Raw genomic sequence first — 139,234 nt, forward strand, 5'->3', positions numbered from 1 at the left:
ATTAAAATCACTAGTACAGGTGTACTATACGAAATGTTACTAATTTTCATTTTTAATTCATTAACCACCACCCCTATTTTGTAATGTAAATTGTCACTGCATGGTCCCCAGTCTGTTGCATCAGTCATACAAAATCCAGGGACCTTGGAGCAGGATTTGGAATCAGACTGCCCAAGAGTAAATAGGTCAGGTCTTGGGTGTGAGTGGTTAAGGACGGCCAAGTGCCAAGTACTGGCCATATGTATCATGCAGGCATCATTTGTCTGTAACTAAATTTTTCCAGAGGTTAGTCAGAGCCTCCCTCAAGTGTAGGAGTATTGGTTTTCTTTCAGTCATTTATAAATACATTTCAGCTCTTAAGGAGAAAATGCCTTCAAAATCTAACACCACCTGTAGAAATTAACATGCCAGTCTAGCTCCTCATCTAAAGAGGAAATGTGATAATCCTCCCCCTTATTCACATGCATGCAAACTGATGTTCATGTGTGCATTTGCATACATGGTTATATATGCATATGCATGCATGTTAGCTATACACGATGGGTGCAAGCATGCACCCAGGTTATGCACTCTTGTGCACACAGGCTTATACATGTGGACACATATGCAATGGACTTTTGCACCTCTTCGGCTACGCTTGGGTTTATTTACATCCACACTTATGCACAGGTTTGCAGATGTGCCGGCAAGATTTTCACACTTGCATGCTGTTGTGGAGGGAGAATTCTGTTGAGAGGATATGCAGAAACTTGCATTGCCACTGCTCTGGAGTGACTTACCTCAAGCACATCACGTTGTTTTATGTCCTACTCTTGGTTTAGATTAAAACCAGGCTGAGGGGGGAAAAAAGAGGGGAGGTGGGGGCCAGCTGAACCAATGAAATACAGGAGACAAGGGCCCCCTGAATCTGGAGAGAGGAGACTTGATGAATTGAAAATGGACTTCTGCATTGCTTTGTCACCTTCCCATCCAGGCCATCCTTCCCCTGACCGTTAGCCGAGCTGGAAACCGGACTAATATTGCAAAGCGAGGGGAGGCAGCCAAAACAACCCACCAAGAATCACGCGATGCCCAGTGTCGCTGCAGCGTGGGTTACAAAACCCGGGCACAGAACAGAAGTCAACTCCTTCCCACCCCAACTTATAACAGCAGCGAATTGGAGGGGGGTTGCACCCCCAAATCTTCCCTCCCCTACCGTTTTGCAGGGAGCCACTAAGGGAGCCGTATCCAAATGAGCTGCCTCCCGGCAGCCAACCAAAAAGGGGCTTCTGGGCGTGGCCTTCCTCTACTTCCCAGGGAAAGTTTACATGCTTTGTTTTTTAAAAAAAGGCAGCGGCCGATGAGCTGGACCCGGGCCTGAGCTGGTGCAAGGTAAGTGAAGTGCCCAGGGGGTGTGGGCAGGGGAAGGTTGGGTTGGACTAGATCCCACTCCTATAGGGTGAGTGTGTTACGCCGTTATGAAGTGATTGTTTCTATTTTCTGCATGAATAGTCACAGCCCTTATCTTGAGCTATTTTTGCTAGTGATCTGCAAGTGCTTCACAAAGCGTGGGTGTCACCCCCCATTTACAGATGGGCAGCCTCGGGCCCAGAGAGATGATTCGTCCCAATCAGCAAAACCCCAGGAAAAAAAATAAGTGTTACCCATGGCCTGGAACTGGGAGTGAATGCCAGTGCTTTTCTCTTACTGCCCTTCCAAACAAACCCTCTCTGCATGGCAATTCTAAAGACAAGGCAGGGTGATTAAACAAGCTGAAAAACATGTCGCGCGAGTTTGAGGAGTCAGCCTGTGGGGCCAAGAAGTGGCTATTGTGTGTGATTTACCTGGCACCTGCAGTGAATTAGTGCAACAGTTACCCTAAGAAAACCGTATCTGATTTTAGTTTGGGTGCTTGGGAGAGAAAATTAAACCTCTGGTCAGCAGCACTGCTCTTAAGTTCTGATGATGAGCAGAGACGCTGCATGATAGCCCCAGGGATCTTCCTCAGCTGGCTGTCTTTGACAGACAGTTTTTGCAGATTTCAGAGTAACAGCGGTGTTAGTCTGTATTCGCAAAAAGAAAAGGAGTACTTGTGGCACCTTAGAGACTAACCAATTTATTTGAGCATAAGCTTTCATGAGCTACAGCTCACTTCATCGGATGCAGTTTTTGCAGAGTAGCAACTGGGTAAGCTGCTCCACAGGAAGAGAGAGTACCCCTGAAGGGGAGGATATATGGCAGCTCTAGTATCCCAGCCCATGCTGAGCTAGGCGGCCTTTGGGAGTAAGGCTCCGAGGATCAGCTTTGGAATTGCACTTTTGGTGCATTGTAGCTAGTAAATATCCCACTGATCTGAATAGATTAGCTCAGGGAAAGGCTAAGCAGGTTTCTAAAGCTCCTAAAGCACTTGCAAATAGTCCTTACGAGCACATGATCACTAAGATCCCTCTTTTGTCTTCTGCAGGAGCCCCAGATCAGGACATCTGCTGGAAGGTATTGAGATATTCCATCCCTTTTAAAGAAGACTCAAATCAGGCCAGTCTGCCAGGAATCACTGAGGTGGTGATGTAGTTTCCCCTCCTAAAAAAGCTCCAGATAAGAACATTCCCTGCCTGCCAACACTGGCATATTGATGGTATTTCTCCTTCTAAGGAACCCAAGATCAAAACATTTCCTACTGGGGCCGTGAACACCAGGCTGTTAATAAAGTTCCTCCTTCTAAATGAGCCCCAGACCTGAATACTTAAGTATTGAAGTGTCTTGTCTCTTGAGCCTTTATTGCTTCTTTTCTTTGCAGTTCCCTCCCTAAGGCAGCACACCTGAGGAAACGTCTTTCCCCTGGCATGGGCTATGTCAGACTTTGTAGAGCATGCCCCTTGTGAGAACTTTGAGGCCAATGTGTTTGCCAAGAGCCGATGCCAGAATTGTTTTCGGGCAGTTGGTGCTCACCACCAGCCCAGCAACCAGGTGAGCTTTTCATGTGACCTGGAGGGCTATGAATATTTCATGAGAGGCTCCATTGTTTTGGGCTGTGACTGCCTGAGTTCAGTGGATGCAAATTCTCAACACTGCCGCCCAATGAGGCTTTTTGGATTTCACTGGGGGGGCTGAAATTTCCTCTGTGCACAGAATCCATCATTTAATTACTCCCTAGTGCTCTGATGAATTCTGAGCCCTTATCAAAGAGGGGACTAGTGCTGTACTACCAGGGAGGGAGGTCTGGAAGTTAGGATTGAGGTGCATTCATTGGCTGTTCTGCGTGAGAAGTCTCAGGGCTGGAATAGCAAGTGGGGGGTGGCAGGTCAGGACTGAGAGGCATCGGTGAATAGTGAGTATGGGGGAAAGGTGGGACTGGAATAGCAGAGCCGATACAGATCAGGATGGAGATGTAGGCTTAAAGCTATGCGTGTGTAATAGTGGGGGGTGCTACCGTATGTTTAAAATTTTCCTTTTGAGGAAAGCCATTGGTGCAGGATGGGGAAAGGATACAGAGCCTTTCACCTTGTCACTGCTTGAAGCAGCCCGAGTTAGTAGAGACTGAAGGTCTGATGGCCTCTGGCACCCACATCACAACTGACCCTGATTGGTCCCCTTGCTGATAGTCTCAGCAGAGAAGCCAAGGTCTGAACAGACCATGGAGACCAAACTCTCCTTCATCCCCAGGGCAGGGCGAGGTGCATTAGTGAGGACTGGTGCCAGTGAGGCTCACACTGCAGCTGTCCCTGCTGTACATGTCTGAGGGACAGAAGACTTTGGTCTCCCAGGCTGTTGATCAGACACATTTCATCAGTGCCAAACTCACTTTAGAAATGCACTGTGGGCCAGGTGTGTCACCTGTCTGCTCCCTGCCCTGCTGCTAGTGGGAGAGCGTGATGCCCCATCCCAGCATGGGGTGCCAGCTGGTTTCATGTTCACAGAGGGCTTCGTGTTGTTCATTGTTCTCTGGGAGTGATCAGCCCAGGATTATGAAATAGTAATGAGGCTCCTACTCTCTCTGGCTCTGGGCCTCTAGAGTTACCGCTCCCTTGCCTGCGATCTGCTCAGAGCTGTCTCCTCTGAGCGAATCCCAGCGAGGGCGACACAATGGAGGGAAAGCTGCGCTGACAGCCAGGCTGCTTGGAACCTTCCCCCTCGCTGCTCCTATGCTGGGAAGGTAACTGGGCTTGGGAGAAGGGAGAGGCCAGCACCCTGGGGAAATGCCAGAGCCCTTATAGAGCGGGAGAGGGAGGGGCGTTGGCTCCAGTCCTCCCTTCGGACTACACCCTCCTCCCCCCGGAAAGCCTTTGCCCTGCACTATGACACATGGAGCCTTGGCAAAAATCCTCCAGAGGCTGGGGAATGCAGGTGATGAACAGCTCCCACCAGTCGGGGCATCAGTTCTCGTGTGATGGGCAGTGTCTGACCTCCTGAGCAAAGCCAGACTCTGGCATTTCCCACTTGTTTGGTGAGCCTGGCAGGTGACAGCTGTAACAGAGGGCACTTATCTGATCAAGTTAAGTCCTGGGGCTCTCCTGGGAAGGTTTCCCCTTCCTCCTCCTGGCCTGACACCCCAGATATCCCTCTCCTCCACCATGTCCTTCAAGTGTTCGCTTGGATTCAGTGCCCCATCCCTCTTTTCCCTCACTCGATCTCTGTCTTGGGGTGACTGGATCCCTAGGAGATGGAAGGTAACTGCTCCAGCATCCAACAGGGCCTTGCTAGGCCTCTCTCTGGACTGCTGAGGAATGAGAAGAATAGCTTGAATGTGAGAGATCACGGAACAGTGAGGGGATCCAGCACTCCTGGAAGCAGGCTGGTGTTAGGGAGATGCCCTGAGAGACAGGGTAGGAATGAAAGGAAGGAGGATGAGACTGATAAGAAAGGCAACCTCCCCACTAGCCCTTGGAACGGTGGAGTCACCAGTACCTCCCCTTCCTCCCTGCAGGTGCCAGAGGAACATACTGTGGAGGCCCCACACAGTGGTGCCACCAGTGGGCCAGACCCAGGTGGACTTTGGGACCCCGTGTGCATCTTAGCTCCCCAGTGTGAGTTGTATGTGTGTGCGGGCTTCGACGAGGGGACTGAGGGGTGAGTATTGAACTGTGGGAGGGGAAGCACTTCGCTGACAGGGATCCCTGCTAGGTAAATAATATGGGGAGGGGAGGGGTAGGGTAGATGTTATCCCATGATAGGAGAAGGTAGGTAGGTGTCTTACCGTTGATCCCTGCTTGTCGTGCAAGGGGCAGATGGGGCAAACTCTGAAAACCCACCATCACCAGTGGCACTAGCCAGGCTCCTCACTGGCAGACTCAGTAGAGGCCAAGGGCTGAATGGGCCATGGAGACTGGACTCCCCTCTTCCTCAGCCTCTCCAGAGCCGGTCTGTGGCCCACTGGCAGAGTGCGACATGTGGGGAGCCCTTGCTGACACTGTCCAGCCTGGCCCGCTCTGGGGATTGAGGAGTTGGGTCTCTAGGGCTGTTTAATCTGGGCCGTTCCAGCAGAGCCGCGCTCACGCAGCTTTCCATGCCTGCCCGCGGTAACACGTTCAGCTGAACAATCACCACCAGCTGTTTGTGTTTCCCTGCCTCACAGCTGGCAGGAGAGCTTGGTGTGCAGCCGAGCCCAGGACAAGCACGGAGAAACCAGCCCCAGTTCTGATATCTGCACCGACCCCGGAACCAGCGCCACGCTCTCTGGGGTGAGATGGGGTCGTCTTGTCTTTTGGATTGGGCTGTTTGATTCCCCCTATGCCTTAACCCCTCAGACCACTTTCCCTGGGCTCCTGAGATGAGCAGAACCCAAAAGATAAAGGGTAAATAGGCCCGTATTGAGATATTCTGGGGAACTGCAGAGTGCTGGGTAATTGGGTGTGGGGAGGATAGATGTTGATGTCATAGGCACAATCCCAAGGGACCTTTAATACCCACAAAGTAAACTCCCCTAAAGAGCACATCAGCTAATGCTGGGAGTCCACATTTATTCTCAGTGCTCAGACCATTCCCCACAGCACCCCCTATTGGCTAAGGCTGAGACAGGAATAACTGATTGTTCCCCCAAGCCAGTATTCCTACACCATTCCCTATCATGCTTGCTGAAGATAGAGGTTGGCCGTGGAGTAACGATGCACTCGCAATAGCTAGCATGTCTGTACTACTCCCTGCAGTGCCTCCTACTGGAAGAGCCTGGGATTGAAGTGGCTGTGAGCTCCACACAGCACGTGTAGCTGCATCATTCCCCATAGCACCTCCAGCCAGAAGAGTCTGGGACAGTAGCTTTCTGCATCCTTTGTACCGACGTGGTCTGTTTCATTCCTCAGGACTGTGAAATGACCAGGCTGCTGGACAGCATTTTGGGATTGGGCAAACAAGACATGATGAACTACACTGGCCAGAGGAAAGAGGTGCAGATTGGAGCCCTGCAGTCAGACAGACCCAGGTGGGGTCAGACCATATCCTGTGGATCCTGGGGGAGAACAGAGTCCCAGAGCTTCATGAAAGAAATCTCCCCTCGGAAAGCAGGTTTGGTTTTCTCCTGCCGTAGACCATAGTTCAGGATATAGGTGGCTCGTTCTCCATGTGGGGTTAGTCTTGGAGTCTCTGGATCAAGGCTCTATTTAGATTGTAACCTCTTTGGGGCAGGGATTGTCTCTTACTCTGTACAATGCCTGGCAGAATGGGGTCCAGTCTCAGCTGGTCCTTAGGCACTACTGTATTAAACATGATAAATAGTAACAATAGAGCCCAGGGTCTGTGCAGTTTTGCTCCAGTGTCCCTGTGCTTCTCAGCCTCGCCTGCAGTTCTCAACCCAATGTCTGTGCAGTTCTGGTTTTGAAGTCTTTGTGGTTCTTGGTGTCCAAGTGCTCCTAGCCTGGCACCTGCAGTTCTGAACGCAGTGTCTGCAGGGTACTAGGTCTTGTCCATGTTGTTCTGGATTGTCTCTGGCTCTTATCCCAATATCCACTTTGTATCAGATCTAACCCACTGCTGGTTTTGGCCACGCTGCTCCTGTGTGAGGGAGGGGATGTATCTGCCTCTTGGAGATTCCCTAACCTCAATCTTCTGTTTCCCTCCCAGAATCCAGTCCTGGGAGGCAGAGCGCTGGAGATGGCTGGGGAAAGCATCAGATGGAGAGCGGTTATTTCTCTCTGGAACGCCGGAAATCTGACCCCACCTGGGTCTCCTCCCCGCCACGAGCCAGCCATGGTGCTTTGCCCGTGCTCAGTGACCCGATAAGGACTGGCAGGCGTCTCACTTCCTCCGTCAGCTCATTGGACTCTGACCTACCTGGGTACACGAGGGGCGGTGGCGAGGAGCGACATGGCCTGGTGCGGCAGGAATACATGGTGTTGGCTGATCTGCCCAAGCCCAAGCGGATCAGTCACAGGGAGGCATTTGACCAGGAACGCAGCAGCTCCCGCACTCGGAGCCCAGGCCGGGCAGAGGTGGAGCGGATCTTTGGATACGAGCGCAGGTGAAACAAGGAGCGGGGGGGGGTGTGTGTGTGTGTTGTGTGTCGTTTTAACAGGTGAGCTGTCCCAGGGTTGGTATCACCGAAAGCCTGATTTTTGGAGGTACGTGAGCGCCCACTGCTCTGCTGAGTGCCTGCAAGTCAGCCTCTCCCATTGGTGCTCACATTGAGTTTAAACATGGCTCTCTAACTCAGTTTAAAGACTAGTGTAGACGGGGCTGGAGGCAGGGCCTCCATCCCTCTGTGCGGGGCCTCCTGGGAACTTCCAAATCTGAGTGTTAAAGTTATAGTGTCCATAGCTGGCAGGGTGAGGATGTGGGGAGAGGAAATGGAGGGAAGAGCAAGTCTAAGGTGTTAGAGTTTAGATGGGGAGGAGAGATGACGGTGGATAAAGAGCACGAGTGGAAGTAAAAACAGAGTGGGCAGTCTCGTGGTTGGGGTGGGAAATAGGAGGGGTAGATGGGGTGTGGAAAGCATTATTGGGGTGCAGAACATGAGGGGGAAAGGAGCCATGAGGGGGAGTGGAGAGCATGCCTAGGGATCATTGGGAAGATAGGGAGTGTATTGGGTCTGAGGAGATGCAGGTAATTGAGGAGTGCAGAGCATGTGAGGGATGGTTGATGTAGAAGAGAGCTCAGAATGGGAGGCAGATATGGGCACAGACAGAGCAGTTCATGTTAGACTCTGATGAAGCTGGGAACCCAAACTCAGAAATATGGTATCACACTCTCTGTCCTACTGTGGCTTGTGAAGGCTAGGGCTGGTGAGGACTCTTGAAGCCCAGACAGAAGAGCACCTGTGATTGTCTTTGTGTGTGGTTGTTAGGAAGTCTGAGACGCTGGAGGCGTTCCAGGCCCTGGAGGAGGGCCTCCTGGACCGGCTAGATGGCAAGACCCCACTGCTGGCCAAAGAAGGCCGATTAGGCAGGAGGCAGTCCAGCCCCAGCCTGTACAGAGAGGTGAGTTGCTGGACTCATCACCAGCCCCTTCCTTAGCCAGATAGCAGTAGACACAGCCCAGCCCTGGCTTCCTTTCAGCAAACATCTTCTCAAGCTGTGTCTTGTCCCCATCATCTTTTCTGTTCTCTCTGTGTGCCACACAACTCTGTCTTCTTCTCTTATTATCACCTCCACTCTTCCCTTTCCACTTGATTCCCAGATCCTTCTCTCTCCCCATCCCCTTTCTCTGTGTGTGCCCCACTTCTGCCCCTATTGCAAAATTAGACCACTGCTCCTTCACTGGTTGGGTGAGAGGGGCCACTTCTTTACGCGTGGGAGAGGCTGCTCTGCTTGTGTGCAGTTGCATGTGCACTCCACTGCCCCCTATTGGAGCTTAAGACATGTTGATGTTTGAAAATTCTCTCTGGGGGCGGAGCTAAGTGCTGCAGGTATGTCTGTGCATTACTGCCCCCTACTGTAATACAAAAACAACGAGGAGTCCGGTGGCACCTTAAAGACTAACAGATTTATTTGGGCATAAGCTTTCATGTGTAAAAAACCGACTTCTTCAGATGCATGGAGTGACAATTACAGATACAAGGCATAAATATATATTGGCACATGAAGAGAAGGGAGTTACCTTACAAGTGGAGAACCAATAATGAAGCCCAATTCAGTCAGGGTGGATGTAGTCCACTCCCAGTAATTGAGGAGGAGGTGTCAATACCAATAGAGGGAAAATTGCTTTTGTAGTGAGCCAGCCACTCCCAGTCCCTATTCAAGCCCAAACTGATGGTGTTAAGTTTGCAAATGAATTGTAGCTCTGCAGTTTCTCTTTGAAGTCTGTTTTTTGAAGTTTTTTTTTTTTCTTGAAGAATGGCTACTTTTTAAATCTGGTATTGAATGTCCAGGGAGATTGAAGTTTTCTCCTACTGGCTTTTGTATGTTACCATTCCTGATGTCTGATTTGTGTCCCTGTATCCTTTTACGTAGCAAAAAGTATAATACAATACTGTAATACAATGGCCCTGCTGACATACAGTAGTGCCCCTTCCTTTGTAGGCCATCAGTAACAAGATCCAAGGGCTGGAAGTTGAAGGTAGACAAATTCAGACTGGAAATAGCATGTAAATTTTTAACAGTGAAGGTAATTAACCACTGGGACAATTTGCCATGGGCTGTGGTGGATTCTCCATCACTGGCAATTTTAAAATCAAGATTGGATGTTTTTCTACAAGATCTGCTCTAGTTCATAAACGAATCCTTTGGGGAAGATCTATGGCCCATGTTATGCAGGAGGTCAGACTAGGTTATTATATAGTGGTTCCTTCTAGCCTTGGAATCTATGAACCGAATGGTCTCCATGTGCTAATTGCCTCTTTCTCCGAATGTGCATGAGCGATGTGGACAAGCTCGTTAGAGAACTCATTCCTTTATCCTTCCTCTGATCTCATCCCTAGGGGAACAAGAGGCTCCCACAGCAGCTGGAGCAGCGTGACAGAGGCAGAGGAGAAGCCCTGCGCTCAGTGAGCCTGGCTTGGCGATCAGAGAGAGACTGGAGGAGCCGAGTGGAATCCATGTGCCACATGAGTACAGATAAGTGCCTGGATAGAGAAAGGGTGCCTCTTCAGCCCTCAAATCCTGAAAAATACACAGATAGTAACTGGAAAAGCCAGAGGGATTCCCTGCACCCCACAAACTCCGGGAAGAGTTCAGATAACAGTTGGACTGGCCGAGGGGGGCACCTGTGCTTCGTGAGTCTTGGGAAGCACACAGAGAGCAACTGGAAGAGCCCAAGGGAGACCCACCCTCTGAGTCCAGTGACAAGGACTGAGAGAAAGGGGAAAGGTGCAAAAGAGCCCCTGCACCCTATGAGTGCTGGAAAACACATGAGTGAACGACAGAGCCTAGAGAAGAAACGCCACCCTGTGAGTCTGGGGAAATGCACAGAGCGTGATCAGAAGGGCCACGGCAAATCACTGCGCCCCGTGAGTCCAGCCGGGAAGCCAGAGAGGGACTGGAGGAGCCAGGCAGAGACCCTGCGCCCCAGGAGTCCAACTAGGCAGCCGGAGAGGGACTGGAGGAGCCAGGCAGAGACCATGAGTCCAGCCAGGAAGCTGGAGAGGGACTGGAGGAACCGGGCAGAGACCCTGCGTCCCAGGAGTCCAACTAGGCAGCCGGAGAGGGACTGGAGGAGCCGGGCAGAGACCCTGCCCCCCAGGAGTCAAACTCAAAGATCAGAAAACAACTGGAAGACCCAAGAGGAGTGTTTGTGCCACATGAATCCAATGCAACAGCTAGAAAGGGACTGGAGAAGCCAAGGAGAATGTCTGTACTCAGTGAGCTCAGGGCACCAACCAGAGACCATGAGGAAAAGCTCTGTGAGTCCAAGTCAAAGGTCAGAGAGTGACTGGAAGAGCCATGAGCGGTCCCTAGACTTAAGCTCAGAGAAGCAATTGGAGAATGACAGGGGCAAAGAGGAGACCCTCTTGCATCAAGTGAGTAGATCTATGGAGGAGTGAGAGTCCTGAGGGAACCTGTGGCTGATGGGAATCCCTCCCCCAGCAGATCCAAACCCTGGCAATCAATCCTCAGTTTCCACAGAGCTGGAGAATCCCATTCTTTGCAGCCCCACCCAATGAATAGCACAGAGGTTGGCTTCTCCTCTGGTGTTCAGCTCTGTCCCATTCCTTGTGATGCCTCCTGCTGGCCAGGACAGAAATAGAGCTCTGCCCCTGCATTTTACCCTTTCCCCTGGTGTCCCCTATTGGCCTGAATGAAGAGTGCTTTGTCCTCAGCACTCTGGGGATGAATTTCTGCAGGAGTATGCTGGGAGATGGGCACATGCTTATGGAGAGCGTGGGAGAGGGCAGAATCCTAGGGCTTAGATCCTGATTTCTCTCCCTGTAGTCCCAGCTAGATCGAGGCACACCCCAACCCCTCAACAATGCCAGCTCCATGGGAAGCCAAGATCTTTATTTGAACACTAACGGGCAACGCAAAAAGGTACTCCAGAAACTGGGGAGGAAGGGGGCACTGGGGCGGGGGAGAGCGTGGTATATGTGCGTGTGCATGAGGGAACCTGTCAGAAGCTCCCAGAGGGAGTAGGATGACAGGGAATTGGCTGGGTCATTCTCTGTGACAAAGGCTGTTGGCCTCTCATGCAGGTGCTGTCTCAGCATGCAGCACCTCTCTCTCTCTCTGACACCATGGCTGAGCGAGTCTCTGCTTGAAAGGCAGCTGTGAGGCACTGAATTGCTGTTTTTTGTGAGAGGTGGGTAAATGTATTTGCAATTGCACCTCCCCCTCCCAATCCATTTCCCATGCTTGTTAGCACATTATACACACTAATTCTTCCAATACCTCTCCATTAGGCAGGAAAACATTACTCCCCCTATTTCACAGGTGGGGAAACTGAGGCCCAGAGAGGCAAAGCGATGTGCCCAAGGCCACAGTGAGAGTTGGTGGCATAACTGGGTTTAAAATGCGAGAGTTTCTGGCTCCCAGTGTTGAGCTCAGCCCAACCTCTCTCTCTCTTTGTCATATCCTATGATAAGATGTAGTGACTATTGCATATGGATAAGAGGAGGGGCTTATTTTACAAATAGAATCAAAAGTGAGTGATTGTGCCGGTGCTCTTGTGATTTAGAAATGATCTCCCAAGTGAATTTGATGCTGATGAAAGGTACCAGCCTATCTGATAATTCTGGAGCCTGAATCTTCTGTTGAACCCAGGTCATGTGCTGTCTTCCCGGCCCCCCCTCCCGCAGTGTGCCTTAGCCCTCCCCTGGAAAGATCTCCTCATAGAGAGGGGAGTTGTCTCCATGCCCCATTCACACTTCTGCTGAGAATGCCAAGGAGGGGGCCAATGCAGGAGCATCATGAGGGTACATTTGTTGGGGGATGTGGGCATCGCTCTGAACTGTGACTTATCAACTCATTTCCCGTGAAGCATCAGACAGCTGTCAGATGCGAATGCCTTGCACTCAGTGTCCCCCAAGGTTGGATTTGAATGGGTGACCCGCATGCCATTCACAATCCCCTGAGCCATGAAACTCTTGATCTAGAATTGAAAGACTCTGTATCCCACCCCCCATCTCTGAACCAGCCACCCTGTACAGGGAGGTTGTGTGTGTCCCTCTTCTGAAGTTTGTATTGTTTGTGCTAACAACACTGAAGTTGCTTCTGGCTTGTTTTCCCCTCCTTTGTAGGGGGCATCTTCTCAGTGCTGAGGTGTCTTGGAGCCCTGGCCATATGAGAGAACTGGCTCCAGCTAAACAGCAGCAAGGGTTCAAATCTTTCCTCCTTCCTTCCCCCATCCTGCCCTTCACCTCCCCCACAGGGGCTATTAAAATGCAAATACTCTTGAGTATCAGGCTGTCACTTGGTGGGAGGCCCAGCACTCTCTCCTCCCCTTCCTGGAGCTCCTATTGCTTACTTTCCTCACTTCTGTGCAGCTGAAAGCAAACTGGGCCCTGAGGGAAGGTGCCCTTTTCTCCTTGGCATTTGTTCTTTCTTAGTGCCCTCCTCTCTTGGCCAGGCTGGTGAACACAGAAAGAGGGAAGTGGAGGGCCACAAGGGTTACACATCTCTAAGTGTTTTCTATAGTACCTGTCACCATAGTATCTGTAAAAAGAAAAGGAGGACTTGTGGCATTGCGAATACAGACTAACACGGCTGCTACTCTGAAACCTGTCATAGTATCTGTGTGCTACACCCCCATTAATGCATTTAGCCTCACAACACCTCTGTGAGCTGGGGAAAGGTTATTAGCTCCATTCTACAGATATGGCAGCTGTGGTACAGAGAGATTGAATGACCTACAGAAAGTCCAGTAGGAAGCCTGTGATAGAGATGAGAATTTGACTCAGACCTCCTGAGGCTCAGTCCAATGCTTGCTTTAACCACAGGACTACCCTTCCTTCTTACACTTCACCCTGACCCCAACATATACCTCTCCAATTGCCTGGTCCTTTAAAGACACACAGTCTGGTTGCAAATGGTCATAGGCAATATCATGTAGTTGTAACTGTGTCAATTCCAGAATAAGAGAGAGATAAGGTGGGTGAGGTAATGGCTTTTATTGGACCAACTTCTGCTGGTGAGAGAGACAAGCTTTTGAGAGAGCTTTTCTTCAGATGTGGCTTGAAAGCTTGTCTCTCTCACAGGACTGGCTCTAGGCACCAGCAAAGCAAGCACATGCTTGAGGCAGCATAATTCCAGGGTCAGCATTCCGGCCATCCCTTTTTTTTTTTTTTGCTTGGGCAGTTGTGCTCTGAGCTTGGGGCGGCAAAAAACCTAGAGCCAGCCCTGGTCTCTCACCAACAGAAGTTGGTCCAATAAAAGATAGTACCTCACCCACCTTGTCTGGCTATAGGCAATATCCAGAGCTTTGGCCCAGTCAGAGGCTCTGCTGGGCATATGAGCACATGTGCATATGAGTAACCATGTGCCAATTTCCTGGTATCACTGAGGTTCATGGAGCCAGGTGCAGGGGGAAAAGATCAGCCAGTGTAATGGGAGATGCTGGGGATGGTGCAGAGGGAGAGGGGCTCTGCCCTGGGAGAAGATGGGGGACACTGAAGGTGGGCAGAGGGGGGAGGGCTCAGCCAGGGTTTGTATTCAGCTTGCCAGCTTCAGCCATGCTGTGGTTAGAGAGGAGCACATTCTCTGACCTTATTCCCCTTGTACTGCCAGTCAGTTACAGGGAAGATGTTTCTAAAGGAATTATATTAAATGGGTTAAGGTGCGTAGTTCAGAAGCAAACAAGGAAAGAGGCAAATCTGGTCTTCTGGCAATTACAGTTCATTCAGTCCCGAGCTACTTCTGGGGGCACAGAGATCTCATGATAATACATTGGTTAGTCTCTAAGGTGCCACTAGTACTCCTTTTCTTTTTTCTCATGAGATCTCTGTAGAGAGTTGGAAGGCCACTCTTCTGCTCACTTTTCTGTGAGGCTGAAGGCAAGAGGGCATTTTCATTTTCCTGTCTGAGCGTCCTGCTGAAGGACAGGAAGCAGCAGTCAGAAGATCCTAGGTGCTACCAAGTGGAGGATGCCCTCTGTGGGCGCACAAGTTGTGATAGAGGAGCTCTGCCATGGGCAGTGCCTTCAGTTAGGAGCCGACTGTGAACGTGGGGTGGCGGCTGAAGCTCTGGCCTGCCTCCAGCGGGCACCCCCCTCCCCCCTGCAGCTCTTCCTGCCAGGGGTCACCTGGTGTAACACTGTTGCATCTGTGCTGCTGATCCCTGAGGCTCTCCCTCGCCCCCTCCTAACACTGCTCCCTTCCTCATTGGCTGGCCAGCTTCTCCCCGGCTCCCCCATTGGCTACCGGCCCCTCCGGCCGCGTGCACGTCCCGGCTCCGCGCCCTCCCATTGGCCGGAGGGACCCTCCCAGGAAGTTTTTAAAAAAAAAAAAAAAAAAAAGACGACGACGACGACGGGGGGAGGGGGCGGAAAAGTTTCGGGGCGGCTGGGAGCGAGCGGAGGGAAGGAGCCGACGGCGGGGCGGGCGCCGTGGGAGCGCTGGGGCCGGGACCCTGCACGGGCTGGGCTCCCCCGGCCAGCGCTGAGCCAGGGCCGCCCGCCCGCCCGCCCGCCATCATGACGGTGAGTCGCTGAGCCCGGCCGGGGCGCTGAGAACGAGCCGCGGGGTCCGGCCAGCGCCCGGTGGGTTTTACCGGGGGGGGGTGGGGCCGCCTCTCTCCTGGCGCGGTCCGGAGGGGGGGCCGCTCGGTGCCTGGGGGGGCCGCTCGGTGCCTGCGTGAGCCGGTGTCGTGCAGCTGCGGGCCGACGTCTGCTGTGTGCCGCGCCCCCCGCGGGGGCTGGGGCTCGCCCGGGCCTGAGCCGAGCTCTGGGGGTGGAGGGGACCCAGCCTCCGGCTCTTCGGCTCGGCTGCGGGGTCCTGCCGTACGCGTTCGGGGGGCGCCCGTTTCTGCAGTCCCTGGGCTGCTGGTCCCCTTGCATGGATCCCCCCCCCCCAGCCGCCAGCCTGGCCTCCCCACCGCCCCTGGCACTGCCCGGCTCTTGTGGTTTTAGTTGCCTTTTCTTATTAACAGGAAGTTAAGCAGCAGCTGTTTGCTGGGGCCCCGGGGCGGGTGGGTCTCTTGGGATGGCATGGCTGCCTGTGCGAGGGGCCGGTCCGCTTTGGGGTGGGGGCTAGAGGAGGCCCGTGCAGAGGGGGTTGTAGGCATGATGCCATCTCTGGGGGCAGCAGGGGCCGGCACGTGAGAGGTGGGACCGCAGAACGGGGGCGGGGCGGGGCTCTCCGAGACGGGTAACAGAGGAGGGTCTGCTCCGAGGCGACTGTCAGGGGGGCATTGGCTGTGCATACAGAGGGCAGGGAGGGGAGAAGGAGTGAGTGGGGGAGCAGGGCAAGGAGTTTTTTCCTCCTGCCCAGCTTGAAAAGGGAGAGAGACCCTGGTCTCAGAGAGCGGGGAGTAGAGATTGTCAGGCTGGGTCCTGGGCTGCGTGGGGACCCATGGCGTGTGAGCGGGTGGGCTGGTGGCCAGGCTGGCTGGAGTCCTGCTGGAACTGGATGGGGAGGCACCAAGGGAGGCCGGGATGCGATGACCCTGAGCGCTGTCATGAGCTGTCAGCCTACGCTTCCTTACAGCATCACAACATCCTGCAGCTTTTCCTGTCCTTCCTGGTGACACCCCCTCCTTTTCCTCCTCCCCCTCCCCCATGTGGGGGCAGGCAGAGAAGGGCTCATGGCATGGGAACTTTGCCCAGCCTGGGCGAAGGAGTGGAGCTCCCTGGTGAGACACCGTGTTGTATTTCTCCTCCCCACCACCCCCCAAAATAATACAATGAATCTTCCCCCGTCACTAACCCCTCCCTCCTTCTCTTCATTTGTCTGTGTTTTCCCTGATTTGGGGAGAGCAGATCTACCTTGGGAAACAGCCAAGCAGTGCCCATGACTGTGGTGGAATGGCTGTTATCTCTAGGAGAGCTGGGTTCCCGCCGATTAGATACCCACGACTTAACAAATGCACTGCCTAAAGCTCTATTTTTTTTTCCCTGTTCTGCCCAGATTTGCTGATCCAAGCACCCCCTGCTAATTCAACCCAGGAGGCTCTTCCCCACTCACTTCATCTCAGTCCTCAGCTGCAGCACCTCTGTGTGTTGATCTCCACCTCAGATATTTCAGTCCTGGGCAGGGAGGGTGGATGTGTGAAACACACCAACAGAAACTAAGATGCCAAACTTGCATCACTGATGACCTTGTTCAGGATTTGAACGTGGCCTTTATTTAGAAGCGAGAGGCCCTTGCACTGAACCCTGCTGTGCTGCTGTCTCCAGCACACACTGTAAAAGAGGATGTGGTTTCGGGGAGAGGCAGCAGTGGCCTCTCTCTGCTGAGGGTGGTACGGGAAGGGGACCAGCATTCCTAGGCCCTGGAGGGGGAAGGTTGCTGCACACAGCAGAATAATGGAGGTGACAGGCTGGGCTGTGCATCCTTGCGCCTGCAGGCAGTTTTCACAGGGATAGGCAGAGCACAACATCCACTTGCTTTCATAGCACAAATGAAATTGGGAGCTGTGTGGGCCCTTGATCCAGTGGGGGAGTAACTCTGCTTCTGTCCTGAGTCCTCTGTCACGTGAATACCCTTGTATTAACAAGGTGAGGGGGAAGGGTGTCTCCCTGGAGCTGAAATGTTTCAAAAGTCACTGTGTATGACAGACAAAATGGAGCTGGTTCTGGCCAGTGGCCCTGGGGAACATCTGGGGAAACACAGGAGGTGGTGCTGGTCCCCAGAAGTTAGAATTGGAAAAGACCTATCAGATCACCCAGTCCCTCTCCCTGCAGCCAGGGTAGGATTGTCCCCTAAAGGATGCTTCCATAGGGTTCTAGCCAGTCTGGTTTTAAAAGTTTACGGGATGGGGCCTCCACCGCCCCCCACCCACCCTTGACATACTACTCCATAGCCTAATAGACCTAACTGTGGGGAAGTGTCTTCTGAATGTTCCCTTTCTTTGCTTAATTCCTTATTTCTAAGCTATACCCCCTGGTACCACCCTAATTCCTTTCCTTCTTTGGTGTTTACATTCTTCAGATATTTGCAGACTGTTATCATGTCCCCCACAGTCATCACTTAGCCAGGCTAAGCATATTCAGCTCTTATTGTAAACCAGTCACTCCAGCCCCCTGAGCACTTCTTCTCCAGAGCCCTTCCAACTTGTCAATCTCTTTCTAGCAGTGTGGTGTACAGAAGTGAATGAAACACTCTGGGTGGGGCACACCAAAGCTAAGTAGTCCTTGCACAAGGCCTCTGGACATGCAGCCTAAAACAGCATTTAAGGATGGCTGTTTTTTCTGTTTTGCTGCCACATCTGATTGCAAACTTGTCTCTAGTTTTCTGTCTGCTGTCACCCAAGGCCCCTCAACATCCCTGCTTTCCAGCTTCTCCCTCCTGCTGAATTTCCATGTTTCAGAATATTTTTCCCCAGACACATTATACCATGCTGTTCCAAATGGAATCTCCTTTTTAGCATGCTGCCCATTGGCTAGATTCCGTGCTGTGCTTCCTGGGACAGAAGGTGCAGCTTGTGTGGGAGAGGGGGCAAAGGTGGCTTTAAGCCATCTCTTGCACCTCTTGAAGTACCAGCCCTAGTGTAAGTTACCACAGCCCCAGGGCTGTCCTAAAACTTATGGCAGCCTCCCCACAGCTGCCTATAGGCTGCTCTGCAACCCCGAATAGCTATAAAGAAAGTGCCACAGTCAAGAAGACCCCTCCTAACCCTGGTGCACCCCCACGTGTGCGGCTGCAAGGGAAGCAATACAAGGCCACATATCCTGCCCTTATGTTTTTCCTGTGTTGGGGGAATTCTTCCTGAAGCCATCCTTTATGGTTCCTATACTAGACATGGGGGCTGGAGTAGGGTGTCAGAATCTGGACCAGTGGTGCTAATATGTTGTTGAAGTTCTCTGGCATTGCTGTGTCCCTTCTGGGGTTTGCAGCTCCTCCCAATGTAATATTCTCTGCTAATATCCGTTAACTTGATGATTAATGCTCTGAGAGTGTAAATCACAAATAAGTTGAGACTTTGCACTGATCCTTGTGGCAACCTCACTAGACATCTGACCTCTTGCTCAGTATACTGCTATTTTATCATTCCCCCTTTTTTGGGGGGTAATAGTCGGGTTTTAATCTTCCTGACTATGGTATTTATCCAAGGCCATTGGAACTGATTTATCGGTTAAGATTTTGTAAAGAGACTGAATCAAATGCATTACTAAAATCCAAGTTTGACACGTACTCTGTCCCTGTGTTTGTTAGATTTTTTTTTTTTTTTTTTTTTTTTTTACGCATTACAAAAATTAGGCTTGACTTTTATAAGTCCCTGCGGCTTATTAGGTTATCTGTTACTCACCATGAAGTTCTGGGAAGCTGCAATGTGGACATCTGGTGGAACAGAGAATGATGCCATACTGCATCTGGGGACAAAGGGTGGGATTGGCTAGCAACTGTGGGGCTGGCTTTGCTCGGTGACCTCAGGGTACCTTGGTTTAATATGTGGGAGGGTATCGTTTGCAATGCACATGTGTTTGGCAGCATGTTGGTTTTATGTTCCATTTCCCTCCCTGCCCCGCCCCCAGTTCACAGCCAGCTGTGGGGGAGCAGCAGGAGGTGGGGAGCACCTGCTGCATAGATGCAACCACATAATGTGAGGAGCGTTGGGGGAGGCATGTGGGGGAAGCCTGGAGTGACTGTGGGGTGGACAACATCAACAGGATGGTAAAAGATTGGGGGAAGGGTGTGTATCTCCCTCCGTGTCCCCCACCCTCAGGCTGCTCTAGGCGAAGGCAAGCCAGCAGCTGCCTCGCCCAGGAGATTTCTGGCAACTCTAGGGTGTGAACTCTCCCACAATAACCTGCCCTGGTGCCAGCTAACTGTCCGGGTGGACCCCCTGCACGTTAACAGTTTCTTAATGCTATTTCAGGGCCCTAGATCAAAGGGAATTAACAAACTGTGCTCCCTGTGTGCATTAACACTCACTGAAACCTCAGCGTGGGCTATGTGGCTAGAGGGCCTGTCGAGGTGGAGGCAGCTGCTGCCTGGGAGGAGCCTGCCACCTGGTTTGGCCCCTGGTGGGCTGCCTCAGGATGAGGGGCCCTCTAGGTGGGTGGCAACCAGGTAAGTGGCATTCCTGCTCCCCTCTGCCTCCCAAATCCTATGCCAGTGGTTCTCAAACTATTGTACTGGTGACCCCTTTCACACAGCAAGCCTCTGAGTGCAACTCCCTAATAAATGAAAAACACTTTTTTACATATTTAACGTATTATAAATGCTGGAGGCAAATCAGGGTTTGGGGTGGAGGCTGACAGCTCATGACCCCCTGAGGGGTCCCAACCCCCAGTTTGAGAACCCCTGTTCTATACCCACTCCTCTCCATCCCCCCCACTTCCCTCTGTGTCTTAGCCTATCTGCCACCCAGGGTCTTGCCCCCACTCTTATCTCCCACTTCATTTGCCACCAACCAGAGATGTGCGGGGGAGGAGGGTGAAAGGGCCATTGTCTACCCACATCCACCCCATCTCTCTCAAAAACCTGGCTGGGAGAGAGCATGCCATGGCCTGGCTGACCAGCTCCAAGGTCCCACTCTGTGGTGTTCTGGCAGCTGAGCCCCCAATCTGCTGGCTGCTGCAGGGACCGATGGGTCTGTCCCCTGAGGGCCTCTGGCTCACCAGCAGGGAGGGGAAGGTTAGGAGTGTGGGGAGGCAGCGTCTTTGAGAGGGTTGGGGTAGCAATGCACGCACGCATGCACTCCTTCTGGTGCCTCTGCCCCTGACCCCCAGGGTCTGCCTCCTTCCCCAGTCATCCTGCTCCACTGTACCCTGCCCCCCCCCTCCCCCAACTGTGCCTGGAGTCCTTTTCCCTATGCTGTTGGCTCCCTCTTCAAGCATCCTGCCCCTGTGTCTTGTCTTCCCACCCCACCTGTCCCATGATCTTCTCCCTGCCCCGTTTTCCTAGCCCCCCATCCCATTGGTCCACCCTTGTGTCCTGGTCTCCCCTTGGTCCTAGCCCCCATCCCCACCCCAGGTCCTGACTCCAGTTCCCCTGTATTATCCCCTCCATTGTTCCACCCATCTATTTTGTGGGGCCCCTCTCCATCCTCATGTCAGGGACCCCTTTCTGGCCTGTTGCAGCTTCCGGTGTACCCTTGGGTGCCCTTCAGAGTCTCACACAGAAGGGTTTGCTCAGGATGGGGATCCAGAGTCCATCTGGGCAGGGCGGCAGCTGCAGTCCTATGCTGTGAGTCCCAGCAAATGGCACACTTGGGGATAGATCCCTAATGCAAGGCTGCTGGCTCCTTGGGGTGGGGGACCCCAGTGGAGATCCTTCATGGGAAGCCTGTTTATGGAGGAGTAAGCTGCTGTATTTGCCACTCTGTCATAATGAAAGGGGAACTGACTGGAGGGGGATGTCAGAGTCACTCCTGTCTGCATGGGGCATCCCCTTTGAAATGTGGGCACTGTTGAAAAGGAGTCACTTAGGTCCCATGCACCTTTATACCAGATGATGACAGGGGGAGGTCATGTACCCATCCAGGCCAGAGCTGTCTATAGCTGGGTTTAGCATCATAGTTTGATCCAGTCCATATGAACCAGATTTTCCCTTGTATACTTATGTGAAATAAGCTTCGCCCCACAAATCCCCAAGTATAAGGGCTCTGCCCCTTACCTGCTGGGGGCTTCACCCACGTTGTTCAAACCTGGCGACCATGTTAAGGAGTTGTTAATGTGCGCAGGGTACACGCTGGTGGTAGGAGGGGAGCGGGCAGCATACTGACCTACTCCCTAAGGTGGCATGTTTTGAGCAGCCTCTGCCCACCCTGCAGCCTTGGTGCTGGAGGTGAAGAGTGGAAGCCTGGGTCACCAGGCTCCAGTTTCCAGGTGTCTCTGCTTCCGTGTGGCATATCCTGTCCCTGCAATTGGACGCTCCCAGCCCCGGGAGACAGGGATAGGATGGGCCTACAGCTGTAATAACAGGTGGCCCGCTCCCCTTCCCCTCACCCATAGGCTGGTTGGGTTTGGGGCAGGCTGACACTCTGCTGCTGCCTGCTGTAACCTTGAGTGTAACCTAAGAGCTCAGCCTTGGGAGATGAAACGGGAGAAAGCTTCACCCAGTTGGGCCGCAAGAGATCTGGGCTTATGTGGCCAGCTGGCACCAGGTGGATGTTTCCTGGATTAATCAGAAGCTCTTGGAGTGCTAAGTACCCACCCTGTGGCGGAGCTGCTCCCCGCACCAGCCCCTTCCTGGGTGGAGCATGTGGCAGTTAGGGATACTCAGCAGCAGCCTGCCCCAGGCTGGCAAACGTGGTACAGCTGACACTCAGGTACAGCTCTAATATTTCCTCTTCCCCCTCTCGCCACTGCTGGCTGACCAAGTTTAGTTGCTGGGGCTTGAATGGGGCAGGAGGAGCATGTGTGTGGTGGAGGGAGGCGGTAAGAGAGACTGGCCTTGAGAACACAGCAACTGAGCCGAATTCATCCCTGATGTAGCTCTCCTGAAGTTCATGGTGTTCAAGGAGGGATGGGTTTGGTAAAGCAAGGAAGAGCAATTGCCCTGCATCAGCTGTTCCCAGTTCCAGCCCTGAAATGGGAGGAAGAACTGGTTATGCTGCAGCAGCAGGGTGAGGTTTGGAGAGGGTGGCGGCACCTCCCCCATGGCTGTCGGTGAGCTGGAATAGTATTCACACATGGCTGCGTGCAGTGGGGAGGCTGGGGGAGCAGTCAGGGTGTTTTATGGCACAGAAACACTCCTGCATTTAAGAAAGAGAAATTAGTTTCTGGATTCTAGTACTGGCTCTGACTTGTCCTGTGGCCTTGGGCAAGTCGTTTAATATTGCGTGTTTCCCCATCTGCTCTGAAATGATATTTAATTCATGCACAGCCAGGATGAGGGTTGATAATGTGGAGCTGTTCCTGCCTTTATTAAGTGCTCGGTGTTGGTGTCAAAGCATGGCCCCAGGTTCTGGAGGAGCGCTGGATTTGGAATGGGTTTCAGTAGTTTTGTGACCAACTCCTTTCCAAACTCAGCTGATTCAGTGGCCATGCAAGCTGTTTTTTGCGGGGCGGGGGGAGAGAATATAAAAAAATCTCTGAATAAATGTCAGCAAAGCAACTTGTGGAAACTTCCCTGGTGCATACCTACCTTTACTTCTTTAACCCCTCCTTCCCAGGCTTCCTCAGGCAGGAATACCTGCCTGTCACTGTATGAGGAGCCATCCCCTCTGCTACTTGGTCTTAAATCCATGTGGGTTTGGAGGACGGGATGCTGGACTGTCCTTGCTTGCTCACATTGTACCACGGGGCTCCATTCCAGTCACTGCTAGACCTGGAGTTGTGGAATCCGTGTCATTCCTGACTACCAAACTCTGCCGAGTCTCAGTCCCAGCCCAGTTGTTAACCCCCTGCTCTCTGTCTGTCTCCAGCCGGATCTCCTCAATTTCAAGAAGGGATGGATGTCCATACTGGATGAGCTGGGAGAGGTAAGATGGATGGTGGGTGTGTGACACCCAGAGGTCTCTCTCCTCCCCAGTCCCTATCAAAGACCCCTGTGTACCCAGAGGCTTGCCTTCTCCATTGTGACTGTATCCCTTGCTGGGGAAGGTGGAGGTGAGCTGCTGACTTAGACTCTCCCCATCGTGGCTGAACTCTGCCAAGGAAATTCCCTGGCTCAGGTGCCTAATTTGCTGTGTGCAGTCCAGTCGCCATCACACAGTTCCATCAGAGTCCTCTCGCTGGTCCGCTCCCAGCTGACTGATAGAAAGGGGGTGGGGGGAGGTATCTTTGGAGGAGGAAGGGGACAGTTGGACTTGGAAGCTGCCTTCTGGGCAAGAGGGGTGAAAAGTCAGTAAGCAGAATACCCTCCCCTGTTCCAACACATTTCGTTGGTAATCTAGTCTGTTCATTTCTCCGTGTCTCTCCTGTTTACTTCCCCTCTCCTTCGCTGTTCTGTCGGCAGTGGAAGAAACACTGGTTTGTGCTAACAGACTCGAGCCTGAGATATTACAGGGACTCCAATGCTGAGGAGGTAAGAATGGGGAATGCGCTTTGACCTGTGTGTTCTTTCCTTGGGGTAGGGTGGTGGTGGGATCCTGGAGCTGCCTTGTGCCCTTCCCAGAGGGGAGCATGCTTTGGTCCTGGTGGAAGGGGACTGCAAAGGTGGCAGAGCTTATTATATAGCTTAGCTGCAACCTCTCCAGTGCCTGGGTCTGAAAAGGCATCAAAAAAATTAATGACTAGAATATGGGACCTCAGCTCCAGCAAGGATGGGAAAGATATTCTGAGTGGGCATAGACTGAATGGGAAGTAAGGAGAATCTCATGCTTCCAGCTGGGATACAGGCAGCACTGGGGAGATGGCATGAGGTTTGCTCGGGTACCCACTGGTGGTCTTGGGCTTGTTTCAGGCCGATGAGCTGGATGGTGAGATCGACCTGCGCTCTTGCACAGAAGTGACGGAATATGCCGTGCAACGCAACTATGGCTTCCAGATACACGTGAGTACCTGCAGCCATGCAAACTTGTACTGGGCTCCTGTTGGAGCTTGCGTGCTAAGCAGAGTCAGGGCCGGTCAGTTCTTGTACGGGAGCCCTCCAAGGTTACCCAGGTCTGCAGGAAGCGGCTAACGCTCACCCCTCTCAGTGAACGCAGTCCTCCAGGAGAATGCAAAGAGCTGCTGTGCTACTACTGTGTGTGACATTGCCAGCCAGGACCCTGAGGGTTTGTGGCCCATGATTCCATGGCAATTCTGGCAAGAGCAGGAGTGTTAATCCAAGTGACCTAGGCTAATTCCAACTTGGATAACTAGATTTTTGCTTCCTTCAGCTATCCCACTGAAATTGCTTGGAGATGGGATTCTTCTTCATTCCCTTTCTGTCCTGAAGAACTGCTGGGTACTGTTGCCATGTACTGTTAACAGTACACCTGCTATCAATAGTATCAACTTGCCTCTATTGTGATTGATGTCACATCACACAAGCTGCTTATCCCACTGATTTGTAATCCGCTCCGTTACCTTGTATTCTCCCCCATCCCCATATCTATCTGTTTGAGCCACCTGTTGTATCTCATAATGTACTTAGTCCTTGCCCTGAAGATCTTACAGTTTATCTTGTTCTCTGTACAGCACCTGGCACAATGAGGCCAGGGCCTCTAGGAGCTGCTGTAATACCAATAATTCATTTCTGTGCGCAGGAATTGAGCTGTGCGTGTGTAGCTTGGTTCTGATGTGATCTAGGATGCTTGGGGTTATAAGGCACTACATCAGTGCAGGAGGGGGATATATTGCAGGGTAGGGGTGGATGGAGCCATGCTGGGAGTTCCAGCTGACCTTCCCTGGTAATGAAATGACTACAAGGGACCTTAGCTTAACAGCAGACTCTGCCCGGTGTTCTGTAGGGATGGCAGGGAGCAGATGGTATGGTATCTCATGGGCAAGGAGAGGGAGGGAGCCTAAGCATAGGCTCGCTGTTTTGCTGACAGGCGAACCCCAAAGGTTATTTCACCTTGCTTGTGAAATCTGTCTTAGAAAAGAGAGAGCAAACCCTAATAGCGGGAACAAACAAAACAAAAGAAAGTATTTCTTCACACGACACACAGTCAACCTGTGGAACTCCTTGCCAGAGGATGTTGTGAAGGCCAAGATTATAACAGGGTTCAAAAAAGAACTAGATAAGTTCATGGAGGATAGGTCCATCACTGGCTATTAGCCAGGATGGGCAGATTGTCCCTAGCCTCTGTTTGCTGGAAGCTGGGAATGGGCGACAGGCTGGATCACTCAGTGATTACCTGTTCTGCCCATTCCTTCAGGGGCACCTGGCATTGGCCACGGTCAGAAGACAGGATACAGAGCTAGATGGACCTTTGGTCTGACCTAGTATGGCTGTTCTTACGTTGTACTTCACCCAGGGGACCTACCTCCCCAGCACCCCGGGAGCGCAGATGGACATACACAACCTTAACAGAGACAGAGGAGCTGGGGGGTTTTGTAGGGGAGGAGGATGTCTTGGAAGCTGACCTGTTAACTGGCACCTGTCTAGCAGTGCCCAAGCGATGAATTAACCTCCACTTATGCTTTTTGAGGGCCTGTCTTTTGTTGGTGTGACAGGAGAGCAGAGAAGGACTGTTAAGACCCTACTGGTGGCTGTCCTCTGATTCTGGGCTATCAAAGGCAGGCTTCTCCCAGCTCTGCTTGATGGCGCGCCCTGCAGTCTGGAGAGCGAGTGGGTGTTGCCCATTATCCTGCACTGTGGCAGTGGGGAGGGTGTCATTGCGTGTTGTGGGCTGAGCCCCCTTTGGCGTCTCTCTCTTTCAGACAAAGGATGCCACCTTCACCCTGTCAGCAATGACCTCGGGGATCCGGCGGAACTGGATCGAGGCACTAAGGAAGAATGTGCGCCCAGCCAGTGCACCGGATGTCACAAAGTATGTCTGTCTGGGAAAGCCGCCGCCCTCCCCCCCACCCCCCCCATCCATGGCTCTGTGTCAGCACCTTGGCCACAAGCAGACAATCCTTTCTGGGACAGGAGAGGTCTCCTCGTCCTCCGCTCCCACCTTGGCGTGAGAGAAGATGCTTTGCCAGTCATGCTTGCTTGCCGCAGTGATACTCGTGAGGGTATCACGGGGGTATCCAGTCTTACCATGTCAGCGGGTGAGTGTGGGAGGAAGCTCTCGGGGGCTTTGTACTCAGGGCCCTGCTGGGTGACCCAAGGGCAGAAAACGTCTCCCAGGATCCTTTGAAGAGTCGAGAAGTGATGGCTGGCTGGCTGCTTTGCAGTGACCCACTCTTTTCCTCCAGTCATTTCACCACCAGTCCCCTGACCAACTGCAGGTCAGCAACAGAGAGTCTGAAGGAAACCGACAACACCAAGACTGGATTTACCTTTCTCTTTCCCTGCTCCCCTTTTGCATGTAAGAGTCCCACTAGGGTAAGGGGGTGGCACTAGAGTGCACAGCTGGTGGGCTCTGTTCTAGAGACTGGAGCTCAAGCTCGGATCAAAATGTGTGTCGCTGGAGCTGGGTCTGGTTCTCCCCACTCTACAGGAAGTCTGCTCCCATTGCAAAGCCACTGGGAGGTTTGGCGTGACAGGCTGGCTGTGCTCTGGAGGTTCCTAGGACTGGAATTGCAAGGGGTGTGGCTGCAGGCTAGGCTTGCAGTGCATCGGCAGGAGTATGCATGGGCTGTTTGCACAATGCTTGCCTGCATGACTTCCAGCAGCCTCGTGTGTGTCTGTCTCTCTCTCTCTCTCTCTCTCTCTCTCTCTCATGCCTTTGTGCTCTGATTTTCAGGCTATCTGACTGCAATAAGGAAAACTCCTTCCGCAGCTGCGTCCCCCAGAAAGGCTCCCTCAGGTCAGAGGAGCAGTGGCCAGGCTTGGGGTCGGAAGTTATCTCCAAGGGCAGTAACCGGAAGGTGGATGGGCCTCACCACACCTTTGACTACGTGGAGCTGTCCCCCTTGCAGCAGGGCCCCTTGAATCAGGGGTCCCTGCAGCGGACCAGAGGCAGTTTGAGGGGGATCTCTGACCGAGTCACCAAGCACGAGGACCTGGAACGGGACCTGGCCCTCCGCTCTGCGGAGAGGCGGAAGTGGTTTGAGGCTCCCGACACCGGGGTCCTGCAGGGCGACGGCCCAGCAGGGGCCCTCTGCTGGAAGGCATGTGAGCAGGAGCTTCTGGGGCCCTCCCTGTCGGAGGACCAGGGTAGTCGGCTGAGTGAAGAGATTGAGAAGAAATGGCTGGAGCTGGAACGGCTTCCCCTGAAGGAGTCTAAGCGCCTTCCCCTGACGGCACTGCTGAACCAGAGCAAGGGGGGCCATGGAGACACGAGGGAGGCGCTGGAGAAAGAGGTAGGAGCTGTCTGTCTTTGGGGCCCCATTTCCTCCTTCCCAGGTTGGGAGAGGGACTCTCCTTATTCCCAGGCCCCTTTGGGCCAGGGGCTCAGCAAGACTCTAGGCCAAAGTGCTGGGGTCACAGGAAGCCCTTGTTACACCGTCTGCTCCCGCTGCTGGCCCTCCATGGATAGGGAAAGCAGCACCATTTGCCACCTCTGGGTCGGGAGACTTCTAACTTGCATAGCAGGTTCATAGACCCTTGCTTTGAGAAGCAGCTTGTCCATATATCAGAGACCCCCAGGCCAAATTCAGCCCTAGTATAAATTGATTAAATGCCATTGACTTAAATGGAGTTGAGCCTGTTTACACTAGGGACACCTAAACCTCTTGCCCTGCCCTTCATAACTGGGGTTTAACCCGACCAACTTAGCCCTGGCAGCAGTGAGCGTGTCACTAGTTCCGTGGGGATGGCAATGAACCCTTTACGCCAGGCACTGCCAGCCTTTCCGCCTTTAGAGGCGAGCATGGCTTACACCTAGTGTGTCTTGAGGTGGGGTGGAGTCTCTTCCTCTCCTCTTCTCACTGCTCATATGCTGGGGCCTCTTTCACTGGGTTTGTCCCACTGGGTGACCACCCCTTTCCCCGGATAAAGGACGCTGGCTGTGATGCCCAGTGTCTCCTTTGATTGTCCCTCACCCCCAAACCCCTGGCTGAGACTCGTTTGGCTGAGAGACACCTTGTTCATTCCAAATCGGAGCTTTTCCTCTCATGGCTGAGTCTGTCGTTCTGGTTTCCTGGTGCAGGTCCAGTCCCTGAGGGCACAGCTGGAGTCCTGGCGTGCCCGTGGTGAGAGCCTTCGTGACACAGGAAAATCCCATGGAGATCGCCACATGCCCCAGGGCTTCATCTCCCAGGTGAGGGTCAGTGGTGGCAGTGGGCCAGAAACCCCATTTTGCCTTTGAGTCCACTCCAGTCCTGACAAGAGTTGGGGGGAAGGTGGGAGATTCACCTACCCTGGCTGCATTGCCAGAGTGTGCATTGCATTGACTAGCATTGCCATGGCAATCCAAAGTGAGCCCAGCTGCAATCAGTGTTAACTATATAGTGGCTGATGGGCGCTGCCAGTCCTTAAAGGGGGTGCCCAAGTATGCATGCAAAGGATGGGTGGAATCTGATGGAGCTGTCCCTTCCCACTGAAGCAGGGTTATGTTGCTTGAAGGGTTCGGACTTGCCCACCAGAACTCCTGTTAATGCTGGGGAGATAGGCTTGGCTCAGTCATCCACCTGCCCCCTCGGGACTGAGCCCCTTCGCTGGAGAGAAGGGAAGTTAATGTGTATTAGGCTTTCCATAGGTGGAAACAAGCTGATGATGGGTCCCAGGCACATTACAGATAAGTTCATGGAGGATAGGGCCATCAATGGCCTTTAGCCAGGCTGGGCTGGGATGGTGTCCCTAGCCTCTGTTTGCCAGAATCTGGGAATGAGCGACAGGAGATAAATCACTTGATGTTTGCCTGTTCTGTTCACTCCCTCTGGGGCACCTGGCAATGGCCACTGTCGGAAGACAGGATACTGGGCAAGATGGACCTTTGGTCTGACCCAGTATGGCTGTTCTTATGTGTAGTTTGGGGCATGGTTACACCATGGAAGCCTTGGAGGACACAAGCTGAGGACTCTGCTCAAACCTAGGTTGTTCCCGTTTTAAGTTATGAGACTGTCCTGCATTTCACCTGGGACAGGAGGAACCATGTTGTAGCAGGCTCCTGCTTTCTGAGTGTAAACAGCTCTTCAGTCTCTTTAAATAGAGCGTGGTTTGGTTCAAACACACGAATTTCTCTCCATTCTGAGCGGTAACTGTCTTTGATTTTATTTGGGCATGAACCGATATGTCGGGCTATAGCCAAGACTAAAACCCGGTGTGCCGCTCATCAGCCATATGCCCCCAGGAGCCAATCAGCAGGCTCTTGTAATTGAGGTCAACCAGCTCAGGAACAGGGGTTGCTTATGTAAAGCAGTCAAGTCTTAACTCCAGTCGGGAAGCGTGTTGGATAACGGTCCTTGGGGATAATCCTGATGATGCAACCGATCGAGTTGCCTCAAATCACAAAAAAATAATGAGGCACTGCGTTGATTGCACTCCACTTTTTGATCTCTGTGGTTATGAGCAGAGCAGTGGAAGAAAAGGGTGTAAGGGCCTAATCCTGCAAGGCTCTGAACCTCTCATTGGTTTCAGTGGGTATTAAGGGGGATAGAATCCTAGGACTGCAAGGGACCTCAAGAGGTCTAGTCCAGTCCCCTGCACTCATGTCAGAACTAAGTATTATCTAGCCCATCCCTGACAGGTGTGTGTTTAACCTGCTCTTAAAAACCTCCAATGATGGAGATTCTCCAACCTCCCTAGGCTATTTATTCCAGTGCTTAACTACCCCGACAGTTAGGAAGTTTTTCCTAGTGTCCAACCTAAACTGCCCTTGCTGCAATTTAAGGATAGGACAAGCAGCAATGGTCTTAGAGGTTAACGAGAACAATTTTTCTTCCTCTTCCTTGTAACAGCCCTTTATGTACTTGAAAACTGTTATCATGACCCCTCTCAGTCTTCTCTTTTCCAGACTAAACAAACCCATTTTTTTCAATCTTCCCTCATAAATCATGTTTTCTAGACCATTAATCCTTTTAGTTGCTCTTCTCTGGACTCTCTCCAATTTGTCCACATCTTTCCTGAAATGTGGTGCCCAGAACTGGACACAATACTCCAGCTGAGGCCTGATCAGAGCAGAGCGGAAGGATTACGTCTCGTGTCTTGCTTACAACTCTCCTACTAATATTTCTGAGAATGATGTTTGCTTTTTTTGCAACAGCATTACACTCTTGACTCATATTTTCCTTGTGATCCACTATGACCTCCCAGATCCCTTTCCGCAGTACTCCTTCCCATTTTGTATGTGGGGAACTCACTGTTCCTTCATAAGTGGAGTACTTTGCATTTGTCCTTATTGAATTTCATCCTATTTACTTCAGACCATTTCTCCAGATCATTTTGAAATTTAATCCTGTCCTCCAAAACACTTGCAACCCCTCCCAGCTTGGAATCATCCATGAACTTTATAAGAACAGGAGTACTTGTGGCACCTTAGAGACTAACAAATTTATTTGAGCATAAGCTTTCGTGGGCTACAGCCCACTTCATCAGATGCATAGAATGGAACATATAGTAAGAAGATATATATACATATAGAGAACATGAAAAGATGGAAGTTGCCATACCAACTCTAAGGCTAATTAATTAAAATGAGCTATTATCAGTGGGAGAAAAAAAAACTTTTGTAGTGATAGTCAAGATGGCCCATTTCAAACAGTTGACAAGAAGGTGTGAGGATACTTAACATGGGGAAATAGATTCAATATGTGTAATGACCCAGCCACTCCCAGTCTCTATTCAAGCCCAAGTTAATAGTATCTAGTTTGCAAATTAATTCTAGTTCAGCAGTTTCTCGTTGGAGTCTGTTCTTGAAGCTTTTCTGTTGCAAAATTGCCACCTTTAAGTCTGTTACTGAGTGACTAGAGAGGTTGAAGTGTTCTACTGGTTTTCGAATGTTATGATTCCTGATGTCAGATTTGTGTCCATTTATTCTTTTGCGTAGAGACTGTCCGGTTTGGCCAATGTATATGGCAGAGGGGCATTGCTGGCACATGATGACATATCTCACATTGGTAGATGTGCAGATGAACGAGCCCCTGATTGCGTGGCTGATGTGCTTAGGTCCTATGATTGTGTCACTTGAATAAATATGTGGACAGAATTGGCATCAGGCTTTGTTGCAAGGATAGGTTCTTGGGTTAGTGTTTTTGTTGTGTGGTGTGGGGTTGCTGGAGAGTATTTGCTTCAGGTTTTGGTGCTGTCTGTAAGCGAGGACTAGTCTGTCTCCCAAGATCTGTGAGAGCGAGGGATTGTCTTTCAGGATAGGTTGTAGATCTTTGATGATGCGCTGGAGAGGTTTTAGTTGGGGGCTGAAGGCGACAGCTAGTGGCTTTCTGTTATTTTCTTTGTCTCTATGCCATTATCTAATTCATTAATGAAGATATTGAACAGAACCAGACCCAGAACTCATTGAGTGCTGCTCAGAATCTGGCCCTAATTTTACCATGCTAATGTAATGCCAGTTACTCATGTAAAGTAAAAGGGGAGATCCCATTGAAATGACCCAGTCACGTACCTTCTTGTCTTTTTGGCTGCTAATAAAGATCTCCATGTTGCTGGATTATTGCAAATGATCTGTTATACTTGCCACAGAAAAAGCCCACACTCTGTGTGGCAACTAATACAGCAGGTTAGAAGCAGCCCTGTGAGCCTGGTCAATATTGCAAGCCACAGTTCACGTGGTAAATATAGCAAGTAATCCACTTCCCTCATCAGCCCTTGATGAGATATTTTGTAACTTCCGAGTCCAAACTGCCCCTTCCCTACAGGATGGCTTTCTGTCTCCTTCCCGTTAACCTGTCAATGTTTGATAGCCAATTTCTGGGCAAATCACAGGGCACCCACATTTTGCCCCACTGAGGATTATGTTGATAATTTGCCTGGAGTCAATGGGTTGCATTAACTCAAAGTGGCTCAAAGAGCAACTGCCCTTGTTCTAGTACGAGCTGCAGACTACAGGTCCCAGGATGCAGCGCTCTATCTTGGTGTGAGGAGCGTTTCCCAAAGTGTGGTATGTGTGCTTCTTTGGGTTTAGGGAGTGGAGGAGGCAGCAGGCAAAGGACTATGGAGGAGAAGCAGGCTGGCCTCTTGACTGTCAGCTGAGTCTCTGAAGGACTCTTCTAAAAGAAATTCTCTAGTTATGGTTTAAAAGAAAACCTTCAAAAATGACTATTCTGCAGTGATGCAGCAACTCTGCTTGAATTTGCAGAGAGCCTGCAACAATAGCTCAAAGGCGTGAACTTAATTTCAGTGAGTGCCAACTCCAGTGCCAGTGAGGATATTTTAAAGTCTGTGTTAAGTCCCCCCGCACATCAGACTTGTAAAAGGCAGAAGATCATATTGTAAATGTCTGCTCATCTGCTTTGAGGATCCACTCTCTTTGGGGAGGGACTTTAACAGCACATGGCCGTGTTGAAGCGGGGGTGCGGTTGGTTTCATTTTCCTTAAGAGGCAGCTCAGCTTTCAATAGTTAGCTTTATCCCTGCCCTAAAGCCAGGCACTTTGCTGCATCAGGCAGTGTGGCCTGCTGCATAGAGCACTGGACTGAGACTTGGGAGACCTAGGCTTTATTCCTTGCTCTGCCACTCATCTGCTGGGTGACTGTGGGCAAGTCACTTCCCCTGTCTGTGCCTCAGTTTCCCCATATGAGAAATGGGGGATGATGATACTTTAGTCAAGCACTTCGAGATCTAAGGATGAAAAGCTGTATTTAACATCTTTATCCTCTTAATAAGACACTTTCCTCCTTCTTGAGGGTATTTTATCCTGGCAGGTATTCACCTCCCCTCTCTGATTCAGTGTTGGTGGTAGGCCTGAGTGGAGTTCACACCTACCGTGCACAGCAAATGCCAGCCCAGTCGTACGGTATCTTACTGAATCTCTCCGTCCCACTCCCCTTCACCTGTTTTTCTTTCTCCCCTCTTCTGCGTGGCAGGAGGCATGTGAGCGCAGCTTGGCAGAGATGGAATCTCTTCACCAGCAGGTCATGACTGAGCTGCAGCGGCACCATCAGCGGGAGCTGGAGTGGCTGCGGCTGGAGAAGGAGCGGCTCCTGGCTGAGGAGGCTGCGGCCACAGCTGCAGGTAGCAGCGAGAATCCGAGTGCCTCTAGACGTTGGGTAGATGGCTACCTGCTGCCCCTTGTCCCCTTCTCCTCTTTCAAACTTTCCTTGGAGTCCGCTTGCCACCTCCCCTGGGATCCCTCATCGCTCCCTTCCCTGGAATGTCTCTTGGGTCTCTCTAAGCTAAGATGTGTCCCAGAAGGGTGAGCCTCCAAGGTGCTGAGCACCCTCTGCTCCTGCTGGCCTCAATAGGTGGCAGCCTGTCTGGGCCAGGCCATGTCTGTAAAGCACAAGGTCGGGCGGTGGTGCTGTAGGGAAGCAGTGTAGTCCAGGAGCTAAGACGTTGCTCTGAGAGTCAAGAGACTTTTGTTCTAATCGCAGCTCTGCCGGTGACCTTGGGCAAGTCACTTCCCCTCCCAGGTTTTGGTCCTCCTCTGACCTTTATAACCTCTTTGATGCAGGGGCTCTCTCTGTGTATGTACAGCACCTAGCACAATAGGGCCTGATCTTGGCTGGGGCCTCTGCGTTACTTTAGCAGTCGTTTCTGCTTCTTGATGCAGCCGTTCCCCTTTAGGCTGTGCAGTGGGATGGTCGCTGGCTGAGATCCAAATCTGAGCTAACGAGATTTCTATGAAAAGACAGATGGGTCAAACACACTGGGACTAACTGCCCTCTCCTTGTCTGTCGTGTTCTCTGTGGCCTCCTTGGCCCTGAAACTCCAAGGAGCCTATGCTGTGTATGTAGCCCCATGCTGCTAACTATCTCTGTATGAACAGGATTATGAGTGGCTGCCCTCCCTTTAATGGGCTCAGAAGTAAGACTGGAAAACCCCCTCCCCATACCCTTCTCCTTGGATAAGGGAGGTGGCGAGTGAGCAGCTCCACTAGCTGAGGCTGTCAAGACTGTGTCCATCTCCTTCTCTCCCCCCCCCCCCCCCCCGTTGGCCAAATAGATGCCCATGTGGCTGAGTGCCCCATGCACACTGGATTTCTCTCCCTGTGCCCTTAACCCCTGTCCCCTGGGTATGAGATGGGATTCATAGAATCATAGAATATCAGGGTTGGAAGGGACCTCGGTCATCCAGTCCAACCCCCTGCTCAAAGCAGGACCAATCCCCAGTTTTTGCCCCAGATCCCTAACTGGCCCCCTCAAGGTTTGAACTCACAACCCTGGGTTTAGCAGGCCAATGCTCAAACCACTGAGCTATCCCTCCCCCACTGAGCGATTCCCTTTTTAACAAGCAAGACCTGACCTGGAAGCTCCTTTCTTCCCCACACCCTGTGTGTCCGTGTTGGGAATTGGCCTTACTACAGCTAAGAGAGGGGAGTCTCTGCACGGACCCTGCAGCAGGAAGCTTCAGACGGTCGCATCGCCCATGAGCAGTGCTTGGGGCTGCCTGCTGTGGCTTGGCATGGTAGGAGTTAGCCCTGGGGAAGATGCCCGGGACAGAGTGGAGGCAGAGGGAAATTCTGAGCCATTCCTGGAGCTGGGGTTTCTGGTGGTAGATGGGAGGGAGTCCTCAGGAACTCCCCTTGTTCAGTTCCCGCTGCCCCCCTCCGCCAAGCTGGCGAGCGGCCAAGTCTCCCGGGACACTTAACTCCCCATCTCCTTGTCTCCTCCTCCCAAGCAATTGAAGCGCTGAAGAAGGTGCACAAGGAGGAGCTGGGCAGGACACGCAGTTTCCAGCAGAGCGGGTCAGGCTCGGAGGCCCTCCGGAGACAGCACCAGTAAGGAGTCTCTGCACAGTCCCTTCCGCCCTGTCCCCTGCCCAGGCCAGGCTCCGGGCTTGCTAGGTCACTTTTCGGTAGCTCTCACCCAGTGGGGCGAGTTGGAGGGGTGCTGTTTCCTTCAAAATTGGGCTGAAGGGTGGAGTTTTATATTCCACCCCTCTTGGCCTTCCAGAGAGCCAGCATTAGCTTCCAGCCTGCCTCCTAGCACTGCTTCCAGGGAAGGGTAGTGGGGATGCGATGGCCTGAGATGCTAACCGTGTATGTGAGAGCAGGATATCCCATCTCCACTAGACCTGAAAAGGCTACCGTGCTCCCTGCTTTCTCCCATAAGATTCTTCGCTTCTTTCCTCTCCCAGCTTCAGTGGGTTCCCCTGCTCTGATGACCAGCTGCTCAGGGGAGGGGACCCTTCTGAGTAACGGTGGTGGCCGTGGGTGATGGCCATGGGAGTGTGGGCAGGGGCAGAGAGTGGTGTCCACAGCCAGGGTGGAGAGCAGTGTTTGTGCAAGAGTGGGCCCTGGGAGGGGGACAGGGGCACCCTGCTTCTCTGAAGTAATGTTCTGAGCGGCTGTGGCAGGTCGGATGTGGACTCTCTGAAGCGGGAGCTGCAGGTTCTCTCCGAGCAATACTCCCAGAAGTGCCTGGAAATCGGCAACCTCACAGAGAAAGCAGAAGAGCAGGAGCAGATGCTGCAGCGCTGCCAGCAGGAGGGGAAGGAGCTGCTCCGGCAGAACCAGGCAAGAAAGACGCTTGCCCAGAAGGCTGAGCCTTCTGCATGGCATGCTGGAAGGTCCCAGGGGCATGTTCCCTCCAGAGCCAGAAAACCCTTAACAAATGAGCTGTGCTGTCCAAAGCGAATCAGGAGATGAGGCCCTTTAAGCTGGGGTTGAGGGAGGGGGAGAGTATCTGAGGAGGGAGCAGTATGGGCCTGGCTGGCTCTCACCTGCCTGTGGACTCTGGTTTGTGGGTGCATGCGCACTCCCCTGATGAATCTGCTCTGATCTGCAGGAGCTGCAGACGTGCCTGTCGGAGGAGATCCAGAGGTTACGGACCTTCATCACCGCACAGGGCACAGGGGACGGGGCCTTGCACAACGGCGAGAGGAGCTCCTGTGAGCTCGAGGTAAAGAGGCCTGCTGGTGCTATGTGCTGCTGACCCACTTCTGCAGCAGGCGTGGCTGTCAATGGGGTGCACTGGACGCCTGACGTTCAACCCCGCCGCCTACCCTGCAGTGCTGGCTCTGTGGGACTATGAGAGAAGAGCAGCAAGGTGTGCAGTGGACTCATGCCAGTCTGACACCTTCAGGGGGCACAAACTCCCATGAAGCAGAGGAGCTGATGGCACAAGCCGCAGTGCAGGAAGTTGCTACACAAGCTTCCCCTGCACAGCTCTGCCACTGCGTCTCGTTCTAGATCTGCAGCACTTCCTGGCCTTGTGCTCCTGGCTCTTCCTTCCCCACCCCCTCCAACACACCCTTCTGCCCTGCACTGATGCCATATCTCTCAGCTTGGTCCCTGGAGTCTCTCTTCTCCTTCTCCTCCTCACAGGTGCTGCTTCGAGTGAAGGAGAATGAACTCCGGTACCTGAAGAAAGAGGTTCAGTGTCTTAAGGATGAGCTCCAGATGATGCAAAAGGTACCATTTCCTGGGAGCTATTCTCTCCTTCCCGGGGGCTCGTTTATCAAGGGGTGGGTTGTGAAGATCTCACTTAAGTTGGAGGCGGGAAAATGATGGAGGAAAGCAAGGACCTGGGAAATCATACAGAGGATGAATGCTGAGCAGGAGTGGTTTGGGTCTCCTATTTCTGTTGGATTCACTTTGGTTTCCTGCCGCTTTTGGTCATTAACCCTCAGAGCAGTGGGAGGGGCTGGGGGTGCACACACCCAGTGTTGGGAGCCCTTCTAGGTGGGGGAAAAAACAGTGAAATCTGGATAGAACTCCAATTTGTTTGCCTTCCTTCCGCCTCCTTGACTGTACGTCGGCCCACCCACGTCCAGGCCTCCTCACCAGTATTCTCCCCATCTCCCTCAACACAGTGTTCCCATTAGAGAAGGGCGACCTCTACTGAGGGTCCTACTGCTCCTTCCCCTGGCCAGGGTGGGCTTGCTACATGCAGTATATTCGCCATTGCTCTGTTGGCTTCTGTTCTAAATGGCCCAAACGAGGTGGCTTCCACCACTTCCTGCCTTAGGAGACTTTCACAACTGACTGGCTCTTGCCATTAGGGGAACCCTCCAGAGATCCAGCAAATTTCCCGTTGCTCTTAGTCACGCACCCCTGCAGAGGCTCCTCTTCCTGGTGGCCATAGACAGCTGTCTACTCCCCTAGCCCCCAACTCTTAATCCACCTGTCGCTGAATAGCTTCCAGAAACCAGCCCTACCAGTCCGCAATGACTTGTTGCTCTATAGCCACCCGGCCTCTTGTTCCCCTCCACCTGCCTTGGAACAGCCAGTCAGAATTGAACTCTGTGGATGTCCCCTCTTGTGCGAGTCTCTACTGGGCTCCCACTGCTTTCCTGGCTGAGGCTCAGATTGACACCTAGGTCTTGCTCTCCCTGGCTTTCCTCCTGGTGGGGGCTGCCCGCCCCAGAATGAATACCAGAAGCTGGGTGGTGACTCCTCGCCTTCCGCTGCAGGATAGGAGATTTGCTTCAGGGAAGTACCAGGACGTCTATGCAGAGCTGAACCACGTTAAGCTGCGCTCGGAACGGGAAATGGAGCAGCTGAAGGAACACCTGCGCCTGGCCATGGCAGCGCTGCAGGAGAAGGAGACGCTGCGCAATAGCATCAGCGAGTAGAGGTGAGCAGCCAAGGGCCGCGAGCTGCACTGTGGGGTTGGCACAAGCCTGCCCACAGCAGGGATGAGGGCAGCTTATGGGGCCAGAGCACAGAGGGAGTTGCAGTTCCTCCAGTACTCCAGGGCACTCTAGGGCGAGGAAGGACTGGCCTTGTAGTGGGACCCTAGGCATGGGCTCTGTTGTTGCTCGATCCCTTTAAGTCTGGCCAGAGTTGTTCCCACTCAGCCAAATGCTCGCCCTGCACTGAGATGCTCTGGGCCTCTCCTGACAAGGGCACTGTAAAGAAGGGGGCGGGAGGCAGGTGAAGGCAGAGGAGAGGGAGTGGATGTGGGGGCCTGCTCCGCTTGCTGGGTCATGTCGGCTCGGCTGTGAGTCAGGATCGCCTGTTTGATGCTTGCTGGATCCAATCGAGTGGAAATTTTTCCCTCTTTGTGGTTTCTCTTCCTGCTCATGCCTCCCTTGTGGAGGCTGAGACCTCTCAGCACTGGGGAACCCTGCTGTCTAGGCCCTGCTCCCGCTTATTTATGGGTGATGTGGGGCGTGAGGAGAGGATACAGTAACCCCTGAGTGGTTGTCGCCCCTCCTGTGGTCGGGGGAGTGTTGCCTGCATGGCCGCTGCACAGAGAGAGGGACCAAATGCACATGTGGGAGGAGTCCCTGACCTGTCCGTGCCCAACAGGGGATCTGAATTGATCTGGGCCCGCATAGCTGCAGTACAAGCAGTGTCACTAGCTGGCATCTCCGGGTACAAACGACCTTCTCCTGGATTTGGGGAAGCCCCAGAGTTCTGGGGCCCAGCAACTCTGAAGTCTTTTAAACCATTTGCCGTGACTCTTTTATTTCCTCCTTAGGTTTGTTTTGCTCGATTCCTCACTTGTGGGGAGCGGGTGGCTGCATCCCATCCATTAACACCCCCTCAAGGAAACCAGCTCCCTTGTCTTTCACCAATCCCCATCCCATGCGCCTGCGTATCTGAGCACATCGTTTGGACTGGCTCCTACGTGCACCTTCTTCAGGATTTTATATGTGAAAAGATATATTTTATAGATACTTCACTTTTTTGTTTTGTGGGTGGGGAACATTTTAAATCTACAGTATCTTTTTAACCAGCAGCTGAAGACAGAAGAAATACAGCTGTTGCTCCTGCCTCAAGTGCTCCTTTTGGGGTGCATCTATGGGGTCGCGAGTGGCCTTCTCCCCTCTTATCTCCCTGCTCCTCCAGCCTGCTTGGATGTGCTGGAAGGACCATGCGACAGACTGTGGCTAGCCATACAAGAGAACCAATGTCCTGCACACGTTCCCCTGGATGAGGAGATGTTGGACAGAGCGTGCTCAGGCTGTTGGGGACTGTGCTCTCACTCTGTGGACTGTATCGAAGGCAGGTTTCGGTACCCATGGGCCATGTGTCTGTCCCAGGGCAAGGCCAGTCCCCTGGAGGTTTTGGAAGAGCCTGCCTCCTGCTAACACACTCCTGAGGAGAAGCAGGGGGACTCCACACACGCCACTGCTGCATTCGCCGGAGCCAAACAATGAAGGCGGCAACTGCCCTTCCACACCGTTAATAGTTTGACTTAATAAAATCTTCAGCTATCAGAGGGGAATCTATTATAATTATTGGATTGGAGGTTGTGTCTTCATGGAGCAGGACTATCCCTCTCCGCAGCACCCTTTAACCTTCGCGGGGGGTCTCCATCCTTACCAGGTGAAGTGGGAGGCTGGATTGCAGATCGTGCCTGACAAGTGGGGCTCTCTTCTAGCATACCTAGATCTGGCAGGTGGTGACTAGATTGTGAGCCAGCTGCTGGGGGTGGGGAGGGTGCGCGTGTGTGTGTTGGCTTGACTCCTTGCCCAACTCTGCTCCTCCGCTGCTGGCCCCTGCACCTACTTAATATCATCTAAAGCCTCTTCAAAGCTATAACGTGCTGTACACATGCCTACATGCGTCCCAAGTCTTAGCACAGCTACACAGGAACAGGCATCACCGTTGGCCCATGGGGCAGCCATGCCTCAATGGAGGAAGCCCTTTGTGAGTGAGAGTTATTGCTCTGCTTCTTGCTGTTTAACCCATTCAGCTCTACCTTCCTGCCTTGTTAAACGCTGCAGGCAGAAGGCGATGGAGGGCAGGGGGCCAGGTGGATTTGGACTCCCTAGGACCAGCTGGTGGAAGAACCAGTTTTCACTTTCCTGCAGACATTTCTCCTGAGTCCTGCTATGACAGCCCCTGTGCTGGTTGCAAGAACAAAACCAGGTAAGAATTGAACTTGGAGATCTGCTGTGGGGGCTCTGAATACAGAGAGGCGTGGAAATGGTCTAATGTTCCAGAATGTGCAGTTCTCCCTCCCTTTCCTGAGTTGTCTGAAATGCCGTTGTCCCATGCCCCATGAGACGCTCTGACAGGCATCTGTGTAGTAAAATCAGGGCTGTCAACTCTCCATCATTCAGTGGCGGTCACCTCCAACATGCCCTTACAGTTCTCGTTCAGTCAGATCTGCCTTTAAACCTACATTTGTCTCCAGGGGGAGGGGGGGATATTTTACAGCTGGCCTGGGAGTCTTGAGCCCTGCTGGTGTGAGCAGGAGGTTCTGCTTGCTCGGGGCTTTCCTACACTTGGCTGCAGAGTGGGAATGCTTAACAGCAGCTCTGCTCCACTAGCCTTGAGCTTGTGGATGGAGTGAAGGAGATCATTTCATATCCCTACCCCAGAAAAATCCCCAGTCTGGTTGTCCAAGGAGGTGAGGATCCCCTTCTGTCCAGCCTGAGAAGACGATAGATATCTTTCCCCACACAAGTGTGGCAAGGGGAAGATCTACCCCACTGATTCCTTAAAAACAGAAAACCCCATGCCCACTTTCTCCCTCCCCCCCCATACAGGTAAGAGTATTTTGGCTAGATTAAGTGTCTCCAAACTTTGCCTGTTTAGTTAAACTGATGCTGGATTTATTTTTTTTATTTTTGGTCACAATCAATTGGCACAATAACAAAAAGCGGGGAATGGGCAGTTCAAAGGACTGGTGATGGGGAAGGGGTAGAGGAGTGAAGGATGCAAATGAGAAATATGTAATTCCTCTCTCTTTTCCCCATCCCATACCACTTTGGATGCTACAGATCACTTATTGGTGTGGAAGAACTGATGGGTAGATCTGATAAGGAGATGGATGAAACCTACCGGTAACTGCTCCTCACACTTTCGCCCACCCCCCTGTTGACTAGCAGGTGACCACTTGAGCTTTTGTTCAGAAAACAGTCTCTGGAGCTGTGGAAAAGCAGCACCTCAGTGTCCAGGCCTGCCCTGGCACTTGGACCCAGTAATGAGCTGCCAAATCTTAACAACCAGTTCACTCCTCACCCCACGAGGGGGTCGTGGCCCACCCCCACCCCCGGGACTCTTGCCCCATCCAACCCGCCGCGTTCCTTGACTCTCCCTTCCTCCCTGGGACCCCTGCCCCATCCATCCCCTCCCCGTCCCCTGACTGCCCCCAGCACTGAGCAGGAGGGTCTCGTGGGCCACTGTAGTGGGTGCCTACCCCACCCCTAAGAGCCAGAGGGACCTGCCGGGGGGGCGAGGTGTGGTGTCCTGATGGTGCTTACCTGGGGCAGCTCCCAGGAAGCATCTGGCAGGTCCCTCTGGCTCCTAGGGGCGGGGTAGAGTAGCTAGGAGGGAAGCAGGGGGAGTGGCCACTCCCCCCACTGATCACATCAAAAGTGGCACCTTAGGCACCGACTCCGTGAGTGCTCCGGAGCTGGAGCACCCACAGGGAAAATTTGGTGGGTGCAAAGCACCCAAGGAGTCAGCACCTCAGGCGCCACTTGCCAGTTGTTAAATTTAGAAGGCCTTTTTGAACCGGTTGTCCTGTGAGGGAGAACCGGTTCTAAAAGGGCTTCTAAATTTAACAACCAATTCCAGCAAACTGGTGCAAACCGGCTCCAGCTCACCACTGCTTGGACCCCATGTAAGACTCCATATATCAATTGCAGGGGAGGGGTGTCACATGCTGGAACTGTGCTTCGGAATGGAACATAAGGCATTAACAATTGGAGGTAGAGGGGACATCAGTCCATGCTGAAAGAGTTGAGGCACTAGCCAGCTAAATAGGTATCCAGGCCCAGATATCTCTGTTCCTGACATCCATTGAAATCAGTGGGGCTCAAATTTCATGGTGGAGCAGGGCACAAACCTGATGCCACAATTCCTTTTAGCCAACTCTAGTGCTCGGCTTGCTAAAAGGGTAGGGTGGAGTAGCATGGACTGGATGAGATGAAAATCTAGTGCTCTCACTCGGTGGATGTATTGATTTGTTATAGAATGAGTAGGGGTGTATCTGTGCGAGGCTTCCTCCCCCCGCTGGGTGCAGGGCTGCCCTAATCCAGATACCTTTTGCAGCTTGGTTGTCTGTGTGTTTATCCCACTAATGTTAGTGTCATCTGCTAATTTAATTATAGGTGAATTCACCCTAAGGGTGTCAGGTAGGTGTGCAGGGAGCAGCAAGGGAAAGTTATGCACATGTTTACTTGAATTGGTCAAAGTCTGTGGCACCTTAATTGATTCTTGGACTATGGAAACTGACCGGTGTCTAAAGATTGTGATAAGCTTTTTGTGGGCCCCAGCTCAAATACAACAGGGTTAGCTAAAGACTTCCTTTTTTGCCTGTAAAGACATCCATGCAATAGAAGCCAGTGATGCAAGAGGAAGGCTGCTGAGCTGCATCCTCTTCCTCATTTGAGAGGCTTAAAGGTAGGTCCGGATTCTGCCTGTTCTCACACCTTTGCATACGGGACTAGAACTTGTTGATATATTAGCCCTGCACTGATCTCATAAACCAGCCTCTGGTCTTCGGAGCAGCCATCTGAAGTTCCTCTCCTGTTGTAGCTTGGCCTCCTGTGGCTGACTCCTTCTTCTCTAACAGCAGCAGCCCTCTGTTTTTGGCCAGCGCTCGCTGCAGGCTCCTCGAGAAGAATGAAAGCTCTTTAGTCACAGAAGCAGTGTCCAAAATCACCCTTGGCTCATCTTGCTCCAGCTGCAGCCAACCCTCCAGCTCCTTCCACTGCCCCCACCCAGCTCTCTTTTCCTGCCACTAGGTTTTATATAGCAGGAGTGGGACAGAGCAGGGGAGATCTGTTTCAGACAGAGCTAGGTCTAGCGGATGCCAGGGAACTTATCTTCCTGGCTGGAGGGGGCTGGCCCTATTAAGTGCAGTAAAAACAAACAGCTGGCTGATCCAAGGTCCATCCTATTGGGACTCTCAACTCCTCTTCCCCCCTCTTAGAGCTCCCACAGCAAAGTCAACAAACAAAACACCATATCGGCCCACGGCCATGCACTGACATCCTAAGCGGGACTGTGGTCATTCCTGAAGAATGTTGGCATGTTAAATAAGGAGATCCTAAGTGGGTTTTTAATGTAACTGATGATGTTCTCTGCTGCTATCTGCTGTGTTCAGAGAAACTCTGGGAGGCCTGGAGTGGTTGGGATAGCAGAGAATTTTCTCAAAGTCCGATAGATTCAGCCTTGAGGAGACCATTCTGATCATCTAGTCTGACACAGGCCTTAGAACTACCCAGTTCCTGCTGTGAGCCCGATAACTTGTGATGGAACTCCATGATATCTTCTAGAAATGCATCACCTCTGGGAACCAAGCTGAGGAAGAATCCACCAGATCTCTTAGTAAGGTGTTCTTGTAAAAGTTAAAATTCAGTCTGATTTAAGGAATCATGCACCTCTTCCCAAAAAAGGGGGAAAAAAAAAAAAAGTCCTAAAAATGATGTGTCCTAATTGCTCTATCCCACCACTACCCACTATTAAAGGTGCAGCTCTTGTTCCCTATTTAGGAGCAGGTTTGTGGGGTTTTTGTTTTTTTATATTAAGGGACAAGTGTGGGTGGCATGGGCCTAAACAACCTGAGCTCTCTGTACTCAAAACCCTGAACCACATTGAACTGTTTAGGGTGGGACATTGACAGATCATGTTAACGTAATTGATTCTCTAGGCCACCAGCTCTCAGCCTTTCCAGATGACTGTGTGCCTTTCAGGAGTCTGATTTGTCTTGCGTACCCACAGGTTTCACCTCACTTAAAAACTACTTGCTTGCAAAATCAGACATAAAAATACAAAAGCGTCACAACCACTTTTACAGACAAATTGCTTATGTTCTCATTTTTACCATATAATTATAAAATCAATTGGAATATGAATATTGTACTTATATTTCAGTATATAGTAGATAGAGCAGTATAAACAAGTCATTGTCCGTATGAAATTTTAGTTCATACTCATGGCGCTAGTGCTTGTTATGTAGCCTGTTGTAAAGCTAGGCACCTATCTAGATGAGTTGATGTACCCCCTGGAAGACCTCTGTGCATCCCCAGAGGTAAACAGACCCCTGGTTGAAAACCACTGCTCTAGGTCCACTTATTCCATCAAAATTAACACAGCACTAACCAACTATACAGTTATGCCAAATTGGCTGCATGATCCCAAATGTCATTGGCCAGTTGCATTCTTCCATTGAAAAGGCCTGGTTGGCATTGTCCAAACTCAATTTTTAAGTAAAACAATGTAGAAAAAAGCACTTAGGCGCGCCCCCCCCCCACACACACACACGTAAGTAAGAGGGAGATGCGTACTCGCTACTTCTGGGGAAATAATTCCTTCAATGAGTTAGAATCCTAGCAAAAGAAAAAAGCCCATCCCTCAAAGAAATGGACGTTAATAATGAGCCTGCCCTTTCCTCCCCTTAATCCACTCACAGACACTAACAAGTGACCTTTTGAATTTCTTTATCTCAAAAGGCATCAGCTACTAGCTGCTGCATCTTCTGCAGCCTTCTTGTAGCACGATTAGTATGCAGTTATTTAAGAATGCAAAGTCCCTTACCTGAAGTACTTAATCTGAGGCAGTATAGTCAAAATGGGTGTGGGGAAGGAGAGGAATGTAACTCATGTCACTTGGATTAATTAGAGAGCTGTCTACCAGAGGGTTTTGGCTGAAGAATGTCTGACTTCTCAACCACTGCTGATTAGCACCAGCAACACTTGAAATCCTCACATGTGGGGACGCACATTTAAATCACATAATTCTTCCTCATCTCCGAGATGATGCCATTGCACACGTAGGTCCTGTGCTACTATGATCTGACAGTTCACTGACACCAAGAGACCAAAGTCCAATGCAGCCCACACAGAAACAGTAGATGCAAATTTCCTTGATGCTAAAACACCTGATATGACCAGGCTCTTGCCATCAGGGAAGTTTCAGGTATTGAATTACTGAAGCACCAGATCCATCAGTGTTGAGTGGTGGCATGAGACACATACCTCCCTCTCTTCCTCCTTGTGCTCCAAGTAATGAGCACAATCCCACCAACTGAGCTGATCCCTGTAATTACATACTGCTGCATGGTAGAAATTGCAGCTGAGAAGTCAAAGAGTTCCTTTGGGCTGGCTGAGTTTGACCCTGCATCTAAGCCTACCGTATGGGATGATGAGATAAAGTTCCCAAGCATGGGCCTTCTGCTGGACATGCAGCCCATCTGGCTGCTGATGCCTGACTTGTTAGACTGGAAGGCTGCTTCCTCTGGATGGTCAGTACTGGGGGCAGTACCCTCACGATATCTCCAATAAGGGGCAATAGAACTGCCTTTACGTAGGCAATTGATGAAAGGCTAGTTGGGAATGTGCCCCTAATGAACATGCTCATCTATTACAGACCTAGGGTGACCAGATAGCAAGTGTGAAAAATCGGGACCGGGGTGGGGGGTAATAGGAGCCTATCTAAGAAAAAGACACAAAAATCAGGACTGTCCCTATAAAATAGGGACATCTGGTCACCTTGCTTCTCTTCTGATGCCACTGTTGGGAGCTAGTAGATCTGGTCTTCGTCATGGGTCAAAAGACACACCATGATGCAGAAGATGCTCAACACAGTAAGAGGGGTTGAGAGGGAGGGCAGAAGTACTCCATGGGGCCAAATCTCCATGGCAGATTCCTAATGCTGATTATCCTAAAACTTTAGTATCTGCATTTTTTCTTATTTATGTTGAATATCCCTGAAAGGGGCTGAGGAGGGAGCACCTGATGCCTTTCAGCTGCTGCTTGCTCCTTCCTGCTGGCTTTATACAGCCTGGTGTTGAGCGCATGAAGATTCAGGGGCTGAGTGCTTGCTAGCCCTGATGGATGCTGCTCTCCGCAAGCCACAGCTAGATGCACTTGACCTGCAGTAAGGTTCTGCCAAGCCCCATGGTCTCAACTCATTCAGTGGAGATGGCAAAGTTCCATTGTTAACTATGGTCTGGGGTCTGAATTTCAGACTGCACACTGTTCACCAGCTGTACCACAACTCCCCCTGCTGGCAATGGGAGGTTTACACAAAGACCAAAGGTTAGATATGGCTGTTAGGTAGTATCTAAACTTTATTTATTTGATGCCTTCTTGTCATTCAGCATCACTCAGTGGGAAAGTAGTGGCATTTTGAAGAGCACTGCTGTTTTAAGCCCTTTTGTCTTTGTGGCTCTCCCTGACTGTTTGTGCAGCTCCCAGGTGCTTCCCTGTACCAACCCCGCCAACGTTCCATCCATTATACTGATCAATATTGGCATAGGTAATGTCAACATTAAGTGTTTTCATTAGCCTTTGGCATTGACTGTCCATGGAGATTAGTAAGGGGCTGCTGGGCTGTTATTTCAGGCTGCCTGCAGACTGAAGAAAGCAAGTGTGTAAGTTACACTCGGCTCCCATTTTTAAATGTTTTCTTTGCAACCCTGAGAGCTAGAAACGTAGAAAAACTCAGATTGTACATCATCTGAATATGCCACGTGGACTGTTAATACATGAAGCCGGCTCTGCATTTAGCCAAGGCTTGAAAATAAGCATTCCTCCAAGATCAAAAGACTATGCATTCAAACAGAAAATAGAAATCTGTAAGAGCACCAACTACTACTGTCCCTTCCAGTAGGGTAGAGAACTCCCTGCTATTGTTAATTTTGTCTTGAATGAAATATTCATGATTCTAAGGCAAAGAAGATTTGAACAGAGAGTTCAGTACAACTGAGGGTGCAATGGTAGGAAGGGAGAAGTAGTATTATTAGATTTATTTAAAAAGAAGGGGGGGATCCTATTCAAGATGCTAGGTGTTGTCCCTGCCATGAACTACATAAACAAAATTAGATTGTGTATAAAATACCCAACTCTTCTCTCTCCCACCCATCTGATGAATCTCAAAGTCCCACCTCCATGGCAGCTCACACAAATAGTCGTGTCTTGCAATATATTCAGAAGTTCAATAAGTCTGGGCTATTTTAGATGGGAGAGGAAGCCTGTGTCAGCACAGAGGCTGCTCACAGAAACCACCACCACCAGCCACTGCTCTTTTAGATCAAGGAGGATCCCACACAAATGCCTTCACTGATTGCAGTTGTGGCAGTGTGGCAGAGTCTCTCTAGCAGCAATATCCCAGCCCATTTAGGGCTTTATAGATCAAAACCTGCAGTTTAAATTCCGTCTAAAAAACAACAGCTAGCAATGCTGATCATAAATCACCAGTGACACATGCTGCCAACAGGAAGCCCCGCTTTTATAGATGGCTGCTGCTTAATTTCTGTACCATCTTAAATTTCCAGCTAGATCTACTGCTATGTGATCATCCAACAAGACAACAGCTTGGGATCCAATACAACCCCCGCTTTGTGAACACAGGTAATGTGATGGGGGCATAGTCTCAGTCAAAGGGAGGTAGGATTACTTATTGCATTCTTGCATTTTTCATAAATAATGGGCATGCCAGCTTTGCATCACAGGTGCCTTATGTACTATAACTCTGTTCCATAAGCTACAACAAATGGCCATGCATTTGATCACAAAAGTATTGCCTGAAACCACACAAGGACAGTAGGTACTGTGTGTGTATATACAAAAAGAAAAGGAGGACTTGTGGCACCTTAGAGACTAACAAATTTATTTGAGCATAAGCTTTCGTGAGCTACAGCTCACTTCATCGGATGCATTCAGTGGAAAATACAGTGGGGAGATTTATATACATAGAGAACATGAAACAATGGGTGTTACCATATATACTGTAAGGAGAGTGATCAGGTAAGGTGAGCTATTACCAGCAGGAGAGCCGGGGCGGGGGGGGACGACCTTTTGCAGTGATAATCAAGGTGGGCCATTTCCAGCAGTTGACAAGAACATCTGAGAAACAGTGGGGGGTGGGAATAAACCAGGGGAAATAGTTTTACTTTGTGTAATGACCCATCCACTCCCAGTCTCTATTCAAGCCTAAATTAATTGTATCCAGTTTGCAAATTAATTGCAATTCAGCTGTCTCTCCCTGGAGTCTGGTTTTGAAGTCTTTTTGTGGAAGAATTGCCACTTTTAGGTCTGTAATCGAGTGACCAGAGAGATTGAAGTGTTCTCCGACTGGTTTATACAGATATATATTTCTGTATCCTAAACATGATACTATGGCGTGGTATTAATCAGAAATAACGCTTAGCTTCTATTTTTCATACAGTAGCCTTCAACAGCCTTGCAAGGTCACCCTAAGCAGCAGCGTAGCCACAGGATTGTTGCTTAGCAAGAGAACGCGTTGAGGAGGATACTACATTTCCCATAGTGCATTGCTGGGGCATCCTACGGTGGCCTGTAGTTAAACTCAGGGATCCTTTATCTATCCGCCTCTTTAAATGTTAATCAGCTGACTGAAATACTTCAAAGCAGCTATGGCTACCTTCCACCAGGATTGTTAATGGGTTAGCGTCGGTGATTTAAAATTTAAAAGATTAGAGAGAGCAATGTATTGTTCCCCGAGTGCATAACACAGAACGATATCAAAGTATATTTAAGTTTAGTTTTTTATTTAAGCCTTGAAAATCTATTTAAAATCCCCCCCCCCACTGAAATCATTCCTGTTGTATCTACAGCCAACACGACTAAATACATAAATATATATGGGGACAATACTGTATAAATTGATCTCCCCTCCCAGAAGTTTGCCCACCTCAATGTTTAGCAAATGCCCCTTTGTTGTTGTTGTTGTTGTTTTGCAATGCACTCGATATATCTTTTTGCATGGCTCTTGCATAAAAATGGGATTTTTCCATCCCTCTCCACCGTTTATTTCCCTGTTGCGCTTCAGGACTTTGCAAATAATTTAATGCATTACTTTTTCACCCCGTTCTACTTTGCTGTTTGCTGCTGCGGTTCTATCTAAATTTTCGTTCTAGCAAAGCATGTTAATAGACTCATTTGCATGAGCCACTCCAAGATGAATGCTGGGTTTTTTTGTTGTTTGTATTAATTTTTTTTTAAACCTGCTGGTTTCGTTATGCATCCACGTCTTTAAAAAAAATCCCCTCGTGTTTAATAAGCTGTCACATACACGTTAAACTGCTACTAAAGTACACGAGGCACTCGATGCAAATGTAGCTGTTGAATGAAGCAACAGCGTGCTGCGTCTAATCCCTGCGTGCCTATTGTAAAGGAATTGATCCACAATTTGGATCAAAATATGTTAGGAGGTCAGATCCTACCCCCTCCTCACCTAATAATCTCACTTTTGCCCAGAGCTCACTGAATAACTCCCCCCCAAAAAACTATCGAGCTGCACCTCTTAGATTGTCTCTTTCTCTGCTTCGTGTATTTATTTATTTTTAAATCGTGTGTTCACTTCTCCCCTTTCCCCGCAGTTAAAATAAACACCCATCTGAATCAAAAAGGAGAAAGCTATTAGACGGGGTGGACAAGCACACAGAGAGAGGGCTGGAGAGAAACTGATATGGAAATTTCAAGGACAAACGGTTGATTATTTAAATCCTGTATTTAAATAAAATAATTCTGCCCGTGCATGGTTTATAAACTGACAAACTATTTGTATGCTTGTTCCCTATGTCATACCCTGCAATTGAGCTGGGAAGAGGGGGTGGGTACCGATCTGTGGGTCCATGTATGTAGATATATTTGTTTGGTGGTGGTTTTCGTGTTGTTAGGATTCCAGGTTATTTTATGGCTATTAAAAAGTGTTTCAGAGGCATTTTAACTTTCTCCACCTGAAGTGACTCGGTACCATAAGATCTCAGATTTCAGCCCCGCACCTCAATGTTTGCATCCCCGATGTTGTTATATTCATATTTGTTATAAAAAATAAATGGAAAAGGGGGAAGAAAAACAACCTATCCTTCCAGCAAAATGGCGATGGCACGTACATTTAATCTCCTGATAGCAATTAAACACTTTCCCGGGATATGTATGTAAATTACGGTTACACTAGTGATAATCTGCCCCTCTCCCAGTCCCAGGCTCCCCCTCCCCTGGTCCCCTCAAAGAGGGTAGAAATCCGTTTTGAAACGCTAAAATCGATTCCTCACTAAAAAATGCAGGAGGAAATAAAACAGCTCAGGATTGCCCCTGTGCAAGCCCCCAAACCAGTTTGTGGGGGGCAAACGGGATGGGGAGGGGGCAGGTGCAGCCCCGGGGGTACCTGGCTGGGTGTGTGCGGAGGGCTGGAGTAAGGTATGAGGCGGGTGGGGTGTCTGTGTCCCCCAATTTCTTCTCCATGGCAGTTGAGCTTGTTATTGTTTAGGAATCTCTCAGCCCAGTGCGGTAGTTTTTTGGGAAGAGGGGTAATGGAGGGAACCCCCCTCCCTGCCCCCGGTGCCCCCCCTACAGCTCAGGCAGGGCTGGGCCGTGCCCCCTGCCCGTGTGCCCCCAGCCCCGGGCAGGGGGCAGCCAGGGGGACTCTGGGGGAGGGGGATGGCTGCAAACTTCCCATCTAATACCAAAGAAAGTTTTGCAGAGCAGGAGTTTGGGGAGGGGGCAGGAGTGGGGGTCCCGGGGCTGGGGGCGGGAGGTTCCCCCCTGGGGACCCTCCCCAGGCTTGGGGGAGCCACCCCTCCCCCCCTCCTCAGCCAGGTCGGGCTGCGCCTCGCCCGGCTCGGGGCTCCCTGTGTTAGTTGGGGTCTGTTCCCGGGGCCCCCGAGGGGGTCCCGGGGCCCGCAGCGGGCCGGGATCGGGGTCCCCCGGCGGCCCAGACCTGGCCCTTGCCCCCGGTCGCTCGGCCCGGGCCGGGGCCCCCCCGGCCGCCCGGCTAGGGGGGCGCAAAGGGGAAATGTGGCGGGGCCCCGGCGGCACCCGGCGCCGTTTGGGGCGGCCTGAGCGGGCGGGGGGCGGCGGCGGCGAGAGCGGGGCCCGGCGGCGGGGAGTCCAGGGACCCGGGCAGCCGGGGGCGGCGGCGGGGGGGCGCGGGGCCGCCCGGGGAGGGGGAAAAGGGCCGCTTGGGGCGGCGGAAGAAACACAGATGTCGGCGGCGCGGCGCCATTCGGGGCCCTGAGCAGGCAGCCAGCAGCCCTGTCCTCACCGCGGTCCGCGCCGCGGCGCTAAATACCCGGATGCGCCGGCTGCTGCCTGGAGAGCCAGACAAGGCGCGGGAGGCGGAGAGGGAGGCAGAGCCGAGCCTGCCGGGGGGGACCGAGACCCGCGGACGGGGGGGAGGGGCGGCCACTCACAGCCTGACAGGGGGACCCCAGGCCCTGACTGACAGACACCGAAACGCAGACCAGGCCCACAAGGGACCGAGCCACAGAGAGGCACCTGCCACCGCCAGGAGGGGACGCCGGTCGCGAGGGGGCCAACTCGTCTGCCCGTTGCCAGGAGAAGCCCGGCGCCCATCTCGCAGGCCGGCCTTCCGCGTGGCCACTGGGACGAAGCATCGCACGTGGCGAGAGTGCGTGGGAGCCAGCGGGCAGCGAGGCGGCTTGAGGACCCCGTGCACAGGGTTCTTCCAATTCCCTTGGCCCGAAGGGAAAGCAAAAGATGACGGAGAATTCTGCCTCGGCTCCTGCGGCCAAGCCCAAACGGGCCAAGGCGGCCAAGAAGTCAACAGACCACCCCAAGTACTCTGACATGATAGTGGCCGCCATCCAGGCTGAAAAGAGCCGGGCCGGCTCCTCTCGCCAGTCCATCCAGAAATACATTAAGAGCCACTACAAAGTGGGGGAGAACGCTGACTTCCAAATCAAGTTGGCCATCAGGAGGCTGGTCACCACTGGTGTCCTAAAGCAGACCAAAGGGGTCGGCGCGTCTGGTTCTTTCCGCCTGGCCAAGGCCGATGAACCCAAGAAGCCACCTCCAGCCAAGAAAGCCAAGAAGGAAGTCAAGAAGGCCACGACGCCCAGGAAAACAGCTAAACCCAAGAAAGCTGCCACTAAGTCCCCAGCCAAGAAGCCAAAAGCTGCCACCAAGAAAGCCAAAAAGAAGCCAGCGGCTGCTCCAAAGAAAGCCAAGAAGCCAAAGACTGTCAAGGCCAAGCCAGTGAAGGCACTGAAGCCCAAAAAGGCAAAGCCATCGAAACCCAAAGCAAAGTCCAGTGCGAAGAAATCAGCCAAGAAGAAGTGAAGTGCAAGTCTGGGATCTTTCTTGGACATTCTTCTTCACCTCTACTTCTGTAAATAGTTTTCTTCTTTATTCTCTTCTCTCTTTCTATTGCAACTTTATAAAAGACTGGACTGTTATTTCCCTGAAATAGTTAAAATAATTCAATTACTAAAAAAAACAACAACGCAGTGCTGAGACTTGTCTTACAAGTGTTATTGGTTTGTTTTTTCTTCTGTTGTAATCTTAGAGCTCTCTATTTTTTTTAATGTATGAAATACTTATTTGTGTTTTGGGAGCAGGGGGGAATCCATGTTGGATAAAAGGGAATTGAGTTCCCCAGTCTCCTACCAGCTCCAGGGTATCATACAGGTAAATTGGCTATGCATGGAACTTGCCCATGCCAGAGTGTGGGGACAAAGACCTCTAAATGAAGGGGGTCTGAGAAAAATAATTGTGCTGGAAGATCTTGATTACATGGGATTAATTGCTGTAGCATAAATTACATTTTCTTTAACCTCAGTCTGATGGTTCAGCATTTCCCATATATATATATATATATACACACACACACACACACTAATGACAGGGAGACCAGCTCATGATGCATGTGATGTGTCTTCCCCACCCCAGTGAGAGGAATGTGCTGGAGTTGGTAATCTGTCCACCTACTTTGCTCTTGTGGGAGGAGGTTGCCTTTTAACTGAGAGGCTTTAAAACGGGGATCAGTGGAAATTTCCTGGTGGGATTTGCAAAGTGGATTTTTCCTAAAAAGGCTGGATTTGCAGAAAATCATGGTTGATGGAATTGAAGTGGAAACGGGGGTGAGGTCTAATTCCCCCACCCCCTCAAAAGAAATGAGAGAAAAAAGAGGTTCTGCTTCCAACTGCATGAGAAGCATCATCCTAATCCCTCCAGAGTCTGTAATATCTTGTGGGTTAAGAGAAGGGGTTAAGAAAACCATCTCTTCACCACTGACTGTTATGCTGGGTTCTCTGAGTGCTTTCCAACTCTGCAGCGCCCACTTCCTGATCCATAGCTTTGGTATGTAGCCATACATCTACAATAGAAAGGGCACAAGACCAACAGTTTCTTTAGGCGTGGATTTTTTTGATGGGGGGGGGGGGAATGGGGAAAAAAGAAATGTAACCGATACTGAATCTGTCAAAAGTTGCTTTATGGAACTGGAGCTGTGTACTGTTATTGCTTAAGGTTTGGGGGGTGGGGATGGGGGTGGGGGGAGGGGTGGTTGGGAGGGCAGTGTGGAGGGGATATTTCCAATATTCCAGTAAAAACAAAAAAGTATATTTGGTGGGTTTGCTGTTTAAAACCAAGTGAAAATCTCATAGGATTGACGCTTGTTCATTTTATTTTGTAAATGTAATTTGTGTAGGAAATAATTTGCTGTCTTTGTAATTTTAGAGTTTAAAACAACAACAGCAAATAAACAAATAGAGGAAGGTTGAAATTTCCCTCATTCACTGTCTTTTGTATTCTTTAGTATTTAAAAATACACAAGATGGGGAGGGGTACATGGGAAGAAAGGGAACACGGGGAGAAGGGGTTATGCATGTGTGCACACACGGTTGGGTGGTAAGGTGTTATTCCTCTTCCAACTTGAAAAGACACTGATAGCTCTCTGGTTTGTAAGAAGGTGCTGAAGGGATAAGGAAAGTTTGCTGGTTCCTGAACTATGGAAAAACTCTAGACCTAGAGCATGGGGTATTGCACAGCGTGGAACAATTGAAAGAGATTGGGAGATTATCCAAAGAGATTATCCTCCAAGAAAAGGCAGTGGTGACAAGGGGAATTTCACCAGCATAATGCCACTTGGCTTCTAGGTTGACAGACTGGGGTATCCAAGCCAGAATACCCTGAGCACAGAAAGTGCCCAAATCACCTTCCATCTTTTCTGATTTGTCAATTGCACTCTGCCACTGAAATATTGTCAGTGTACTGAAAGAATCTTTTACTGCATCCCAGCTGGCTGTGGAAAAGCAGACTCTGAGGCCACTGCTCAGGCATTCTGTTTCTGGGGACCATTTGTACAATTTTGCCAATGCTTTTCTGTCCTGACCTGTGCTAGCCTTTGCTATGCCATATCCTGGCTAGAGTGGCAGATTTAACAGTAAGAAGGGTCAGCAAATGCTGACTGCCTCCCCACTCCTCCGAATCTGGGTCCCCCATCTCCCTCTCCCATCTGCCAGTGGCAGAGGAACAAAAAGATGGCCCGCGGTCCAGGTTTAGATTGTGGTACCCCACATGCCATCACATATCCCACATTCATTAAAATAAACTCCCTTCCCCCACCCCTGCAGTCATCTCTGCCTCTGCTCCCCTGTTCCCCTCCTCCCCAGCTCCAGGCTCTGCCATCTGCTCCCTCTGGCCCGGGCTGTGTACCAGTGCTGCTGCTGCCTCCTAGGGCGAGGACCACTGCTCCCACCAAAGACAGAACTGCTTTCGTAGGAGCCGGAGCCAGAGCCTTGAATCGCTGCTGCTGCTGCTGCTACCAGAGTTGCAGTCAGAGCCACAAGAAAGAGCAGCCTTGCTGGTTGCTGCTGCCCACATTTGAATTTGCCTGGTCAGCTGGAGGGGAGGAGGGGCCTCTGATCATTGGTGGTACCCGCTAATCAGAATTCATGGCAGAGCCACCATTTTGGAGGCCTCCCTCCGCAGGCAAACTCAAAAGTGAGCAGTGGGGACCAGCGCATTGCTCCTCCTACAGGTTCCAGCAGGCTGCAAACAATGGCAGCAGCCTGGGCCAGGTGTATGTTGTGTGGCTGAGCAGCGCTGAGCCTGCAGGGGTCCTGCAAGTGCATATGTAACCCATACAGTACACCTTCTGGGTGTGGTGTTCTGTCCCATCTAGTGGCACCGAGACCACTTACAGAGTTAAAATGAGTCTGCTCTACAGTCTTAGCTAAGAGCCAGCTGGCTTTTAGCTCATGCAGTAGCGGCTCATGCACTAAGCTCCAGAGGCCCCAGGTTTGATCTCGCCCGCTGATGACCGGGGTCTGTCATCGTTACACATGGACCCCTGAGCAGCTGCACCACCTGTTCCTCTGCCATCTGCCCCCTCCCACTCGATTCTAGGGTCCCACTCTCACAAGTAACTGAGTCAGTCACCATGGCAAGGGGGCAGGGTTCATCTTGCTGCTTCAGGGCAACTGAATGGGTTGCATGTGTCTACACTCTAACATCTCACCTGGCCATCAGCCCTAGGGTTCCACCCACCTACCTGTCCTGCTCTGCTTTTGCAAACTTCCCACAGCATTTGAGCATGCCCAGCAGTGGCTGGGAGTCGAAGGAATTTCTTACCTATCCAGCAGGGGTTGCAGCCACTGGGCATGCTCCAGTACTGGAGTATGCAGCAAGAGGAGGTTATGGAAACAAACCACATTTCTCAGCAGCAGCCTGGGAACTGTAGTTTGTTTCCATAACCTCCTCTTGCTGTGGGACACTGAGGGTATGTCTACACTACGGAATAAGGTCGAATTTATAGAAGTCGGTTTTTTAGAAATCGGTTTTATATATTCGAGTGTGTGTGTCCCCACAGAAAATGCTCTAAGTGCATTAAGTGCATTAACTCGGCGGAGCGCTTCCACAGTAGCGAGGCTAGAGTCGACTTCCGGAGCGTTGCACCGTGGGTAGCTATCCCACAGTTCCCGCAGTCTCCGCTGCCCATTGGAATTCTGGGTTGAGATCCCAATGCCTGATGGGGCTAAAACATTGTCGCGGGTGGTTCTGGGTACATATCGTCATGCCCCCGTTCCCTCCCTCCCTCCGTGAAAGCAAGGGCAGACAATCGTTTCGCGCCTTTTTTCCTGAGTTACCTGTGCAGATGCCATACCACGGCAAGCATGGAGCCCGCTCAGGTAACCGTCACCCTATGTCTCCTGGGTGCTGGCAGATGCGGTACGGCATTGCTACACAGTAGCAGCAACCCCTTGCCTTGTGGCAGCAGACGGTATAGTACGACTGGTAGCCGTCATCGTCATGTCCGAGGTGCTCCTGGCCACGTTGGCTGGGAGCGCCTGGGCAGACATGGGCGCAGGGACTAAATTTGGAGTGACTTGACCAGGTCATTCTCTTTAGTCCTGCAGTCAGTCCTATTGAACCGTCTTATGGTGAGCGGGCAGGCGATACGGACTGCTAGCAGTCGTACTGTACCATCTTCTGCCAGGCAGGCAAGAGATGTGGATGGCATGCAGTCCTTCTGCACCGTCTGCTGCCAGCCAAAGATGTAAAAGATAGATGGAGTGGGTCAAAACAAGAAATAGACCAGATTTGTTTTGTACTCATTTGCTTCCCCCCATCCCCTGTCTAGGGGACTCATTCTTCTAGGTCACACTGCAGTCACTCACAGAGAAGGTGCAGCGAGGTAAATCTAGCCATGTATCAATCAGAGGCCAGGCTAACCTTCTTGTTCCAATAAGAACGATAACTTAGGTGCACCATTTCTTATTGGAACCCTCCATGAAGTCCTGCCTGAAATACTCCTAGATGTAAAGCCACCCCCTTTGTTGATTTTAGCTCCCTGAAGCCAACCCTGTAAGCCGTGTCCTCAGTCGCCCCTCCCGGCATCAGAGCAACGGCAAACAATCGGGCATCTGAGAGTGCTGTCCAGAGCAGTCACAATGGAGCACTCTGATGGGGCTAAAACATTGTCGCGGGTGGTTCTGGGTACGTATCGTCAGGCCCCCGTTCCCTCCCTCCCTCCCTCCGTGAAAGCAAGGGCAGACAATCATTTCGCGCCTTTTTTCCTGAGTTACCTGTGCAGACGCCATACCATGGCAAGCATGGAGCCCGCTCAGGTAACCGTCACCCTATGTCTCCTGGGTGCTGGCAGACGCGGTACGGCTTTGCTGCACTGTAGCAGCAACCCATTGCCTTCTGGCAGCAGACGGTGCAATACGATTGGTAGTCGTCCTCGTCGTGTCCGAGGTGCTCCTGGCCACGTCGGCTGGGAGCGCCTGGGCAGACATGGGTGCAGGGACTAAATTTGGAGTGACTTGACCAGGTCATTCTCTTTAGTCCTGCAGTCAGTCCTATTGAACCATCTTATGGTGAGCGGGCAGGCGATACGGACTGCTAGCAGTCGTACTGTACCATTTTCTGCCAGGCAGGCAAGAGATGAGGATTGCTAGTAGTCGTATTGTACCATGTTCTGCCAGGCAGGCAAGAGATGAGGATGGCTAGTAGTCGTATTGTACCATCTTCTGCCAGGCAGGCAAGAGATGAGGATGGCTAGCAGTCGTACTGTACCATCTTCTGCCGAGCAGCCATGAGATGTGGATGGCATGCAGTCCTTCTGCACCGTCTGCTGCCAGCCAAAGATGTAAAAGATAGATGGAGTGGGTCAAAACAAGAAATAGACCAGATTTGTTTTGTACTCATTTGCCTCCTCCCCTGTCTAGGGGACTCATTCCTCTAGGTCACACTGCAGTCACTCACAGAGAAGGTGCAGCGAGGTAAATCTAGCCATGTATCAATCAGAGGCCAGGCTAACCTCCTTGTTCCAATAAGAACGATAACTTAGGTGCACCATTTCTTATTGGAACCCTCCGTGAAGTCCTGCCTGAAATACTCCTTGATGTAAAGACACCCACTTTGTTGATTTTAGCTCCCTGAAGCCAACCCTGTAAGCCGTGTCGTCAGTCGCCCCTCCCTCTGTCAGAGCAACGGCAGACAATCGTTCCGCGCCTTTTTTCTGTGCGGACGCCATACCAAGGCAAGCATGGAGGCCGCTCAGCTCACTTTGGCAATTAGGAGCACATTAAACACTACACGCATTATCCAGCAGTATATGCAGCACCAGAACCTGGCAAAGTGATACCGGGCAAGGAGGCGACGTCAGCGCGGTCACGTGAGTGATCAGGACATGGACACAGATTTCTCTGAAAGCATGGGCCCTGCCAATGCATGCATCATGGTGCTAATGGGGCAGGTTCATGCTGTGGAACGCCGATTCTGGGCTCGGGAAACAAGCACAGACTGGTGGGACCGCATAGTGTTGCAGGTCTGGGACGATTCCCAGTGGTTGCGAAACTTTCGCATGCGTAAGGACACTTTCATGGAATTTTGTGACTTGCTTTCCCCTGCCCTGAGGCGCATGAATACCAAGATGAGAGCAGCCCTCACAGTTGAGAAGCGAGTGGCAATAGCCCTGTGGAAGCTTGCAACGCCAGACAGCTACCGGTCAGTTGGGAATCAATTTGGAGTCGGCAAATCTACTGTGGGGGCTGCTGTGATGCAAGTAGCCCACGCAATCAAAGATCTGCTGATATCAAGGGTAGTGACCCTGGGAAATGTGCAGGTCATAGTGGATGGCTTTGCTGCAATGGGATTCCCTAACTGTGGTGGGGCTATAGACGGAACCCATATCCCTATCTTGGCACCGGAGCACCAAGCCGCCGAGTACATAAACTGCAAGGGGTACTTTTCGATAGTGCTGCAAGCTCTGGTGGATCACAAGGGACGTTTCACCAACATCAACGTGGGATGGCCGGGAAAGGTGCATGATGCTCGCATCTTCAGGAACTCTGGTCTGTTTCAAAAGCTGCAGGAAGGGACTTTATTCCCAGACCAGAAAATAACTGTTGGGGATGTTGAAATGCCTATATGTATCCTTGGGGAGCCAGCCTACCCCTTAATGCCATGGCTCATGAAGCCGTACACAGGCAGCCTGGACAGTAGTCAGGAGCTGTTCAACTACAGGCTGAGCAAGTGCAGAATGGTGGTAGAATGTGCATTTGGACGTTTAAAGGCGCGCTGGCGCAGTTTACTGACTCGCTTAGACCTCAGCGAAACCAATATTCCCACTGTTATTACTGCTTGCTGTGTGCTCCACAATATCTGTGAGAGTAAGGGGGAGACGTTTATGGTGGGGTGGGAGGTTGAGGCAAATCGCCTGGCTGCTGGTTACGCGCAGCCAGACACCAGGGCGGTTAGAAGAGCACAGGAGGGCGCGGTACGCATCAGAGAAGCTTTGAAAACCAGTTTCATGACTGGCCAGGCTACGGTGTGAAAGTTCTGTTTGTTTCTCCTTGATGAAACCCCCCGCCCCTTGGTTCACTCTACTTCCCTGTAAGCTAACCACCCGCCCCTCCTCCCTTCAATCACCGCTTGCAGAGGCAATAAAGTCATTGTTGCTTCACATTCATGCATTCGTTATTCATTCATCACACAAATAGGGGGATGACTACCAAGGTAGCCCAGGAGGGGTGGTGGAGGAGGGAAGGAAAATGCCACACAGCACTTTAAGCACAGCACTTTAAAAGTTTACAACTTTAAAATTTATTGAATGACAGCCTTCTTTTTTTTGGGCAATCCTCTGTGGTGGAGTGGCTGGTTGGCCGGAGGCCCCCCCACCGCATTCTTGGGCGTCTGGGTGTGGAGGCTATGGAACTTGGGGAGGAGGGCGGTTGGTTACAGAGGGGCAGCAGTGGCAGTCTGTGCTCCAGCTGCCTTTGCTGCAGCTCAACCATACACTGGAGCATACTGGTTTGGTCCTGCAGCAGCCTCAGCATTGAATCCTGCCTCCTCTCATCACGCTGCTGCCACATTTGAGCTTCAGCCCTGTCTTCAGCCCGCCACTTACTCTCTTCAGCCCGCCACTTACTCTCTTCAGCCCGCCACCTCTCCTCCCGGTCATTTTGTGCTTTTCTGCACTCTGACATTATTTGCCTCCACGCATTCGTCTGTGCTCTGTCAGTGTGGGAGGACAGCATGAGCTCGGAGAACATTTCATCGCGAGTGCGTTTTTTTTTCTTTCTAAGCTTCACTAGCCTCTGGGAAGGAGAAGATCCTGTGATCATTGAAACACATGCAGCTGGTGGAGAAAAAAAAAGGGACAGCGGTATTTAAAAAGACACATTTTATAAAACAGTGCTACACTCTTTCAGGGTAAACCTTGCTGTTAACATTACATACATAGCACATGTGCTTTCGTTACAAGGTCGCATTTTGCCTCCTCCCACCGCGTGACTACCCCCTCAACCTTCCCCCCTCCCTGTGGCTAACAGCGGGGAACATTTCTGTTTAGCCACAGGCAAACAGCCCAGCAGGAATGGGCTCCTCTGAGTGTCCCCTGAAGAAAAGCACTCTATTTCAACCAGGTGACCATGAATTATATCTCACTCTCCTGAGGATAACACAGAGAGATAAAGAACGGCTGTTGTTTGAATGCCAGCAAACATACACTGCAATGCTTTGTTCTACAATGATTCCCGAGTACGTGTTACTGGCCTGGAGTGGTAAAGTGTCCTACCATGAAGGACGCAATAAGGCTGCCCTCCCCAGAAACCTTTTGCAAAGGCTTTAGGACTACATCTAGGAGAACCGCAAATGCCAGGGCAAAGTAATCCTTTCACATGCTTGCTTTTAAACCATGTATAGTATTTTAAAAGGTACACTCACCAGAGGTCCCTTCTCCGCCTGCTGGGTCCAGGAGGCAGCCTTGGGTGGGTTCGGGGGGTACTGGCTCCAGGTCTAGGGTGAGAAACAGTTCCTGGCTGTCGGGAAAACCGGTTTCTCCGCTTGCTTGCTGTGAGCTATCTACAACCTCCTCCTCATCATCATCTTCTTCGTCCCCAAAACCTGCTTCCGTATTGCCTCCATCTCCATTGAAGGAGTCAAACAACACGGCTGGGGTAGTGGTGGCTGAACCCCCTAAAATGGCATGCAGCTCATCATAGAAGCGGCATGTTTGGGGCTCTGACCCAGAGCGGCTGTTCGCCTCTCTGGTTTTCTGGTAGGCTTGCCTCAGCTCCTTCAGTTTCACGCGGCACTGCTTCGGGTCCCTGTTATGGCCTCTGTCCTTCATGCCCTGGGAGATTTTGACAAAGGTTTTGGCATTTCGAAAACTGGAACGGAGTTCTGATAGCATGGATTCCTCTCCCCAAACAGCGATCAGATCCCGTACCTCCCGTTCGATCCATGCTGGAGCTCTTTTGCGATTCTGGGACTCCATCATGGTCACCTGTGCTGAAGAGCTCTGCATGGTCACCTGCAGCTTGCCATGCTGGCCAAACAGGAAATGAGATTCAAAAGTTCGCGGTTCTTTTCCTGTCTACCTGGCCAGTGTATTTGAGTTGAGAGTGCTGTCCAGAGCGGTCATAATGGAGCACTCTGGGATAGCTCCCGGAGGCCAATACCATCGAATTGTGTCCACAGTACCCCAAGTTCGAGCCAGCAATGTCGATTTAAGCGCTAATCCACTTGTCAGGGGTGGAGTAAGGAAATCGATTTTAAGAGCCCTTTAAGTCGAAATAAAGGGCTTCATTGTGTGGACGGGTGCAGGTTTAAATCGATTTAACGCTGCTAAATTCAACCTAAAGTCCTAGTGTAGACCAGGGCCCAGGGGCGTGTGCGGCACTGTTGCCCTGCAAGAGATCTGTTGCTCACAGAAATCTACTGAGCTTTGCTCATCCGCAAGCTGCCCTTCCAGCGCCTGGTGCATGAAATCACCCAGGACTTCCAAACTGACTTGTGCTTTCAGAGCTCGGCTGTTGTGGCCCTGCAGGAGGCGAGCAAAGCCTACTTGGTGGGGCTCTTTGAGGACACCAACCTTTGTGCTATTCACGGCAAGAGAGTCACCATTATGCTTAAGGACATCCAGTTAGCCCGGCGTATCCAGGGTGAGCGGGCTTAAAGGCTGCACCCCTGCATTCTGACTACTTGAATACGCCATACGTTCCAGCCGCTCCCACAGCACTCTCTGCACCCATTCCCCACTCTGGTTCTGCCTGTCACTGCTAAATTCTGCAGAGACAATCAACATTTTTTTAGGACTACCCTCACAACTGAAGGATAAATTAAGAAGCACAAAAATACATTCTATTTAGACCTAGACTTCCAACTTAGTTATTTTCACACTGGAAGATGTCTGAAAATGAAAAACCATAAATACACATACAAGTCTGGTTTTAGAAAGCAAAACGACATTTATTACAAACTGCCTCCAGAGATCCTAAGCAGCAGAAACTATCATTCTTCTTCAAGTACTTGCTCATGTCGATTCCATGTTAGCTGTGTGTGTGCCGCGTGCCCTCCTGCCAAAGATTTCCCTGCTAGTTGTATCCATAGGGCTGACTCTAGTATCCCCTGGTGGCCTGCACTCATGCACCAGCATAAGGGGTGCTGCCAGCCCCGCACTCCTCCGGTTCCTTCTTACTGCCCATGACGGCTGCTGGAACAGTCCTCTTCTCTTGCTTCGGCAAGCCTCCCCTAGTGGTTTACAGATCTCTTCTTGTAAATAGTTAGTAGTTGTCAGTTCTAGTTCTTGTTAGTTAGCTAGTCCCCTTAAGGGACGTTGCTCCAGGGACGGGGCATGCTCTGATCCTTGGGCTTCAAACCATGTGCACCCTATACTAAACTCATGCCAGTGCCGGTGAGCAACCCCCATTCCAGCTGCCAAAAATGCTTGGGGGAGGCTCAAGTCCAAGATAAGTGCAGGATCTGCAGGGGCTTAGAATCATAGACTATCAGGGTTGGAAGGGACCTCAGGAGGTCATCTAGTCCAACCCCCTGCTCAAAGCAGGACCGATCCCCGACTAAATTGTCAAGCCTGACCTTAAAAACTTCTAGGGAAGGAGATTCCACCACCTCCCTAGGTAACGCATTCCAGTGTTTCACCACCCTCCTAGTGAAAAAGTTTTTCCTAATATCCAACCTACTCTCCCCCACTGCAACTTGAGACCATTACTCCTCGTTCTGTCATCTGCTACCACTGAGAACAGTCTAGAGCCATCCTCTTTGGAACCCCCTTTCAGGTAGTTGAAAGCAGCTATCAAATCCCCCCTCATTCTTCTCTTCTGAAGACTAAACATCCCCAGTTCCCTCAGCCTCTCCTCATAAGTCATGTGTTCCAGTCCCCTAATCATTTTTGTTGCCCTCCGCTGGTCTCTTTCCAATTTTTCCACATCCTTCTTGTAGTGTGGGGCCCAAAACTGGAGACAGTACTCCAAATGAGGCCTCACCAATGTAGAATAGAGGGGAACAATCATGTCCCTTGATCTGCTGGCAATGCCCCTACTTATACATCCCAAAATGCCATTGGCCTTCTTGGCAACAAGGGCACACTGTTGACTCATATCCAGCTTCTTGTCCACTGTAACCCCTAGGTCCTTTTCTGCAGAACTGCTGCCGAGCCATTCGGTCCCTAGTCTGTAGCTGTGCATTGGATTCTTCCGTCCTAAGTGCAGGACTCTGCACTTGTCCTTGTTGAACCTCATCAGATTTCTTTTGGCCCAATCCTCCAATTTGTCTAGGTCCCTCTGTATCCTATCCCTACCCTCCAGGGTATCTACCTCTCCTTCCAGTTGAGTGTCATCTGCAAACTTGCTGAGGGTGCAATCCATACCATCCTCCAGATCATTTATGAAGATATTGAACAAAACCGGCCCCAGGACCAACCCCTGGGGCACTCCAATTGATACCGGCTGCCAACTAGACGTGGAGCCATTGATCACTACCTGTTGAGCCCGACAATCTAGCCAGCTTTCTATCCACCTTATAGTCCATTCATCCAGCCCATACTTCTTTAACTTGCTGGCAAGAATACTGTGGGAGACCATGTCAAAAGCTTTGCTAAAGTCAAGGAACAACACGTCCACTGCTTTCCCTTCATCCACAGAGCCAGTTATCTCGTCATAGAAGGCAATTAGATTAGTCAGGCATGACTTACCCTTGGCGAATCCATGCTGACTGTTCCTGATCACTTTCCTCTCCTCTAAGTGCTTCAGAATTGATTCCTTGAGGACCTGCTCCATGATTTTTCCAGGGACTGAGGAGAGGCTGACTGGCCTGTAGTTCCCAGGATCCTCCTTCTTCCCTTTTTTAAAGATGGGCACTACATTAGCCTTTTTCCAGTCATCCGGGACCTCCCCCGATCACCATGAGTTTTCAAAGATAATGGCCAATGGCTCTGCAATCACATCCGCCAACTCCTTTAGCACTCTCGGATGCAACGCATCCGGCCCCATGGACTTGTGCTCGTCCAGCTTTTCTAAATAGTCCCAAATAGTCACTTCTTTCTCCACAGAGGGCTGGTCACCTTCTCCCCATGCTGTGCTGCCCAATGCAGTAGTCTGGGAGCTGACCTTGTTCGTGAAGACAGAGGCAAAAAAAGCATTGAGTACATTAGCTTTTTCCACATCCTCTGTCACTAGGTTGCCTCCCTCATTCAGTAAGGGGCCCAAACTTTCCTTGACTTTCTTCTTGTTGCTAACATACCTGAAGAAACCCTTCTTGTTACTCTTAACATCTCTTGCTAGCTGCAACTCCAGGTGTGATTTGGCCTTCCTGATTTCACTCCTGCAAGCCCGAGCAATATTTTTATACTCATCACTGGTCATTTGTCCAATCTTCCACTTCTTGTAAGCTTCTTTTTTGTATTTAAGAGCAGCAAGGATTTCACTGTTAAGCCAAGCTGGTCGCCTGCCATATTTACTATTCTTTCTACACATCGGGATGGTTTGTCCCTGTAACCTCAATAAGGATTCTTTAAAATACAGCCAGCTCTCCTGGACTCCTTTCCCCCTCATGTTATTCTCCCAGGGGATCTTGCCCATCAGTTCCCTGAGGGAGTCAAAGTCTGCTTTTCTGAAGTCCAGGGTCTGTATTCTGCTGCTCTCCTTTCTTCCCTGTGTCAGGATCCTGAACTCGACCATTTCATGGTCACTGCCTCCCAGGTTCCCATCCACTTTTGCTTCCCGTTTTTGCTTCTGGCCACATACCCAAAAATATGGTTTTCTTCAAAGATAAGGACTGGCTGCTTCCCCACCCAGCCTTTCTATCCAACATAGTGTTGCAATTTCACATCAGTCAAGACATCTTTCTGCTGGTCTTCTTCCCCAAACCTCACAAGACAGAAGAAGAACAGCATCTGCATTCTCTGGACATTAGAAGGGCCATAGCCTTTTATATTGATAGGACAAGACCCTTGTGCAAATCGATGCAGCTTTTTGTTGCGGTAGCAGACAGAATGAAAGGGCTCCAGGTGTCAGCCCAGAGGAACTTGTCCTGGATCACGGCCTGTACCTGGGTCTGCTGTGAGCAAGTGGGGACCCCGCCTCCGGCCATCATAAGGGCCCACTCAACAAGGGCACAAGCATCTTCAGCGGCTTTCCTACCACAAATACCAATACAGGACATTATCAGGGCCGTGACATGGTCATCCGTGCACATATTTGTGTCTCACTACGCCACTACCCAAGAGGCCAGAGACAATGCAAGTTTCAGAAGAGCTGTGTCCCTGGACTCCTAGCCCACCTCCAGAGATGCTGCTGGTGAGTCACCTAACAGGGAATTGACATGAGCAAGCACTTGAAGAAGAAAAAATGGCTACCTATCTTTCGTAACTGTTCTTCGAGATGTGTTGCTCATGTCAATTCCATGACCCACTCTCCTTCCCCACTGTCTGAGTGGACAGCGAGAAGAAACTGGAGGGGTGTGGGGCATAGGCGCTGACTTCTACTGGCGCCAGTGGGTGCTCGACTCCCTTCTGCCTGGCCCCGCCCTGCCCCAACTCCACCCTGCCCCGCCCCCTCCCGCCCCCATTCCAGCCCCTTCCCCAAAGTCCCCGCCCCAACTCCGCCCCCTCCTTGCCCCTATTCCGACTCCTTTCCCAAATTCCCTCCCTGGCCCCACCTCTTCCCCGCCTCCTCCCTTGAGCGGGCCACATTCCTGCTCCTCCCCCCTCCCTCCCGGAGCTTGCTACAGCTGTTTGGTGGTGGCAAGCGCGGGGAGGTAGGTGGAGGAGCAGGGACACGGCGCGCTCAGAGGAGGAGGCGGAGGAGGAGGTGAGGTGGGGCGGGGAGGGGAACTTGGCTGCTGGTGGGTGCAGAGCACCCAGCCCTGGAGCACCCACGGAGTCGGCGCCTATGGTGCGGGGCCAGCGGCGCCCCTTATGCAGGCGCATGAGTGCAGGGCTTTAGGGAAGACTAGCGCCAGCCCTACGAATACCACTAGGGGCAAAATCTCCGGCAGCAGGGTGCATGCGGCACACGCACACCTAACATGGAATGGACGTGAGCAGCACATCTAGAAGAACAACGGATATGAAAGGCAGGTAACTGCGTTTTTATACGCTTCCTGATCAACCCCCGCAGTCTGAAGTAGAAAGTCAGGACCTGCATATCAATTCAGCAAGTATGAACCTGTCATTGTGGCAAGGTTTAAGTCAGGAAAACGAGTAGTGCGGTACCACGGAAGTTGCACCTCTAGTGGTAAGGAGCTGATGATATTTCCAGAGACACTCTGCTTGGAACCAGCGCAACTGAAGATCCTGTACGATGAGCTACAAACCAATAAAGCCAAAGATACCACAGATTATCTTAAAACAAAAAAACCAAACCAAAGATCATGCAGATGAGCATGTCAGCAATGAAGCAGGTCAAAGCTGTCTTCCTGCTGAAATAGGTTTGAAGTTCCCATCTGATAAAAGTCACTTTCCAGATTCAGTATTATCACCTGCCCTATTGCGTATGCTTCATGTATTGATTCTTGCCAGTCCACTGGAAGTGATATACCAACTGGACAGTTTCCATTTTTCCCGACGAACTACCATTTTTCCTTTTCATTTTACAGAATGAAAAATGCACTGCATGTAGATTTGCATGCCAACTGCCTAACATACCCATATCTTTCCGATTATGCATACTGTCACATTTGTTGGTTGTCCAGGAATACAGACACTCACAAATCAATGTGGGTAATAGATTTTCAAATGACGGGAAGAATATGTTAACATCAACGTCTCTTAATGGGAGGAGCAAACAACATAAGCAGTCATATAGCAGCTCTACAGTTCACAAAGGGTCATAGTATCAATGCTTGTTTTCATAAACAAGCAGCTGAAAATATTAGGAAATGGCAAGAAATACTAAAAATATTGCTTGACACGGTCAAAATTTTAGCTAGTTTACATCTCTCCTTCCATAGCCACTGTGAAGTGTTGGACAGCAACAGTTGTGATATGTACTTGAGCATAATTAAGCTACTTGCCAGACATAATACAGCTTTTGCCCAACATATCAGTGACACCAAGAGAACCAAATACAGTACTTGAGCAAGACAATTACTGATGAACTTATGAGTCTTTTGGCATCAGAAACCAGGAGGTGCATGTTTAATAGCTACAAATAAGCTAAGTTTTTGTTACTGTCACTGCAGATGCAACCACGGATATTAGCCATGTTGATCAAATAGCCATTTTGCTTCGTTGTGTTGGTATTGAGCATACCAAAGGAAAAGTAGCTATAAAATATCACTTTGTTAGTTTTGTGGCAATGAGACAGATGCTGCATCCTTGTATGACCAGTTAACTAATGTTTTATTCTGCAGTTATGGATTACAACCCAAATATATGTCTGGACAGTGATATGATGGGACCAATGTTATGGCTGGGGATCATGGAAGTTTGCAAGCAAAAATGAGAGAATAGCTTTCAGGAAAGGGAGACAACGTGTATGCACCATACATCCATTGTCCAGCACATCAGATTAACCTAGTTTTGGTGCATGCTGCTGAAGTTAAGGCCAGTCTGGCCCTGAAGGTTTTCACAACTTTGCAGGAAATATATAAATGTTTTGCGAACTCTAATCATTGATTGGAAAAACTAAAGATTAAGTCTAAAAATAATCTGTATCTTCAAACTCTTACTTGAGAGAGTACAGTTTTGCAAAGAGAAGAGGAACTTGATGGTGCACTGAAGAAGTTGGAAGGATTGATGCAACAGATGAAATTGGACAGGCTTCTGAAGAACAAAGGAGTCCTTTAAATTTAAAGGTACTCTGCAAGACTAGATGGGCAGTGTGAATGAAAGCCACTGAGGCAATGATAGTAAATTTTCAGAGTATAATTGAATGCCTAGAAGATGGAATTGTTATTGAATGCAAGAGTTGTGAGACATATGTTGAGCAAAAAGCAACCTGTCTTTGATGGGTTGGATGTTCTACCTCTACCTGTTATAGTGGCCTAGGATCTTAGTCACGGTGGCTGCAGTCTCTGGAGTCCTTTGGTCAAAGAAAATTGATCTGTTTCAAGTGCTCTGGATATTTGAGAGCACAGTGAATGAGCTATGCAAATTCAGATCTGAAGAAAAGTGTGAGGAAATTATAAAAGAATCTCACAACAGGTAAGAAGCAATAGGTTTTGAAAGTGCAAACTATTCAAGTCACAGGAAGAGACATGTACACCGCCGGGATGATGAATTTGCACATGATTCTGTGTTAGAAGCAAAAGATAACTATCAAAGGAAATATTTGACGTCTTAGACAATATGATTGGGGAACTAAAATCTCAGTGTGAGAGATATGAAGAGGTCGTTATTCTATCTGGTTTCCTCCATCCCAGACAACTTCAGAATAACTTTAGAAAAGTCAAAGGAGGAAGTTCTTAAACTCAGAGGAATTCACAAGATTATGTCTTTCAAGAGGTATTATTTTACAAAAGACATAGAGGTGTTCAATTTGTCAGTTGGAGTCCAGAGCTACTTGAATTTCATAGTGTCAAGCTCTCTTGATGATGTTTTACCTTACCAGAAATGGAAATGTGTTGAATCTTTCTCACCCTACCAAGTGGCTGGTGATGAATGTGCGAAAAGCACATTAGGATGTGTCAAAAACTATATGTGTTCAACACTATTACAGACAGGGCGGTGTGACCTTGCTCTCCTTAAAACAGAGAAAGATGAGATCGCAAGGTTGGAGCTGGACAGAATCATAGAGCACTTTGCCAAGGAAACATGTTGCTGTGGTGGGAGGTTCCAATACATGGAAATGCAAGCCAGCACAGTTAGAGTCCACTTTTGTTTAGGCCTGTGATTTTTGATTGGGGTGTTTGTGTGTGTTTTGTTTTTTTCCTCTTCATGTTTAAATAAGCCTAAGGCGACGTGACCATTGAACCCCAGGCAGCGGATTTGCTGACCAAACTCTGACCCTTAAACCTGCCCCTGCCTGGATTCAGTCATGACCTGCAGCAGCTCCGGCTTTCCCATTCCCCTTGGACAACCCCATCCCTCTGTCCCTACACTCTGCTCTTGGCCTGGGGTCCCCCATGTACCTCAGTCCTCCCCTGTAGCACCCACTTGTTCTTACAGTTACGAGACCCAGGCAGGGCTGGGTCAGGGCCCCTCAACCCTAGGGCCGGGGTCGCGGGCTCGGGCTCCAGCTTCCCCCACACCCCTAGTCCAGGCTGTGGGCCCTGGCCCCTTAAATAAACGCCGTCGCTGGCTGGTGCGCCTTCTGATTGGCTGGTTCGGGTTCCGCCTCCGCCGTATGTTTCCTTCCCAGGCTCTTTGCCGCTTGCCTTGCCTCGGTGTCGCGGAGCTGGGGGAATGTGGGGCCGCCGTCTCCTGAGCTCCCCCCTCTCCCCGGGGCGGTGCAGGGCCTACAGGGCGAGGGCTGCCCTGGCCCAACTCAGCCACGTCCTGGAGGCTGAGCTGGAGAGCATCCGAGGCGCTGGTACCTGGAAGAGTGAGAGGGTTATAACATCAAAACAAGGGCCACATATCCACGTAGAAGGCAGCAGAGGAGGTGGGTATTGCATCAACGAAATGTAACGCGTCTCCGGTGCTGGCTAGGCAGTGGGAGAGGAGAGACCCACGGGGCAGAGGATTATAAGAAACTCCAGACGAATTTAAGACTATATAGGGGAGAGTGCAGCCCTGTGGCCCACGAAATTCAGCTTTGATATTCATCAGATAATGAATATAAACCAAAACAGCCTGACTCACCCATGTGCTAATGGTCGGGAAGGGGAGAGAGAACTGGAGAGAGAACCGTGGAGGCACATGCAGTAAAAACATGAACATGATTATTGTGTTTTATAAAAGACATGGAAAATACAGTATTATTTCAGGAAACCCCCGCTTTAGAGCAGTGTGTTTTCAGATTACAAAAGGGGTAGCTGAGATTATTGAATCAAGGGCAATGAAGATCGATAGGTCCTGGGTAGAAATTACATACACCAAAAGATTACAGAACGAAGGATTGTTTAATTTAGGTGGGAGAAGTGTTCGAGAAGATTTAAGCATTGTCAGGCTAAAATAATATTTTTTTAAAATGTAAAACAAAGACTATTGAACATCCAGTTTAATGGACATTGTTTATACACTGTTTATTTTTTGTATTTCTCTCACCTTGGACAATGATGTTATATTAGCCATTTTCAGTTTTGTTTCTAGTCAATATATCTTTTGGGTTCTGCACAAGCACAATGTGGCAAGGCAGTTTGTGAAGATAGTATGGGGCTTTTTGTTTGTTTTTGTGTTTTTTATTTGAAAACTTTCTCTTTTAATTAAAAAACAAAACCCAATTCCGTGGGTGTCCATTTTTCTAAAACATAATTTTATTTTTGTTTGTTCGTAAAAAATACATTTTGGGCCTAATTTGACCTGCCTCGATGCCTATAACGGACAGATTTATTATTATGAGGACTATAGTGAAAGATGGTCAGATCCTTCCCTCTTATGCAGTCCCATAATATGAGAACAAGGGATCACTTGATTAAGTTAATGGCAAGTAAATTTAAAGCCAGTCAAAGGAAATACTGCTTCTTGCTGTGTGTAATCCAGCCTGTGGAATCCTTGCTACAGGAAGTCACGGAGTCAAATACTGCATCTGGAGTATTTAAAAAAGAGCTGGATGATTTTATGACCAATAATAATGTTTGTGTTTATGCCAGCTAAAATAAGGCAATCAAAACTCTCACTTCAAGAAGCAGAGTGATCACTGCAGCGCTTAGGAATGAATTTGTTCCTTCTTTTTAAGGTTTTTTGGGTGATAAATGCAAGGCAGTAGTATTTATGAGCACTGGACTGGGACTTGGAAGATGAGTTCTTCACTCTTCAGCAGATTTCTTGCATGACCTCAGGCAAGTCACTTGTGCTATGTCTACACTGGCAATTGAACGACAAAACTTTTGTCTTTCAGAGGTGTTACCACACCCCCTCAATCCCCCCAAAAGACAAAAGTTTTGCCAACGACAAGCGCCAGTGTGAACAGTGCGCTCCTGCCAACAACGCAAATGCCGCTCATTGGGGGTGGAAGTTTTTTGTTGGCAGGAGAGACAACAAACAGTGGCTACGCTGTGCGACTTTTAGTGGCACGGCTGTAGCGACACAGCCATGTTGTTAAAAGCCGTGTCGTTAAAAGCCTAAGGCTATGTCTACGCTAGAGACCTTACAGTGGCACAGCTCTCCTGTCGGCATAATTAAACCACCCCCCCGCGAGCGGCAGTAGCTGTGTCTTCTGCTGACGTAGTACACTCGCGCTTCTGTCAGTGTAACTTATCTCACTCAAAGATGTTGGGGTTTTTTTTTCACACCCCTGACAGACAAAAGTTTTTCCAACAAAAGTACTAGTGTAGACATAGCCTGACTCTCTGTCTCTTCAGACTTGAAATAAGGTGGAGACCAGGTGGGTGAGGTCATAGCTTTTATTGGACCAACTTCTGTTGGGGAGAGACAAGCTTTCAAGTCCCACAGAGCTCTTCAGGGCTGGGAAAGGTACTCTGAGCGTCACAGCTAAGGGCAGGCCTAAACCTGCAGAGAAGCAGCTGCCCTGCTGTAGGGTGAAGACGCTCTAAGGGCTAGTCTACACTGGCAACGCAGCGCTTGTGCGGTCGTGGTGTGGCACTGGGAGAGAGTGAAAAGTGTTCACCCACAGGCGATAGGCTATTTTTGTCTTTTATCATTTTCCTGTGTGAGTTCATTTGAAACCGTAATGGTTGTCTGGTTTCACACACATCGTTGTTACTGGGGAATTTAGTGCACTGATTGCGGTACGCCACATGTGATAGGCATGTGTAGGATGTATGGTTTTCGAAAGGTGTGTTGTAGGGGATGTTGATCATTATAGTAGTGGAGATATGTCTGCAGGTTTGCATTTGTTGTTCTGGCACGGTCCAGTGCTGCTTTGAGTTGGTGTGTTTTGATTTGTGGGAAGCTTGCTTCTGATGATGAGCTGGGGGAGGCTGTTTGAAGGCCAGAAGTGAGGCATCAGGAAAGATTTTTTTTTTTTTTTTCAGGATGAGGTCTCCACTCCGTATGGATTGTAGTTGTTTGATGAAACCCCATATGGGTTCCAGCGTGGGGTGAAGGGGATTTATTTCTGTATCAAAGCAGGTTCTCTTGGGGTATTTTGGTGGCCTGTTCCATGAAGCGATCTACTTCTCTGGAGTGTCCTTGTTTGGTGAAGTTGGTTTTGAGTGTGTTAATGTGTATATCTCAGATTTTCTCCTCTGACCATATTCTGTGGTACCTGAGTGCCTGCCTATAGATAACAGATTTCTTGGTGTGTTAGGGGTGGTTATTGGATCTGTGAAGGTAGGTGTGGCGATCCGTCAGTTTCTTGTATATAGTTGTCTGTAGGGTTCCATTGCTGAAGCTGATTGGGTGTCCAGGAAGTTGATGCTACTGTGGGAGTGTTCCAGAGAGAGTTTAATGGACAGATAGTGGTTTTTGAAGTTGTGGTGGAAATCTGTGAGGGAGTTTAAGCCTTCTGTCCAGAGGATGAAAATATCAATGTATCTCAGATATATAATTGGTTTTGTGGTGCACTTGTCCAGAAATTCTTCAAGGTAGCCAACAAAGCTATTGGCATATTGGGGAGCCATCCTAGTAACCAGGGCTGTTCCCATGGTTTAGACAAGGTTTTTGTTGAATGTAAAATTGTTTTGGGTGAGGATGTAATGGATGAGTTGGGAGAGCGTTTGGGGAGGATATCTGAGGTTTGTCCGTTGTCTTGTAAATATTTGAGGCAGGCAGCCATGTCGTCATTGTTAGGGTTGTTGTTGTATGGGGAAGTGACATGCATGGTGGTGAGGATGGTGTTCCAAGGGAGGTTGTTAATGTTACAGAGCTTGTGGAGGAAATCGGTTGTGTCCTGGAGGAAATTGGGCCTTTGTGCGGTGAGTGGTTTGACGATGGTTTCTATGAGTCCCAATATTCCTTCAGTAAGAGTGCTGTGGTCAGATATGATGGGTTGACCTGGGTTCCTTTGTTTGTGTAGCTTGGGAAGCATGTAGAAGGTGCCTGGCATGGGTTCATGGGGGATGAGTTTATAGAGTTTCTCTTGGAGTTGTTTGGAGAAGGATTTGATGATATTCCTAAATTCCTGGGTAAATTGTGGTGTGGGGTCTTTTTTGAGTTCTTTATAGTAGGTGGTGTCAGAGAGTTGTCAGTTGGCCTCATTAACATAGTCATCATAGTTGAGGACTACAGTGGCACTCCCTTTGACTTTGGTTTGATAACTATCTGGTGGTTAGATTTCAGGACTGTATGGCTGTCCTCTCAGTGGTGGATAGATTATGGTGGATGTGATGTTTGTTAAGGATTTCTCAGTCAATATTTTCCCCTGAAGCAATCAATGTAATCATGGGTGTGGTTTCATCCACTCTGTGGTATCCAATCTGAGGATTCTTTTTTCTTATGATTGCTGGTGGGGACGTGGTAATTGTGAGTGGTGTCATTGTGAAATAATTCTTTGAGGCGGAGGCAGTGGAAGAATTGTTCTAGTTTTCCACATGTTAGTACGGCATCAGGTTCTGTGGTGGGACAGAAGTTTAGCTCCTTGGAGCGTACAGATAATTCATCTCCAGTGAGGAGTAGTCTTGATAAATTGATGACATTTGGGTGTCGTGTAATGTCCATGTGGTAGGTACTGGTGCCATGGTTTCTCCCGGAGGTGTTCTGGGTCACTGTTGTTCTGTGGGTTGTGGGGTAGTTGTAGTTGGTTCCACTTTTTGTTTTTGTGTTGGGTGGCTGTCCTCAGGTTGTTGTTTTTTTTTGATAGTTGTTTTGGATTTCTTGCATCATTTCCAAGTAACTTTCTGTTTGTTTGTTTTTTCCTTCCAGTGTGTGGTGCACCTTTTTAACAGTGGGGGTAATTAATAATGGGAACAAATTACCAAAGGTAATGGTGGATTCTTCATCACAGGAAATTTTAAAATCAAGATTGGATTTTTTTTTTCTATAAGACCTGCTCTAATCTAAATAGGAATTAATTTAGGGAAGTCCTGTGTTATGCAGGAGGTCAGATAGACGATCACAGTGGTCCCTTCTGGCCTCAGCATTGTGAATCTCTACCTCAGTTTCCCCATCTGTCAAATGGGAATAATGTTGCCTTTCTCCCATGCTTTCTCTGTCTCTTGCTATGTTTTGTTATGATGCCCAGCCCAATGGAGCCCCAGTCACAGTTGGGTCACTATTGTAATACAAATAATAAAAATTGGCCCTGTACATTGAGAGTAAGAGCTTTAGTTTTTTGACTAAACCCATGGAGAAAACACAGAATTTCTACCCCACCATATATAAATTTCAAAACCCACTTAAAAAACCTAAGCCACTCACATGGCCAACCACCACCTTCCATGAGCTGTTTGGTTGTATCACTCTGAGATATATTCTAGAAACGTAATATTCCTGTTCTATAAAAAGCTTAACTCACACCTGGCTGTTGATGATTTGTGTCTGTGACTGCATATCACTGTCTAGACAAGTACCGATCTCTGGCAATATTTCAGCCCATTTATACTAAATCACAACAGAAAAACCAAACAAACAGAACTGGGGAAGCTGACTTCCTGATGCCCCCGATATGGTTAATGCATAGGTAAGGACCTGTCTACAAGAGAGAACCAACTTTTTACTGTGTCTTGAGATAGCGTATTGCAGCTCAGTCCTCTGACACTGAGGCGCTTGTAGTGTATTTTAGGCCCTTAGGCTGTGACTCTGTTCTTCAAACAGAATTAAGAAACTGTGTTTAAACATGCTTGTTGCTAATCTGTTTTTTAAGGGCCTAGGATGACCCTGATCCTGCAAACATATGCAGATGCTTTAATTTAAGCATGCGAGTGATCTCATTGGGTTCAATGGGATTACTCATGTGAGTAAGGATAAGCATGTGCATAAGTATTTGCAGGATATGGGGTCATGGTTTGGCAAGCCAGTGTGGTCAGGGCCTAATTTTGCTAGATTTCTACAGATTTCAAACAAACAAACACCCTTTTTTGTAATTTAATGAACATGAAAGGTGTTTTTTGTTTTTGTTTTTTAAAGATGGTTTGATCCCGTCTGCGTTGACTGGCCATAATTATGGTTTATTTGGATGGAAAGCTCTTTGGGCCAGGACTGTTTCTGTGTGTGTGTGTGTGTGTGTGTGTGTGTACACAGCACCTACCCAGCACGATAGGATTCTGATACTGACTGAGGCCCTTGGCTTCTACCATGGTATAAATGTTAAACGGAAATAATAAGCATTGGTCCTTATCAGCTCCCAGTCCTTTGTGGCTGGGAGCTCCCTGATGGTGACGGTTGAAGGGGAGTTGTCAGTGTCGGTTTCAGAATCCCATTTTGGTTTTGTGAACACCTGTTGTATTTCAACCTTCATTTCAAATGTAATCTTCAGTATGGCTTGGAGCAGTCAGCCTCTAGCAGGACTTTGACCCCATGTCCGTCCAGAAACTGTCTGAAAAGCTGGGACAGAGCACAGCAATGCACTCCTGGAGCAACAGGGGTTCTACTGGCAGGTCCAATACTGTTGACTGACTCCCTGCCTGAAAGCTGGTGGTAGGTGTTGGACAAGTCTCCAGAGGAAGAGCAGGCACAGAAAAGGTGTCAGAGGCTGTCTTAAGACATGCCGTCTGAGTCATTGCCAGGAACAGCGGGAAGGAGTGGAGACAGGAGGAGCTTGGCTTCCCCTAAAGGACTTGAACCAAACCCAGGACTCACCAGGGGGAGAGGACACTGAGGAGGCTGTGTCCGAAGTTTGTTGTTTTCCATAGATCTGTAACGCTCTTGAGCTTTTTAAGAATAAAGTGTGTGTGAGAAATTCCTTTGCTAAGCCTGTGTGTCCTTGCTTTGCTGCCCTGTTGTCCCGGGAGGGGTTAACTAGAAAAAACCAGCGATCCCACACCCAGATGGGCTCTGGGGACTGTGTCTAAGCTACTGGGGGCTCTGGGGCTGGGGCACTAGTTCCCGGCTCTGAGGCGGCTGGACTGTGGAATCTCAGTGCCCACGAAGGGTGTCAGATGTAGGGCCTGCACCCGGGAGTATGTCTTAAAGACCTAGTGGTAGGACTATTGAGTGACCGGTCACTCCCCAGGGCCAGGGAGCTTAGCAGCACATGGGATTTGTGGTTGGGAGCCAGTCACAACTGACTGGAGTCTGTTCAGAGAGCAGGACTCAGTTGTGACATTGGTTTTCTATTTAGGGCCTGGAAGAGGTGATACTTGCTCACGTTGTCATCTGAGAATTGGTTTGCCTATTTTTATCTGCATTTTCAGATTTTCATCCTATATTCAAAAAACAAAGTGACCAGAAAAAGCCAGGGTTTTAGCACTGTCCTTGAATCACCCTTTTTGGGAACCTGAATTTAACAACTGGAAACTTGGCCTGCCTATTTACCTGAACATCTTCTGAAGCAACAGGCAGCCTGTTTCCCACTGGATGGAGATCCCAGATAGAAGGATCCTCCTTGCCATGCCTGTGCTTATGTGAGGAGAGAGAGAGGGGAAACCGACTAAGCTGTCTTAGTGATGGGTCATTGTGAAGCAATTGGACTTATCTACTTTTGCCCAGTAATCGGCCTAGGGGGGCAGGCTGGGAATGTGTGACACAGGAATGTTTCCATGGTTCCGGGCACATACCTGGCTGCTTTTGGTGTGTTCGCTTCACTCCTGCTATTGGCTGAGGTTTTCTCTATTGTCTATTCAGTCCACTGCATGCATCCAATGAAGTGAGCTGTAGCTCATGAAAGCTTATGCGCAAATAAATTGTGTAGTCTCTCTAAGGTGCCACAAGTCCTCCTGTTCTTTTTGCGGATACAGACTAACACGGCTGCTACTCTGAAACCTATTGTCTTGCTGCATCAGGGGGTGGGTAGGAATTGCTCACTCCTTCCTGCCCTCCTCCTCTTTGCAGGGATCCTGAATTTCTGTGCCAATAACTACCTAGGGCTCTCCAGCCACCCTGAGGTGATCCGCTCTGGACTAGAGGCCCTGGAGAAGTTTGGAGCTGGCCTCAGCTCTGTCCGTTTCATCTGTGGGACGCAGGTATGGGTGGGGCCGTGATCCGGAGTGGAGTACTCACCTTTTCCTTGGGCTAAAACCCAAACATCTGTTGTGCTGCCTGCCACCAAGCTGCTCTGCTCCAAGGTGGAACCAAGTAGGGTGCTTTAGGTCTGTCGTGTGGGCTGGCCTCTCCTGGCTGGCTGGGTGGCTGGCTTCTCTGTTCTAGCCCCTCTTTTTCTCTCCTCTTCCTTCCCTTCTCCCCTACTTGTTTCTCCTTTCCTCCTCCATCTGATCTCTCTCTCCTCCTGTCCTGCTCCCCATGAATGTACTGTCCCCCCTCCCTTCCCTTTATTCCTCACTCTGCCCCTCCCACCCCGCCTCTGTCTGTGTGAGCCTGACCCTTCCACAAATAACCAGGTCTCCACATGAGCTCCTGGGAGAAGGCAAAGCCCTCACTCCCACTCTCTCTTGCATATTAGTTAGCTACCATTCTCCACGATCTCTTCCCAGGATCTTGATTTTCCCCCAAACCAATCCTATATCCACCACTGAGGAAAGAAACCTTTAGCTTTGCCTCCATAGTTACCTATAACAACAGTGCAGGCAGGTGCTCATGTGCTTCCCTTTCTCTAAACACTTATCGGCACGTGCATGTCCACACAGACACAGCTCTGCATGCTTATCCATACACATGGTCACACAGACACGCCCCTACATGCACTCAGTGTAAGGGTATAGAGTAGGCTTTTGCGTTAAACCAATAAAAACCCCCAAGGTTGTGTATAAAAAAACAAACAAACAAAAAAAACCAAAAAACAAACCCTGAGGATCTCTAGTGTTAAAATAAACACCCCAAATTTCCCAGGGCCAGACCTGCAGCTACAATAACTTGAGGTAGCTTCCATGGCATCAGTGAAGCGACCCCAGTTTACATCCGCTGAGGATCTGGGCCCTTTGTGTGGAACTTAAACATCTTGGGGCAACGCCCCAGATAAAAATGGGGAAGTGCCTCAGCGCACGTCACCTGTCCGTGTTGGTTTGGAGTCTTGTGGTTGCAGTGATTGGTTTGGGGGACCCACAATGTAGGTCCCTTGGTGAGAAAACTCATCTGGGGAAAAATAGGCACCCCAGACAGAAAACCATGGCAAGCAGGGAACTCTAGCTGGAGCAATGGTCATGTTAATTGAAACCCCTCACTCTCTGTCTTGGCTCTCTCTAGAATATACACAAGAACCTGGAGGAGAAGATCTCTCGTTTCCACCAGAGAGAAGATGCCATCCTGTATGCCAGCTGCTTTGATGCCAATGCTGGTATCTTTGAGGTTCATAGCGCATGTGTTGTGCTTTGTTTAGGGGGCAGCAAGGGCAAGGACCACATAGGCAACAAGTCAAGCTCCCAAAGCGGTTGCTTCTGCTGATGATCTAATTTCCCTCAGCGGGTTGCAGGCTGAAGTTAAGGGAGATGAGACAGGGACAGAGAGGAGGCCTAATGGCTCTGTGTGCTGCTGGGGCGGGGGGCTGAGTGCATCATGGAGGTAGTGCTCTCAGACAGGGAAGGGGTGGCATGGAGGTGCCATGGAGCTTTCTAGTCAGTCTTCATCTCCTCCTTCCTAGTAGGGGTGACCATCACAACGAATCCTAGGTTTTGGGTAGGCCTCTGCAGTGGAACCCATCCAGCTGTCTCCTCAGAGGGACCCATCACTGTTGGTCACCTTCTGCAAGACCCCAACATCCCCAACCTGAGCTCTCTGCACCCGCTCATATGAGAATTCAAAATGGATGCAGCCACTCCACCTAAAAAGTAGGGGAAGCGGTTCATGCATACTGGCAAGGGTGGGTGAGGCCTGCAGGGGAGGATGGGTAGCCCCTTGTGGACGTATGGTGATGGCGAGGATCCCAAAAGTGTGGGGCAAGGGACAACTGTCCCTAGCTTAGGCCCAGCCCTGGAAGAGGAAGTCAGCACATCCTGCAGGGTTGGTGGAGATGTGGCTTATGGAACAAACCACACAAAGAATGCAAAGGGAGAGGAACCCCATGGCAGGGAAAAGGAGCTGAGAGATAGAAGTCTTAGTGGTGTATCACATGACATGAGGAGGGACATGGTGCCCTGGCACTACTCCATGAGTGGCCTGACCACCAATAGGGTGCAGAGGATTCTGGTGGTCGGCTAGTGATGCTGCCAAGCCAGGAGTTCTGTGATGACACAGAATTTTGCCCATGTATCCAGCAAGGACGCTCCCCCTGTAACCCACCGCAGCCCATTGTTTTGCTGTCCGCAGGCACTGCTGACCCCAGAAGACGCGGTGCTGTCGGATGAGCTGAATCACGCCTCCATAATTGACGGGATCCGCCTGTGCAAGGCCAATAAATACCGCTACAAGCACATGGACATGCAGGACCTAGAGGCCAAGCTGCAGGCCGCACAGGTACAAAGACGTGCTCTGCCCTGGGAGTACACTCAGTCTGTGACCCACTTCCAGTCTAGGAGCAAGGTGTCCATCCCCCAGAGAATAACCTTGCATCTTCTAGAGAAGTAACCCCCTTTGGCCAGCACTCGAAGCAGCCTTGCTAGACTCTAGCAAGAATCCAATCCTTTGCTCATTGGCGGGAGGAAGCCTGCCACAATGTGAGCTCAAGAATGGATGGAGGGGAGATGGTGGATGGGGGCCATATATTCATGTACCGGGAGTACTAGACCCCAGTCTCCATTTCCTTCCACTTCCCAAAGAGATTTGCTCAAGCAGTTGTCTTTACCCACGATCCCTTGCAACCTGCCACACACTCTTCCACAGAAACACCGCCTGAGGCTGGTGGCTACCGATGGCGCCTTTTCCATGGATGGTGACATCGCTCCATTGAAGGAGATCTGCAGCCTGGCCCAGAAATACCAGGCCCTCGTCTTCATCGATGAATGCCATGCCACTGGCTTCCTTGGGCCCAATGGGCGGTACGAGACCAGGCCTTCCTGCTAGTCCCATGTCTTACTCTCAGGGGCTAGACCAGCCACTGGTGTGAATATGGGGTTTCTTCCTTGTGGGGCTGTGGATTCTTAGAGACACTAGTCCTTGAAGGGATCCCCACCTGGCCACTGACCCTCCCCAGCCTTACGAGATGGTAGCACCTTCCTTTCTCCACCTGTCTTTGTGTCAGGGAGTGGCATAACCAGGGTGGGCTCAGATTCTGGGGGTAGCGTTCTCAGTCTTGGGGTGTAGGTGGGCGGGGGATTTGTTTGGAGCATACTCAGGGGCCACGTCTCTGCTCTGACTTATGAAACCCCTGGTTTGCTGGGTGCAGGAAGTAAGAGCAGCCTGCCCTGGGGAGAGATGAGGATCCTACGCTCCAAGCCCCCAGTGCTGCCTTTGCTAACAGGGCTGGCTCCCTCCTGCAGGAGGCGACCTCACCCCATCTGGAGAGAGAACTCCCCTGAGGAGGCCAGCCAGGCTGGCTCAGCATGCTTCCCTGGCCTGCACCATGCTGCTTTATGCTACTGCTGGATGGACAAGGCCTCCCACAGCACAGCACATTGGGATTTCACAGCCTGCACCCATAGCTACCGTCCTGGTTCTGCGTATCCTTCGTTTTAGCACTGGATACAGAAGCTGGCAGTGGGGATCCAAATAGGTAGTGATGCCCATTGGGTTAACCTGCCACTGGTGGCGTGGCTACTCCATCAGGACTAGGAAACACCAGAGCCACGCTGGAGAGAAAATGGCAGTGAACTGGTGCCAGGCCACAGCCGCCACGGCCCAGTCCCCCGGGTCGGAGCAGCCAGGGCTGATGGGGTCTCTCCTTGCAGGGGTACTGATGAACTGTTGGGAGTAATGGACCAAGTGGACATCGTCAACTCAACGCTGGGGAAGGCACTTGGAGGAGCAGCAGGTTCAGATATTCCCCTTTCTGGGGCCTTGGCTTTTCTACGTGGCCCTGTACCCAGGAGCTCCCGGAAACCCTTCTGCCCCCCTCCCTTTAACAGTACAAAACTGATGGAAAGCACCAAGATGTGGACAGGAGCCGAAGGACCTGGACCCAACGAGGGTCACTGCAGCAAGGGTGAAGGGGGCCTAGCAAGCCCTGCCATGTGCACCCTCTTCTGACCTTCCTTTGGAGACGTCACACCTGGGCACCCAAGAGGGAACCCATTAGTGAAACTAACCAGCTGGGATCCCAGGCTCTGCTGCCTGTGTTACTGGGAGGGGCGGGAATTTCCCAGGGTCCTGTTGTTGGCTCTTCCTCCCCCTGTCCCTAATGACGCTCTGTTTCTGTCTCCTCCCCCTGCAGGTGGCTACACGACTGGTCCCAAGGCCCTTATCGACCTGCTGCGCCAGCGCTCCCGCCCATACCTCTTCTCCAACAGCCTGCCTCCCGCCGTCGTGGGCTGCGCCTCCAAGGCCCTGGACCTGCTCATGGAGAGCAATGCTATTGCGCAGTCCATGGTGGCCAAGACCAGGCGGTGAGGGCTGAGGACCTGGGATCCTGTCTCAGGGGGAGAGCCCCAACAAGCCCCTTCTCCATGCAGTCACTTCCCTGCCCATCTCACTCCCTTGGCCAGTAGACTCCTTTCTGCTCAGGAGTGAGTTGTTTCTGGTTCTTTATCCGTCCTCTGCTGATAGCACCACCTGTGGTTTCCATGGAGATGGCTGTGATATCACAGCCGTGGGATTACCTAGTGCGAGCTCCAGCATGACCCCACATGCCAGGCGCCTGTCTGGATGCAGAAGGCGCCATGATAGCCAGAGTGGCACAGCGGAGCCTGCCAAGGGGCCCTTTGAGGTGGGCAGAAAATAGGAGGGGATCTCAGAGGAACGGCCCCTTCCTCACGCAGGTTGGGTGGTGCGGCGTTTGATCCTGGCCATGGAGGAGCCAGGACGGTGCAGAGCCACACAGCTGCCAGAGCAGTGGGCTGATGGCTGAGGGGAAGGGCTTCCCCGAGCAGGGATGATGTGCTCCTCTTCCCTCCCCTGCCCCCCCTGCAGGTTCCGAAGCAAGATGGCTGCAGCTGGATTTAGCATCTCAGGGAATGATCACCCCATCTGCCCTGTGATGCTGGGCGAGGCCCGGCTAGCATCGGTGATGGCTGATGACATGCTGGAGAGAGGTAAACCTGGAGGGGGCTGTGGCTGTCAGGTGGTGGCGTCATGTGCAGATGAAGGGATGGCCTCTGATCCTCTTTCCCTGTAGCTATCTTACTCCATGTCTGGTAGCCGTATGGGATTTTCTGTACCTCCTCAGCCCCTCCAGCAATGGGGAAGTGCCCCGCTCTAGTTATTCCCTGCTACATTGCCTCTGCTTTGCTAAGGGGCTTTGGAGAAGAAATTTTCCCCACCCTGCCACTCTGCTGGGCAGCACATACACCATTGGCCCTTCCCATTGCTTCCCTTGCAACTCTGTAGGGGGTGCCTCTCCAGTACCAGCATGGAGTTGTGTGCTGCAGTATCTGATCCCTGCTTACGGGGGGACGGGGGGGAGTGAGAAAAGGAGCTAAAACCCCTGAAGACCCCCTCCCACCAGTAAAGGAGCCCCAGTATTAATGTTTGCCTCCCCCTTGCACATGACTCTCATCACCAGGCATTTATGTCATCGGCTTCAGCTACCCTGTGGTCCCCAAGGGGAAGGCACGGATTCGGGTGCAGATCTCAGCCGTCCACAGCGAGGACGACATCGACCGCTGCGTGGAGGCTTTCACAGAGGTGGGGCGTAAACATGGAGCATTGCCCTGAATAGCCAGCAGGCACAGGGGATGTGATGGGGCCTTTTCCAGCCTTTCCACAAGCAAGACTATGCCTAACCTGGGGAAGAACTATAACCAGAGTGATGCCCAGAAGATAGTAGAATGTTGAAGATAAATGGATCCTGGTCTCTAGGAGGCATTCGCTACCATAGCGTTTACAGTGGTGGGGGGCGATGGTTTGGGGGTGGCTCTTCATGTTACAACACACATTAAAGATTCCACCAAGACATAAAATCCGCACAATCAAGCATCTTGGTGTGATTCTCCCATCCCAGGCCTGCAGTCTGTTCTTCCCCTCCTTCCGGCTGCTGCGGGCCATGGTGGGGAGCTTGGAGGGGGGGAAATGGTGTTGTCCCCTGAGGACAGTTGTGGGGGGTTAGAGCCTGCTGTTAGTAATCATTGTACACTTAAAGGGCATGGTTCATCTTAGCCCCTCTAAACAGCTCCAGTGGCATAAAGGGGCTGGAAAGCCGGCAGATCTGGCCCCCAGGGAATTCCCCCAGTGCAGAGGGGAGCTGGCACAACAGCCATGCCCGTTGGCACATCACCTCACTAACTGCTGTAAAGGGCCCATTAGCCCTGCCTGGGATGTTGGTGCCACTGTAGCTAGGGGCTTGGGGCCACTCTCCCCTCTCTGGTAATAGTTTCCATGCCGCATTGGCCATTTCAAGCCCTTATGCTTAAGTTGCTGTCCTGGTCTCCGAACACTTCACCTCCCGTGTCTGTCTCGCCTACTCCGTCTGTAGGAGGCAGAGGAAATGCAGCTCAGTAGGTAGACCAGCAGCATTGTACCCCGTGGCCTTCTGGGGTCTCGTCAGGACTAGGCCACCGGTAAAATGGGCTGGGTTGGTTCTCGGTACCGTTCTTACGCAGTCTACAAACAACAATCACCATCCAGTAGAGGGCACTGCTGCCCAACGTCTCTTCATAGAAGAAGGCTGGGGAGGGAGGGAGGGGAGTTCACAGAGGCTGTGTTGTCTCCAGGGGTTGAGGAGATGATCGCATTTGATGACAGTAACCTATAATTTGGATCCATTTGTTGCAATTATAACATGCCAGAAAACATGGAGCGAGGTCGGGCACTGGGACTTGTTCGTTCAAGCTCTTTGTGAGCAATTCATTTTGCAGGAGCCAGAAGTGAACCCAAGACACCATGCAGGAGAATTTTTGGCATCGTCTTTGCTCTAAATCAGAAACCCCCCGCGTGTGTGCATGCATGCGGGCGCCCTGTGTTGGCACCGCTCTGCAGGGCAAGGCAGCACTAACGTTAGCTGGTAGCTAATCCTCCCTGCGTCCCTGGGAGCAGTGGTGGGAAGTGTTACTGCCCCTCTAGAGAGCAAGAGGTAGCCCCCAAGTTAAGGAGGTGCTGGCCTACACAAGGCCTGTAAGATTTGCCCCAGCCCCTTGAACTGTATCCAGTAGCAAACAGGGAGATATCTGAGGCCAGATGGTGCACGCTCAAGGCAGCCCACCTCGCTTAGGAGATGAGCAGCTGTATTTTGTCCCCTCTGAAGCTTCTAGATGGTCTTTTTTTACAAGTGAGAGCTCGGGCATCTCTTGGTAGTTCTTTATCCAGTGATGCGGCTTGAAAATGAGTTGGCTCTGCTTGTCGAACTGCCACCAAGACACCTGTAAAAAGCGGCTGGAACAGGGAGGCAGAACTAGCCTGGTTGGTCTCCCCTGGTAGCTGCTGGCCCACAAGAGGCACCAGGAGAAAGCACCTGGGCAGCAGAGCCACCGCAGGGCCAGGTAGTCATTTCTTTCCTGTTACTTTTCCACATAAGCAATCACCGCAGTTGCCACATGGCCACTGGGCACTCGCGGGGGTGGGATGAGAGGTGATTGGGAGCCTGGGAAGGGCTACCAGGAGGCAATCTCTGTTCAGACTTGGTCTCCACCACGAAAACAAATGGGAATTGCCCTGTTTTAAAATGACAGGGGGCTAAAGGATCAGGAGAACGTTTGCTCCGGTTCCCAAAGGGCTCCTGTGTGCGTGCTTCCCATCTGGTAAGCTCCAGCCTTGTGAAAACTCTCCAGTCATCGGAGCCTGCTGGCACCAGTGCTAACCAACTCAGAGCAAAACCCCTGCCCAGGGGCACCCCTAGCTGAGAGGGGGATAGCCGTGTCAGGGCCAGCATATGCAGAACAAGTCAGCTCTGTCTCATGGCCACAGAAAATTATGGGAAGCTGCCTGCCACTCAGGGGCCCCATTGTACCATAAAGCCAGCAGGGAGGGGCTAAGCCTCAGGGTGGGGGAGGTGCTTTGAGCCCCCCAGCAAAGCTTCCACCGTTTTAGTTATCTAAGCCACTTTTATCTTCTCGCAGCCTGTATTTACTTGTGCCCTTTTCTCCGCAGTAGGGGTAGTACACCTAGCCCTGGCCTTGCCCCTGCATCTGGCGCACTGTAGCGAACCTGCAGCAACTCTTCTGTTCCAGTCCTGGGTTCCCACACAGCTCTACCAAATGCTAATGTGCCCCATTCTTGGTTTGCAGCTCCCTGCTGCTCCAGACCTGCTCTTCTAGTGCCCCTCAGTCCTGGTCTGCAGCTGTCCCTGCTATCCTAATCCAGCACCCATGTCAGCCAGGAGTATTGCTGAGCCAGCGCACACAGGTTGATGGTAGAAAGAGGAAGCAGATGGGAGAGGAGAAAGGCAGTGCCCCTTTTGCTGCTGCCAAACTCTCCCCTAGTAACAAGATCCCTGTGCCTCCTTCCTCAAGTGGCCCAGTTTAGCCTCTTCCCCCTCAACTGCCAAATCCCTCCCCAAGGGGCCAGCTCCCCCAGCCCCACACCACCCAGCTGCCAGACCTGCCCAAACCTCCCCACTCCCTCTGCCACAGCTGCCTCCTCTGTCCCCTCCATCCTCCCGCTCCCCTTTAGCTGCCAAACCCTTTGTCTTCATCCAGGTCTTCCCCCAACAGCAGCTGTGGTTCAAGACCCAGCTGTGCAGTTTCTGCAACAGCGTGAGCAAAATGGGGAGATCTTGAGCAAGCAAGGGTTTGGAGAAATGAAATATTGCAAACAAATAATGCCCCGTCGATTGTGGGATTTGTGTTAACATTTAATTCACTCGAAAGCTCTCTGGTTCTCACCATTTACTGGTGTATGTCACAGTGCTGCAGATGACGCAGCTTCTCACAGTGTGCCCCACGGAAATCAGAGGGTGCTTGCTGCTCGGCAGACTACACAAGGCCAAGGCCATGCATCCCCTGCTATTCTAGTCTAGGGCTCTCCCCAGCTCTGCTGATGCACCTCAGTCCTGATCTGCCGCTCTCTGCCTCCTATGCAGTCCAGCCCCTCGCAACCCACACAGCGACACCAGTACATCTTGAGCCTGACCTGCAGCGACTGTATGCCTGACCTGCCACTGGTTGCAATGCGCACAGCCCTATCTCAAGCCGAATCTGCAGCTCCCCCTCATCCAATTCTGCGCAGAGGAAAAGACGTCTGTTAGTAGTGCGTTGGTGCTCTGCACTGGGCTGAGATCCACCGAGCTCATTTCATTACTGATGCCAAGGCAGCAGTTGAACCCAGTCCTCCAGAGCCCCATTAACTCTGCTCTACGCAGAGAAGACCTCAGCTGCGGGCAAGTATTTCACTGTAATTGGTATAGGTCAGGACGGAGACACAGACCAAGCCCATGGGGAGAGCAGGGCTTGAATCAAGGTAGCCACAGAGGCTGCTGCAGGCCCAGAGATGAGAGGCACAGGGCTGCTTTGGGTTCATTTGTTTGGGCTGTGGCGGGAAACGGAGCCGACCCTGTCCCAAGTCCTTCACAGCAGATAAATCGCTCAAACAACAGGCAAGCACAAGGACTCCCTGTGTAAACAGCTAACCACTGCCCTTCTTGCTTCTGGCTGTCTCTCTTCTTGCTCCCAGGTAAGGAATAGGGGACAGAGGGAGCAGAAGTGACCCCACTTCCGAGAGTCCATGCCAGTGCCCGGTAACCTTCATGGGAAGGCTCCCATGATTGGTTCCCATGAGTGCAGTGGGCTCTGGTTCAGGCCCATAGTACAGAACCCACCTCCTCCCAATGCAGCCCTGCCCTGCTCTGCCACCACAGGGAACCCTCCAGTTTAACCGAGCAGCACAGCACCCACTTCCCTTTGGGATTAGCCTTGCTGTGGTAGCACTGGGGACAAGCTGACGTCCTGAAGTGGGGATTTGAACCTATGACCCATAAGCAAAGGCTTAGCAGGCTGTGCCACTTAGCCAAGCAGCTGTGGATAGCAAAGGGATCAGTTTGGCTCCAGTTATGTATTAAATGCCACAGACTCCTACAAGTTCTTATTCTGTATCTTTATTGCTCCACACACACAGCAGGACTTCCGTTTGGTAGTAATCGTAGCCAGCATTTCTGTAGCACCTTACCCCCATGGATCCCAAAGCCTTAGTATTATGAATCTAAACCTGAGATGACTATTGATGCCTCCAGTTCCCATAGCACTCTGTTCCTGGCTTCATTCCCTTGGATATGGGTGGGGAGCCCAAGTTCTGGCTTCCCCCTCTTCTGTAAATTTCTAGGGATCCCCAGCTTTCCACAGCCTCAGAATTTCCTCCAGGAGGATGCTGGATCCCGGCTGTAGGGGATGGAGAGATTAGAGGAGTATCTCTCCGTGATTTCTTGCTGGTCCAGGTGGAGATGAGAACATCTGGAGAGGACTCCCAGCTCTATCTGCAGTAAGGAACGTGGGTGGGGTCATGCCATCCTTCGCTCAGCCTCTCACGCCCTGGCTGCGCAGGCGATTTCAAACTGCTGCAACATGATAGCAAACCCCTGAAGGAGCACCAAGGTGGCAATGCACCCATGACCTCACCCCTCCAGTGGGGGAAGAGCCCCCTGCCCCTCACTGTCCTATTACCGACAGGAGCACTTGCAAGCAGACACTACTGGGTAGGGAATCTGCCTCCAGGTGCATTGCTGGAGAGTCCTGCCCGTGTCTATGGCTGGGTCCTTGCTCATCCAGCAGTGCCAGACCAGGAGCTTGATGTGGGTGAACTGGGCAGGACGGCAGGTCATGCCAGGAGGCCAGGAGCAGCCAGTGTGGGAGGTGTCACACTCTGTGTGGCGGACCCAACGTGGCCAGAAGACAGGCCCCAGATCCACCCAGGATGAGGTCAGGTGGCAGGTGGCGCTGTCCACCAGCCACCGACGGAGGCGGTGGGCAACAGCTTGGCTTAGGTTGCTGGCCGTCCTCTCCTCCGGGGGCAGCAGGATAGGAAGCTCCACGTTTTCAGCCTCTTGCAGCAGCTTCTTCCGGTAACGGCTGGTGCCATCGGCCAGGTCCTGGCTCAGGGTGCCCAGCTGCTCCAGGCTGGTGTTGCGGCTTCGTGGATCCTGCGAGGACATCCAGAAGGGGTCGTATGAGGGGCCCAGCAGCTTCAACAACCGAGGGGCCCTGAGATGCTTGGGCTTGGGGGCGTAGTGGTAGTCATTGGGAGAGCGGGACAGGCTATATGGCCTCACGTGGGCAGATGGCTTGCTCCGGATGAGGTGGACATCAGGATTGGGTGGGGTGGTCTCACTGATCTTCTCAGGCTGCAGAAGGTCCTCACTTAGGGGAAGGTCTCCCTCCTGGGAGAGGAGAGAGGCTCCAGAGGGAAGAGGCCCCTGGCCCCAGCTCCCCAGCAGCAGCAGGCAAATGAGACCTGCTCTGGCCACCTCCATGATGGGTGCAACTCGTTCGGGGCTCCCCTTGTGTGTGTCTTGCTGCAGGCTGGCACTCCGAGTTCCCTCCCGCTACCTCTCTGGTTATCAGTGGATCCCTTTGGCTGAGAGAAATCCGTCCCCTTTCCCCTCATTACAGAGTCTGATACCAGACACTGCTGCAGCTCACAGAGACACAACCAGCGAATCACAGGGACACTTCCCCCCACCCCCCGGCTGGCTGGGTGCAGAGGCAGTGGGTGATGTCAAGTGCAGCAGGTGCAGCTACAGGAGTATGGGTGGTGCTGAGTGGTAGGATTACAGTGAGTTTTGCTGACTGTAGAGCTACAGTAAGTGCTGCTGGGTCCCACAGGTGCTGCTGGCGGTGTAGGGAAGCTGCTTGGTGGAGGGGGGGTAAGTGGGGATGTAAAGATGTTCCTGCGTGTTGGGGTGCAACAGGTCCTGCTTGGCAAGGAGGGACGGTGGGTGTTGCTGGGGAAGTGGGGCTATGGCAGGGTATGGCTGAGGTTGAAGATGTGCCGCTGGTTGTCGAGGTGCGATGGGTGCTGCTGAGGCTGTAGGTCCAGCAGTTGATGCTGGAGGTGCTGCTGGAAGCACCATCCGTTGCTGGGTGTAGGGGGAAATCTCACGGCTAAGCCCTGTTGAGCAGAGTTGCCAGAGCAGGCAGCACCCAGGGGAGTGCGAGTGTGAGACCACTCGCCATACAGAGTGAATTTGAATGGCTGCTTGCCTCGGTGCATCCCAGCAGCGCTTAATTTGTAATGAAAGAGGTGCCGGGGCTTAAGCAATTAGGTGCTGGGGATCAAGCACTTTTTAAATTTTAATAAGTGACGCGGTAAGCCCAAATAAAGCACTGCATCCCGGCCACCTGGGAAAGCTCCCTCCTGTATGAAGCGGTGCTGCATCCATTAGCCCAACATGGGACTGGGCCCTTGGAGAAGGGAGAGAAGTGGATGGCAGGGGCGGAAGGGTTAGTTGCTCACCCTCCCCAGCGCGTGCCTCTCCCAGCAGCGATTGTGTGTTCCCCAGAGGGGTGGGGAGAAGCCACGATTGAGAGACTTGGGAGCCGTCTCATCTAAACTCCCTTGGGGAGCAGGGGAATGAGAGGAGACAGGAACTCCCTTCTTGACCTGCGCCTCGACAAGGCCACATGCCTCCAAGCCGCCTGTTCTCATAGCCACAAGAGTACTGGGGTCAGGCAGACACACAGCCTCTGGGGCCCTTCATTGCCCTCCCTGGCTGCTTCAGAGTTTAACCCTGTGTGTTTAACTAGCCTACCCAGCCCTGGGCCCTGGGAGGGGGGCTGGAGTCCTTGCACACCCCATGCTCTCTGAGGGGTTACTGCCATGGCTGAGCTGGGCTCATGATGCCCTTGGCGCTCTGGCCTGTGTGTTAGTGTCACCGCAGGGCCCACAAGTGGCTCTGCCTGCGACCCCTCGAGTCCCACCCCACCCACCTCCCCTCCCCAGGCGTCCCAGCAACTCCTGCCGGGGAAGGTGCCACCCCTCCTCCAACAAGCCACTGTAGCCCCTGTGTGTCTGGCTGCCTGCAGGGTGTCCCCCCGCCCCGTTACCCCATGCCCCCAGGGGACCCCCGGCACCCTCTGCTGCGGGAGCTGAGCCGCTGGGGGGACACGTGCGGCAGCTCCGTCCTCCCCTCGGTGCCGGCCAGGCTCATGACGAGCCTGGGGGCGCTGAGGCTCTGTACCCCAGCGGGCGGGGGGCAGGGCCCGGCGGCAGATCGGCTGGGCCGGGCCACCCTTTACTTCCCATGGGGGCTGGGCCGGGCCAGGCCAGCGGGAAGTTTCTGCCCGTGTGAGCCACCAGCCTGCTGTGCCGCGGGGGAGTGAACGCCGGCGCCGGCCTCCCGGAGCGGGGAGCAGCGCGGCCGGCGGGCGGCGCCGGGAAGGAGGGAGCCGAGGGGGGGGGCCCGCGCCACGTGCGGGAGGCGCAGCTCAGGCAAACTCCGGGTCCCCGCTGGCCCGTGCGGAGGGAGCGGGATCGCAGCGCCCCGGCCCCGCGGGGCTCCCCCGGCGCGAGGCGCAGGTGAGTGGGCGGGGCCGGGCCGGGCCGGGCTGGCGGAGGCGGCGCGCGCTCGCTCGCTCTTCCCTTGCTCCGAGTCCTGCCCCGTCCGCGGGGCCCGCGGGGAGCGAGCGCCCCGCTGCCAGCGCCCGCGACTCGACGGGGAGAGCGACAGAGCCCGCCCGCTGCTGCCGTGCGGCTCCGGGCTGGGGGGGCAGGGGTCCGTGTGGGGCAGAGGGGATGCTGGGGGAGGGGGAGAGCTGGGGGGGCAGGGGTCCGTGTGGGGCAGAGGGGATGCTGGGGGAGGGGGAGAGCTGGGGGGACAGGGGTCTGTGTGGGGCAGGGGGGATGCTGGGGGAGGGGGAGAGCTGGGGGGACAGGGGTCTGTGTGGGGCAGGGGGGATGCTGGGGGAGGGGGAGAGCTGGGGGGGCAGGGGTCCGTGTGGGGCAGAGGGGATGCTGGGGGAGGGGGAGAGCTGGGGGGGCAGGGGTCCGTGTGGGGCAGAGGGGATGCTGGGAGGGAAAGCTGTGGAGACAGGTTTCTGCATGTGGGGCAGAGGGGATTCTGAGAGCTGTGGGGACTGGTCTCTCTGTTTGGGGCAGAGGGGATTCCGGGGAGGAAGACCTCTGGGGAGATGCTCACTCCATGTGGGGCAGAGGGGACTCTGGGGTCGAGGGCAGGGATCTATGGGCATAGGGGATAGAGGGGATTCTGAAAAGCTATGGGGACAGATCTCTCTGTGTGGGAGAGAGAAGATGCTGGGGTGGGGGAGATGTATGGGGACAAGTCTCTCCATGTGGTGCAAAGTTTACTCAGGGACGAGAGCTCTGGGGACAGGCCTCCCCCCTGTGTGGAGCAGAGGGGATTCTGGGGGGTGAGAGATGTGGGGGGAAGAGAGGATGCTGGGCGGGAGAGCTGTGGGAACAGGTCTCCCCCAGTGTGGGCCAGAGGTACAGAGTCAGCCCCTCGAGAGCCAGGAGCGCAGAGACAACCTACTGGAGTGATAGAGAGGGTTTTACAAATGAGAGGGAAAGCCCTGGTCCTGGCTGGAGTAACACAGAAGAAACTCTGGGGACTCGTGGCACCCATAAAAAGTTGATCAGATGTTGCTTGGTAACAGTGTCGTTCCCTCATAATTACTGATCAACCAATGACAATTTATTCTGCTGCTGTAATAAGAAGAAGAAGAAGAAGAAGATCATCTGATATAGGGTACGATGCTTGTGCCTCATTGGTGACGTGCACTGTCACGCAATGCTCTGCTTGAGGCCATTGTGTGCGCGAAGTCCTGGAATTAACCAGACTACTCCAGTTTCCTGCTCATGTAATTGAACTTAGCTTCTTAATGATTATTACTTTGTCTTACGGTAGTGCCTAGAGGAGCCAGCCGAGACCATTCTGCTAGGTGCTATATAAACACATAGAGAGAGATAGTCCCTGCCTCAGAGAGCTCACAATCTAAATTGACAGGCCAGATGAAGGGTGGGAGGAAGAGAAATGGGTGCAAAGTGGGACAGTGACTTGCTCGAGGTCACAGAGACAGGAGTAGAACCCAGGTCTCCTGATGCCCAGGCCTGGGCTGTGTCCACTGAACAAAACTGCCTCTGCTCATACAAAACTGGTCATTTTTCTAATTCATCCCTGGATCTCTGATTACTTCAAACATGGCAAGAGGCAGCCATCCCCTGGTGTGGGACGCCGAGTGATCTCTAGATGCTGGCCCCTCCCCTGTATAGAACAGTGGGGACGCTGGGTTGAAAGAGAGAGCGCTAACCCCTCTTTGGTGTGGGACAGAGCAGAGGGAGCCGGGCTGGAGGGTGCTGGGGTCATGCATGGTGGTTTGTTTTGGTAAGGAAGGGCTGATTGTGTCCCTCCTAACTTAGATGGTAGAACCCCTCAGCCTAGGAGACCTCCCTGCTATCAGAGCTGGTTAGGTGATGCTGTGGGGATAGAAGGTGCAGCGTCCCTTTCCCTGCCCCCAAGGGCTGCCTCCTCCTTTCCTGGGGGCCTCTGCTGAGCCCCTGTCAAAGGAAAGCTGAGATTAAAACTCACTAAAACAAGAAATCCCAAGAGGTTTAACGGCTTTGGGAATGTGATGGAGTAAAGGGGGTCAAGTGGTGCCTGGCAGAGGCTCCCCCCACCACCGGCCGGTGTCACCATTGGTACTTGCACCCTTGCAGTGTTGGCTGGTGCAGGAGGAGGTCTTGGATTCAGCTCAGCTAGGGTCCCTGTGGTGACCTAAAGCCAAGCAAATCCTGACTGGCTGATCCCAGTAGAAGTCCAGCCAATTACGTCACAGTGGATGAAGGGACTTGGCATCTCTTGATGTCATCATTAAATCAGCTTATTGGATGCTGACGTCTAATGGGAGATGGGACCTCAGGGGCCACAAGGGAGCGAAAGGCCTTGTTCTTAGTTTAGCAGGGTGTCAAAGGCTATGACCCTCCGCTGTGCTCTGATGTGACAGCAGGCCAGGGTTCGACTCATAGTGACTAGCAAACATACTGCAGTCTCACCCCAAACGCCACTGCACCTCAGTCACCTCACTGGGGTGTCCCTGTGCATGTGTTTGCTCTGGCCAGAACTGGCCCTTGGTTTTGTGGAGCTCTGTGTGAAGTGACAACTCCTGCCCCACTCAGGTTCAAGCCTCACCTCCCTGTATCCGCAACTCTGCCAGTCTCCTCCTCCCTGCCTGTGACCCCCTCAGGCTGTAGCAAATCCCTCTCAGCTCTGAGTGAGGCTCTGTGGCTCCTGGGGACCCTTCCTCATACGGGCCAGGAGATGGCGCCAAAGTGCAGTTTTCTAAGCGGGGGTAGGAAGAGCTGTTATGAAATTCACCCCCTGCCACTGCCCTTGGGCGCCAGACTCAAAAGGGACCATGGGATGGGGCCCAGTATGATGGGTCTGTGGGAGTGTGAAGTGAGACCCTGGAAGGGCAGGGATCTATGCAGCTGCATGGGCCTAAAGGCACCACCGCTCCTTTACAGTAGCATAGCCAAAATGCACACTAGGGCCTCTCACTGGGAGGCTCATGGGTTTGCCTTGCTGAGACACCCCAGAGGGGTGTTCGCTCCAGCTAGGTGGAGTCAATAGGAGCAGGGCTGACAGTAGCTGCTGTGTTCTCCACTGAGAGGTGTTCTTGTGCCGCTGGTACCCAGCGGATGCTGGAGATGCACAGTGGACCTGCTGTTTTTCTCTCTTCCCTCCCTTGCCAGGCCCACTGTCTGATGGGGAGATGCCAGAGAGCTGGAATGCTTCCTCCAACAGCCTGGAGGTGCGAGCTGCAGGCATCATCGTGCCGGTGGCCTTCTCCCTCATCTTCCTCCTGGGCACAGTGGGGAATGGGCTGGTGCTGGCTGTGCTGCTGCGTAATGGCCAGGTGAAGTACAACACCACCAACCTGTTCATCCTCAACCTGGCCATGGCGGACCTCTGCTTCATCATCTGCTGCGTCCCCTTCCAAGCCACCATCTACACACTGGACGGGTGGCTCTTCGGCCCCTTCGCCTGCAAGGCTGTGCACTTCCTCATCTACCTCACCATGTATGCCAGCAGCTTCACCCTGGCAGCCGTCTCTGTCGACAGGTGAGCAATGTTCCCTCTAATTTCTGACAGGCCGTGTGTGCAAAAAATTTCTTCTGTGCAAATTGTGCTTCTGTGCAAATTTTTGTGCGCGCGGTGTTTTGCCGTGTGCGCGGGGTTTACGATCTGTGTGCGCCCGCACAGCTTAGAGGGTACAGTGCAAGTGAGCCTCCTCCACCCTTCCCCAGTCACGCTTTGGGTCTCTTGCTTCAGTTCAAGAGACTGGATTGGCATGGCGAGGTAAGTGTAGGAGAAAAGCAGACCCCACCCACGTCTGTCAGGAGCGGGCACAACCCACCCAGGACAGGGTCACTCACTGTGTCTGGGGTTTGATCCCCAGTGGCCACTTGTCACTGCTGTCCATTTCTGACCCAGTGGCAGGCCGTTGCACAGGGCCATGCATGTGCTCTTACCCTCAACCACAATCCTAGCAGATCTACCCTGACCCATTCCACAGAGCTCCCTCACCTTCCACCTCCATCCCCTCCCTTGACTCATTCCACAAGTCTCCCTTCTCTGCCAACCCACAGATTTCTCCTCCCAGCTCTCTCCATTCTCCCTTCCCCTCGTAAACCTCTCTCGTTATCCCTCTCCCCCATTTCCCTTTCCTCTCTCCTGCCTTCTCTGTTGCTCCTCACCTCCTGCTCCTCCTCTCTCTCAGCACCCAAAACAAGCTCTCCCACAGTCTGCTTACCCAGCCCTTTCTCTTCCTTGCTGGGGAGAGGTTGGTTTGTTCTTCCAGACAGGAGTGGACTGAGGCTGGATTTCTGCTCTCCAAACCCATCAGTCCCCCAGGCCCAATGCAGCAGGGTGCTAGTGAGGAAACTAGAATCTCTCCCATGGCTGACTGAGGAGGATCAAAGAGTCCATTGAGTGGAGGAGGGATTGGGGGAAGAATGCTTGGGTGGTGGAAGAAAGAAAGATCAAATTGACCAGTGGGTTCTGCTTAATCCTCCCTTCCAAGGGATGGAGGAGGGAAGATGAGAGGCCCCACTGGAGACAGCACCTGGGAGGGGGCTGCATGGAACAGCAGGACAGTGACCGTGAAGTTCCTTTGCTGACTCATTTGTTTTGCTGTTTAAACCCCATCTCACCCCATCCCACGCTGCAGGTACCTGGCCATTCGCTACCCGCTGAAATCCCGGGATCTCCGGGTCTCCCAGAATGCAGTGGTTGCCATCATAGTGATCTGGACCCTGTCACTGCTCTTCGCAGGGCCCTACCTCAGCTACTACCAGATTGTCCACTACCACGGGGTGCCCATCTGTGTCCCCATCTGGGAGGACCAGCACCGGAAGATCCTGGACATCCTCACCTTTGTGTTTGGGTACCTCCTGCCTGTGGCTGTCGTGAGCTTGGCTTATGCCAGGACCATCAAGTTCCTGTGGACCTCAGTAGACCCTGTCGAGAGAATCTCAGAGTCCCGTAAGGCCAAGTGCAAGGTCACCAAGATGATTGTGGCTGTGGCCATACTCTTCTGCCTCTGCTGGCTGCCCCACCACCTGGTCATCTTATGCTTTTGGTTTGGCTACTTCCCCTTCAACCGAGTCACTTATGCCTGCCGCCTGGCCTCCCACTGCCTGTCATATGCCAACTCCTGCCTCAACCCCATTGTCTATGCCCTCATCTCTAAGCATTTCCGCAAGAAGTTCAAGCTGGTCTTCACTTGCCTCCTCTTCCAGAACAAGAACAGGAAGAAGAAGAGAGCTGGCAATAAAGTCCACGTGACCAATGTGGCCAACAATGCTGTAGGTGCGTATGGAGGGAACACCGAGGTCTCACAGATCCAGGAGGAGAATGCCAGGTGCTGCCAGGGCCTGCTGCGGAAAGATGCTGAAGACACCCACCTCCCTGAGGCATGGACTCATCAGCTACAGGACACCACTGCCTCTGCTCAGAGAGGACTGCTGGCTGAAGAAAGTAACAACTGGCAACCCACTGGCTGTGACCTCACCAGGAAGATCTCAGGGCCTGCTGACCCTCCACTGATAATATAAACCAAGAGGAGAAATGCATAATCCAGTGGGGGAGTCACCCTTCCACCCCTGTGTATGCAAGCAGATTGAATGATGTAGCCATTGGGAAATTGCACTGCAGTGATGGCTAATCTTAACAGTGTCAGCTGTGGCTTTTTTATGATCATTCCACCCTTATCCACTTCCCTGTACCATTCTTGTGGGAGCAGTGGAATCCATCAATGGAAATTCAGAAGGTAGGAGCATGCTAACATAAAAACAAGAGACATGGAGAACTAGACTCAGCATGATCCCTGGGGAAAGGACTGGACTCCCATTGCCCTGGGCACGATATTGAAAATATGTGGCGAGGAGAAGGGGAAGGAGTTTTACCACCATGTGCGATATGACACCACACAATTAACGGTGTGATCCAGTGTAAGGCACTGCCCACATATTGGGGTTCAAAATTTGAACTTCCCTCTTGAGATTAATTAGCCCCTCGATAAGCCCTGTGTGGGTGTCTGTTGCTCACAGTCACCCAGGGGGTATTCCCCCTACACATTTTCAACAGTGCCCACTAATTTTGCATGGCATTTTGGGTACTGGAAAATTGTGACTAACAAAATTAACGTACCCTGTTTGAAACCACATGCTGTGGTGTGGGTATCAGAATGCTGGGGGGCATGGTTGGAAGAATGTGTGTGTGTGGCTATGTGTGAAGAGAGTTAGTCATTTTGTTTGGGCTAGGGATGGGAATGTGTGTCTGTGAAAACGGGGCAGTTCAAAACCTCTGTCACTGGAAAAACTGGGGCAATGTGTCTAACATCCCAAGCAGTGGAATTCTGTTCCCTGACTGGGTGTCTTCTCCTCTCTAGTAATTCCCAGCAGGTTTAGGCCGTTCTCCAATGCGAATCCTCCTCCCCCAGCTACTCCACTCTGTATCACAGAGGGCCTTGTTTGCAATCCTAGCTGAAAACCCCAATTGCAAGGAAGTCAGCAGCTCATATCAATATCTTCTTATACTAATTCTACCACCATCACTGTTATTAAAATGATTTATTATATAGCAAGTAAAAAATGGAAAACCTGGTATTATTACATCTTAGTGTCCCCTCCCATGCATGCTGATAGACTCATAGAAGCTTGAGATGGAAAAGCTCTGTTAGTTTATTAAGTCGGTCTCTTCCCTCCACCCTGGCAAAGCAGGATGATTCCCTACAGAACACTTCCTAGTGTTTTGTCCACTCTAGCTTTATATGTCCTCACTACTGTCCTAATGCTCCTTTGGGTATGTCTACACTACGAAATTAGGTTGAATTTATAGAAGTTGGTTTTGTAGAAAGCGGTTTTATACAGTTGATTGTGTGCGTCCCCACACAAGTGCTCTAAGTGCATGTAGTCGGCGGAGTGTGTCCACAGTACCAAGGCAACCGTCGACTTCCAGAGCATTGCACTGTGGGTAGCTATCCCACAGTTCCCGCAGTCTCTGCCGCCCATTTGAATTCTGGGTAGAAATCCCAGTGCCTTATGGGGCTAAAACATTGTCGCGGGTGGTTCTGGGTACATATCGTCAGGCCCCCGTTCCCTCCCTCCCTCCGTGAAAGCAAGGGCAGACAATTGTTTTGCGCCTTTTTTCTTGAGTTACCTGTGCAGACGCCATACCACGGCAAGCATGGAGCCCGCTCAGGTAACCGTCACCGTATGTCTCCTGGGTGCTGGCAGACGTGGTACTGCATTGCTACACAGCAGCAGCAACCCATTGCCTTGTGGCAGCAGACAGTGCAGTATGATTGGTAGCTGTCGTCGACGTAGTCCTGGGTGCTCTTTTAATCGGGTGCCTGGGCAAACATGGGAGTGACTCAGCCAGGTCATTTCCCTTGTTTCGTCTCTTGGCGATTCAGTCCTACCGGCAGTGCACTGCCTTTTAACCTCCAGCCAGCAAAAGATGATGGCTAGTCGTCATACTGCTCCATCTTCGGCCGAGCACCCAGGAGATAATGATGGCTAGCAATCGTACTTCACAGTCTGCTGCCAGCAAGATGTATAAAGATAGATGAAGTGGCTCAAAACAAGAAATAGACCAGATTTGTTTTGTATTCATTTTCTCCTCCCTCCCTCTGTGAAATCAACGGCCTGCTAAACCCAGTTTTGAGTTCTATCCTTGAGGGGGCCATTCAGTTTCTTGCAAAGCCACCCCCTTTGTTGATTTTAATTCCCTGTAAGTCAACCCTGTAAGCTGTGTCATCAGTCGCTCCTCCCTCCATCGGGGCAACGGCAGACAATCGTTCCGCGCCTTTTTTCTGTGCAGACGCCATACCACAGCAAGCATGGACCCCGCTCAGATCACTTTGGCAATTAGGAGCACATTAAACACCACGCGCATTATCCAGCAATATATGCAGCACCAGAACCTGGCACAGTGATACCGGGCGAGTAGGCGACGTCAGCGCGGTGACGTGAGTAATGAGGACATCGACACAGACTTCTCTCAAAGCAGGGGCCCTGGCAATATGGGCATCATGGTGCTAATGGGGCAGGTTCATGCAGTGGAACGCTGATTCTGGGCTCGGGAAACAAGCACAGACTGGTGGGACCACATAGTGTTGCAGGTCTGGGACGATTCCCAGTGGTTGCGAAACTTTTGCATGCGTAAGGACACTTTCATGGAACTTTGTGACTTGCTTTCCCCTGCCCTGAGGCGCAAGAATACCAAGATGAGAGCAGCCCTCACAGTTGAGAAGCGAGTGGCGATAGCCCTGTGGAAGCTTGCAATGCCAGACAACTACCAGTCAGTTGGGAATCAATTTGGAGTGGGCAAATCTACTGTGGGGGCTGCTGTGATGCAAGTAGCCAATGCAATCAAAGATCTGCTGATATCAAGGGTAGTGACCCTGGGAAATGTGCAGGTCATAGTGGATGGCTTTGCTGCAATGGGATTCCCTAACTGTGGTGGGGCCATAGACGGAACCCATATCCCTATCTTGGCACCGGAGCACCAAGCCGCCGAGTACATAAACCGCAAGGGGTACTTTTCGATAGTGCTGCAAGCTCTGGTGGATCACAAGTGACGTTTCACCAGCATCAACGTGAGATGGCCGAGAAAGGTACATGACGCTCGCATCTTCAGGAACTCTGGTCTGTTTCAAAAGCTGAAAGAAGGGACTTTATTCCCAGACCAGAAAATAACCGTTGGGGATGTTGAAATGCCTATATGTATCCTTGGGGACCCAGCCTACCCCTTAATGCCATGGCTCATGAAGCCGTACACAGGCAGCCTGGACAGTGGTCAGGAGCTGTTCAACTACAGGCTGAGCAAGTGCAGAATGGTGGTAGAATGTGCATTTGGACGTTTAAAGGCGCGCTGGCGCAGTTTACTGACTCGCTTAGACCTCAGCGAAACCAATATTCCCACTGTTATTACTGCTTGCTGTGTGCTCCACAATATCTGTGAGAGTAAGGGGGAGACGTTTATGGCGGGGTGGGAGGCTGAGGCAAATCGTCTAGCTGCTGGTTACGCGCAGCCAGACACCAGGGCGGTTAGAAGAGCACAGGAGGGCGCGGTACGCATCAGAGAAGCTTTGAAAACCAGTTTCATGACTGGCCAGGCTACGGTGTGAAAGTTCTGTTTGTTTCTCCTTGATGAAACCCGCCGCCCCTTGGTTCACTCTACTTCCCTGTAAGCTAACCACTCTCTCCTCCTCCCTTCGATCACCGCTTGCAGAGGCAATAAAGTCATTGTTGCTTCACATTCATGCATTCTTTATTAATTCATCACACAAATAGGGGGATAACTACCAAGGTAGCCCAGGAGGGGTAGTGGAGGAGAGAAGTACCAGGAGGGGTTGTGGAGGAGGGAAGGACAAGGCCACACAGCACTTTAAAACTTTAAAACTTATTAAATGCCAGCTTTCTGTTGCTTGGGCAATCCTCTGGGGTGGAGTGGCCGGGTGGCCAGAGGCCCCCCCACCGCGTTCTTGGGCGTCTGGGTGAGGAGGCTATGGAACTTGGGGAGGAGGGTGGTTGGTTACACAGGGGCTGTAGCGGCGGTCTGTGCTCCTGCTGCCTTTCCTGCAGCTCAACCATACGCTGGAGCATGTTGGTTTGATCCTCTAGCAGCCTCAGCATTGAATCCTGCCTCCTCTCATCACGCTGCCGCCACCTTTCAGCTTCAGCCTCTCTTCAGCCCGCCACTTAATCTCTTCAGCCCACCACCTCTCCTCCCGGTCATATTGTGCTTTCCTGCACTCTGACATTGTCTGCCTCCACGCATTCGTCTGTGCTCTGTCAGAGTGGGAGGACAGCATGAGCTTAGAGAACATTTCATCACAAGTGTGTTTTTTTTGCCTTCTAATGTTCACTAGCCTCTGGGAAGGAGAAGATCCTGTGATCCTTGAAACACATGCAGCTGGTGGAGAGAAAAAAAAAAGAGGCAGTGGTATTTAAAAAGACACATTTTCTAGAACAATGGCTACACTCTTTCATGGTAAACCTTGCTGTTAACATTACATACACAGCACATGTGCTTTCATTCCAAGGTCGCGTTTTGCCTCCCCCCACCACGTGGCTAGCCCCTCACCCCCCACCCCATAGCTAACAGCGGGGAACATTTCTGTTCAGCCACAGGCAAACAGCCCAGCAGGAACGGGCACCTCTGAATGATCCCTTAAGAAAAGCACCCTATTTCAACCAGGTGACCATGAATGATATCACTCTCCTGAGGATAACACAGAGAGATACAGAACGGATGTTGTTTGAATGCCAGCAAACATACACTGCAATGTTTTGTTCTACAGTGATTCCCGAGTACGTGCTACTGGCCTGGTATGGTAAAGTGTCCTACCATGGTGGGTGGAATAAGGCTGCCTTCCACAGAAACCTTTTGCAAAGGCTTTGGGAGGACATCCAGGAGAGCTGCAAATGTCAGGGCAAATTAATCATTAAACATGTTTGCTTTTAAACCATGTATAGTATTTTAAAAGGTACACTCACCAGAGGTCCCTTCTCCACCTGGCGGGTCTGGGAGGCAGCCTTGGGTGGGTTCGGGGGGGACTGCCTCCAGGTCCAGGGTGAGAGAAAGTTCCTGGCTGTCGGGAAAACCGGTTTCTCCGCTTGCTTGCTGTGAGCTATCTACAACTTCATCATCATCATCTTCCTCATCCCCAAAATCTGCTTCTGTGTTGCCTCCATCTCCATTGAAGGAGTCAAACAACACGGCTGGGGTAGTGGTGGCTGAACCCCCTAAAATGGCATGCAGCTCATCATAGAGGCGGCATGTTTGGGGCTCTGACCCAGAGCGGCCGTTTGCCTCTCTGGTTTTCTGGTAGGCTTGCCTCAGCTCCTTAAGTTTCACACAGCATTGCTTCGGGTCCCTGTTATGGCCTCTGTCCTTCGTGCCCTGGGAGATTTTGACAAATGTTTTGGCATTTCAAAAACTGGAACAGAGTTCTGAGTTTTAGCACGGATTCCTCTCCCCATACAGTGATCAGATCCCGTACCTCCCATTCGGTCCATGCTGGAGCTCTTTTGCAATTCTGGGACTCCATCATGGTCACCTCTGCTGATGAGCTCTGGCCAGTGTGGCAAGCTGCAGTTGACCATGCAAACAGGAAATTTAAATTCAAAAGTTTGCGGGCCTTTTCCTGTCTGCCTGGCCAGTGCATCTGAGTTGAGAGTGCTGTCCAGTGCGGTCACAATAGAACACTCTGGGATAGCTCCCGGAGGCCAATACCGTCTAATTGCGTCCAGAGTACCCCAAATTTGACCCGGCAAGGCCGATTTAAGTGGTAATCCCCTTGTCGGGGGTGGAGTAAGGAAATCAATTTTAAGAGCCCTTTAAATCGAAAAAAAGGGCTTCATCGTGTGGAGAGGTAAAGGTTTACATCGATTTAACGCTGCTAAATTCAACCTAAACTCCTAGTGTAGACCAGGGCTCAGTCTTCATGGAAATGTCGAATGGCTGCAAGGCAGGTATGGGAACAGGATTGGTTAGTGGAGTGGAATCATGGGGAAGATCTGGCTTAAGAAATGGGCCCCTCTGTTTGATAACCACTGGTACTGTATCCAAAGTTAAAGAGCTGTTCCTTTGGATGAGCCCCCTGGCCTCAGTGCAGTCATATTGGAACCCTCCCTTGTTCCTGCAGCTGTTCCCCTGCATTCCCACCTGGCCCTGCAGTCCCACTGGAATGTTTCATTGTTAAGGCAGCTGGACCACTCGGATTTATACAACACCGCCTAGCCCCTGACAAGAGAGTGGCTGACATCCCCCAGTGCTGACCCAATGGGGGAGAACACAGTGGGGTGGTACGTAACCTGCAGGGTTTGGGGCAAAGGGGATTATTGCTTATGAGGAACTGCTGGGATTTCTCTCCCGTGTGAGATTAATAAACCTTGGTGAATTTCTTTGCCTAGTCTGTGTTCTTCTTTACTCTCCGTGCTCCAGCCACACTCACTTAACACAGTGGGGATTATTTCCCTATTTGGGACTGGGGAAAGGAGCAATCAGAGATTCTGTGAGCTCCCTGACCTGCTTTCTGATGAGACTTGATTACTAACTACTAAAAAATTGACCCAACACATACTGCATAATTATATGTAGGGGACAGGTCCGAAAATTTCAGGAAGGAGCTGAAAGCATCATTGGAATTCAATAGAGAGTCATGGGAAAGATAGAGTCATAGATTCCAAGGCCAGAGGGGACCATTGTAATCATCTAGTTGATCTCCTCTATCATGCAGTCCACAGAACTTCCCCAGAATAATTCCTCTAGAGCAGATCTTTTAGAAAAAACAGCCACTTAAAAATTGTCACTGATGGAGAATCCTCCATGAGGTAAATTGTGCCAATGATTAATTACTCTCCCCATTAAAAAATTATACCTTATTTCCAGTCTGAATTTGGCTAGCTTCAACTTCCAGCCATTGGATCATGTTACACCTTTCTCTGCTTGACTGAAGAGCCCATTATCAAATATTTATTCCCCAGGTAGATATATAGAGACTGACATCAAATCACCCCTTAACCTTCTCTTTGTTAAGCTAAATAGATTGAGCTCCTTGAGTCTATCACTATAAGGCATGTTTTCTAATCCTTTCATTATTCTTGTGGCTCTTTTCTGAACCCTCTCCAATGATCAACATCCTTCTTGAATTGTGGGCACCAGAACTGGATGCAGTATTCCAGCAGCAGTCACATATGTGTCAAATACAGAGGTAAAATAACCTCTCTACTCTAACTCAAAAATCCACTGTTTACACATCCCAGGTTTGCATTAGCCCTCTTGGCCACAGCGTCACATGGGGAGCTCATGTTCAGCTGTTTATCCAGCAAAATCCCCAACTCTTTTTCAGTCACTTCTTCCCAGGCTAGAGCCCCCCATCTTGTAAGTGTGGCCTGCATTCTTTGTTCCTAGTTGTATACATTTAGCCATATTAAAATACTTCTTGTTTGCTTGTGCCCAGATGCAAGAGGAGAAAAGGAGAGGTGAGGGAAGGTGAAATAAATCATTTGATGCAGTTCCTACGCAAATCAACAAAGAGACTAGAAGATGGGGGAGTTTGCTTTAATTCACACTAACAAGCGACGGGATGCACTGAGAGAGGAAGCAGAGCCGGCTAGGGAGTGGAGGAGAAAATCAGAGTTAGGAGAAACCCTGCACACAGAAAGCTGTACATCTGACAGGAGTCTTAGTCCCACCCACACCCCTTCACATGGGGTCATGCTCTTGCAAAGGCCTTTTGAATGGCTAAGGCCCCAGGAGCACCCTGCCCTAAGCCAGCTTTCTGTGATGTTTCAGGCCCCAGATCAGCAGAACTGGCATTTTTGATCAGCACAGCAGAGATCTCTGAGGCCAGAAAATTTCCCAGAGTGAGAGAGCCTTTGATCAAAGGCCTGCGAGTGAGATCAGTGAACACTCTCAGCTAACAGCAGGGGTCTTTTCCCGCAGAGAGCACCTGTCCCTGGGGCACAGCAGGAGAGCACAGCGAAGGAATTCTAACAGAGGTTACACACAATACTCACTCCACAATATTGAGTGATTTCTACAGTGCCTGCTCTCTGAGGCTCCCAAAGCACCCTGCTGGCTTTACAGAGTACTGATCTGTAGCGAACGCTTTGTAACTCAGAAATGCAGCCATTTCTGGGGTGAAGGCTGTTCCAGAGTATACAGGAACATTACACAACAGAGCAGGAAGAGGGGAATCCCATACTCAATTGAAAATGAAACGTTATGGACAGAATGTAATGAGCAGAATTGAAATTAGGCTAGAGAACACTGGGGCTAACGCTCTGGTAGGCCAGAGGGACATGGGGGCATGCTGGGAAGTGGGCCACCTGTATAGAAGCACTCTTTCTCCAGTCCAGTGAGGGGAAATGGTTGTGACTTTCTCCTGCTCCTAGGCAGGGGCAACTGGCGGGTTTCTTTAGCCAGAAAAAGAAGGTCTGGGCAGGGAGGCTTAGGATCTGTTGGCCTAGCAAGGAGTCTAGCAGGTAGCGGCTGAAAAAGCCAGGGAAAGAGCTGGGTAGCTCAAGAAGAAGGGGGAGAGAGTGGTGGTGTTTTAAACTTGTTTAGGAATCCCCGAGATAGCAAGGGCTGCAGGGTACACATGCTAGGGGAGCAGCCCTGCCCTCAAAACTGGGAAAGGGGCAAGACTTGCTGGGCATCTCTATGAAAACAGACAGATAGACAGACACACACACGGAAAGCGTCTGACTCTCAGAGTGCGAGGCCCTGGGAGACCCTGAGGGAGCTTTTGAAGAAACAGTGGACTGGGTCCAGGAAGAAACCATAAAAAAAGCCACCCAACCAACGAACCCTAAGGAGGGGATTGCGCTTTCCCTGGAGAGGCAAGGCCTGAGGAGGGAAATTAAGGGCCCGTGGGGAAGCAGTGATGGTAGCGTTGTGGTAGGAGGAGTTGGGAGAGTCTTTGGCTAGGCTTGACACCTTCCCAGGGCTAGTGCCTTTGAGCTTCCCTCTGACTGCAATTAAAAACCTGCGGCTGACCTGGTCCAGCCGGGGGATGGGGGGCTGTTTAATTGTAGCATAGATGTCCGGGCTTGGCCTGCAGCCTGGGTTCTAGGCCCCTGTGAGGTGGGAGGGTTCCAGAGCTCACACTGCCGTCTGAGCTGGAATGTCTACACTGCAATTAAACAGCAGCATAATTTGAGTCAGCTGGCACGGGCCAGGCGCAGGTGCCTAATTGCAGGGCTCAGTACTGTAGCCAGGCACGGTTTGTCAGGCTCTCACAGGAGCATTTTGAGCCAGGGAAAAGACTAAGTGAAGGTTTTGGCTTTAGGTTGGACCTCTATTTTTTTGGACCTAGGTTGGATCTATTTTTGTTTGGCCTTTCATTTGTCCACATGGGGGTATGTGCATTTTGGCTTAGCTGGAGGGCTAAACTAACCAACAACAGGGAAACGGCCGCAACAGTTGCAGTCTCACAGCAAAAGGGCTGCAAAGCATCAGGCTGCAGGGATTTAACAGAGAGCTGGCCCTGCACCCCCAGCTCCACTCCACACTGCTGTCTTCCCCAAAAACGCTTTATAGAGCTCATTTAAAAGCAAGGATCCCGTGGCTACTTTAGAGGGAAACACAGCCCTCAAGAGAAAAAATGAAAACTCAGTGCTCTGTGCAGTGTGTGAAATCCCTTTGACTTCAATGGAGCTGCACCAGGGCTGAATTTGTCCCAGGCAGAGAGCACTAAGAAGTAAAGGATATTGTAGAAAGAAGGGAAAAGTGAGTTTGTATAAGAGCAAAGGTGCAGAACTCTAACAAATCATCAATTTAAAATCTGGGTTTGGTTCCAGCTCTCCCACGCATTTCCTGAGTGACTTTGAGCAGGGCACGTCATTCCCCCATGTGCCTCCGTTCCCCGTGTGTGTGTGTGGTGGGGGTGATAATACTTCCTTTCTCCCACTCTCTGTCTTGTCTGTTTAGGCCCCAATCCTGTGACCAGCAAAGCAGGTGCTCAATTTCACGGAGATCAATGTGATTACTCATGCGTGTAAAGATCAGCACATATTTTTCAGGATTGGGACTCTTTGGGACTCATGGATGTAGATAGAGCCTTGTACAATGGGGCCCTGATCTCAGTTGGGGCCTCCGGGCATTATTATAATAAAAATTAAAACAAAAACCCAACTGGCCCGGTTGTCCACTCAGAGATTCATGTGCACCTGCATCAAGGGGGAGCTGTGTGCACAGAGATGTGATCAGGCCCCATAATTGTTTTTCAAACTCTTCCAACTTGTCCTGCAACCCCCCTATGACATACCCCTTTGTCTGATCCAGAACAGACTCCGTATGCTCCCTGACAAGCTTCTCCTATATTCTGTAGCCAGACCCCTGGATTCTGTGGCAATCCAGCACAGCAGATTCTGCTGCAGGTTCAGATACATGTTTGCATTAAAGTTAATCTGAAAATGGTTATTGCACTCAGCATGATAGTCTCCCTCTTGTTTAATTAGCTATTGAACTTAATTAGTTTTACACTGCCCTAAAATGTTTAATTTTTTAGCAGGCTGCAGATTTTTTGCACTGGCAATGCATAAATGAATTCTAGATGTTCTCAGGTTGGAAGCAGGAGGTTTTGGCAGCTTGGCAGGGGGCAGTTAGGAGGACTGTAGGCTCCCTGGAAGGCATGGGGAGCAGTTGGATACTGTGGGATAAAGATATCAGCTAGATGTTTCTGCTAAAATGATCTATTGATTGTTATTGTTCCAGGCTGTACGCAGCACGCACTACCCTGCTTTACACTCAGTGCATATTTGGCTGGTTTTCTTTCCTCCCATAAGGCCTGGAGACTGAATCTATTTGAAACAAAGGCTTAAATTCCGGAGCAAGCGGTGGATTCTGCAGTGAATTCCACAGCTGCAGAATTGCAGAGTATAGACTGTCTTGTCTCATTTGGTCAACGTGACTCCGGAGCACAGGTAAACAAACAGGCTGGTCCTGGTGTCATGCAAAGCAGTGTGGGATGGCAGATGGCAGACTGCCAATCTAGTGGGAAGGGGCAGCGTGTTCACATGAGTATTAGTCCACACAAACTCAATACGTGATGAGCTTAATATGCTGTCAAAGTAATTATGGAATAGGTGTTACCTGGCCAGTTAGTATACTCTGAAGCATGGCATGATGCATCATGGGGATGGAGGTCATTTGACTACATACTAATTCAAATTAACGCAGTTGAAACCCTCTATGTAGACAACACCTAAACAAAACACTAATGGGTTAGTTAGTTAACTCTGATAAGCACCTTTCAGAGGAAAAAAGCATTAGCATCAAGCACGCTGGACTGGATCCTGCAGAAGCAGACGTCGGGGGAACAGAGCACTGGACTGGCACTCAGGAGACCGCTTCTATTCCAAGCCCTGCACTGATCCGCTTAAGCTTTCTGTGCCTCGAATTCCCCGCCTATAAAAGGGAAACACTGATACCTCCCCACCTGCATAAAGCCCTTTAAGATCTTTTGAAGAGAAGCAATTTGCAAATGCTGAATATTATTAGTAGCAATTGTGGCTGGGAGTGAGCAGGAGCCAGACAGACACAGAGATGAACAACGTTAGAACGAGACGAGCGAGAAAAGCAAATGAGGGAAATTGGTTAATGATGCATGGGCACCACCGGTTTGGGGATCATTCCACCTCACCTCATCATTGTGGGTCCGTGTGAACAAGCAAAGGGGGCAATTGGAAAGAGATTCCCTGGGGAAGCTGGAGTGAGCAGCTCCCCAGGCAGATTGCCATCTACAAGGATCTGTAAGAGAATCATCAGCGGCTGGCCAAAAAGGAACCAGGGTGGGTCTGGGATAAGCTCTCACAGTCTGGGTGTCACAGAGGGGTGTAACTCTTGTGTTGTCCCAGCAAATCACTGCCACTGTGCTAGATGCAGGATCTAAGGGGATGGGCAGTAGGAGTGGCTCACTGGGGGGTAGCTATGCTGAGGTTTGTGTTGCTTTGAGTTACCAACATCAAGCCACATCCTAGATGGGGTGTGTTTAGATGCTAGCTCTGGTGAGGATGGGCTGCAGGCTGAGCCAGTTCACAGTAGTCATGGAAATCCAGGGCTGGCTCTTCCCAGAGGTTGCAGCCAGCTTCCCTTATAGGGGCACAGAGATCCGGCTCCATCTCTGCAACAGTAAATGAGAATAGCTTCAGAGTGTGCTGCAATATTAACCTCTTGGGTGCCTCTCTGGGATGGGGTAAGGGTTGTTATCTCCATTGCACAGATAGGGACTAAGGCACAAAGCCCTTATCCAAGCCCACTGAAAGAAGGAAGGGCAGTAATGGGACTAAAACATGGGTCCTCGTGGTTACTAACACTGTGGTCAGTCCATTGAACCACATGACTTACCCCTTGAGGAGGGCACAAAAATAGCTTGGACCTTTCCTACTGGGCTTCACTCTGAAGAAGCATCCATTTTTTCTAAGCTACAACAGACACAACCGTGATGCTAGATCATGACGCTGGGGTAGAAAAGACCACATGAGCACTGATGGTCCTGATCTCCAATCCTCTGTCCTCTCCCACTAGAGCTGTGACTGGGACTTCCTTATGATAAAGTGCCTGGCTTGCTCCTCCCAAATCCCAGACCCACTCAGCTGGGTAGTGTTAAAGACACCCTACCACCACCACCGTCCTCTTCCTGGACAAACAGCTTAGCATGCAGAGAAGAGCTCAACAGCTAGTAGAGGGCCGGGAACCCTTTCCTGCTGCCTCTCCAATCCCAGCTGAGCTGAGGGACCAGAGGTGGTCTATGGTTCCCCCTTATCAAGGTGAAACTGCCCATTAAATTCAGGAAAGTGGGGGGAAGTTATCTTTGGTGATTGAAATATGCTGTGGTACTTTCCAGGAGAAAGAAGGAGAGTTCGTGGCCTGCCTGCCATTCCAGCTATTCACAAGTAAGTTAATGAAGGGGCTCTGAAGAGCATATAGTCAGTCCAGTAGTTACCCGGGAGAGAAGGACTGGCCTAGTCTCTATTAACAACTAACAGAACTGGCAGGACAAAGCTAAAAAGGAAACTATGCAGTCCATCCCTCATCTCTGACCTGTGCATTGTTGTCCTGACTGCATGTTTGCTCATGCTTTTTCCTGCCTGATCTTAAAACTCCCAAATGATGAGGTGTTCATAACCCCTTGCGGGCTCTTCCACAGCCTAGTAGAACTGTCTTAGAAAGCTCTCCCCCTCATTTCCAGCCAACCAAACAAATGGCTGTGTTTGGGATTATTTTTTCACTTGGATGTTTTGTCGTGCACTTTTCTCCTGACTTTATGCCTCTGTTTCTGATCTCTGGAGGTCTCTTGGTATTATTCCTCTGTCCTCACTAAAGTCTGCAGCTCTTCTGAATTGAGTAACCTCTGTAAATGTCATTAACACGCTGCTTATACCCTCCCTCTGCTCACTAACAGAGATGGGATGCAGTCTCAAACTCCATCCAGTTTGTGATTTATTCCCATTATCCTTTGTTCAGGGCTCCTTAAACAGTCATCAGTGCATGTAGTCACGGTGATCTCCAAAGTAACGTGAATGAATTCTGAGTAAGGACCTGATGGCCATGTGGGGGATCAAGTTATAATGTCCCAACTATATTATAGCATAATAATACCTAGCTCTAATACGTAGAGCCCTTCAAAACCATTTTTTGGATCGGATGTGGATCCAAACTTTGTATCCGCTCAGGGCTCTACTTATACAGCACCTAGATCTCACAGCATTTTACAAAGGTGTTCAGAATCATCATCCCCGTTTTACAAATGGGGAAACTGAGGCACAGAGGCAATGTGACTTTCCCAACATGACCCAGCAGGTCAGTGGCAGAGCTGGGAATAGAACTCAGGTCTCCTGAGTCCCAGCCCAGTGGCTTGTTCATTCTTGCTTGTGTGTACAAGGCCAGCCTGTGTTTTAACCATGTTTCTGATCTGTGATACAAACCTGCAAAGATTACTGTAAAGTGACTGTATTCTTGTTTGGCTGGATCTCTGTTTTCAACTTGGAGTGCAGGTGTGGGTTTTCTAGCAGTCCTTTGCAGCCTCACGGAAAGACAAGTGAAATGCACTGGCAGAGCTGTTTGTGTTAGGAGACCCCCAGGTTTGGATTACAAAGCAGTGCTGCAGGTCAACAGGGAAAGCTGTGGGGGACAAGGAGAAACCAGGACTGGAGTGGCAGGGGGTGCTGAAGATTGGAAGGCTCCACCCACCCCTGGTCCTGTCCTCTAGCTCTGGCCAGCTGTACTCTGCCCTAACAGCTCCTTGCTTTCATGAACACTTGATTAAGAAAAGCAGGGAAGTTGGATGTTACATCCCTGTAGAAAGCAACAGGTGCCCCAAATCTGGGGGATACAAAATGGTTGTGCATCTGCAACTAGTTTCTGAGCAGCATGGAAAATTCATACACTCCTAGGAACAGCAATAATAAAAGATCAGCTTGGTGAAACAAGAAAACACTGGAGCTGGACAGGGGAGACCATGTCACTGAGACACAGCAGGGTTTCACTTGAGTAGAGTGAGACTGATTGCCACAAAACCAACTTTCCAATATATTTGGTGCAGTCTCTCTGCAAAGCCCAGCCTCCGCTACAAACAGGTGTAATGTTCTTATATCTCTGCTCCCATCTGCTCATTGTAATTAAAAATCAGCTTGCTCTTTCCCTTTGGTCATTCCCTTGCATTTGTTCTGATTACCCCTTGGAAAGCTGACTTGACTGGGTGACTTTGGCATCAGGTACAGAGGGGAGCTCTGTATTTTCCACTGTCTGCAGCCGATGAAGTGAGCTGTAGTCCACGAAAGTTTATGCTCACATCAATGTGTTAGTCTCTAAGGTGCCACAAGTCCTCCTGCTCTTTTTTTTAAGAGGGGAGCTAGAATAGGTTTTGCAGGCAAGATCAGAAGCTGGGTGGGGAGGGCATGTCAGGGTTGTGTTGCTGAGGAATCCAGACTGGGCTGGCTCTGAGAGGGGGTGGAGGTGGTTACAGGTGGGTTAACACAGGAAGTGGGGATGGGACACTTGGCCGGGGAATTATGCAGCTGCTGACTTGTTTGGGTGGGGAGGAGGGTTAGGCCGCTGTGAGGGGTGGATACAGTTCACATAGATTTGGCTGCAGTGCATTTAAGGGGAGGGCGATGTAGTCAGCTGGCATGTTCCAAGAATTAAAGGGGCAGTCGCTGGTTTTGCAGAGTTTGAACAAGCCCTGAAAATTCAGCCAATATCATTTGATGGTCTGGAGTCTGTGTGGGCAGGCAGAGAGAGAAACTCTCCCCCCACCCACCCCCAATCTTCCTGTTGGTGAAAGGTGCCGGAGTCCCCTGTGTGTTCCCAGAAGGGGTCGTGCACAGGTGGCAACTTCACAAGCTCTCTCACACCCTGCAAGAAGGTGCCTCTGCCCAGCTCAGGGAGTGGGAGGCACTATCTGTAGGGGAAGAGGGGAGTTAAACCTCCATGACCCACTTCTTCCTTGCCACCTTTGCTGGTACTGCCATCAAGCGGGGAGAAGGGTGTTAGCACCACAGTAACAAAGTTTGTATTAGATGAGCACGTCATGTAGGAAGTAGACTGGGACCTCTCTCACCGCACAACTGGTAGAGCTGCCAACTTTCTAATTGCAGAAAACCAAACGCCCTTGCTGCATCCCCTGCCCTGCTCCTTCTCCAAGGCCCCGCCCCTGCTCACTCCATCCCCCCTCCCTCCATCGCTTGCTCTCCCCCACACTCACTCATTTTCACTGTGCTGGGGCAGGGCTTGGGGTTGAGGTACCGGAGGGGGTGTGGGCCCTGGGGTGGAGCTGGGGAAGAGGAGTTTTGGGGTGCAGGAGGGGGCTCTGGGCTGGGGCTGTGGGTTGGGGTGCAGTAGGGGGTGAGGGCTCCAGCTGGGGGTGCAGGCTCTAGGGTGGGGCAAGGGATAAGAGGTTTGGGGTGTGGGAGGGAGCTGTGGGGTGGGGCTAATGGGTTTGGAGTTTGGGAGGGGGCTCTTGGCAGGTGTTTGGAGTGCAGGAGGGGGCTTCAGGCTGGGGTAGGGGGTTGGGGTACAGGAGGAGATAGGGGCTCTGGCTGGGGGTACAGGCTTTGGGGTGGGGCTGGGGATGAGGGATTTGGAGTGCGGGAAAGGGTTCAGGGCTGGTGGTTGGAGTGTGGGGGGGGCGTGAGGGCTCCGGCTGGGGGTGCAGGCTCTGGGGTGGGGTCAGGGATAAGGGTTTTGGAGTGCGGGAAGGGGCTGGGGGATGCGGCTCCAGGCAGGGGGTTGGGGTGAGGGATCCAGCTGGGGATCCGGGCTCTGGTGTGGGACCGGGGACGAAGGGTGTGGGCTCCAGGAGGGGGTTCCAAGCTGGGGCAGGGGGGTGGGATGCAGGAGGGAGTTTGGGTGTGGGAGGGGGCTCAGGGTTGGGGTAAGGGGTTGGTGTGCAGGAGGAGTTTGGGGTGTGGGCTCCAGGCAGCGCTTACCTCAGATGGCTCCTGGAAGCAGCCAGCATGTCCCCCTTATAGGTTGAAAGGCCAGGGAACTCTGTGCGCTGCCCTCGCCCACAGGCACCACCTCCGCAGCTCCCATTGGCTGCAGTGGAGCTGGCGCTTGGGGCAGGGGCAGGACGTGGAGCCCCCATTGCCACCCCTGCACCTTGGAGCCGGATGTGCCGGACGCTTTTGGGAGCCACGCAGAGCCAGGGCAGGCAGAGAGCCTGCCTTAGCCCTGCTGCACCACGGACCAGACTTTTAGGTGCCCGGTCAATGGTGCTGTCTGGAGCTACCAGGGTCCCTTTTTGACTGAGTGTTCGGTCTAAAACCAGACACCTAGCTGGTGGAAGTACAGGCTAGTGATCACGGCAGGCAACTGGGAGGTGGTTTCCTAGGTTTTATTCCCAGCTCTACCATCTTATTATCTGTATGATGGTAACACCTAGAGCAGTGGTTCTCACCCAGGAGTACGTGTACCCTGGGGGTAATTAGAGGTCTTCCAGGGGGTACATCAGCTCATCTAGATAGTTGCCTACTTTTACAACAGGCTACATAAAAAGCACTAGCAAAGTCAGTACAAACTACAATTTCATACAGACAATGACTTGTTTATACTTCTCTATCTGCTATACACTGAAATGTAAGCAGGGCCGTCCCTAGCGGGGTGCATGGCCTGGGACATAGGTGCCGAGTTTCTATCTGCTGAGGGGCGGTTGCTCCCCACCAGCTCTGCTCAGGCCCTGCCCTCACTCCACCCCTTCCTCAAGGCCCCACCCCACCTCTTCCCACCCCCACCCAGTTCTGCCCCCCTCCCCCCGAGTGCTCTCTGCCCTCACTCCTCTTCCCTCCCCCCCAGCGCCTCCAGACACCGCGAAACAGCTGATTGGCGGTAGGCGCTGGGAGGGAAGGAGAGGCGCTGATCGGTGGGGCCCGCTGGTGGGCAGGAGGCACTGAGGAGTGGGGGAGGTTGGTAGGGGGGCTCCTCCTCTGCCCCCACACCTGTCTCCTGCCTCACCTCTCCACCTGCCTCCTCACGAAGTGCGGGGCCCCCCAAAGTGTGGGACCCAGGGCAGTTGCTCTGATTTGCCATACCCTAAGGACAGCTCTGAATGTAAGTACAATATTTATATTCCAGTTGATTTATTTTATAATTATATGGTAAACATGAGAGAGTGAGCAATTTTTCAGCAATAGTGGCTGTGACACTTTTTTGTATCTTTGTCTGATTTTAGTAAGCAAGTAGATTTTAAGTGAGGTGAAACTTGGGGTATGCAAGACAAATCAGACTCCTTAAAGGGGTACAGTCATCTGGAAAGGTTGAAAGCTCCTGACCTAGAGCCCCAGATGAGAGCCGCATCCCACTAGTTTGTACTGCAGGGCCCTTGGTAAGAGCCCTGACCCCAAACTGCTTACAATCAAAATAGACAAGATGAAGAAAGATCCCCATTTTACACCTGGAGAGCCAGGACACAGAATGGCAGCGCCTTGCCCAGGGCTATACCAGCAGTCTGCGAGCTGAACTCGGATCTTCTGTGGCCTAGATCAGCATTGTAACCACAAGACCAACCTTTCTAATATCGCTTCCTCTCGTCTACTGACGTACTGTGACCATGGGCAAGCCACGCTCTCTCTGCCTCTGCTTACTGTCTATAAATGGGGGTAGCATTGCCCTACCATGTGTGTTTGAGAGGCACCGACTGTAAAGTGCTTTGCTTTGAGGTCCCTGGATGGAAAGTACTATAAAGTACTGGTTTGCGCAGAGGCTGAGCGTTGTCTACATGAGAAAGTTATACCACATAAGCGAAGGGGTGGATATAAACCTAGGTCGTTATACCAGTATCACTCCTGATGGGAACACTCAGTCCAACATGAGTGCCTTTTTTGACTATCAGCCTAAAACTTAGGGATTCCCCCTTCTCTAGCCTCTTGGCGGAGCAAAGTTGGGATTTCTTGTTGGGCTGTGTCATAACCATAGGGGTAGCCTAAATTCCTCCTTACCTGTAAGGGGTTAAGAAGCTCAAGTAACCTGGTTGGCACCTGACCAAAGGAACCAATGGGGACAAAAGATACTTTCAAATCTGGGGGTGGGGAGAGGTTTTGTTTTGGGTTCTTTGTTTTTCTGTGGCCGGTTCGCTCTTGGGACTAAGAGGGACCAGACATCAATCCATGTTCTCCAAATCTTCCTGAACAAGTCTCTCATATTTCCAACTTGTAAGTAACAGCCAGGCAAGGCCTATTAGTTTACCTTTGTTTTCTCAACTTGTGAATTTTCCCTTTGCTAGAGGGAGGTTTGTCCCTGATTTGTTGTAACTTTGAAACTAAGGCTAGAGGGGCTTCCTCTGCCCTCTCTTAATTTTCTGCTACTCTGTAAGGTTAACTACCAACCTACGTTCACAGAGGTGATTCTTTTACCTTTTTCTCTTTAAATAAAATCCTTCTTTTTAAGAACTTGACTGATTTTTCCATTGTTCCAAGACCCAGGGGTTTGGGTCTTTGATTGTTTTGTAACCAATTGGTTAGGATATTATTCTCACGCCTCCCCAGGAGAGGGGGTGTATAGGCTTGAGGGACTAGGACTCCAAGTGGTCCTTTCCCTGATTGTTTGTTAAACCACTTGGTGGTGGCAGTGATCCCAAGGCAAGAAGGGAATCTGTGCCTTGGGGAAGTTTTAACCTAAGCTGGTAAGAATAAGCTTAGGGGGTCTTTCATGCGGGTCCCCACATCTGTACCCCAGAGTTCAGAGTGGGGAAGGAACCCTGACAGGCTGTAATGAAGCGGACCCGCCATATTAATAAATGGACTACAGCACCACAGCTGCTGCCCACTCACTGGGAGGGAGACAACAATCTCCGCTCCAATTGATCACAGGAATCATGCTGGTTGTTGCCAGGGACAGTGTGATTGTACAGAAATATGCCTTGCCAGCCCCAGCTTGCTATTGTACAAGTGCTCAGTCATTTGAATAAATTTCAGGCCTCGGGACATGTCCAAGGGGGAGCCAGCAGTGTGTCTGGTGGGGGGATGGCATAAATGTCTGCATCTAGTCAAAAAGAACAAGCACACCAAGGAAGAGAGGGACTTGTATTTATTCTGGGAGAAGTTCAAGAGTAACCCAGCCTCTGCAGGGGAAAGGATAGCTGCACTGCCTGCTCCGTCAAGGGCAGGGGAGTCACAAAGGTTTGTGTGGGGTGGATTTTAATGTTCATGAAAGGAAAGTCCAATAGCTACGGCCTAGAACCAGGAATAATGCAAGCTTAACTCTGCTACTCTCTGCTGATGCACCTCAGTTCTGTACCACCCTGCGCACATGTGTGCTCGCGCACCCACCAGGTTTTTGTATAGCTGTTCCCAACCCTAGTTCTATTTCCTGCTTGGTTCAAATTATTTTAGACCCCGGCAATGTGTACGAGTAGTCCCAATTGCTCTACGCAGTCTGCATGGCTTTGCACTTGTCTACGTTATTACCTGCTGTCGCCTAGCTCTGTCAGGTCCTTGTGGTGGCGTTCCTCTGTCTTCTCTAGCCTGGCCTAACCTAATTAATTTTGTGTCCTCTGCAAATGTTGCCCCCTCCTCACCCTTCACCTCTTTTGGGATCACTGCTGAAAGGTGCTAATGGCTGCCAGCAGGTGGGTACTGGGATCCAAGACCCATTCATAGGCCTCCTTAAGCCAGTGTCAAGCACTCTTTCAACAGAAGCAGCAACAAAGCCCTTTTATGTAGTAAAAACAGCTGGAGGCTTTGGGGCTACAACCTAGGGAACTAGGCTGCATGGCAAGTCAGAGCTAAGTGCGTGGCCTGAGGGGTGGCCCTGGTTGCAAACGCAGGGACTAGAATATGGGTTGCAGGCTGCATGTGTTGGAGGCAAAATGCTGGGAGAAGCTGATTTGAGCATGATCCTGAGAGGAAGCAGGAAGATCAGGCTTCTTGGGCACAGAGCCTGTTGGAGGGTTAGATCTGGGGATTTCTGAGCAATGAAATTGTCTGTTGTTGTTTGCTTCTACTATGTTCCGGCAAACAGGACTTTGTGTACATATTTTTGTAACCAAGAATATACTTGACTCATAATGAATTTCCCATCCTAACAGAAACAATTCTGCAAGGGCCTGAATACTGGTTAACTGCCTGGGCTGAAAGGGCAACCATATTCAAATACTGAAGCTTTGGGACACCCTATTGTTAACCGTAAGCCACAACGAAAATTGGCCTAAATTCCTAGCCTTTATTTTCCGTCTCTTAACCAGTTCCTGATCCATGATCATGCTTTGTATCTCAGTTGCCTACTTTATTTTTTAATAACCTCCTGTTAGGGACACTTTCAGTTTATTTGGATTTGTCTGAAAGCTTCTATCTGCCCGTTCTCCTTTATCCGCTTGCTAATCAAACTCTGGCTCCTCACTGATTCACCAGTGGGCTCAGAGCTGCCAGGGCTGCTCTCCCATGCTGGCCTGGCTCTATGAAGGAAAATTATGCTTGTTCTGCAGGGATCTTTCGGTAGCAAGGAGGATAAAAGATCAGAGGCACATACTGAATGAGCAGACAGAGCTAAATGAAGGGGCAGGGGCAGCTGGAGATGTTTCATGGGGCTTTTTGGCAACAAGGATAATTACTAGGATTTGGAGATCACTAGGAAGCTAGTAAAGGGAGATGGGAGTAATAGAGTTTTCTTTCCTGAAGAGTGAGTTGTCTCGATGCCCTAGAGTTTAATTACTTCAGCAGCTGAAGAGTGAGAGGTATTTCCGCGTGGGTATGTGCCTGGACATGCTGGAGTGTATGTGTTCCATTCATTTGTAATCCTACATGGGGAGCAGCTGCTTTGGAGTAAGTCCTTTTGTTCTTTGGCATCTATATAATTTCTCCATACCATACCATACATTATACATACCATAGTATTTATAGGTAGACACGGTCTGGATGTGCTCCCGTGCCTCAGTGCAATGCAGCCACATATTGGCCCTGTACACTGGATGTGCCTTGACAAACCCATCCCTCAAACTGGCTGGCACTATCCATGAGGTCATATGGCTTGTGTCCCATGCACACTGGCATGGCCTTCAGGGCCAAGCCGGTCCCCGAGGCTGGGTGCTGCGTGTTCAGTCAGTGTGGAATTCACTCCTTACTGCAGAATCTGAAAAATGTCTTAGGTCTCATGGTTGCAAGGAAAAGCTTGAAAATGGGAATGGTATGTAACATGCTGCTGGCCCGAGTGTGCAGCCAGCCTGGTCCAATCGCTCTGAGTGGTGTCAACTGTGCCAATCGTTAATGAGTTAATTCTGAAACCTGCTGATGACAATTTGTGTGAGAACAACATGAAGCTCCATTCAATATCAAAATAAACAGCACAGGGGAGATTGTATTGACTGGATTATTCATGTTAATCTTTAATTCAGTAAAAACCTACATTTGTAAAATGTACCGGGAGCTGCTATTGAAGAGTGCTACAAAAGCCAGGGACCCTGCTGTAGAGCACATGGGGCCTTCCACCAAGGGAAAGCTCTGGGATCCTATTAGATGATGCGTAACAGGCAATGTAGGCAGGACAGCTAAAGGAAATCAGGTACTGCAGATACAGCGAAGCATGATGAAGATACAATTTCTACATTCAGAGCCACCCCTTCTCCTAATTGCTCTAGTTTACTAGAAGAGTGATCTGCTTCCGCTGAGGACTGCCAAACTGAGCAGGATGGTAGGTTTGACTGTTTCCAGCCCAGGATTGTGCATGACTGGATGACAGAAATGAGATAAGTGCTGCTCTCAGGCCAGAGGGAAACAACCCTTTAGAATGTCACAGTGAGCCCTGGTGCCAGCTTGGTCTGTGGGTATGTCTCATCCCATTAGACTGGCAGTAGAAAAGCAGAACTGCAAAGGGCAACTTGTACCATGTGATGGGGCTGCTCGCCATTTAAAAAGGATCTAACCCCCCTAAGGCATTTTATCTGCAACCAAGTGCTCTTACTAACCAGCAGCAGTGGCAATTTTCCCAAAAAACCCATCATCCTTCAGATGACATACAGCTGATGGCCCAGCTAGTGGGTTCTTGAGGGAGAAACATAAAAAGCTGCCCTCTAAGAGAGGCAGACATTAGTGGGTAGTTGCAAGGGCTCAGAGCAGGCAACCACCATCACCCACACCCAGACAACCCCCTTTATGACTCCAATCCTGTTTAGGGAGGAGGTGGTGTAGAAGCTCAGCAGCTAACTTCACACGGTGGGGCCATGACATGCTGCATGCAGCAACTTCTCCTGCTCCTAGTCAAAAGGGCTCTGATCTCAGATGTAAACTGCAACAAAGGCAAACCGCAGTCTGTTCTAGCTTCAATGCAAGCATCACCGACAGCAACTCTGGCATTAGACAACCCTAGCTGCTCTTTCCTTAGCTATTTTAATGGTCCCTTCTGTCTCACTTGTGAGATGCTCTTTCCCCTGTAATTTTTAGAATCTAGCCAATGCCAGTCTGAGCCCCAGCCCATGGTCGCATTTTTCATTTGGCAAACTGATGATTTTACCAAGTTTTCTCCCCTCCTGCTGCACACCAATGCTTGCTCTCAGACCAGTCGTGGTCAAACAGCATTGCTTTCCTCTCTGCAGAGTGCATGATAGCTTCTGGCCTGGAGCCCTACAACACACTGTGATTTGTGTAGGATCTATAGCAAGTTCATATATTTATGGTTTGGATTCCTTAGCAACGGGACTGAAGATCAGAAGGTGAATCAGCAGCAGGGTCCAGGGGTCTGCAAAGAGGCCAGCATTTGTGCTCAAGGCAACTCGACATTGTTATCTTTAATTTAAGCACTGCTTTTTAAGAGAAGTTATCGAGTCCAGTGTCAGGCCCCAGGCACAGGAGATAGAGGGAGACAGGTGAGTCCTGAGATGAAAGAACTGGTGGAGGACTTCAAAAAAGCTGACAGTATTTTAATGAATGTAAAATGTAGGAGTTCAGATTGTCATCCATCCCCTTTGTGTCTCTTTTAGCCAGCATGTTGGAACAACGTCTTAATAGTCACAGTGACAGCTCAAACAAAATCAGAACACCGAGTCAGTCCCAAACTTCCCTCCCCAGAAGAGCATATATACGGCTCTAAGCTGCATGCATCAGGGTGAAATCCAAGCTTTGGACACATGCGTCTAGTCAGTCTCATCTTAGACAAGGGATGCACCTGTTACTAAACAGCGTCCAATCCTATTGTCCTCCGGGTCTAAAAAACCACCATAGAATGTTCATGATTCAGGGGAAGTACTGGCTGCTTTTGAGAATCAGTACCTTAAACAGAATCCACCCAGCTCTTATTAATGACCACACCCCAATTGACGGCAAAGAACATCTGTTCTGTGGCAACTCCCTGCATCCTTTCCATGCTCCCCATTTCAGGCCTCTTGTGGGCATCACAATTCATCCAGCACATTGAATTTATTTAAAATCCCTTCCCCTCAAATTAATTTAGCGCCGGTGAAATGTGTCCGATTGATAGGCCTTCAGATGGGCATCTATTTTAGCCCCAGGATTAGTGATACCACATGGGCAGCAACAACGTAAATTTGCCCCCACCCTAGCAACATGGCTCAGGTCTAAGTTACATGTCAGCCATGTTGAGGTGGAAAGATGAGCTGTTCTAATGGCTCAAATCAAGGCCTGATCTCCTGGCTGAGACTGCTAAAAAAAAGGGAAGATTGAAGTTAGCCATGGTGCTGTCTTGTGGGACATAGATATCTGTCCCCCTAGAACTGGACTAGGAGTGGGTGAGTGTCACCCAACTCTGTAACTGGGCAGCCATAATCTGGTAACAACTTTATCTATATATTTTTAACAAACCCATTGCTGTGGTCTCTGAGCACAAAGTTTTAGTGATTCCTTGAGGTGGGATCACATTGGAAGCAGCAACCTTGCGGTGAAAAGCTTTGTATCCCAATCCCACAGACAGGCTCTTTCCCTTTTGACAGCAGGCCCCTGTGGGAGTTGAGGATGAAGGCCCAGGCTCTGATGATTATTTTTTTCCTCGTTCCACCTACTCCAACCAATGCTCCGTGAGCTCTGCTGAATTTCCATCTTCATTTCCTGTGAGTGCAGGAAGTCAGAGTCTTCCACCATCTGAACAAGCCTACTCATCCTGTGCAACTAGAAACTGTGACCATGTCCAATGGCGCCTAGTAAAGGCAGATCTGTACACAAAAGCATATCGGAGAGCTGTCGTTGCCTGAGTGCACCTGGGTGTGGCTGGTGACCAGGGGCACACTGATGAGTGCCAACCACTCTGAGCTTGGGATGCTTTGAGGAAGGCTGAGTGTTCAAAAGAGGGACATGCCACACAAGGCCAGCACATTTGTTAAACCATCCGATCTAGAGCAGGATGATAAGGAAGAGGGGCCCTTTGCTCGAAAAGTCAGCTCCAGCATTCAATTGTCCTCCTAGGTGCCTCAGAAGGAGGTGCCGATGGCAGCACCGGAGGGGATAGTCTGAGAGTTGAGTGCTATGCTGGGGACGGTCCAGCAGAAACAGGGTATCTGGCAGTGGCAGCAATGTTTATAATCTAGGCGATGCGCTCCAGCTGTCCCTCCCCTGGGGCCTCTCCTGTTCACCAGGGGAATGATCTGAAAGCCCGTTACCTCTTCTCTATCTTCTGCATCTGTAGACTGAGTGAGGTGAAGCTGGCCAGGAGGTCAGTGACCTCATCCACCTGACATAGAAACAATGCAGTTTGTTATCGCGAGACAAGCAGGGGCTGCAAGGGAAGGAAGACTGAGCGTAATGCGGGATGTATCCAGTGATGAGCTGCCAAAATCTTAACAACCGGTTCCCTATAAAAAAGTTCTGATTTAAGGGATGTGCCAAGAGGTGGAGCGGGTGTAGTGGCAGGGAAGAGATTGCACAGAGGCAAAAGGGGCTCTTGCAGGGAGTGCAGTGGCAGGGAGGGAGTGGCACAAGGGAGAAGTGGGAGGAGGGGGCTGTTGCAAGAGGCTGGCAGGCGGGGGTGTGTATGTGCCCAGGGCTGTTGCAGGGGCGTGAAGGTGGCAGGGAGGGGTTTGCACAAGGGAGGAGTGGGCAGGAGGGAGCTCCGGAGGTTGATGCAGGGGTGAAGGTGACCGTGGCTGGCTGGGGGTGGGGGTTGCCGGGTGGAGGTTGCCCAGAGGCAAAAGTGGCAGGACAGGGTGGGTTGTTGGGGTGGAGGGTGCACAGGGGAGAAGGTAACTGGTTGGTGGGTGTTGGAGGGGGTGGCACTGGCTGGGGGAGGGGTGCCCGGGTTGCTCCCACATACACCATTCCCAAGGCCAGGGACTGGACCTGCCCACCCCCTGGCTCTCCGCAGGCCCATGCGGCTCCCTGCAGCCCGGCTAGGTATCTCGCAGGCGGCGTAAACACCCAGCTTCTCCGCCTGAAGAGCGGAGCGCAGCTGTCCCTTCTTCCCCATGCCGTGGGCCAAGCTGTGCTCCCCACTGCCCCTGGGGCTCTCGGCAGCAGCGGCAGCTGAGGCTCTGCGAGAGGGGGAAGGCGGGGGAGGGGCCGGGAGCTCGGGGAGCCGTAACAATTTTTAACAACCGGTTCTAAAACTGGTTCAAAATTTAACAACCGGTTCGCGCGAACTGGCTCCAGCTCACCACTGTACCTCATCCTTGCCTGGAAGGGCCCACGTGTGTAGATGAGTGGGGAAATGAAATCTTCTCAGCCCATCGGGTCTTTGACGTCTCTGCTGAGTCTGCCGTTAAGGGTACCCTGGGCAGTGGCAATGCTTTTCGTGTTATGAATATCTACCCTCCAGAATACAGACATTCTTCTCACTACCCACTCCCACCAAATGAGTTACTACAAAACCTAGCTACCGGGAATCTTTCCATCATTACATGTGGGCTCGAATACGAACCAGTGACATGGAGGGGAATGTGTCTGTATCCTGGTCCCAGTCTTGGATGTTAGCCTACTGAAGCTGTCTGTTCTCTCTTGGATGTACGTGTGAAGCCAGCAACGCAGCATGGGAGTCACTCTGGCTGCCTCTCACCTGCTCCTTAGTACTGGTCATCTGTAACCTGGAGCAGAGATCATCCAACTGCTCCCGCTGCTCCCGCTGCCCAAGGCGCTCCAGGTATTCCCGCAACATCTGGATAATCTGAAACGGGCAGCGTGGTGAGATGCAGGAGCAGGACAGCTGTAAGCAGGGCAGGGTACTGGTGGTGCAAGGACAAAGGGGCAACCGCAGCAGCATGGTGCCACTCCTGAGGTCTGGGGTAGGCACCCACACGGGGGATCAGAGCCAGGCTTCAAAGCAACTGGACAGGGCTATGTGTAGAGGCGCAGTCCAGGGCGTCTCCAGAAGGAAGGCCACATGTGAATCAGATGCTGAGTTTTTTCAGATGGGCTGGTCATTCCATCGATTCCTATCCATGGCTATTAGAACACAGTGGTGAGACCAAAGGACCAAAGTCCTCAAAGGGCCAGCCTCACATCCAGTGGCTCCCTGGGTAAAAAATTCTTGTTGCTTTCTCCCCCTCAGGTCTGCGTTACCCAAATCTCCCTTTCCTCTCCTCTGCTTCCTGACTTGTGAAACTGGACAGGTGGGGTCCAGGGCCTTCCAACCAGTGCTCCAGGAAAGTGCACAGCTGTTCCTATTAGTCAACTAGCCTTGCCTAATGCTTGCACTGGGAGAACATAAGGGGATTTCTAAGGGGTCCCTCCTATAGCCAGACATCTCCATTTCGTAGTTCTCACTAGCTGCCATTCAGTGCATTCTAGGGCCCACAAGCCCTGGAGAGATCCTGCAACAATTCCAAGTGGTGTTTAGGGAGATACTCTCCAGAGGCAGAGAGAGGTGGGATGTCAGAGCCTGGGAGGAAGAAGGTCAGGAGTCCTGGAATTGCCAGCATGCTGGAGCAGCTGAGGTACTCAAATGAGGCACTTAAAGCAGTTACAAAACCCCATGTGTCCTTCAGAGTGCACCGAAGAAAGGCAGTGCTTGGAGAGCAGATGCACACAGTATCAGAGAGCATGAATGTTTCTCACCTGCTTCACTTCAAGGCGCACGGCCTCCAGGCTCTGAGAGAGCCCTTCCTGCAGGATGTTCAGCTTGGACTTGGCGAGGTGCAGAGGAGTCCTTCCAGCTCGATCCAAGGCATCGACTCTGGCTCCTGAAAGGTGCACATGCATGGGGGAGAGAGAGGTTGATTAAAAGCAGCGGTGGCCCTGGGGGAAGGTCAAAGAGATGGTGGTAGCATTATAATTTGTAAAGAGGAAGTGTTACCTCCGCGCAGCAGCAGCGTGATGACAGGAACATGGTTTGTGCAGGCAGCTGGGAAGGGAAAACATGAGACGCACAACTCAGAGTAGAGCTACAGTCCAGGGAAGGGGATCCTGCTCACGTGCTAAGCCCCCTGGGCACCACAGCACAGGCAACCAGATTCCTAGGGGGTTCTTTATCAGAGGGAAGGGCAGCACTCCCCTTTGAAGCCTGCTCAATGATCAGCGGTTACAGCAGAAGTGGGAAAACTTTTTGGCCTGAGGGCCGTATCGGGTTTCAGAAATTGTATGGAGGGCCGGTTAGAGGAGGCTGTGCCTCCCCAAACAGCCAGGTGTGGCCCAGCCCCTGCCCCCTATCCGCCCCCGGAACCCCCACCCATGAGTGCCCCCCGCTGCCCCATCCAACCCCTCCTCCTTCCTGACTGACCCCCCGGGACCGCTGCCCCCATTCAACCCCCCCGTTCCCCATCCTCTGACCGCCCCGACCCCTATCCACCCCCCAAAACTTCGCTGCCCTCTATCCAACGCCCCCTTCTCCCTGCTCCCTTACCGTGATGTCTGGAGCACTGGTGGCTGGCAGTGCTATAGCTGTGCCGCCCGGCCAGAGCCAGCCACAGCGGCGCAGTGAGCTGAGGCTGTGGGGAAGGGGGGACAGTAGGGGAGGGGCCGGCGGCTAGCCTCCTGGGCCAGGAGCTGGGCAGGAGGGGCCCGTGGGCCGGATGCGGCCCACGGGCCGTAGTTTGCCCACCTCTGGGTTACAGCCCCTGCCAGCAAGCTGGATAGTCTCTGAAACAGGCTTCTTGTTTCTCAGGGCCAGCAGGAGGAAAGAGATGTACTTCCCTCAGCTCTGACCCTCAAGCTGCCTTCAATTAAAGAACAAATCTGATGGAACCCAAAGAGTCCAGGACAGGGGTTGACTGCCACAATACAGAGGAAGAAAGAAAGGAAGGAAACTAATGGGGATCGTCACAACTCTGGGAACAAAGATCATGTTACAGAAGCCCTGATTTCAAGCTCCTGGCACTTACCCAAGTGTAATGCAGTGTTCCCCAGTCCATCTCTCTGGTTCGGGTCTGCCCCATGGTCCAAAAGCAACTGCACTAGAAACAATTAAATGGACCCATTTCAGTCTCTTCCCTTTGCCCAGCAGGTCTAAGAGGGAAGAGCCAGCCTTGGCCACACTGAATGGTATAGGGGATCTTGAGAGGCAGCACATGTGCATGCCAGGGATTGCAGGGGAAATGCTGCTTTTAGCAAGGTGCACAATTAAAGAAACACACAGATTCCTCCAACACTTCTCCCACAAGGAAATTGTATCATGAAATAATCCCTTCCCACTCACCGATGCGATCATTGCCATTGCAGGAGGCAAAGTGCAGGGCCGTACGGCCTTTGTCATCTGCAGCACAGGGGTCAACCCCATCTTCTAAGAGTTGCTGCACTGACATCACAGAGAAAGAGAGAAGGAGAGACCGTGTTAATTGGGAGGGAAAGCTGATCAGTAGAGCAGCTATGAGAGAGAGACAACCAGATGAGTGCTAGAGCCCAAATATGGGAATGAGAGAGACTGATGATGGAAAGGGATCCCCTTGTCCCACTTTACTTGTTCCTCTCTACTCCCATCCATCCAACTACCTCTTCAACCCCAATGGAAGGGAGACCCTGGTGCAACTTGGACTGCCTCCATTCCTCAGCAGAGAAGGAAATATTTCTTTATGTGGAGAATGAGTAACAAGTACAACTCACAGTCATGGGATATTATTGGTGCAAACAGAATTCATAGATTCCAAGGCCCAAAGGGACTACTGTAGTCATCTAGTCTGACCTCCTGTATAACACAGGCTGTAGAGCATATCTTTTTTTAAAAAATCCATCCTTGATTTAAAAATGGTCAGTGATGGAGAATCCACCATGACCCTTGGTAAATTGTTCCAGTGGTTAATTACCCTCACTGTTAAATATAGACATCTTATTTCCAGTCTGAATTTGTCTAGCTTCCACCCACTGGATTACATTATGCCTCTATGTGCTAGAGTGAAGAGCCCATTATCAAACATTTGTTCCACATGTAGATACTTATGGACTGTAATCAAATCACTGCTTAACCTTCTCTTTGTTAAACGCTCAATTTTGAGCTCTTTGAATCTATCACTGTAAAGCAACTTTTCTAATCCCTTAAGCATTCTTGTGGCTCTTCTTCAACAAGGTCAGTGACCATTGTATGACTGAGAGTAGCAGTGACATGAGCAAGGTTAAGATTACAAGAGTTATCAATTCTCATTCTTTGGGGGTATAAATTAATCCCCAGCTCAGCTCAGAAAGAAGCTCCCCCCATGGTTATTCAATTAGGGGACTTTAAGTCTTGCTCTGAAACATTCATTACTGGCCAGTGTTGGAGGCAGGACACGGGAATGATTCAGCTGTTGGTCTGTTCTGGTATGGCAGTTCTGATATTACCTTCCTCCTGGGTTCTAGGGTTGGAACCATTATTACAACTGGGCTTCCTTCCCCTGCCCCTCCTGGATTATTTCTAAATGTGGTGGGGGAAAATGGAAGTAACACCTGAAAAGATGACTGTGCCCTTAGGATAGGTGCAATTCTGCTATTTTAGCCAGGGGATAGGGAGAAAGACTGACAGGCCAACTACAGGAAACATTAATGTAAAGTCCAACCTAATCATCTCCCAAAACCAGGGGGAAACAATTTAACCTTTCCCATTCTGACAATGTTTTGAGATGAGTGAAGATTCGGTGTGATGACAGAAATGGTCAAAGATTATTTCCACGCTGATGAGTCACTGATTCAATGGCAATCACTTCACTGGCACGACAAGCTATAAAACACTGCAAGATTTAATACACAAGGGACCTGCATATAAATTTAGAACATGTTTTGCAACTATAATATAGTGGGACACATGGGTTTTAATACAAAAGGGTCATGCTGTACAAGTCACTTCTGACCCAGTACCTCAAGCCGAGACATGTTCTATAGCGCTCTGCATCAATAGATTTCAAAACCCTTCACAAAAACGAGCAAGTGTCATCTCCCTGCCTTACAGATGGGAAAAGGGGTACAGAAAAGCTCAGTGACTTGCCTAAGTCATAGAGTGAGTCAATACTCAATATTGTTTCTTTGTTCTCCCCATCTGTCTGTATCCACGGGTTGAGTCTTGTCTTATACTTAGATTGTAAACTCTTTTTGGGCAGGGATCATCTTTTTGTTCTGTGTACAGCACCTAGCACAATGGGGTCCTGGTCTGTGACTGGGATGCCTAGGTGATATGGTCATACAAATAACAGTAGCAGAGGCAGGAATAGAATCTGCACTGCCCGAGTCTTGTTCTCCTATCTGGTGTGCCATGCTGGCTGACAACAGACTGGGGCTGTTTGTGCAACAGTCACTTGTCTTTCTTTCAAAAAGAGCGTTGCTCTCCTGCCACTCTGCAGCAGGACATGTTACTATTGTTGATACCTGGGCTGAAGTCTCTGTCACATATGTAATAAAAATGCAATGCCAGTCTGTCTTAAGGCACTCTGCAACAACTAACGCTATGAAGTGGAGAGGGCAGAAATGCTAGATTGAACTTTACACCCAGCCCAGTCCTAGCAGAACAAAACTATTTTTGCATGTGCAATGTCCGAATGGTTGGTTCTACAAACCACCTGCATTTCCCTTTCCTCCCCTACAATGCCAATTGCAAAACTGCCCTTCCAGGGAAAGGTTCTGAGTAGACCTGGCTGGTGCAGGCTCACCTGTTTCTAAGTCGTTAGCATTGGCGGATTCTCTCAATCTTTTCAGAGCTGCGGAAAAGAGAACGGGTTACTGCAAAGAGCATAGAGAACAGGTGTAGTTCCATTATTAGAATCCTCCCTTCAGGACAAGTCCCAAATTCAGGAGCTAAACAACACTGGAAGGATTGGCTTGTCCCTAGAGGAAGGGATATATGAGATCAAAGCCCCAGGAAGCAGGAGGCTTCATACTTTTCTTCCAAAGGTGGTCGTTAGGCCTTTCCTGCCAGACAGCACTTCCCAAGGAAGCCTCTTTATGTAGTGTAACACTGACAGACCTTGGTCCTTGGGATCAAACCTGAGACCTCTGGAGCTAGATGCATGAGCCTCTACTGCATGAGCTAAAAGCCATATGGCTGTTAGCAAAGGCTGTAGAACAGACTCATTAACCTCTCTCTCTCTAAGTGATCTTGGGACCACTAGATGGAACAGAACACCACACCCAGGAGGTGCGTGGGTTACAGCAGCTCAAATTTGAAAGTGAATGAGAACCTTTTCCCAACTCCTCCATGCAGTTAATCTTAGATTCAGCCATCTCCTCTCTACTCCACCAACAAAGGGTGTATGTATTCTAATAAAACATCTTTATTGGCATGGTAGATTATACAAGGGCTTCCACCTAGACTCGGAGAACTTGGCTATGTGTCTGTACCTGGTTACCCATCACATGTCCCATTGCCAGCACTGACTCAGCATCAGGTTGCTGCGCAATGTCATGCTATTCCTACCATCTTTTTTTCTTCCCAAAGCATTTCAGAGTGTTTCTTCCTTATGTATTAATGGACAATATTGTGCTCCTTTGTAGCAGCAGAGTGGGAAATGGCTCTTGATGGGGTTTGACTGGCAGCTACTGAGTGACCTGTATTTCTTTTGGTGGTTCCCATCTTGTGCACCAGAATAAGTCTTTGCGCTTGCAAAGGGCACACTGTAAACGAAATGTACGCCAGCACGTCTGTCAGAGCCTGCAGCCAGCTTGACCCAACAGTTTGGCAGAGTCTTAGTTCTGAAGCCTAGTGATATGGCTTATGTGATGACTTATGCTAGCCATTTCATTGCTAATCAATTGTTTAGAGCTGCTCGATGTACTGTGAAGGACTCTCATTAGAACGTATGAGAGGACAAAGCCGGGGCCTGACTGGGGGAAGAGCACCACCATTTATGGTTTTCCAATCAGACGTCTGGGCTTCAGGGGGCCAGGGCAGGGGCCCAGGCTGGAGCAGAGTCCTACATTGCATTTCCTCCTCCCCTGCACCAGCTAGACCCGGCAAGTCCCCTCCAAGCGAGGGGAAGAGGTCACGGAGTGGGGCCCTCCCGCTTCTCCCCCTGGCCCGGGAGGAGAAGGCAGGGGGCTCTCTCCTGGCGCTCGAGCCTCATGCCCCTCCCCTGCGGGGATTGTGCCCGTCTCCCCGCCCCGCGCTCGCCCCTCACCGTGGATCTCTTTGCCCGTGGGCCCCAGGGCGCGGTGCAGCCGGGCGGCCCGGCGCTGGCGGCGGGCGGGGATCTTGCCCGCCGGCGGGTCGCGCTGCCACAGGACGTGCAGGTAGCCGAGCGAGGCGGGGCCCGGGGCCTCCGGGGGGCCTCGCAGCGCGGCCCCGAACTCCGCCAGCGCGAACCCGCCCCCCGGGGGCCCCGGCTCCTCGTCCGAGGCCGCCGCGGCCGCCCCAGCCCCAGCGACGTCCATCCCCGCCGCCCCCGCGCGGCCTTCCGAGGGCCGGGCCCAGGCGCGCGGACAGAGGGCGGGGAGAACCTAGTAACTATAGTAACGAGGGCGGGGACTCAGAGGCGTGACTGCCTTCCCCAATCACAGAATCCGGCACCACGCAGCCAATCGGGAACGGGGGCGGACGGGAGGACGCCCCGGGGAAGGAAATGAATGACAGGCCAGGGCTTCATCCGACTCTCCAGGCAGCAGCCAATGAGACAAAGCCTGAGGATGACAGATCGGTATTTCACCCAATGAAAGATCTAGGCCATCCGACCCTCCGCAGGCAATCCGAGAAGGGGCGCTGCCGGAGGAGTAAATAAGGCTTTATTTGGGTTTGGAAAGAGCAATGGGGATGGGGGAGGGGCAACTCCCCAAGCACTTCCCCCCCCCTCCACGCGCCCGCTCCCCTCAACCTGCCTCGTCACCCCCAGCAACGCCCCCGGCCGCCCCGTCAGACCCACCCGCCCGGCTCTGGCTGAACGCTCTGTAGCCCCGCCCTAAGCCCGCCCCCTCCCGAGCGCTGCCTGAGCCCCGCCCCGCCTCTTCCGGGTCTCTGCAGCAAGCGGCCGCGTTCCCGGCCGGAGCCTTTTTCCTGCCGCGCCGCCCGTCGCCGCCGCGTGCCGACCCTCCCTCCCCGCTGCTCGCGCCATGGCCTACCCGGCCGAGGACTACGACACCGAGGTAGCCGGCCAGCCGCGGCTCCAGGGAGTGCGGAGCGGCCGGGCGGGGGGCCTGACTCACGGCTGAGGGGCTCGGGGAAGGGCCTGCCAAGGGCGGGGAAGGGCCTGGCTTCCTCTCCTGACCCGGGCCCGCGGGGGGGGAGGGGAGAGGGTCCGTTGTGGGTCTGAGCTCCCCGTGGTGACACCCCCCTTTCTGTGTCTCGTTCGCCCCGCAGGACACCTACACGTACCAGGGTGACTATGACATGCACACAGGTGAGTCCTGCTGCCCGGCCGAGCCAGGGTGCCCGCGCATTGCCCTGCCCCTGCCCTCCCGGGGGGATGCCCCAGTTCCCACCCCCCCACACACACACCAGGGGTCCCTGACCGCCCGCATGCCCCTGAGCTGGAACTGGCACATGGGGGACATTCGTGTGACTCTCCAACGGGGCGGCGTGGGGCGGGGGGGGATCTCATCCCCGACCACTCTACCCTCCCCTTAGTGGTTTCCCTGCACTTTTGTGTGTGAGTAGTTGGTCAGAGACCTGGCATGGCTCTAAGTCAGTGGCTCTCAACCTTTCCAAACTACCTCTCCCCCTTTCAGGAGTCTGATTTGTCTTGCGTTCCCCAAAGTTACACCTCATGGAAAAACTACTTGCCTACAAAATCAGACTAAAAATACAGAAGTGTCACAGCATATTATTGCTGAAAAATTGCTCACTGTCTCATTTTTACAATACAAATATAAAATAATCAATTGGAATGTAAATATTGTACTTACATTTCAGTGTATAGTATATGCAGCAGTATAATCAAGTCATTGTATGAAATTTTAGTTTGTACTGACTTTGCTAGTGCTTTTTACATAGCCTGTTGTAAAATTAGGCAAATATCTAGATGAGTTGATGTGCACCCTGGAAGACCTCTGGTTGAGAACCACTGCTCTAAGAGGTGGGAATTCCCAGGGAAGGACCCTGACCAAGCAAGACACTTCCTGAAATGTTACTCAACTCTGTTTTGCTGTCTTGGTGCTGGAGTTGTCTTCATCTAAACTTGTGGCCAGCTGGTTTGGATCCCAGATACAGCCTGGTTGTGCTGTCTCTGGGCCTCTTTCCGAGCGGAGCTATGCTCCTAAATCGTGTGCTGGATCACTGCTCTTCCACAGGAGACCCCAAACAGGATCTAGCCTATGAACGCCAATATGAGCAACAGACCTACCAGGTGATCCCTGAAGTGATCAAAAACTTCATCCAGTATTTTCATAAAACTGTTTCGGATCTGATTGACCAGAAGGTGTATGAGCTTCAGGCTAGCCGTGTCTCCAGTGATGTCATTGACCAGAAGGTGTATGAGATCCAAGATATCTATGAAAACAGGTACAAACCTATCCCTCCCAGAGTGGGAATTGCTGTTGTAACTGGTCCTGTGGGGTTTTTGTTGCTTTTATTAAAGGGCGCTCCAGTCAGTTGCTTTGATCCAAATTTGGACTTTATTTAAAATGTGGACTGGGGGTAGATTTGGATGTCTGAGAAGTGAAAGGATCTCTTCCTTCTAGAGAGCTGGTTTGTCCCAAACCCAGGTTAGTAGTGATTGAAATTCATATCAAATGAGTCTCAATCCGGTTTCTAATGTGCATATCACAAAAAAGTACCCTCATTGGTGCTTACTAGCTCACTTGCTGATAACATCAACACCTGCCAAGGGTCAAAGAGGCCATGGAGTGTCTGACTCTTTTCTAGAGATGGTCCCTCCAGCCCATGACTAAGTCACACTGGCACAGGTGGTGTGTGAGACAAGCTTGCATTACTTCTCTGTGTTAAGGATAAAAGAGGACTTCAGTTTCCAGATCTATTGAACTGGTTTCTCTCATGTATAATAGACTCCTTTGGAAATCTGTGTGTGAAAATAGCTTTGATCTAACAAGGCATATCTTCAGGATTGGAAATCTTTAACTCCATCCCTCTTTCACTGATGAATGAATAGTTTAACTTGCAATCCCCTCTGCATGCGTTTTTTCACAGCTGGACCAAACTGACTGAAAGGTTCTTTAAGAACACTCCCTGGCCAGAGGCCGAGGCAATTGCACCACAGGTTGGAAACGGTAGGTATTTTCTTTTTTTGGAGGAAAGAGAAGCAAACTGCTTTACTTTGGAAAGAGATCAGCTGATGTCTCTGTTCTGTTCCTTCCTGTTACACATCTACTCATTAGTCGTAACTGACCCCTTTGGCACTCTGAGAGCAGACAGGCCAAGCATTGAATGAGATCTAGAGATCAAACTTTCTACCCTAAGAGTAGTCCTTCTGGCTATCGGAGCAAAAATTGCATGGGAGGAGTGCAGTCTGATCCTTTTGGTCAAGGCAGACACTGGATTTTGTCCAGCATTTTTTCCATTTTTCTCCTTCCCCACTCTGTGTGGCTGAGAATCCAGTCAGTTCAGAAGCAAGCTTTCTAAGCATCATATTGAGAAGTGGAAGTGCTATAAATGTGGTAAAATGTCAAGGGAGCTGTAAGTATCTCCTATGCAAAGAAAGCAATCTCATTCTTTTCTGTTGGAGCCTTCCCTGCTGATTTGCAGCTGGGCCCCAATATATCTTCACATTGTGCTGTGGCATAGATGCTGTCTTTGCTGGTTCTGTCTGTTTTCTCTCTCCTTCTGTCTCTTCTTTTTTCCTCTTATTTTGTTCTTTGCTTTCTGTTTATTTAGTTTTGTCCCCTTCCTTCCCAACACACCAGATTTCATTCTCCTCAAGATGAAGGTTGGCCGTTGCTGGTGTTTGGTAGGGCTGAGACATATGCTTTGGAGCTGAATTCTGTGGTGAGAGCTTCCCAATCTGAATGCTGTTCCTGTGGCCACCTGTTTCAGGAACTGCCAAAGAAGAATGATGGCAAAGTGGGCTTCAAAGAAATGTCCACTGCTTTATCCACAACAGCACATCTATCATTGGCAATGGGAGTGAATCCAAAGCCTTGCAGCTTTCCCTATGCTCTCTGATCCTTTCCTCTGTCCAGTGTCCCCAAGGTTGGGAAACAAGTTCTTAAATGTTTTCCCTACTCAAGCCCCATAGGGGGGCCCTCTTGCTCCCCTTTCCCTTATTGCAGCATGGGGAAGACTCCCAGTGTACCTGAAACGTCTGGCTATGTTGACCACTTGGCAAAATGTCTTCCAAATATCTAGTTCTGCCATCTCTTCCAGATGCTGTCTTCCTGATTCTGTACAAGGAGCTTTACTACAGACACATCTACGCCAAAGTCAGCGTGAGTATTTGCCTATGTGGTCCTGCTAATTACATGCAGGCTTCCCTATGGCTGTTCTGTAAAACTTGCCCTTTCCTCCCTCTGGACCACATTGTCTGTGATTCAGATAACTTCTGCAGAACAAATTTGTTCACACTTCTGATATGCTGCCATGAGGTCCTGATTGGATCTTGAGAAATTTGCGCAGGCTTATGGTTGGTAATGCCTCGTTTGAGTTCTGACATTTTAACACTTGATCTTCCATCCACTGCCAAGGCTCGTAATCTGGCTCTATTTCTTGCTAGTGATTACTAGCACAAAGTTCATAATAATTGGTTCACATAAGAAGGCAAGGTTTTTGAGAAGTCTATGATATAAATTAGGTAATGCCTCCTTGGGGCAGGAGCGGGGCAGTGGCAGTCTTTTTGTTCTGTTTGTGCAGTACTTAGCACAGTGAGGCCCTGGCCATGACTGGGGCTTCTAGGTGCTATGGTCATACAAATAAAAAATAACTACAAATGCCACCTGATTATTGTGGTGGGTGAATTAAGGAGAGAAGAGACAACCGAAAACAATTGGATTCTCTCCTTGACAGAGCTGTAATTCCAAGAGAAGTGTAGCTTGTTTTGTGGCTTTTTATTTAACTTTTACAATTGTCGGATGGCTGTAGGAAGCAGTGGAGTGGAGACTGGTGGTGGGGTGCTAGACTAAAAATGAGACTGATGTGCAAGAAATTGCAGCCTACCAGCATAGAGAGGTGTATTGTGAAAGAGGGTTCTGAATCCCCTAGTGGAGAAGGAAGATTGGGCAAAGTAAATGGTTCAAGGGGTGGAAACAGGAGGAAGCAGAGAGCTGAGATATAGGCAGGAATGAAGCTAATTGGAGGCTTGAAATGAATGCCAGAATAGGAAGATGGTCAGTTTATGGTTCAGAGATTGTGGAAAAGGGAGAAGATCTAGCTGCACTGTTTGAGTAGATTTAGAGAGGGGAGAAGCAGGGAGATTAGGAAAGAGATGTTGCATTAGCGTGAGACATGATCCAGGGATATACTAGTAGGAATAGATTGGGCAGGGGAGTAGATTTTACAGGTGTAGTAGCACAGTGATTCTCAAACTATGGCCTGTGGAGTTCTTAAAAATGAAATACTGAGGGATTGGGGTGTTGGGAAGGGGGTGCTTCCCTGACACGTTTGCTCATTTTATAAAGTGGTCAATAATGAAACACTTGAACCACTGTGAAGAGGAAGAATTGACAGGATTTGTCAAGAGCGTGCATGTGAAGGAAGGAGGACAGAGAGCTCTTTAAGATAATCTGAAGATCTTGAGTCTGGGTCGGGGTGGCCAACTGCGGCTCCAGAGCCCCATGCGACTCTTCAGAAGTTAATATGCGGCTCCTTGTAGAGGCACCGACTCCGGGGCTGGAGCTACAGGTGTCAACTTTCCAATGTGTGGTCACTCTTCAACCCCTGGTTCTGCCACAGGCCCTCCCCGCCCCCTCCCCTGCGCCTGCAGTGCCCTCGCTCTTCTCTCCTGCACGCCATGAAACAGCTGATCAGGAGGTGTGGGGAGGGAGGGGTAAGCACTGATCAGCGGGGCTGCCGATGCGTGGGAGGCGCTGGGAGTGGGGTGGGGGAGCTGATGGGGGGTGGGGGTGACGGCTGATCTATTACTGTGGCTCTTTGGCAATGTATATTGGTAAATTCTGGCTCCTTCTCAGGCTCAGGTTGGCCACCCCTGGTCTGGGTGGTGACAGGAGGATGTTTAGGAGGAAAGGGGAGAAGTTCTATTTGTGAGATGTTTAGTTTGGGAAAGCAGCAGGACCTCTGAAAGGAGTTCATTGCACATGAACAGTCAGACTGATTCTACTTGATAACCATAGTGTGCACTCATGGTCATGGTGGGGGGGTGTATGATGATGATGATGATTGGCCTGGTTGATTATAAAGACTTTGGCAGCTCAATCGTCAGTGAAAGAGTGTCTCAGCTACTCTAGAGTGTGACTGCACAAAAGGCATGAGGATAGCCCTGAACCCATTCCTGCCACGCTTGAGAGGCCCTCTGCAGTTAGCAGATAAGTGAAGCTAAGAAGACTATACTGACTTCCCCACTCTCTCTTCCATTTTCATTACAGGGTGGCCCCTCTCTGGAGCAGAGATTTGAATCTTATTACAACTACTGCAATCTCTTCAACTACATTCTGAGTGAGTCACTATGATCCACTTACTAGTGTGTGAATTTCTGGGGAGTGGGGGGAAGAACAGAAGCATGCTTGTTTATGGATTATAGAGGAAAGAATCCCATGGTCTTACTCAAGGAAAGAAATTGCTGAATTGATAGCACTTCACATTCATCCATCTGAAAACACACCAATTCCAAATCCCTCCACTAATCTGAACTGCTCTGAGCAAAAGGAGAGAATCAGCCTTCTTTAGGTCTGCAAACGGTAGGTGAGTTATTGGAGGTGTCTTCTCCTTTTGCACTGGGGTGGAGGTTGGGGGGTGAGTGGAGCTGTGAGCAAATGGAGAGAAAGATAAATGTTTTCTGTACCTTTTCAGGTTGGAGACCCATTATTCGAAGTCACATTTTGTGATCCCCTTGCACTTATTACTCTCTAGTAAATGTATCAATAACAATGCTATGCCTATTTATCCATTTGTGGTTAGAGAGGCTGATAGAGAATACTTGACCTTGAAGGGGAATAGTCGTGTGGGAGGAAAGAGGGGAGTGAGATTTTCTTTGATTTAGATTGTATTAAGTTTTCAGTGCCTCACAACCCCCTGATTGTCCCCTGTCTCCCTTGTGGGGGTCAGAACCCACCAGTTGAGAAATACTGCTGTAGAGTATTTAATAAGCAGACTTGAAAAGCTGGTCTTTTAAGTCAAGAAGCCCTTGCTGTGTTTTCCTCAAATGAGGAGGCAGTGGGTGCGACCAGAGCTATTGCATCATCTCTCTGTTGGGGACCTCACTCAATGGGAAAATTCTGCTCTGTCTCCACCCTTGAAGGGGAAAGTTACAGTGATGCCCATATTTTCCCCTACAGCTTCATGTCACTGTCATCCTACCTCTTGATTGTGGGTAAAAGCTTGTGTTTTTCTCCTACAGATGCTGATGGCCCTGCTCCTCTGGAACTACCCAACCAGTGGCTGTGGGATATCATTGATGAATTCATCTACCAGGTACATGGCCTGCTGCTGGGGCTTCTGGCAGCATAGGTGCTTAAGGCTGTTCAGTTCTCCATCATTCCCCCTTCCATTTCATGTGATTCCTGTAGCTGAGATCTCCCAATATGCAGAGTATCCAAGGGAGTACTCGGATTTGAGGTCCATAGGAAGTAAAGACCTTAACCTTTTCTCTAATTATAACAATTCCTTCACGTTATTGGAGGATATTTGGGGAACTGTGGCATTTTACTCATATTTCCATTTCAAGTTCCTGCATCCTGACCTGTTTCTGTAAAGTGCATCTTCTCTGTCCCCAGCTCTCCCACATCTAAATGATGGGAAGCTGCCTGGCTAAAATCATCTAGTGTTACAAAGCACTTATTAGAATGTTTGTCCACCCTAGCTGACCAGTGCAGGATTGTTTTCTATATATTGTATTTTTTCCACCTTCAGATTTCTCATTTGATGGTGCCTGTACCACTTCTATTTGGAATAATCTCCAAGTCCAAACATACAGAGCAATATAACTAGTCCACAGACTGAGATCTTGCTGTCAGGAAACATTTCCTGATACCAGCTGAAATATCCCTTATTTTCCCCTTCCATCAGTCCACCCTCCCAGATCTTAAATTACTTTTGTCTCTCTGAATTCCCTTCTGTTTGATGTCTTGGTGTGAAGATGTCTGGCACTGATCACACTATTCCAGGTGTTATCTTGTCAAGTGCATATGGAGACGGACTGTCATCTCCTTGCTGTGTGAAACGATGCCTCTGTGTGTGTATGTGAGCCACTTTCTCGCTGCCACTTCAGTCATGTCTAATGGTCAGTCCTTCACCCACCCCTTGGGTCCTTAGTGATGCTGCTTTGTAGGTTTTCCCTCATGCTGAGTATCTGCGTCACATTAGTCTTGGCCTAGGTGCATTACGTTTGTATAACTTGTCCTCTTGACCTGCCAAGTAATAACGCATATTAAGGTGCTGTTGGGACCTGTGGCTTCCAGTACTTCAGTCATATGATAGAACCATAAGGCTGGTGTTTAGATGAGCTTTTCTGTGCTAGCTTCTTATCTGCTTGTCCCATAGTTCCAGTCGTTCAGCCAGTACCGCTGCAAAACAGCCAAGAAGTCTGAAGAAGAAATTGATTTCCTTCGGTCAAACCCCAAGATCTGGAATGTCCACAGTGTCCTCAATGTGCTGCACTCCCTGGTGGACAAGTCCAACATCAACCGACAGCTAGAGGTCTACACCAGTGGAGGTGAGGGGTCAGGGTTCCCGAGTATGCAGTCCTGGCCAAGAGGAGTGATCAAAGGGAAAGGGAGATTAGGAATGGGATGCAAAGTCTTTCTCCTTGAAGTTACTGGTTCTAGTCTGGGGTGGAAGTGACTGGGGACTGTTCTGCAAAATGAGCTGAGGTGTCTCAAGTGTATTTACCAAAAACCCAACCCATCACAGGTGACAGTAGTTGGTAGCCTCAGCTTGGAGGCCTATGATTGAGTGGGCCTGAGATATAACTCCCTTCTCGTCCAAATGCATGTGGTAGGTTGGTGTATGCTTACACTGCTGCTGTCTGTGCTGAGGAGAGAAGGCTTCAAACTCCAATGCTGTCAGTCCTGCACTTCTTACCTGCACCAAACTCATTCTATAAATAGGTAAAAGCAGGCAATGAGTAGTTGCTGTCCGGGCTCTTCAAGTTGAGCTGTCTGTGCCCCAAGTAAAGCTCTGAGAATGCAGATGTACCATTAGAGTGCTGTTCTTTGCTGCATGGATGAGATTGCAACGTTTTAAAGATTGGGACAAATCCTTGTTTAACGCCCGTTGACTTCCTATTGGTTTAATTGGCAGTTGAACTAAACCCTTAATTCTGGCAAGTGTTACCATGGGAAGGGATAATTATTTGAGGTTGATTGGGAAACAGTTTGGGAGGAGTGCTGAAGGCTGCATCTCCTGACTTACCCACCCCTCTGATGTCCAGGGGGCCGAGGTAGTTGAGTTGTGGGGAGAGAGCCCATTTTCCCCCTGTAGAAAGTGTGACACTTCCTCTCTTTCCAGGTGATCCTGAGAGCGTGGCTGGAGAGTACGGTCGTCACTCCCTCTATAAGATGTTGGGCTACTTCAGTCTTGTGGGGCTACTGCGCCTCCATTCACTGCTGGGGGATTACTACCAAGCCATCAAGGTTCTGGAGAACATTGAGCTCAACAAGAAGGTAATAAGCCACAGCTCTTAAATGCTCCCTTCTGGGTTTAAAATGCCTTTATTTGAAAGGGCAGCAAATGCTATCTAAAGGCGTGGGGCCCCCGATCATCACAATGAACTGCCCAACTATGGAGCTATTCATTCCTGCTCTAAATGTCAGGTGGGGGTGTCGACTTCCACCCTCACATGGGGCTGTAATCACAGCATAATGTAACACTTAATGCAAATCCTACACACATAGCTGTCCCCTGATGTTCTAGCATGTATACGTGTTCTTGGGGGTCTGCTTTCTAGGGTACTGGGTGCAATTCCATGCTGAGGGGAATGTTGATTGAAGTATCATATGCTAAAGTGATGTTGCTGTGCTAGTTAGCTGGACTAGATAGTGTCCTTTAACAGTATGGCACCCTGGTCCTGTCTTGGTTAGCAGGTGCTTCCCTTACCCCCAGCCCTGCTGGTACCAACCATTCTACCCCACATATCTAATGCTTATTCTAGGACCATGGACCCCCTGTGATAATTGTGATTGATTGCAGTCCAGCTGCAACATCAGAGTGGTCACTGGGCTGGTCTGGAGCTCTGCATGTTATCCATCTGTGTGCTTGTATGCGGGGGTGGAATGGGCTACTTTAACCGCTTGCTGTGGAGGGACTGCAAACACCCTGCAATGTATGGAATTTTATCAACTGAGCCTGAAGCCTATTACTGGTGGGAAGGCATGGGATGTGTTTAGTGTGAGACACAGGTAAAATTAGCATGTATGGGATGAAATGAAGATAAATTTTAGGCTGAATATTGTGGGGGGAATACCCAACAGTGGTGTCTGTTAGCTTGTAATAATCTGTCATGGGAAGGAGAGAACTTTTAAACACTAGCCTGGACAAGAAGAGATGAACATAGTGCTGGCAACCATCCTCCATTGCCAGGGAGATGGAAATGATCTGTTAGATCATCCAGTCTGCTATGATAGCTTTCTCACTTCCCTGTACAGGAAACACTGAGGGCAGCAGGTCAA

General features: G+C 50.9%; 7 protein-coding genes and 2 long non-coding RNA genes across 10 annotated transcripts in view; 7 read left to right on the forward strand and 2 right to left on the reverse strand.

The window, feature by feature from the left end:
- The first annotated feature begins 1,315 nt into the window (after window positions 1–1,315).
- LOC311524184 lies at window positions 1,316–5,038 on the forward strand. Its single transcript, XR_014712498.1, has 4 exons — window positions 1,316–1,371; window positions 2,444–2,538; window positions 2,777–2,946; window positions 4,904–5,038. It is a non-coding gene; the product is annotated as an uncharacterized lncRNA (long non-coding RNA).
- A 518-nt stretch (window positions 5,039–5,556) lies between these two features.
- TRIOBP (TRIO and F-actin binding protein) lies at window positions 5,557–39,084 on the forward strand. Its single transcript, XM_084635026.1, has 19 exons — window positions 5,557–5,657; window positions 6,276–6,477; window positions 7,033–7,429; window positions 8,252–8,384; window positions 9,824–10,861; window positions 11,274–11,369; window positions 22,803–22,859; window positions 23,336–23,404; window positions 23,783–23,872; window positions 25,690–25,799; window positions 26,664–27,222; window positions 28,011–28,121; window positions 32,841–32,988; window positions 34,594–34,693; window positions 35,272–35,431; window positions 35,703–35,816; window positions 36,242–36,328; window positions 37,330–37,493; window positions 38,343–39,084. The coding sequence occupies exons 2-18, from the start codon at window positions 6,285–6,287 to the stop codon at window positions 37,489–37,491; spliced, it is 3,624 nt and encodes a 1,207-aa protein (XP_084491152.1). The 5' UTR covers window positions 5,557–5,657; window positions 6,276–6,284; the 3' UTR covers window positions 37,492–37,493; window positions 38,343–39,084.
- A 2,010-nt stretch (window positions 39,085–41,094) lies between these two features.
- LOC311524186 lies at window positions 41,095–49,540 on the forward strand. Its single transcript, XR_014712500.1, has 3 exons — window positions 41,095–42,223; window positions 47,103–47,178; window positions 49,170–49,540. It is a non-coding gene; the product is annotated as an uncharacterized lncRNA (long non-coding RNA).
- Window positions 49,541–50,892: 1,352 nt separating this feature from the next.
- Window positions 50,893–52,448, forward strand: H1-0 (H1.0 linker histone). Its single transcript, XM_084617893.1, has one exon. It carries the CDS (start codon window positions 51,292–51,294, stop codon window positions 51,871–51,873), a length of 582 nt encoding a protein of 193 aa, XP_084474019.1. The 5' UTR covers window positions 50,893–51,291; the 3' UTR covers window positions 51,874–52,448.
- Window positions 52,449–69,138: 16,690 nt separating this feature from the next.
- Window positions 69,139–82,859, forward strand: GCAT (glycine C-acetyltransferase). Its single transcript, XM_084642365.1, has 9 exons — window positions 69,139–69,386; window positions 76,775–76,905; window positions 78,083–78,184; window positions 79,142–79,288; window positions 79,655–79,809; window positions 80,659–80,741; window positions 81,141–81,312; window positions 81,836–81,957; window positions 82,428–82,859. The coding sequence occupies exons 1-9, from the start codon at window positions 69,188–69,190 to the stop codon at window positions 82,577–82,579; spliced, it is 1,263 nt and encodes a 420-aa protein (XP_084498491.1). The 5' UTR covers window positions 69,139–69,187; the 3' UTR covers window positions 82,580–82,859.
- Window positions 82,860–87,446: 4,587 nt separating this feature from the next.
- LOC311514516 (noggin-like) lies at window positions 87,447–88,256 on the reverse strand (the record flags this gene model as incomplete). The annotated part of the gene is made up of 1 exon (XM_084617078.1): window positions 87,447–88,256. One exon carries the CDS (start codon window positions 88,254–88,256, stop codon window positions 87,447–87,449), a length of 810 nt encoding a protein of 269 aa, XP_084473204.1.
- Window positions 88,257–90,180: 1,924 nt separating this feature from the next.
- GALR3 (galanin receptor 3) lies at window positions 90,181–99,564 on the forward strand. The gene is given in 4 exon segments (XM_084613302.1): window positions 90,181–90,301; window positions 93,494–93,863; window positions 94,972–95,778; window positions 95,780–99,564. Coding segments are annotated over 3 exon segments (1,227 nt in total). The 5' UTR covers window positions 90,181–90,301; window positions 93,494–93,513; the 3' UTR covers window positions 95,850–99,564.
- A 19,581-nt stretch (window positions 99,565–119,145) lies between these two features.
- ANKRD54 (ankyrin repeat domain 54) lies at window positions 119,146–128,978 on the reverse strand. Its single transcript, XM_084628135.1, has 8 exons — window positions 128,695–128,978; window positions 127,231–127,278; window positions 124,818–124,916; window positions 124,504–124,575; window positions 123,480–123,527; window positions 123,242–123,366; window positions 122,244–122,351; window positions 119,146–120,926 (listed from the first exon to the last, which is right to left on the reverse strand). The coding sequence occupies exons 1-8, from the start codon at window positions 128,945–128,947 to the stop codon at window positions 120,852–120,854; spliced, it is 828 nt and encodes a 275-aa protein (XP_084484261.1). The 5' UTR covers window positions 128,948–128,978; the 3' UTR covers window positions 119,146–120,851.
- A 528-nt stretch (window positions 128,979–129,506) lies between these two features.
- EIF3L (eukaryotic translation initiation factor 3 subunit L) overlaps window positions 129,507–139,234 on the forward strand; it is a 14,292-nt gene continuing 4,564 nt past the window's right edge. Inside the window, exons 1-9 of one of the 2 annotated variants that reach the window (XM_084648064.1) lie at window positions 129,507–129,652; window positions 129,867–129,906; window positions 130,796–131,006; window positions 131,652–131,731; window positions 132,825–132,886; window positions 134,996–135,065; window positions 135,967–136,040; window positions 137,109–137,280; window positions 138,075–138,229. In XM_084648064.1, coding sequence (XP_084504190.1) covers window positions 129,620–129,652; window positions 129,867–129,906; window positions 130,796–131,006; window positions 131,652–131,731; window positions 132,825–132,886; window positions 134,996–135,065; window positions 135,967–136,040; window positions 137,109–137,280; window positions 138,075–138,229 — 897 coding nt within the window. In that variant the 5' untranslated portion in view covers window positions 129,507–129,619. Of the gene's footprint in view, window positions 129,653–129,866; window positions 129,907–130,795; window positions 131,007–131,651; window positions 131,732–132,824; window positions 132,887–134,995; window positions 135,066–135,966; window positions 136,041–137,108; window positions 137,281–138,074; window positions 138,230–139,234 lie in introns of those variants that run through there. The other variant, XM_084648065.1, reaches the window with a different exon arrangement.

Source organism: Lepidochelys olivacea, assembly GCF_965140295.1.
Source record: "Lepidochelys olivacea isolate rLepOli2 genome assembly, chromosome: 1".
Classification (NCBI taxonomy): Eukaryota; Metazoa; Chordata; order Testudines; family Cheloniidae; genus Lepidochelys; species Lepidochelys olivacea.

Excerpts from the sequence above, each read along its gene's own strand:
- TRIOBP (XM_084635026.1), top strand. The coding sequence starts at position 6,285 with ATGACCAGGCTGCTGGACAGCATTTTGGGATTGGGCAAACAAGACATG. Across the intron at positions 28,122-32,840 it reads CCCAGGGCTTCATCTCCCAG|GAGGCATGTGAGCGCAGCTT; the intron begins GTGAGGGTCAGT and ends TCTGCGTGGCAG. Across the intron at positions 35,432-35,702 it reads AGCTGCTCCGGCAGAACCAG|GAGCTGCAGACGTGCCTGTC; the intron begins GCAAGAAAGACG and ends TCTGATCTGCAG.
- H1-0 (XM_084617893.1), top strand. The coding sequence starts at position 51,292 with ATGACGGAGAATTCTGCCTCGGCTCCTGCGGCCAAGCCCAAACGGGCC.
- GCAT (XM_084642365.1), top strand. The coding sequence starts at position 69,188 with ATGTGGGGCCGCCGTCTCCTGAGCTCCCCCCTCTCCCCGGGGCGGTGC. Across the intron at positions 69,387-76,774 it reads CGTAGAAGGCAGCAGAGGAG|GGATCCTGAATTTCTGTGCC; the intron begins GTGGGTATTGCA and ends TCCTCTTTGCAG. Across the intron at positions 80,742-81,140 it reads GGCACTTGGAGGAGCAGCAG|GTGGCTACACGACTGGTCCC; the intron begins GTTCAGATATTC and ends CTCCCCCTGCAG.
- ANKRD54 (XM_084628135.1), bottom strand. The coding sequence starts at position 128,947 with ATGGACGTCGCTGGGGCTGGGGCGGCCGCGGCGGCCTCGGACGAGGAG. Across the intron at positions 127,279-128,694 it reads CACGGGCAAAGAGATCCACG|CTCTGAAAAGATTGAGAGAA; the intron begins GTGAGGGGCGAG and ends TCTTTTCCGCAG. Across the intron at positions 124,917-127,230 it reads TGCTAACGACTTAGAAACAG|TGCAGCAACTCTTAGAAGAT; the intron begins GTGAGCCTGCAC and ends CTGTGATGTCAG.